The sequence below is a fragment of the Crassostrea angulata genome, chromosome 1 (genome assembly GCF_025612915.1).
Source record: "Crassostrea angulata isolate pt1a10 chromosome 1, ASM2561291v2, whole genome shotgun sequence".
NCBI classification, from domain to species: Eukaryota; Metazoa; Mollusca; class Bivalvia; order Ostreida; family Ostreidae; genus Magallana; species Magallana angulata.
In genome coordinates this window covers 14,226,924-14,344,490 of record NC_069111.1, presented here as the reverse complement: position 1 = coordinate 14,344,490, position 117,567 = coordinate 14,226,924, and the positions used below count along the sequence as shown (strand labels likewise).

Here is a 117,567-nt window from a genome sequence, read left to right as displayed (position 1 = left end):
TTGCATTAAAAGATATGTATGTCAACTTTCGAGCCTAAACCTAAAGAATTAAGAACAAAGCGTATTGTTTAGAGATCTATATTTATTCACATGTACCTTTATTTTATGCGGCATCTTTTGAATCGAATTGAATTTCACTAGAGAGTGCTTGATTGCAGGCTCAAATATTTCCTTGCAAACCCTTTTCCCCTTGTGTTTCATAAAGAATGTTAATCATTAATTAGATGCAAACTACTAGTATATAATGATGGACTGTGCTGAATTTTCTATATCTTCTAAAATTATCTTCAAGTTGCTGAAAAATGGCAATTAAAAACATGCAAATACAATTGTTTGGAGCATGCAATACATGTATATACGATTCCAATATTTTTAGTGAATCAAGCTGTAAGGCAAGTGCATGGGCTTTTTTAGATCACATTTTGTCCGGCATCCGTCTGTCTGTCTCTCTGTCCGTCCGTCTGTGAACTTTTAACATTTTATACTTCTCCAGAACCACTAGGCCAACTTCAACTAAACTTGGTACAAAACATCCTTGTGGAAAGAAGATTAAAGCAAAAAATGTCTTAAATTCATCACTAGGCCATACATCAGAAATGTTATTAATATATTAACATCAAAGCTTTTATGTATAGCATAGATTCTACGTTGGTAAAAAATCATCTTCAAAACTACTGTGTAGATTTTCACCAATCTTAAGCAAAAGAACAAGGTTACATTGTAAAAAAAAAAACAATTGTTCATAGCACCATTCTTGGGCAAAGAGAGTCGTCTCAAGATAACGTTAAAGGTTAATTTGTGAAAACTTACATTTTGAATGTTGAAAGTTTGATTTTCAAGTTGTCTTAGATGTATATCTTTAGCAAGTTGAGATCTAGGTTCAACAGACTTTGTCCATAATGTAGTTTGGGATCTTAGGGAATTACAATGGAAAAGTATGTCACATTGACCTACCTTCTAAATTTTATTGCTATTGAAAGCATTTAATTTTTAGGCCTACGACAATAAGCTTGGTTGGTTGGTTCATTTTAAAAGTTTAGATATGATGGTCCAAAAGTTAGTTTTTACACATGTAAATCCTTATATAGTTCTTCGCTAAATGGTATACATGGTCTGTGTGTACTATCAATTAAGATTTTCCTAGCTCCTAATGAACCTTATTCTTAAAAAAAAATCCTTGTCGGGTTTCAATTTATGCATTTTTGATATTACAGAAAGTCCTTACCGATGAACAGATAGATATAATAAATTGACCTATATAGATGTGACGAGCATGAAAAAATGATCTACGCTGTACAGTAAATCTCCTGCCATAAAAAGAAAACAGAAATACGCGCAAATTGTCGATAATGTGTAGAGTTATAAAATGTGTTGATGGAAAGATTGCCTCTGAAGGAATCTTTTCTCGGATTGTTCTCTTGGGAAAATGGATGGCAGCGTCCGACCTCCAAAGCGGAACGCACATAAGTCTGGATTTCTCCTTAGAGACCAATTGATCTTTTGCGCCATACAAAAGAAATAAACATTTCGTTCCATTTAATCGTTTGTTGGATATCAACTTGCAACAAACGGCAATAAATACCAGAACTATAGTTGCAAGTGACAAGACGCAGTAATAAAGGGGTCACCGGTAGGGTATTGTTGAGTCCCTTTTTATATTACATGTTAAATGTTTAAGTGACTGAACAGTTTTATTGATATTTTTATTCACAAATCAATTTAAGCAATACTAAAAAAATGCTTAAAAGAATTTAGTGGGCTCAAATCTGACACATGGCACAATTCTTCCATCATCGGTCGACCATCCCCCATTCCCATTACTGGGTTAGTGAAATACTAGCTAATCCTTTATTTACCCATCGATAAAATGCTATTTTCTTTTTAAATTTTGAATTAAAATTTACAATAACTATAGTAGAAAACATTCATTTATTGTAATGTATTGCTGCATATTTGTCATATACAGCTTACACCTACATATAAATATTTACTCGAATGAGAACTCGTTAAATTTTTCACAGAAATCAGAATGTTTTGCAGAACATCTATAATATAGTGAAATTTATACACACACAAAAAAATCAAGGAACCTGCATTTTCTTCACATAATTTGTTATTTTGTTGTATTTTATTTGAATTCAAATTATATTGATACAATATATCCCAACTCGAATATGTTGGTGAGTAAAAAGAACTACCGGTATTTAAAAAGTTTATGACTTTATCTAGTAGCACTTATCGATTATAAACAAAGGTAAAGGTCATCTAAAGTTGAGAAAAAGCTTTTTGATCCGCCTATCGGCGTACGAGTTACTTTCCTTGATCAAGTTGGGAATATTTCAAACTTCTTTTTTCCATTGGAATCCTATGCATATTCCCTTTTGAAACTATTCTTCAGATGTAGCCTATATTAAAATATCAAAATTTAAATCAAAGTTTAAACATTATGGAACTGTGAAACATTTTTACTAAAGATTACCTTTTTACACAATAATTTACAGACTTATTAGGTTTTGAATTCATCCCCATTACATATTGTTAGGGGAATCCCGGTATGGTGCATTTATTTTCGAATTTTATAATCTGAAATATTTTGAGTTGTTTAGAAGATCATCGAGAGTAAAAATATCTTTGAATATCTTTATTTTCAATATTGACACTGTTTATATCGATTTTAAGAAACAAAATAAAGATTGTACGAAACTACGATTCAATCACTAAAAATAACTTTTTCTGTAATTTTCCAAGCTGACCCACTAACCTCCACTGTTTTTCTGCTGCTTTTAGCGGATTTTTGCATAATTTAAAGAGTTTTACCATTGTAAGTATAAATTTTCATGCATTTTTATATCCAGTGTTTTTCAATTTCACCCCAGATCAAAGAATCAGTGCAGTATTTTATTTATTCTTCGATGTTGCAGTTAATTCATTTCTTTAGTGACCGAATTTTTGGCTTAATGTGTCCGACTGACTTACATATCTTGTATGATGGTGCCAAAAAAATATCAATTATTGTCATATACGAGAAAACTTTCTTTCTTTGTCATTGTATCATTTATTATTGTTTATGTTTTGCATACGACCGGGTTATGTAATGTGATTGGCTATATCTGGCTAAGCTATAACCGCGTAATCAGCTGATAATAGACGTCCCTGGGAACCCCTTGGTGACAAGATAATCGATTCGGCCCGCAATCTTTTCCCTGTTTATAACCTCACATACTTATTTTTTTAAAACCCTGTGTTTCTTTTTTAATCCTATATTTTTTTCTTGCTTGTAGATGTCTCTTTTCACCTGTTCATGTCTGAACATCAAGATTGCTTGCAAGTCAAAACCAAGTTTCCAGAACAATGAAGGTACATGTTACATGTACATGATATCTCATTACTTTACATTTCATCAACATCTTTGATACAGACATACCCATAGAGATTCTTTTCACAATTATTTTTTGTAATTTCGGACCTGCAATGAAAAAAATTCAGTCAAGAGACTAGCTGTTACTAATATTTTTTGTTGTGTTTGTTTGTGAACTCTTTATTGCATAATACTGGTATTTACTAAAGGTAATTTTTTCTAGCACCAAGAGTCATGTTTGATCTTATTACATCATATTGCGTCATTTCTGATGGAAATTCTTGGTAACTTATTTACATATACATGTGTATACTAGCCTTGGGGGATTTTATCCAAATGAAGCCAAGAATTTCTGTTTGAATTAAGTAGAGAAATTTGCACCCTAAATTCACATATGATTAGGCTATTATCTAGTATATCATCTGAATGAATATCTCTATTCCCAACTTATACCTGTTTATTTCAAAGTTAATTGTTTGTAAATAAACCCTAAACCCCAATCTAGTAAATTCACGTTACAAAAACTATAGCTTTATACATGTAGTTTATAAATACTTGTGTGTGCATAAATAAAAGGACAGGGGAAAAATTCTTAAAATTGCATGACTATTACGAAATAAACTAGCTTTGACAGCTATAGAGGGAATAATATTTTGATGTTTAGATATATAGAAAGATTGTTACTCTATAATCCAACTGGATCAATTTTTACTTTGCAATTCTTGTTTCATAAAAAAATAATAATAAAGGCTTAGCACAGTTTTGAGCAAAACATCAGGTTTTATTTTAGAGAGGAGAACATCCCTGCTTTCAAATAAACAATTTGATACATGTATCATGAAATTGATTGCAAACATTCTGATGTCCTAGCTAATATGTTTAAGTTTTATCTCCTTATTTTCCCATCGCTAATTTGCAAAGAAATTGTTTGATGTTCTATTTCTTCCAAATGATTATTTTCTTATCAGTTTTGTATCCCCATGATTTCATATTTACCTGTATACATGTATATTCACTCTACATGTATTAAATCATGATTCTAGACTAAAACAACACTGCTTGGTAATCAAATACAGTATATCGGTAATTTAAAATGTTTGCAAACTTATGCTTCAAAAGAGAAATAGAGTAATACAGTAATATAACACAAAAAATGAAGCATTTGTGAATCTTTCAGTTTTCGGAAATTAACACAAACAAAAAAATTGCAAAATTTGACCGAGTCTTCATGCCATGTATGTAATTGTTGCTAGAATTTAAATAAAAGTTGTTGGTTTTTTTATAAATTGGGCCCACTTTTTACTCTGTTGTCAATTTTATTTAAATTTTATTGATTTATTTTTGTAGATTTATGGAAGACAAAGTATGAATTTTTCTCACAAAGTCTGGGTCAAGCTGCCAATGCTGAAGTAAAAAAGGTACATTATGTAGGAAGAAATAATAAGTCCATTAGGTTGTTTATATTATAAAAGATCATGATTTAAATTTTTTTTCTTCAAAATATACGTATTATGTACCGCTTCGGTTTTATTTTGTGTTACTTTGTCTGTAAATGTATGTAAAGCAACTGAATTTTACAATATAAAAAAACTTACTGAAAAAACACATTGCATTTTTTTTTTTAGAAAAAAATATCCGTTAAAGGACTATATATATGATAAGGGCCTAAAATGGCCCCCTAAAATGAACATCATCAATTTACTATCATTCTTTGTTTTCTTAGTACAGATATGTATGTGATGTGTTTACATATGATATTCATTTTGGTTCAAGTGCCCACAATTTAGAAATATGATATTGTAAAGACAACCTTTTCCCACCATTTTTGCATTTTTAGCGTAAAACAGCTTGTTTTCAAGCAGTTTTTCCTTCTGAAGACATAGAGCGCATTCTTGATCAAATAAAATATTTTAATTAGAGATGTATCTAACCAAGACTAATAAGTGACAATAAATTTTTCCTTGTTCAAGCATGCGCTCTATATTTCCCATTCGTAAATAGATAAGAAAAATGTCAATTTTTGGCTGATTTTGATTGAATTATAGAAATGGCGTCACTTCTGACGTCATATACTGCCAGTGAGTGCAAATAAATAGATGAAAAATATATTTTATATCAACTCTTCTATAAACTGCTTTACATTAACCAAACGTTTAAGAAACAGTTCACAAATAGATATCATTGAAGTTAATTATCATAAAAGAAAACATTGAGAGATCAATCAACGGGGTAATATGTACGTTTAAACACACAAAAGTTCTCATGCACATGTATAAGAGTACACACATGCATATGTACAAGGATGCATTCACATATGAACAGATATTTACGCACAGCACATTGAATCATAAACAAACAATATTTATTCAGACACTTTCGTACAACGCATAAAATGTATTTGTATTAAATGCTCAAATACATGTCTTACAATCCCCAAACCCCACCCCCCCACCCCCCCTCAAAAAAAATGACAGACTCCTTTAAAAAAAGTAATAACCTTGATTTGACAGTTCGAAGCAGTAATGGCTGTATACATTTAGATTTGCTGTTGTAGGAACACTCGTACTTGGTGCATAAGCTGGCTGTGGGGGAGTGGACAGTGAACAGGTGCTTGAACTGTGGGGTGGAGACACATGCTACCTCCCAACTATCCAGTGTGGTGCTTCTCTCACCTCAGCTTCAGGTGTGTGGTGCCCTCAATTGTTCCTGTGTACTTCTATTACCTTTTGTGGGTCTATTTTTGTGTATATGTATAACAATGCTCAAGAAACTAAGAGTTATGTTCAACTGTTGATTTTACTGCATTTTTCATGTTCATCCTCAGTGTGACCCAGTCATAACTGAGAGGTTGATGCAGTCTCCAGATTTTTCTTGCGTTTTCAACATTGTGCTCCACGGGCAGAAGTCGACCATTTCTAGTCAAGACATGCCAGGTAAGCTGGTGCACTTTGTGAAAAAAATATTTGATAGGTAAACATTCAATGAAGGAAGCATTTCAGTGATAATCATACTTCTTCCCCATTTTTTATAGGCACTAGACCTACATGGCACTAGAGCATCATAACATATTGAAAAAAAACTCTTTTTGTTGTTGTGTAGCAATCGTGTATTGTACTGAAATATATATTTTGAAAATGCACTTTTGACTAGATCCCTCCTCTCCAAACTATGAATCTCTCCAAAAGGAACTGAGTCATGTTCAGGACCAGATCAACGTCTTCCTTCTACAGGAAGAGGAAAAAATGGAGAAGAGAATCAGGTAAGGAGAACCAGTTTATATTGATCATCACATCATCACGAGCTAGGAGTGAATTACTTTTTACTTTCACAAAGTGGGAATTATACAAGAGAATGGATGCTAAATATTACATGTGCAAATCTTGAAAAAAATTCCTTCATTGTCTAGGGATAATAATAACTTCCCTCTATATCTTTACATGGTATTACAGTACATACTGGTACTTGAAACTAGCCACCAGAGTGGCTGGATTTTATTAATAATCTTTAAAACTTGTCTTTTCAATTTTGAATACTTGCATGGATATGTTATTTTTTTAGTCATTTTGAGTTCCAAATAACAAGTTCAACTATTGATACACAAGTACAATGCATTTACAATTATTAAAAATGTTCTACAATTAAAATTTAACAGATTCAGGAATTTAGATAAGGAATATTAAACTGACTTGTGGGTTAAATTTTTTTTCAGATTCAAATCTGTCATTTTAATAGTTGAATAATACTGTAACTTAATTCCATTAAATTGTGATCTCAATAGGCAATTTGAGGAGGAAGAAAAGGCCAGGTTTCAGACTTTACAATCAAATGTCCAGACAGAAAAAAAGAAAATGATGAAGTAAGCTTTTGATCATTAACACTTTAGACATAAATCATGTTTTTAATGTGTAAACAATTTTATATTTACCAGATTTCTTAACGTTCAGTGTTCATATTTTTTCTCCACTCCAATTGATTTTTTGTAAGGGTTTTGTATCAAATGTGTTTAAAAACCAATGTATGGTAAATTTATATTCACCAATTGTTAATAATTAAATATTCCATTCTCACTATTTTTGTACAGCCTCATTCTGCAGACAGAGAGACAGATGAAATCTGTGACAGAGCGTAAGTTTTGGAAATAAATAAATGAAAGAAATAGATAGATAAAAAAATAATGTTTAGAAAATGCAAATTAACTCCATATGTAAAACTTTACAGTATATAAATAGTGCCTGTTTGGGAGGGTAACAGTTGAAATTGACACCCCGAGAAAACCATTGTCAACTGACGCGAAGCGGAGGTTGACAATGGTTTTCGAGGGGTGTCAATTTCAACTGTTATCCTCCCAAACAGGCACTATTTATTTTGTTATACTGAATGTCTTTTTTAAAATTTTTAAGAAAATTTTACTGCTTTTATATAGGAATAACGTGAATTCTACAGCGAACCGTACGCGCATAATTTTCGCGCATGTAACATTTTTTAATGTTACCCGTTGCCAAGTGCGTTGCTAACGCTGAGGGTAATAGTAAATATTATTAACTGCGTCTTAACCAATCAGATTTCAGTATTTAACATGAAAGTATAACAATGTATTTTGTTTTCCAGATATTGATAATTCATCTCCACTTACTTCAAAGTCTTCCAAGGTTGGTGAATGATTCATTTTCAAGTTTGGTACCACTGGTTTAGTGTAATTTGTGTAAAGTGTGTGTGTATATACACCGTGTAGTTATTTCACATACATGCAGACACTACACCCAGACCCCATTTTAATTTTATTCCTGTAAGTTTCCAAGACCATGTCATACATTATATACCTGTACCTATTTACTGGCGATGAGGATGATAGCAAGTTTATTGTCCTGTGAAACAGCAACTATTTCATAAGACGAAGTTGAGGAGAAAAGTTGCTGTCAAATGGGGACAATACTGAAGAAAACCTTTCTTGTTGCGCGATGCAGATTTTCTTGATGGTAAACAAATTAGAATTATCTGACTTTGACTTTAACATAGCGACTCAGATAAGACCAGAGGTGTTCTGAGATTGAAATGCTCCTTGTAAATAGTTTTAATGACTATTCACCATGGGCAAACAAAACAGAAACTTTTTCATGGCTAGATAGAATAGGAAGTTTATCTTTTGTAATTTTACTTAGAATATACACAGAGGTATATGAAAACAATTATCTCTTTTTATCCGATAAGAGCAAGTGCTTCAAGACAAACAAAGTAATTTCAGTTTTTATTGGAGGAAGGTAAATGACCAATGCAGTAATATTAACTTATGATCATCTGAGGAATTAGAAATATCAACAAGCCATATTTTGATTGCAATATATTTCTTGAGTTAATTTACAAAGCGTATATGAAAACATTAAGCTGATGCAATATAATTGGAAATATATACCAATATCTTGACATTCATTTTCTATGTCTGCATGCGAACATAATGTTACTTTTATATTTTTAGGAGACTATCGTATGAATTGAAATGTGTGATTTTAGATTAATTGATCTCAACTTTAAACAGAGATATAGTCCTAGAACGTTACTGGAAGTTTTCAAATGCTATAAGTAATATGCATTGTACATATACATATATTGTGCTATTTGATTACAAACTGTGTGTGGATGATTTGGAAGTGTGTTTAATACTTATCTATCAAATCATAAAGCAATAGAACTGCAGTACTGCGTAGTACTGTGATCTTGCTCTATATACTACTAGTATTTTGCAATTCACATACCAATAAATGCAAAAGAAAACAGAATGCATTGAGCTTGAAAATACTTAAATATTCCTTTAGATGAAAAAAAAAATTCAAGATCAAGATCAATTTGTATTCATTGTAGAAGACTCCTCTAACTCGAGTCAAGTCGTCTCCAAACAAACGTCTCCACTCCGTAGACGAGTATGAACAGGCTCCAGAATCAGGTAGGATAATGCCCAAAAAAACCCTGGGATTTAAAAGTGATTATCTGGATTTAGAGCTACTAATTTCATTATTGAGATTAATATATCAAAACAAAAAGATATACATGTACCTGTTTGAAAGAAGGGTACAAGGTGAGAAATATTTGTGACAATTAGGTTCTTCCAAATCTTGAGAATTTTCCTTGAATTGTCTCTGCATGCTGGAAAACTTTATGTGCATTTACTAATGTTATTCCTTATATAGATGTATTTTGTTAATAATTGTAGAAATGTTTCTACTGGAGGACTCAAGTCCTAGCCATGACGAGCCATTCTACTCTTCGGAGGAAGAGGAGGAGGAAGAAGGTAACAGAAACATAACATGAAAATCAGTTTTAATGTTGAGTTTATTGTGTCATTAACAGCTTTGCTATGAAGTAAGAGTTAACCAAGAAATATCTTTGGTACTTGATTGAAATACAGGTTTAATGATATTTTGCTTTGATATTGTGTAAGCATATATAAATTATTTTGATATCTAGTACCTTTTCCCAAAGAAAATGGGATTTCTCCAGAATTCAAAAAACAAAAGGAAATTCTGATTGGAAAAGGCAAAAGTTAGTTTTTTATGAATTTTGAACAAAAGTCAAAGAAGTCGCCATTCACAAGCTAACGATTTCTGACTCTGTATTTTGACCTTCCAGATACCAGTCGTAGATCGAGCACCACTCCCATGAAGAGCGGGCGGTTCCAGAAGAAGCCCCTACAGTATTCCTCCTCGGTGCCCATCATGGTTCCAAGGTGGGGGGTATCGGGGAATAAAGACTCTGGGGACGAAAGTGATGAAGATGTAGGTTCCCATTTTGTCACAGATTTTGTATACACATACATGTTTATTATAGGCCAAGCTTTGTTTACTGTAGATTCCTTATTTTACGCAAGTACTTAATTCTGCGATTCGACCATTTTGCATCAAATCGCTAGAATTTAACATGGCAATTGCTAAACTTTTATCATTGTATAATTCAGTTTACATCTGTCTGAAAAATAAAGTGAGATTTTAAAATCTGCAAGATGTGCTTCTCGCGATTTTACATGGATATTAACTCCTTGCACTTATTCAAGAATCTATAGTATAGATCTTTTAGTAAAATTGACAGAAATGTCATTTTCACCAATAGGTCCTTAAATTCCCCCTTTCGCTAAGTAATGTTGAAACCTTACCTTTAATGAAGATTTACCAGTAATATGATACACTTTTTGCTGAAAACCAGTTTTCATGGATTTTGTGGTACAGTCATTCAACAAAATCAAATGTTCATTGCAGTAATAGGGGTTTAATTTCTGATATTGAACATGTTGTATTGATAGGACTTTTGCGTAGCCTTGACACATTGATTTTTCACTGTATCCACAAAAATTAATGCCAACAAATATTACTAAAACCACAGTATGGTTTAATATCAGCAGTGATCTTAAGATTCTTATCTCTGAATTTCCTATTTTCAGCCCACCCCCTCAGACCCTAGCGAGATGGCAGCTTCCATGCAGGCTCTTGCCCGAAGCATCACCAACGACGAGAGAATGATCTTCGGAGACAGACCCCGCCCAAGGCTGAACACTGGCGACTTCCATCATTAGTTCTGTGATTTTTTTTTCATCCCCGTGTAAATATTTTAAAAGAAAAAACTATAAAAAGAGATTTCCTCCCATTAACCTTTTATAGACTTTTGTGATATCTACATTTATTTTAGATATGAGGTTTGTATTGATGACCGTCATTAATGTTATACATTAATGTACCTGTATTATGCTTCGGTTATATTTGTTTGGTTTATGATAGGTATTGCGCAACTCTGTTTTTATGTTTATGGTTTTATGTTGAGAACATTTTTATCCTTTACGGCCCAGTGCAGATAACAAGAATCCTTGGATACATTCACATGCATTTTGATTTCTTCAAAAGATAAAAAAAAAAATTTTAAATTGTACTTTTATAATTCAAATTACTGAGTTTCAGAATTATCCATAAAATCAAAAAACACAGCCAGCAAAATCAATCTCAGAACTTGTGCTAGTATACCCCGAAGTTCAAAACAAAAGTATTTTCCTTCTTTTAACAGCCAAAATATGTAGTGCTTTTATTCCAATAGATATTTTAACCGTTCACTTAGAAAAGATGACTCTAAATTGAAAATGTCAACCATCATCGACTTGGGCCCTTTTCCTGTCTTCACTTTAAAAAATTGTCAAAGATTTTTGACAGTTGTACAGATAATAATTCACATATTGTTTTGAATACTAGTTTTTATTTTAATTGATTTGTTGTGCATTTTATTGATTTGTTACACTCATATTCATGGTTGAATATCTTAGTAATTTGCAGCATTATAAATGCAGAATAGCCAAGCAAAAGTTTACACTGATAAATTGTTGCTAACAATGAATTTTAAGTGAAATCTAGATCTTTTTCTTTTATTGATGCAGATAAGGTATTTATAGCGACAAATGCCTTGCAAAAAGTCCTGTTTTATTGGCAAATTTGGTGTTTATAATTTTTTTTTAATTTTTTTTTTTTTTAGCGTTTGTGTAAAAATATCTTAATGGTTAATCACTATATATTTGGAAAGTAGTCATTTTAAATCAACGACATGTATTAAATCAAGAATTATTTTAATTGTAAATTTTTTTATTGCCATATAAATTTTCAAAGAATTGTCTCAGATTTATTTCCGTTTGTCGTATTTATTGTCAAATGAAACTCATATTGAAAAAAAAAAATGGAGAAAAAAACCCTCAATATTACAGTATCTTAAAACTCAATAATAGTGATAAAAAAAAATTGTCTGTGTTCAACAAATTTTATTATAAAATGTATGCATATTTTATGTGAGGCATTAAAATCTATTCACGTGTATATATACATATGATGTACAATGTATTTGTTGATAATATTTTTTTTTTTGCTCTTTAGTAGCAGTATAGTGTCTTGAATGCCTGTTATTTTATCAAACCAGTGGCTTGATTTAACATGTACATATAAACTGTATATTTTGACATACACATATATGCATTTACATGAATCATAAACTGAGTACCGGTTGTTAATTCCATAGGGCAGATAGCAGGGTATTTAATTCCATTTTTCCATTTTTCTTTGTGTATAAACACAAGTTACAATTAAACACTATTATTCTAAACACTTCGTTGTAAAAATTCTTACAGTTACCTTCACTGAGAGAAAGAGCTATATAATCAGATATTTTGAATTTTGTAATTAAACTTAGTTTAGCTTGAACCATATGTTGGTGCCTTTCAAGCTGCGTCTTGCTCCCTACATGTGATTAAACTACACACTAGTATATGACTATAAAAAATGCATATGATTTTGATCCATAGCTCTATATACCTGAATTCATGAAAATGCTATAAAGTCAGTCATAACGAAAACTTCACTAAAAATTGAGTCCATGCATTTCTAAATGGTAATATACGATACAAAAGATATAAAGAAAATTATTTAACATGAACATTATTTTTTCAATATCAAACATATGTTATTGTTTACACCGTTTGGCAGCATTGCTAGTCAAAGCCAGTGTCATCGGGTGATATCAGAAGGTTCTGTACATCCAGGTTTTACAGTACTTAGCTTCAATAATTCCAGTGTGCATGATGTGTATCTTTGTGTATATATGATAAAGATAGAGTAGATTGTTGATATGTATTGCACACATGTACTGATTATTATGTTAGTGTTGAGTTTTGTGCTAATTATATACCGGGTATTTTAATCAAAGAAAATTTCTGAATTTTTTGCTGAAATATGGAAGAAATTTTCCTATGAAAAATGTAACTCTGTAAATTTTTTACACTGTTTTGGTAAAGATTTGTTTGTAAAATGGTGCATACAGTATAGTTGGAAGGCAGATTATGTTCTCTGTTGCTGTAAACATGAATATTTACATATTGTCAAGGTTTGATAGATATTTGATTCTGAGTTTCTGATATACCGGTAACACGTTGCTGATATTATGTTTGATAGATATTTGATTCTGAGTTTCTGATATACCGGTAACACGTTGCTGATATTATGTTTGATTTAAAAAAAAAAAATCAAGTTTTTATTTTCGATATGTTTTCTTACATTGCTAGAAAATACCCCAAAATACTTCTGTTGGATTTTTTTGTTTGTTTTTGAAAGGGGGTTAAAGGGACAAAATATTGGCGAGTAGACTGAATGTCGGTTTCTGACATAAGGCAAGGGCAGGAGATTTATCCTCTTAAATAAACTTTAAACAAAATTTGATTTGTAAAATAAATATAAATATTTGGATAACTACTGGTGAGTTGATTAATAATTATGCATCATATTTTGTTTCAAATATAAATGTTGCCTCTTGTAAGTTTTCATGTTTACAGCAATTGTGTTTTCATCATTTTGGTGCTTGTTCAATATCTCTGTCCATGATTTTTAAGCTTGAATTTAAATGTCTTAAAAGAATTATGTATGTTATTCTAAACACCTGTATACATGTTTAAATAATTTTTCCATTTGAATGTAAAATATGCAATGATTGAGGTCACATTAACTGCTGCATTGCAATAAATGTCACTATTATTGATTTCCCCGGTATCAGGATTAGGATTGACAAACTTTAACCAATTTCAATCATTAGAATAAATGATCATGGATCTCGGTTTCAGCCTTAAAACCCAGGTTGTTCTTTGTTTGTTTGGGTTTTTTTAACATTGGTTGTGTGGTGCTGCTGAAGGCATTATTACCTTGGTAGATGCTTATTTACCGAGGTGTCAATCAATCAAATTACCGTAGGCAGACTTATTTAACTGTAGCAAGAGGTACCTGCATTTTACTTTCAAATTATGTGCAATTTGAATTTCGGTACTTGCATTTTTGTATCAAATCATCATAATTAAAAATTAAGCATTTTACAAATGATTTAGAAGTTTGCATGTCATAATCTACCTAATGAGTGCCCATGTCCCTTATAGTGCTTTTGTTAGGGATTGTTTCTCACTGCATGATCTTTTTTCCATAAATCATGGACTCCCTTTTCTTTTGAAGCAAAGAACACATGTAATAACATTTGTGAATGATTTGTCTAAAATTGTCTTAATTTACCAGTAAATTACTAAATAGATAAAACTGTATTTTAAGAAAAATGAATGATATACTGCATGTATACTAGATTAGGTTTTTAAACTTATGATGATTAAATCTAATTCTTAACTTGTTTTGTAAAATGAAAAAGAAATTGTGAAATCAAAACAACTGCTCCTTTTTTGCAATTTCCTATTTAGGGACAATGGGCACTAGGTTGGAAGAATATGCCTTGGTATTTTAAATTGTCGGTAAATCTGTTTTGTTTTTTTCTCACTATGATATTACTGTTTAAATCATGCAATTTGCCACTTGCTTTTGAACAGCATTTTTTCTTATTTTTGCAAGAGAGGCACTTGTATAACTTATAAATGTTTTTGGGTTTTTTAGACTGCAATACCTATGCAAGTTTTTTCAATAATCTTGAGCAATTGTTGCTGAACTTTCAATATTGAACAATATACTAAAGCTTAAGTTTCCTTTGTTATTTTGTGATCGGCATTCTTTGGTGTATGTTGATTATTTTTATAGCTGAAACAACACTGAAAATTAGATTATAATTTCAGTATTATGTACAGTATATGTATGTTTTATTTTTCAAGACTCAAAACCCAGAATTTATCTTTAGTTTCTTATAAGTATGATAACAAAAATTAACATTTGTGAATTCTGTAGTTTAACTTGAAAGCTTTTTTTTTTTTAACTTGAAAAGTGAACAATGATTGAGTGTTCCATATTGAAATAGGTGTTTTAATTAATTAATTTTAATCAATTTGTACAGAATTTCCAATGGATTGTACCTTATTATTCCTGCCATCAAAAAAAACTGGTAGTGTATTATTAAGTTGTGAAAATATGTATAGGAAAAAACAATTTGTGAACCAAAGGCCAGTGTATCAATTTAAAATGAAAATTATCTATTTATCTCACTGATAATCTGTTAATTCTAAATCATATGCTTTTGTTCATAAAAAGAGAATATGTATAGGAAATAAAAATTCCATGTTTTGTTAGCCAAAATTTAAGGCTAGTGTATCAATTTTAAAATGAAAATTATCTATATATCTTCCTGATAAGTTGTTTACTAGTATTCTAAATCATATGCTTTGGTTCATAGAAAAGAGAACAGGAAATTGTTATTGTCATCTGACATATTGTGATTTCATGGTCTGTTTTCCTGGAAGTTGGGCAGGAAGGATGGAAATGAAAGATATACCTGTTTGTCACATATCAGATATATACTAGCATGAATATGTGTAATTTAAGGACAGGGAAACTCATTCAGGTTTTGGTGCATTGATCATATTAAGAATATGACTCTTAAATTTTTGGTTGTTGGAACTGAGTCATGAATTTCAATTGTGATAATTAAGCTTCAAGTATTTGGTGTAAATTCTATATCTTTTTTTATTTAAAAGGAAAACAAAAATAAGTTGTACATTGTTTTGTTTTGTTTTTCTGATGCTTTGTATTATAATGGTGACGGTGGATTTGCAGAGAACTGTGTTAGCCAAACTGTGGACCATTTGAAACCTATAACCTTTAGTGATGTTCCTCTTACATGTACACCGTACATGTAAAGAATGTTACAGACTGTCAAGTTCAAAGATTTCCTTAATAAATGGAAAGTCTCTTCAAATCTGGATTTTTTTGTCATCTTTTTTGCTCACTTGAACACAAGTTTCAAGCAGCTGTTGTCTGTACATTAACGGTTTTAACTTGAACATATTGGTACTATTTTTCTCCAAAACCACTTAGCCAATTCCATCCAAACTTGGTTTAGAACAAATTCTTATCAAAGGAACATATATAGGGGTTTTTTTCAAATAAAGTGTCAGGGAAAGACAATAATAATGTAAAAATAACGAAAAGGATGAGATCCTATAAAGCAAGGCAACTGTTGCCCATCATCCCTCCATCTGTCTGTATACTTGTCACATATTTCTTCTCTGACTTCTTCTCTAGAAACACTGGGCCAAATTTGATTAAACTTGGTACAAAGGATTTTTATGGGAAGGAAATTCTTAATGTTAAAATAAAGGGCATAACCCTTTTTAAAAGGGAGATAATTACGAAACAGTAAAAATAGGGTGATTGTCTTAAAAAAGCTTCTCAATAACCACTGCACCAGAAATGCTTATTAATATTTACATCAAAGCTTGTATAAATAGTAAAGATTCAAAATGGTTAAAATTGTGACCTTCAGGCTAATATTGGGGCCCCACGAGGGGTTTGAATTTTAACATAGAAATATATAATGATAATTTTGAAAAATCACCTTCTAAAGAACTACAGTGCTTCAATTTGTGTTATTACTATGCTACTATGCAAACATCCTTAGGTGATGTAGATTCTAAATTACACCCAGGCCAAACGTGGGCCTCAGGAGGAGTTCAGAGTTTGACATAAAATGATTGAAACGTATAGGGAAAATGTTGAAAAATCTCAAAAACTACAATGCTTCAATTTGTGATATTACTATGCAGGCATCATAAAATACTGAAGATTCTAAATTGTTAATGACCCACAGGCCAATACCGGGGTTCAAAGTTTAACATAGAAATATATAGGAAAAAAAATCTTAACAAGAAATACAATGCTACATTTAGTTATTTTACTATATAAACATCCCCATATCTTTATATCCTCATATGAGGGTCACAGTGACCTTCTTTCACTTTTATAATTATTCATAGTTCATTTTAGAATTTTGTTATCTTTGATATATTGAGGCCTACGAATAATAACTTGAAGATTTGTCATTTGATACAGCTAAGATTTTAGGATATGGTGTCCAAAAAAAGTTGGCTTCTTTTTAAGTATTGTTTAATGTATTGTCACATATTGGAATAAATGATGGTTATACAATATTTTTAAAGAGTTTCATATTCAAACATTTCAAAATAGAATGATACGATAATTATTGTTCAGGTTAGCGATGTGTCCCATGGGTCTCTTGTTTATCGTAATGAAAGATCCCATGTAATATATAGTGTACTTTGTTCTGATTTATGACTCTGTCTTTTTTAAGAATAGAATTGGGGGGAGGGGTCTTCAGTATAATTATTGACGAATTCGAAACTAATAGATTGAACAAAAACTCGTTATTATTATGTTTATCGCTAAAATCTCATCACTTGATCAGAAATAACGTACGTTGAAAATACAACTTCCAAATAAAGCATTCGCCAAAATTAAAAATACCGGTATACAGTCATGTCGAACACGCGTACCGCGGAAATGTATGCCAAGTGAAATGTGTGGTGCAGAGGTGTACCATTATGAACGGTTGAGCGAGTTTACGCCAGGTTGAATAACAACATCAGATTTTAACGGGGAAGGCCAACTGGACATTTACATTTTTCCAAAATTTATATGCACGAGCGCTATATGATGTAAAATACACTGACCAGCTATTAAGAAAAAATGTATTCCTATCAAATGTTTATTTTAAAGGCTTTGAAATGTGGGACTGGGCATATATATTGAGTGTAAACAATACACCCCTACAATAAATTAAGATGTATTTATAATTTTCCATGTGTTTTATTTTGGATAAAAATGGATGTTACATACCTGTAAAGAAATACATGCAAAATCAAACAAAGATTTTTACAATTATTTTTGTCCATTTAGAAGACCGATTTTCACATTCTATTGATCTTTTTTTAAAACTTAATAGACAGTAAAATGAGATAGAATTTTTTTTTTAGAGCAAAGCTAAAGCGTATGAAGATTTTTCATGAATTTAAATCATTTATCTTAAGGCCCTGTCACACCAACCGCGTCCCCGCGGCGTGTTCACGGCGTTGTAAAATTCATGGAATCGCCGTAGGATCGCAAAGAAAATTAAGAAAAAATGTACAGTTTTATTTGAAAATTTTACAAGTGGAGTCGTCACGGCGTCCTGACGGCGACCGAAGCGTTCTTACGGAGCTCTCACGGCGTATAACTGCGTTTCCACGGAGTTCTACTTGACGATTAACTGCGCTCTCGCTGAGTCTCCGCCGCGCGCTCATGGCGTGCTAGGAGATTTTACCGCGCGTCCACGGCGTGCTCTGCGCGCTGACTGCGTGCACAAGACGTTCTTTACTTCTTGGTAGGTTAATATTAATTTGTACAATTGTATGGGAAACAAACAAGAATTTAAAACTAGTAATCAAATGATTAAAAAATTGTTTTGATTTTATGAAAAGATACATTATAATTGAAACATAGTTACTTCTAAAAAATTTGTGAAGGACTAGGATTAAACTCTTAGTAGTCAGATCTACAAGAAAGATCCGTTATTAGTTGTTAGAAAACATAGAAAAGATTTGAAAACATCAGAACCAAATGGCATGAATTCCATCTACGTCCATTGATAGGTCTTGGAATATTTGCAAATTCTACTTTTTACATAGTCATCTACATCCAGTTTGATAATTATTACATCGCTTGCTATTGTACAACAGCTATTTTTCGAGTTTTCGTGGTCTTGATGACAACGCAGTAGAAACGCCGTGGGAGCGCGGTATAAACACAGAAGAAACGTCACGAGAGCGCGATGAACGCAGCAACAGCTCTTTGGGGTCGCTGTGTGAACGCAGCCAAATGGAAAACAACTTGATCAAACGCTGTGGATGCGCAGTGAGAGCGCAGCGAGAGCGCGATAGAGACGCAGTGGGATCCCCAAGGACTCCGTGAGGTCTCCGTGCAAGCGCAATTGACTTGACTGCGTCTACACTGCGATTAGCTGCGTTCCTTGAGCGCGCCGACGGAGCTCTCGTGGCGCTGTTGGAGATCTTACGGCGTTGTCACGGCGATCTCACTACGCTTCTACGGCGTGTTTATCAGAACGCCGAGCCACGGCGCGTACTTTGTGCATGTTTAAAGTGCGCGCCGTCGCATGGCGTTCTTCAATGTTCAGGGCGATCCCACCGCGACGGACGAAGATGCCGTTGCGTTCTTACGGCGCTGTAGGAGACTCTACTGCGTTTACCTTGGCGTTTTACATTATTTAAGGACGCAGCGGGATCGCCGTGAGGACGCCGCTCCGGTGTGACAGGGGTTTTAGATAAGTACACTGAAAACCACCTTTTATTCGCGTGAGAGAAATGTTCGCGAGTTTTGTAATTATCTCATTGTCGCGAATGTTTCTCACCGCGGACAAGTCTTTGCTATATAGTTTTAATAAAACAGGATCGAGTGGATAAGACTTGGTCGGGGAAAATAGTCCCCGATAACCAGTTCATCTCATGTTAATCGCGAAATAAAATAGTCGCAAATAACAATGTGTTTACCGTATAATGCTCACTAATAATGCTTTAGTGGTTAATTTTAGAGATGTGTTGAAGGTCTTTTGTACGAAACATTTAAAAGCTGGGTAAAATGCACACTGAAAAAAAATATAGTAATATCTTTCAAATTTATTAATAGCAAAAGCACTGGAAGTAAAAGAGGGGTCACAACTTAACTCCAACGAACTGTACCCTGTCATGTAGACCGAAAAAGCCAACAAAAATGAGGAAATTCAACTAATTACAGACGGTACTTGGACACCGTAAAAGGTACCGTAATTTTTTTAATACATACACAGAAAACGCGGGTACGGAAATATATGCTTTTAGTTATAATTTAATATATACATGTAGTTGTTATTGTAATAGCAAGGAACTCATTTTACGTACTTCACTTAACCAATTCAATTCAAATCCGAATCAATATGTGATCGACACGTGACGCTACTTTAGGTTTCTCTAGACCCAATAAGTACTATATTAGTATAATTAGTTGAAATAGTTTCTCAAATCAGCAGAAAAATAATTGATTTTGATAGATAGCATGATAGTTAAGAAATTTGTAAGTTAAATAGGCGAAAAATGTGCAATTTGAAATGAAAATATAATTTTTCATTCAGAATTGCACATTTTTCCGCCTATTTGACTATCTATCATTATCAACTAATTTGCAGTTGAATTTTGCATGGGGCCTGAGACTAAAATCTGTTTAAATTACATATGTGAGAAAAGGTTCAAAAATCGATTTTTTAAAAATAGTTTTGTTGTCTAAAATTAGTGACTTTTAACATATGTGCGGCATATGACAGTATTATCGTTGGAGTGTTGGTGACGACGGGGTCTGATAAAATGATTAAATACGAGACTTTTGAGAGAGTTACGTAGAGTACAAGAATATCTAACAAAACCAATACCAACTGTATACTTGTATGTACAATTTATAAGTAAATACTGTTTATCCTCTCATCAACTGGAGATTGAGAGTGGCAGATATTAACACTATGCATAGAAATGAGAGAGTTTGTAAACTATGTTCACTATCACCGATTGAAAATGAGTTTCATTTTATTTTAGTCAGTCCATTAAGAAATAAAGAAATAAAAAAGATGTATCTAAAAAAAATTATTATGAAAAGCCTTCTGTCTTTAAACTTATTCAATTACTCTCAACAAAGAATATCAAAGAGTTATGTAATTTGGGCAAATACCTTAATAAATGCTCAAAATTACGAAAAAATATTATTATTGTTTTTGTCAAGTTTGTTTTGATAATATACTCTTCATTATCCTGTTTACTTTTACCATGTACATTTTGCTCACTGCTATGTAGGCTACTATGTTCACCTGCAGTCTAATCTAAGATTGTGATGCTTTTTAAAAAAATGTCTAGATATGTTTGTACTCTTTATTACTAAACTTATGAATCGTATGACTGTCGGTAATAAACAAATGAATACAATACGTTTTATACCCCTTCGAATTTTAATTCGCTTCAACTTCGAATCTAAATGTATATGGGTATTAATGTGAAAAGATACTTAATACTTGAAACAAGAAATTATAAAAGAATTGGGTAACTTTAACACGATTGATGTAAGCATAAGTAGAACGGATTATTGCATAGTAAATGTTGACCACAAATAAGGCCACCAAACACGTTTTAATGATGTTACAATAGATTCAAGATAAAAAAATATTAAAAATCCTGGCAAATAATTTTAAATCTGTCTAACGAATGTTTGATTTTAGCGCCTTTTTAGGCCGCAAATTATGACCATATATGGTCACGATCCTTGAAAAAAAAAATGTATATCATTTTTCACATTATGCTACATTTTACTATTATTACTGTATTTTACTGTCAAAACACGTTTCCGATGTTGTCTGATTTTAATCAACGACCAAAGCAACAAAATTAGGTAAAATCCATTCGAAACAAATCGATCGGGTTTGATATTCTTGTGGGTTTTTTTTATGACTCAAAGCGGAAGTTCACTCCTCAGAAAAGAATTTGATTGCTTTGAAGATGGTAAGGGTGTAAATGTTTAAATTGACTGTATATTTGAATTTTTTAAATGAAAACATTATTTGCCTCATGCTTATCTTCAATTCTAATTTCAGTCTCAATTATCAGAGGATCAACTTTCAGGTAAGAATTGCTTTTTAAGCTGTTTTTCAGAAAAACTGTCCAGTGTATACTCCCGGAAGTCGAGGTATTTGTGGAATGTGCACCTGTCGGACAAATGTAGTAGAAGTCTCTTAAATTTGTACAATGTACTTGCTTTTTAATACACCTTAAAATATATTTAGTGTTAATGATATGGAAAAATAAGTGCCTAAACTTTGTACAAAAAAACAAGATAGGCAATGGACATGATTAAAATTATGCATATGCTTAGAAGTATATAAAAATCATCTTTAAACCCGGGACTTTTGACCAATGTTTGCCATGCCAAATAGCTGTGTGTTTCTAAATGAAATATAATATTATATCTGCTAGATTTGCCTAAGATATGAAGCATGTTTGAACTTGCGTCTTCACAAAATCATAAGACACTCTCCATTCAATTTTGAAAAATTGGGCTTGTCACTTATTACATTAAAATGAAACTTATTACATTAAAATAAATGTCACTGATTACATTAAAAAGGGATTTCATCATATCTCTTTGCAAATCTGAAGCTTTAAAATTCCATTTATATTTTGCAAATATACAGTGGATTTCATATCTTACTTGAAGATTTTGACATTTGTCCAGGCAGTGTGTCTCAAACTGTTTCTTGCATCCCTGATTTCTATATTTGCCCTTAAAAGACCAGTGAGTTTTTGTAATCTGATCATTGTATATATGTTATTTCAAATTACAGAGGTACAGGAAACTTTTAACCTCTTTGATCAGCGTGGTGATGGTAAAATTGCTGCGGCACAATTAGGAGACGTACTCCGAGCCCTAGGACAAAATCCAACAGAGATTGAGGTTAAGAAATGTGGATATGCAAATAACCCAGGTAATTCTTATAGTGTGATGTGAAGTGCAGCTTTATCATTGCTGCATACATTTATGAAAAGTATAAACTGTATAATTTAAACTGAATATATTAAAAATGTTTCATCTGGAATTAAGTCTTTTTGCTCTTGAAGATGCCAGAATCTCCTTTGAAGTCTTCATACCCATACTACAGACCATCAGCAAAAACCGAGACCATGCTACATTTGATGACTTTGTAGAAGGACTCAAGATGTTCGACAAAGATCAGAATGGATTCATCACATCTGCTGAACTCAGACATATCCTTACCTCCCTTGGTAGGTTCTCTGAAATTTATTTTTAAAAAGAACAATGTTCAAGAGAAATGTAGAGGTGTTAATACATTACTTGTAATATTAAAAGTTAAACATTGGTTCTTCTACCCATTCAGTTAAACTTTTTGTTACATCAATGGCATTCAAGGTACATGTAGTAATATTACAAATACAGAAGTTCAACTTTAAATATATGCTAAATTCATGAAACGACAGTTTCCTGTTTCAATTGAATGAGTAACTAACATTTTTGCCTAAATTTATTGAAAATGGTAATGACTAATGAATCAGAGTTCAGTCGAAAAGAAGTTGTCAGAATTTTAAAAAATGCATACTTTATGCTTGTCAACTCTATAAATGCAAAGTTAATTTTTTTTTTGCTCTTTTATAGTCATTTTTCATTTTCATTATCTTGGATTTTTCTGTTTATTTGAGTGAATAAATGTATAATGACAATAAATGTATTCTCATAACTTGCATACAGTACTGTGAAGAGACAAGTTACAAAATGAATATTGTTTAATATAAGTATGCATATTGAAGCAAAAATTGAATTGATAGCCTCTGTGAACAACAATTACCTTGAGTTTATTTTGATACTGTCATTCATCATACAAACATTTGTTTATACAGGAGACAGACTATCGGATGAAGATGTAGATCAATTATTTCAGGGCATGGAAGACTCTCAGGGCAACATCAATTACGAAGGTATGGTCCAAAGCATCCCTCCTAAAATCAATATCTAATTAATGACTGCTTATTCAGCACAGAGGTGACTCATAAATCAAAAGGTTTAGTGGGATATTTACAACTAACAGATCAATTAATTCAAGGTTAGTTGCCTCCATTAAAAAGAATTTCCGTTTGAGTTAATCCATCTGGCCCTATACAGTTCAAATTGATATAGCTGGAAAGGGTTGGGGGAGGGAACGGCAATTTTGCAGGAACAGACAGAGTACCAAAAAGAAATTCAATTGATCTGACTTTTTATGGGTCATGTTAAAAAATTATACCCTAAATAAGTCACCATCCTTTTATAGCATTTACCAAACATCAAGTAAATACATATTGATTGTTTTGATAATTTTGATAATTTTTCAGAGTATTATTGGTAATACTTTGTACAATACTCTTAACATTCTCAATATATTCTTTATTTTCTTTTTTTTTCTTTTCAGAGTTCATTAAGATGGTCATGAACGGTTGAAGAACATGCTGGTTTCTGTTAGTTAGCTACACAATATTATTAATCACAAGTACATGTGTATTGATCAATTTTAATGACATTTCATGTAACCCCCGCTTCTGTGAAGAGAGAGAGAGTCAGACAAAAAATTTAGAAATCATACTCCATTGTGATTTGAGTGCTAGCAGTGATCAAGTTAATGAAAGCTTTTGTCTAAAAGTTTCAAATTATTTAAGACTAGGTATTAAATTTTTTGGAACATATTTGAAAAATGGATAAGTTAAGTCATTAGTTCCAATTTTTAAGGACCAAGGTTTTCATATTTTGTTTAAGATTATCCTATTTACATTGTTTATTATATTTTGAAATTTGTATGCAATTTATAATAAATATTTCAAGCACTTTGTGCCTCTTATTAATTTCAGGACTGCATTTTATAATAGAACATGTACAACAAAGCTGTACATGTATCATGGAGTGATCCTTAAAATGCAAAATATATTCAAAATACCGGTATATCAATAAGTGTAAGGCCTTAGTTTGCTTTATTAGAATAAGGTTAAAACAATTGTAAGCTTATTTTAAAAAATGGACATTTTTGAATTTGTTCATAAGTTCTTTGGTAAAAGCAGTCCAGGTGATAGATTCCAATCTGTTGATATTAAGGTCAGACGATTTGGTTATATGTGTACATGGTCGAGTGGTTAGAACCGTGGCCACTCACTGCCAGAAGCGTATAGGTTCTAGAGGTCGTGAGTTCAAAGCCCCGCCCCGGCAGAGATATAGTTCTAATTTAGTGAATTTCGCTGTGCTGTAGATGGATTTATTTTTATATCAGCAATTCAAGTGTATTTTCAAGAAGATTATATAGGAAATTGCATACTCTAGTATTTTGCAGAAATGCCTGGTAAGGTACCCTAATTTTTTGCAAGAAAGCTTGTCAAAGTAGTAGTAAACCATTATAACAAATTCCTGGAAAAAGTTATCTAAAATTGAGGAACGTGTCGTCTGACCTTAACTAAGACCTTTATCACTTGAACATTTACACTTTAAGTGGTGTCCTTGAAAAGAACCATGGTTAAAGAAGTGTTGCTGAATGGAACTTTAGAATTGTATTTTATTTCTTATCTGACATTCGTAAAAGCCAGTTGTAAAGTTATTCCCCTTCAATTATCGTGTAATTCTTTTTTCATTGCCGAGAGGCATTGCATCTGGTGATAACTACATTTTTATACACTTCAACTGTCGTACAATCGATTTTTCGTGAGAGATTGGCAGTGAAATAGGGTTTATTTTACACTGGAGTCAGTGATTTAACGTCAGATTAATTAAGAGAAAATGATGCCAATCGTTGACGGTTGTAGCGCCACGAGTTTTGTCCCTTTGCGTGTTGCAACATCTATACCAACCTACATTAAATGTACATTTAATGTACAAGTCGAAGAGGTCTTTACATTTCAAAGAAGTTCAATGCATCACTGTATTAACTCGCTATATATATATAAAGAGAACCGATTCTAAGTGCTCGCGAACCAGTACACAAGCTAATTAATGTCTGGGAGGGTGAATGATGCCGTGTTTACTGGGAGAAGGTTAACCTCAGACACCTATAACTTATTACATATGCTTGTCACTGAGCCATGGCATATAATAATGCCAGCATTGTTTGATCTTCTATGTGGCTAGTCTGCCCCATCACATAGATCTATTATAAAACCCCATAGTTCAGTTTCCCAGGTTAGGTCTGTAGACTGACATCCCGATCGTCTCAAGCCACGGTTCATGGTCCACGTATACACGTAACTCTCCTCATCACATTGGCCATGATTTGCGACGATCATCGGATGTATAACATTATTTTTATGAAAATTTAGAAACATATATTTCCATTTTACTTGGTATACATGTAGTTGTTTTTATTCATATCATGCCGATTTTATTTGTGACATATATATATTTAGTTGTTTGTATAATATTTCAGGAAGACTAAGAAATATTATACTTGATATCGGTTTTATGAAAAAAATTCAGATTATTTGGATGATTTTTATCTATGTGAACGCTCTCTCTCTCTCTCTCTCTCTCTCTCTCTCTCTCTCTCTCTCTCTCTCTCTCTCTCTCTCTCTCTTACTGCTGGATTCCCCCATGTACTACAGAAGGGATCAGCAGATTTGCCTTCTTTTAACACCCCATTTATCTGGCGTTTCTTAGTTGTTATCAGCGTAGAATTTTATAACCCACCCGTTGAATTCTAGATAAATTTTATGCGAGAACCATTGCCCGACCACTTTAAGCCTGGTGATTAGAAGTAAAGCGGGTATCTGTTCATGCAGATTCAATAGGTAGGGAGGGTTAGTTCTAGTGTAACACCTCTTCCCACGTAAGAATCTATACCTCTTCCAGTACACAGAGCAGGGGTGGATCCAGGAGGAAGACAGGGGGGTCTGGGGCCATCTTGAGGCTCCCAGCGGGTACAAAGCACTGCATGGTGGTTGGGGGGGGGGGGGGCGAGACCCCCGGTAGCTCCTTGATTCTAGAGATTTTGTAGGGAAATATAAGGTCTGCAAAGTTAGACTCCCATCAAACGCATATCTGTCTTGCAGAAATATAAGAAACTTTTCCCTAAAGTTTGTCTGTAAATTAATCAGTTTAAGAAATCAAGTTCAATGGAACGGTGTATAACTGAAGTTTTGAGAAGAAAAAAACCCAAAAAGATGTTAATCATATCATGCTATAGCTTGCATATTATCATGAATTAATTTACACTAGCCGGTACATCAGTACCAAAACGTGGTTGATCTGGGACTTAAAATGGGTTTTCTATTCGTCACACCATTGAACCCACCATTTTTTTTTATAATCAGTTGAAATCAGTTTCCAAAAAGTTGGCAATTTAGACTGTAAAACTGTTCATTTACTTTGCCATAAGGAGTGTGGTTTTACTTTAATAACCCCCCACCCCACCCCACCCCCACGCTTGAACCCGTCATGCAAAGAGAGAGAGAGAGAGAGAGAGAGAGAGATTACTCCCAATGATCCGCCACTTGTTCTGAGGGAGGAGTATCGAGGACGTTACATAAACAGCATGACCTAATCCTGACCTTTTGGAGAAGTGCAGATGGCGGCCTTGAAGCCATCGGCTGGCCTTCGAAGCACCATCTGTTTACAATTTCACAATTTAAACAAGACTTAGTAAAATTCATAATTTTGACCCTTATGGAAAGAACTTCGCTACCCCCTGATGCGTAGTACACACAAAGAGCGATCGGCGAAAAGCTGCATGTAAGTATATATGCATGCTCAGAAAACAGCTGATCGCGATTTAACTGGGTCTCTTCAGTATTATCGACCCGTTTTTAAATGGGTCTTTAATAGGAAGTAGAACTCTTATTTGCATGGACAGATTGCATAAAATATCTTTATTTTCGGTTTTATCATGTGCTTTAATTAATTAAAATTCTGTCGGGTTATGCAGGCTTACAGAACCCTACTGAAAAAATTTTTATTGCGAAAATGGCAGCGGTTACATTATCTGGCGTTTAGTTTACTTTAGCAGTTGTTTGTAGAATGGAGGTGGCGTGGTCAGACCGGCCAATGTCTTACAAAACTGTTATTCAGCTGTAATAAATTATAAGACGGTTGGGATTTAACTAACCGAGGGTCAAGGCGCCTCGGTGCCAACTGTGCACGTGTGACCAGATCAAAACTAATCAAGAGGGATTCGTTTTTACAGGCGGAGACAATTATGACTGCGACTGACCACTGAGAGAAAGGAACAAAGGAAGCCGAAAGATTTAAGGTATAATTGCTCTGTGTTGTCATTATAAACAAGTGCGTGTATGTGAGTTTATTTATTGATCTGCAAAGCTTTGAAATGTGTGACAGAATAACGCAACGTCGTTTGTTGTGTTTTTTTATAATGCTAGAGTATTTTTTTTTGTCATCCATGTTGCACTGACAAGGTCAGCAAACCTTTCAATTCTACATGTGGATGTTAATTGATTGTTTAAATAATTTCTGAGATATATTGATCTTGTTGGATGTCAACATTCTCTCTCTCTCTCTCTCTCTCTCTCTCTCTCTCTCCAGCCAGGGCATACATCAGTAGATTTGATTTAAAAAGGAGGGAATGCTAACAATTTCAGTGCATCAATTTGTGAAATAAGAATCGTTTGCATGATACCCCATTCAGTGTCCCAATCACTATGTCATACATGTATATGAAAGATATATTGTATGTAAATTAGGCATTGACTTTACTTTGAATGACAAAATTGAAAAGATTTCTTTTTGGGCTGATAATTGTTTTTGTGAATAATAAATGAACATAAAGGTTTTAACAGGAAACATTCCACGTGCTAGTATGATTTGTAATCCAGCCATGAACTGCTAATGTGAATGCTCTATGATTTATATAAATATATATGCTAGGTAAATTACCAGGAAGAAGCCAATGTACTTGTTTATAATCCTGTTCTTGGCGACCCTTGCACTCTACATTATAAGCTGTTACAACAACTTTTAACAAGTGGTTATACAAAAAACCTTATCATTATTGTTGAGTACCTTTGATAATATTCACAATGGGCACTGACAGGGAACAATCACTGCTGAGCTTCCGAGAATTATCACTTTGAACCATTAGCTGTGAAAACTTTTTTTTAAAACTCAACACGGTCTTTGTACAATTTTTTTTTAACGAAGGGAGGGGATGGGTGGTGGGGTAGGGTGAAAACTAATTCACCTAGCCTCCTCATTTTTAATTTTGTAAGTTTGTAAGTATGTTGAAGTTCTGTACATTATGAATTATGGTTCACCATCACCCCCCCCCCCCCCCACAAACACACACACATACACACACAAACAATCACCCCCCCCCCCCCCCACACACACACACACACTATCACCCCCTCCCCTCTCTCCCTCCCCCACCACTAGCATTAAATGTTTCATAATTAACTTAAATGATTTTCCAAAGAACCAAAATGTATTCCAATTGAGCAATTATATGATACTGCCTACTTTAGGAGACAGACTTTGTTGGAAGGCTCTGCTTACTGGAATGATATACTGTATAATGAAGGAAAATAGTCATTTATCATATAAAAAAAAACAAAAAAAAAGATATTTCCCTAATCAGAGGAGAAATGAACCTGTACAGATTTTTTTTTGGATTATGAATATGATTTTAAAAACATTTATCGGTACTAAGTTTGCTTGGTGATTGAAACATTTTTGATTAACATTATTTTTGAATTAGAACTTTGAACAAAATTAAAGAAAACAAAATGGAGATGAGTCGATCATAAAGCTCCAATTTTAAACAAATTTTCATTGCATATATCTACACGTGCCGATATGCTAGCTGTTTTCTTTTGTGTATATAAAGGAGGTATAAACCTTACACATTCAAAAGTTCAAGTTATATATATGATGTCACTTAAATCATATGTGATGTGTTAATTAAGAATTCCTCTCGATCATGCAACAAAGAGTAGAATAATTTTCAACTCAGTATGCATGTTGAAAAGCATATTTCATACATACATGTTTAATATTCATTATTTCATGTGTGACATTTCTCAAAAATCGTGTGAGAAATATGTTGCCAATCTAATATATTCACAATAATTAATTCTGATGGCGCATCTTATCTTTGATATCTTTGTGAAAACAAATGGGGGCTTTGCATAGACTTGTATATATACACAAGATGAAAGGTTTAGGAATATAGCTGGGATGATCTCTATATATCTGCAGATTAGATTAGCTGAGAAATTACTTGACCAGACAGTGACCTATTTAAGTCAAGGTTGAAGTATTCTGGCCTCTACCGTCTTTGCGTGAATTTTACAACTAGCTCAGCTGACCAAATAGGACATGAAAGACATAGCGCGGATGGTAGTGTGGATTGCCATATCCTGACAAAATGACCTGGCTGCATCGACCCTTGAGATTCACATTAGTAACATTGGACATTTCCTGTCAAGCATTCACAAACCAGGAGATTTCCCAGTTGACAAACATAAATAGATCTAATGTTTGGAAGCCACAAGATATATTAAGATTTTATATAGTTTTCATGCATTCTGCAGTATTTTGGAGCAATATCAAATCATTTGATATTTGTTAGTGATGTATGTGTAATTCTTCGGAGGATGAAGATTTCTGATTGTCATGCTACAGATAATCAACATCCTTGCTGTCACCTGAGTCAATCTATAAAAACAATTCTAACCCTTAAAGTAAGTATTAATGAAGATTTAATCATAAATTTACTTGTGAATAGATTCTTGCAAATACTAAACAAACATTCAATGTAGGGAGTACATGCACACACATTATATGATTAAAGTTTTCCTGCATATATAAATCTATCTGATTAATATGTCCTCTTTCTTAACCTTTCTGGGATTACAGCCTTGAGGACCTCAAGAACACCTGATGTCAATTACACAATGACATGAAATGAATCTTAAGATGGAGTTGTTTACCTCTTGTACAAGCTGTATAATATCCCATCATTATCACTCAAGGTCACAGATTTATTTTAGAATTTTTAAAGAACGGGTGGATTGAGCTTTAAATTTATGTCGTAAATCTTCCGCCTTATCTACTGCTCCTATCTGGCACATCATCAGCTCTTTTTTAGAAAAAATAAATGCAGAGTAGCAATTTACATGTACCTGATAGTTAGGTCTCTGAGCTGATGTTATTGACTCTTTGGGAGGTTTTTATTTTCTGAAGTACATTAAACTAATATTTATCATAATCTTTAACAGAGAATGTATGCATAATACACAAATGATACGGTCAGCTAACTTTGATAAAGGTTTTTATATGACCTCGCTTTCTGGTCATCATTCTTAATACCGTACTTTTCCCCTCTCCAGATCAATGATTTCCTTTATTCCTGTGATTTTTGATATATTTTTTTTTTTTTAACATTGTAAAAATTTATATCCTTAACTTTATTTACAGTCACTCAGTTTTATGTAAATATAATCTTTGGTATACATGCAGTTTTTAAAACATAAGATTCTCACAATACTGCAGCATTTTAATCAAACTGACCCTCGACTAGATGTTATTTTAGTTGATTTTTATTACTTATCACTAATCTGCAAGTTTGTAATTACCTATAGATCAAAGTCCCCATCTTAATTGCTTCATACACTTATAGTAACTCTGCAATTAGATAAGCAGATTTATAATCCCAATGAGGTAATTGGCTTCCAGGTGTGAAAAATCATAGGTAGTCTATAAAATGAAAACACCTCTACAATTCAGTCCAACATAGCATAAAGTACAAGTAGGATGATCTAACTATAATGAGGTGAGTTATTACCTTTAATTTTTGCAAGAATTACTTTTTAATTTTTGGGAGGGTTTTTTTTAACCACCAAAGTGAAAGTCTTGGAGTTAACTTACCTAGTTTTCATGAAGTTTTTCAATTTATTTTATTGTAAGCACATATTAGTAAGTGAAAACAGAGAGGATATTTTGGGACGTTTTACCATTATTTTGTAATAAATTATCAATTGAAATGTAAAGCTGTTCAATTTCTTGTTTATTTTTATTTTTTTATGTCCATATTTTCATAACCCCGTTATGATAGGCATTATTACAAATTCAGTAATTTGCATATAAAAACATTTTCTGTAGGCGAATTAAAAAAATGAGTCATAAATCATTTACTGCTTGGGGGGTCTTGTATTCAAGAGTGTTTATATTGTATCTCACTGCTACAGCAGATTAAACAAAAAATGGGGTGGGGTGGATCATATTTTCATGAGGATGGAACTTTTGGGCAAAAGTGTGTGTGTTTGGAGCAGGGAAGGGGGGAGGGTGTTAGCATTCAGTTTTTCTCTTTACCTTATCAGGAAATCCTAGGATAAGCCATTTTCCCATATATCAATTTAATGCAGTGGACAGTGCATAAATAACGCTCTGTCTGAATAAACGTCAACCGAAGAACAGCCAAGTCTGAGGCTTTGGCCACAATTTATGCTATAAATAGGTGCCGAATTGCTTATATAATACATGTAGCCACATTGATGATCAGAGATGAAGCATCATTTAAGAGAAGAAAAAACAGGGACCATGGACAGACAATTGTATTCAATGTTGACTATATTGATTTCTGTTTATATTCGATTTTATTAATATATACCATTAGCAATTTCATTCATTAGACAAGCTTGCAAATATGGTTGGTTTGATCTAATTTGGTGATGGGATGGTCAATTTTTTTTTGTGGCAGTTTTTCAGAATGGCTGACCCCGATTTGCTAGATTTCAACATGGACTATCTTACGATTGACGAGGATCAGTATCGCACTGTGACGAGTTTGAGTTCTTACATCAGCAGAGGCTCGGTTGATAATCTCGATGAAGTCTCGAGCCGAGTCACAGGAGGGATCCTCAAGTTTGAGTTTGAGGCTGGCGGATGTGAAGAGGTATGACTCAAACTGACACTTTTTAATGAAATGTTCACTCAGAGAGAGAGAGAGAAGAGAAAGAGAGAGAGAGAGAGAGAGACATACAATTTACAGCCATGAGCTGCTGGTTCCATAGAAGTATAATGTAAACAAGCAATGAAACTGCCTCATATTAGGAAAAACAAGGCAATAATTAATTAGTAGTATAGAAAGCTGTCAGTACATGTTCTTTCTATTAAAAAATCCTCAAGGAATATTTTTACTTCAGTCAATTATCAAACTAAAGCAGCTATCCCATTTTTATAAAAGTCTAAATGACATGAGTTGTTTCCCTTGTTGCAGCTTCATCAGAGCTACTTTATCGCAATCAGCGAGGATTCCTCCATGGACGGGATGGCTAAGTACATGTCCAAGATCTGGAGGAAACGGACCCCCGACATTATCCTCACCATCATGTCCAACATCGAACATTTCAAACCGTGGGAGGATCTATCGCAGGTGGAGGACTTCCAGTCAGGACTTACACAGGTCAAATATAACTACTGTAGATTCCCTATTACATTCTAGATTCTAGATAGATAAAGTCATATTCTTATATCAAATGGCGAGAATACATGTATACCTGGTAAAATTGAGAGCACCAAACTTTTATCATTACAGTATTTCAATTACTTAGTAGCTGTCAGAAAATAAAAGTGAAATTTTAAAATCCGCAATGGGTGCTCCTTCTACACATTTCACAAAACGAAGGCTGTGTATTAAATGTAATCCAAAACATATTACTGGGGCCATTAGACAGGCTCATTATGACTCTACCGGTATTCTTCCTCTTACTATTGAAATAAAAATGGGAAATTTTTTTTGTAAAGCTGGATTAGTTTAATGTTGCTAAAGTGGAGAACAGGTGACCTTTTATGACAGTTTATTTGATGGATGAATGAGCAGACACAAGCATTGCAGACATGATTGCATGAGCCAGTCATTCACAAAAATGCACATAAAGCAAAAAAACTATGAAAGAAGTTTTGTGTTAAAATCTGACAAGAATTTGATTCCCTTCTGCCCATAGCTTACACAGACCCAGTATTCAATGTGCACACTGCTTGTTTTGGGGTTCTCTTTCTTGATGGATGTAAAATCTCATAAAAATCAACTTTGTAAACCATAACCATAGATAATCTTCAGAAGTGTGATGTATGTCCAAGAATAATATTAGCACGACAGCCTTGACTGTATCGAAAAACACTCGAAAAAGTCGTGAATAGGTGGTGTGATGTCCCTATTACCCTTTGGTAACCCCTGTTGTAGTAGTTATTGATATCTCTAGGCCTGTGCACTTGGGATTCATAGACCATTATTTGACATATAATGATTTATAATGAGAGTTTGTAGTCGAGTCAAGGGGAAATTCATCAAGGAATTGAAATGGGGGGGGGGGATTTCATTTGCATATATTATTGCTAAATATTGTTTTTCTTCCAGCGAAATTTATACTTGAAAAACATTTAATATGCATATGATTAGATGAAGAAATCATCAAATACACTATCACAATAATTAATACCCAAAGAATTTATTTGAGTTGCAGCATCAGAAATGAAATCTCTTCATTGACTTCAGAAGATGTTTCCATGAAATTTTAGTTATTTCATATTAGATAACTTATATAACCTTTTCTGTCAATTTGAAAAATTGATAACGGTACCATTATTTTAAAAATTATCTTCTCAAAATGAATTGGCATATATGCATGGCATTGTATGTAATATGTATTTCCTAGTAGGTAAAACTAAAAATTGTACATTAAATTAACAGTTGAACTTTGATATCTCGAACACTCATATCTCGAATATTATTGATATGTCGAAGTCAGGGTTGTCTCTAAAAATTGAAGTAGAAGAAAGAAATAAAAAAGTAGAAGGGGGTCTGGGGGTTAAGCTTATAGCTAGATCGTGTTTGAAATGCAAAAATTAAGTAATTACGTCACTTAAGGCGGCGGAATTCTCTACACCCCGGGTCTGAGAGACAACGCTGCAAAGTGATTTGTAAATCCCAACCACTTAAATTATTTTTTAAATATTTTAGCCTTGATATATCTCAAATATTCGGAGATCTTGAATTTTTTTAAATTCCATATCAGTCCAATTTAGTTTGAGATAACGAAGTTTGATTGTATTTTTCTTATGAATACAATGTTGATTGATGCATCATTATTATTTTTATCACGTATCATTTTCTAGGCTTTAAACACAACAAACATGTGGGTTCTCACTAATGGATTGGACGGGGGTATATCTCGGATTGTCGGTGATGCCATTCACAACGAGCATGAGCGACGCTCAATACTGCTATCTCGAGCCAACACAGCGTATGGAAAAATCGCTAATTCCGCCCATGTTGAGGAACTAACAAAACTAACGGTCATAGGCATTGTTCCGAAAAGTACTCTTTCTTATGGAAAAGACATTGCAACAACTGTAAGTAAATATTGTGTTTCAAGGTAGGAAAGATTTAAAAAAAAAATTTTCGGTTTCTAAAGTCATTTCTTTATTGCTATACGTAATTGACACCAGAGACAGAGACTTTGAATTTGAAGGGAGACAAATAGGATCTCTCATGATTTGCGATGGTATTTGATTTTTATTCAAGCTGTGTGTTTTATATCCCCGGCCTTGGCGAGGAGATAGAAAACACACAACTCTTTGGATAAAAACAGATGATGAAATAATTTATCTCTGAAAAATTTTATTGTTTAAATTTTAAATTCAGACTTTCTTAAAATTTAAATACAGACTTTCTTTGGAATAACATGAGGTTTGATATTTATTAAAATCAATACTCCCAGAGTATGAAGTTGTTGTGATCTTATCTCCTCTCCAATTGTATTTCCAGCATAACGTGGTGGTCCAGCTGAAGAACAAAGGCTTGAGAGCCAAACGTCACACCTCCGAGCTGAATGCCGAACACTCCCATTTTATTCTATTGGATGACATTACGGACTTGCATGAAATTATGGCCTTGAGGTACAAGATCGAGGAAAGACTTCTTACTCCCATTGGACGAGGAAAAAGATACAGAAAGATGATTAATATGAGCGATCCAAATCTGAGTATGATTATATATTCGTATTTTAGACATTGTATATTTATTTATTTAGCTCTGTTTAATCTCGGCATCATTAAAAACTTTAAAAAATATGATATGAAGAAATACTTGTTCTACCACAGTTTTCTTTTTATTTACATTCATGCCTAAATCAAGGTCTGTTTTCGTATTGACAGACATGGAAGATGCCTCAGCTTTCCTACATAATCATTCTGACATAATCAGTAGCACTTCAACCCCCATGGTGGGCCTCTTGATCCAGGGAGGACCAATCGACATCGAGCATGTGGTTGACCTATTGCGAAAAAAGGTCCCTGTTCTTGTTGTGAAGGGAAGCGGACTGGCAGCTGATCTCGTTGCATTTGTTTTTAATGAAAAATTGACACAGTAAGAAAGTACATGTATTTATAATTCGTTAAGATTTAAGGGAGTGGATGGTCATGGCTTTATTTTTATCACTATAATTTTGAGATGAACAGCTCTATGTAAGGATACAGGAAAAAATCTTAATTTTGAATTTAAAAACTTTGTTTTTGTTTGTTTTTTTTGCTAAATTGGGAATTTTTTGACCACCTAGTCATTAACGGGGCTGAATTTTCAACAAATTCCCCATCAGATCTGCTTTGAATTTATTTAAGCCTAAGATGAATGTCAAACATTATGATATGGAGAAAATCAAGATATGGTTTCATTTTTAAACTGTTTCATATCTTTTCAGCCCAAATGAAGAACATGAGGCGTACCTGAAGCAGGAGTTGATCAAGAGGATGTTGGTGTGTTACCCCAACGATTTCCAGGACGACGAACCGGCCAGGAATCACTGCCGCGACCTAATCATCGAATCGGCCAACCTGGCACTACAGGTGAGATTTTTGGGAGAAGGCGTCTAAGTTATGGAACTTGTGCCCAATCCCAATTGTATCTTTGTACAATAAAAATATGTTCAAGTCAAATCAGGTGAGAAAAGAGGATTTGACTGTTTTAACAGAATTTGTTGAGGACCTATTAATTATAACTACAAGTATAGTGTTAATATAAAACTGGGAATATGTTTTGATATAGATATCCAATTCTTTGAATTGATTAAATTTTTATATATTCAAGCACAAAATAAAGAACTGGTAATGGATGGAAATTTGGTGTGAAAAGTGTATAGTGTTTCATATCGAGACAGTTGCTGTAGAAATGTTCACTTTAGTATACAATAAGTACTTTATGGCTTTTAATTTTTCTTATTCAGGAAAATGGAAAAAGTATTACCATTTTGGACATAGAAGCAGATCCATCAGCTCTCAAGAATCTGGACATGTACATTCTGTTGGCTCTTTTTGAATGTAAGTTCTGTGCTAAAGAGTGAAATAAATAATATTATGGATTGTACATTTTTTGTGATCTTCTACTTTCTGCCTAAATCTTGCGACCATATTTATTTTGCTATAAATGAATGCTTTTATCAAAATTAAACCAGTAAACGTTTACTTTTTAAAAACTTTTAAAAATTCCTTAAAATGCCTTTAAAATGCAAAAAAAAGTGACAGCTCTTTTTTTCATATTCACAAAATTTGCAAAATGTAAAGAAAACAGGAATTGTGAAAATAAAAGCAAAGCATTAATTTTGTTAACTATAAGTACTGGTATATATTTAGGTCTTGATGAACGTTATTTTTATTTTGTAATTCAAAGTTATGTGGTTTTGTCACAGCTAAAGTTTAAAAAAAAAATAGGCTAACCCCTTTGATCAAGCCCTCCCCAACCCCCAACAAGAAATACCCTAGCTTGAAAAATGTTACAGAATTGATACTGAAGTTCCTGTGTTGTACTTTTAGCTCAGGGAACCAAGCGGGGGACTCAGTTCCAGGAACAGTTTCAGTCGGATCTGAAACTCACCATGGACTGGAACCGCTGTGATCTGGCGGAGTCTCGGATATTCAGAAAATATTCAGGAAAAGTCTTACAGGTGAAATTTCAACAAAAAATCATAATTGGACTTAAATAGAAAATTTTATAACTGTCATTTTATCAATCAGAAAAATAATTTTGATTACTGTAAACCAATTTTTATTTGTGGTGACTTTATTTCGTGATTAACTGTCCATAAACTGGTTCGTGACTAATGTTCGCGACCAAGCCTTATCCTGTCCTGTATTGTTATAAAAACTATAGACCTAGATTGGTTAGTGGCGAGAAATATTCGCGATGACAAGGCTCTTGCTAACCTCGCAAAAATTTCTTGCAAGCGAATAAAAGTTGGTTTACAGTATTTCTTAAACCTGGACTTATTATTTTACTCCTTTGTTCATAAATAAAGCAATTAAATATAAAAAAAAAAAAAAAAAGGAGTTAAAAAGTTTTGTCTTACTGGTAATTGTTGTTTTAATTTATTTAATTGCATAATTTGATACCATTGTGTCTGTTACAGATTCCTCCTGAGCTTTTTGATAGAGCTCTGCTGAAGAGAGACAGGGAGAAATTTCTAGACTTGTTTATGGAAAAGAAGACGGTTGTATTACATCAATATCTCAACCACAAGAAGCTTCTATATCTCTTTAACCAGCTGGAAAAACCTGAGTTCTTTTGTCACATATGCTTAGAAGGAGTTCTGGCTAAGATTCCTGTAAGTTTTTGTGCTCTTGGGATATGATTAATTATTTTGTGTTCTTATAACCTATGTTTTATGATTCTGAAATTTTGATTTTAAAATCTTTCTATTTTCCTTTTTCTTAAATAATGTTTTTGTGTTAAAAAGAGTTGAGAATAAGATTACTTTTTTAAAGGAAAAAGTAATTCTAAAACGATTGTGAATGATTTTTCTCGAAGTCCATCAATAAAGAAAGAGCTGCTTTTAAAAATCTGCATTTTGAGCAATGCAGATACAGTCAAACTGCATTATCTTGAACTAGATGGGACTATTTCAAAAATTCAAGATATTGACCCTTACCAAAGTAAAATTATTGCTGCAACAATGCCGCAATATTGCGGCAATATTGCAGCAACACATTTTTGTTACCAGAAACCAGATTTTAAGACTAGTGAAATGTTGCCGCTAGCTGCAACAACTTCTGGTAACATTTTGGCAATACTGCTGGAGTGTTGCCGCTAGCGGCAATAACTTCTGGCAACATTCTGGCAATACTATTAGAGTTATTTCTGTAAAAAAATATATTAACATGCACCTAGAATATTGCCACTAGCTGCAACGACTTCTGGTAATATTCTGGCTACAAAAAGTATCATACTGCCAGAAATAATTTTCTGGTAACATCTACATGTATTTGATAATTTTAATCATGAACTAATTTATACATAATATATATTATTCGATCTGGCAATACTGCATCATATTTGATTTCTGCTTTAATTAAAATTTAAGGAGAAGCCAAGCAGTGGAGGGGGGTTAAAAATTGTCAATTATTTAGATATAATTTCAGTTATAACACCTCAAAATTTGCCAGAAGTTTACCACAAACTTGTCTTTTCCTCTGATTTATTATGCTTACCGAGCTTGCAAAAGCTTTAGCAGAATTTAGACTTATAAAATTTTACACATTCATCACAAGTCTAAAACTGGTATATAATTGCATGAATTGCTTTTGTATGTACATGTCCCCCCCCCCCCCCCAAAAAAAAAAAAAATTAATAAGTCGAAAAAATTAAATCTAATAAATATTTTATGATTAAAGCCTTATTCTAAGAAAGTCTCAATTAAAAAAATCCAGTGATATTCTCTTCAATGGCATATAACTGTTATGCATGGTTAATTACGATGTTTCACTATAAAAGACAGTTTGAATCACCCCCCCCCCCCCCCCCAACTCATGTTTTACGTGAATACCCACCTGTCTGTTCTTTTGTAACGGTATGTTCTTTTTTATTAAGTTAAAATATCAGTCTACTTAGATTTGAGTATCTAAACTGCTCGATGCATGTTGAATTAAGAATTTTCGTTTGCTGTTTGTTTCCACTTTTACTTTCGTTTCAATGTTAAGTTACGCGCGCGCTGATTGGTCGATCAAATCGCTAGCCGCCAATTTTCACATTCGAAGCTGCCATGTTGTCTGCCAACGAGCCTCCTGCCATCACTGGAGATGGTGAAATGAATGAAATACGGGAATTATCTGTAAACAAGGTTAAAAAAACCCACTGTCAACGGAGTGTTTATCTGTGAAAAAAATATCAACGGCTGAACTGAGGACGAATCTGAGTGAACGAATCGAGTGTTGACATCCCCTGCACCATCTGCATGAGCACGTTTTTGAAAAAGTAAGTTTAGCAATAAAAATATATTCATTGAATAGCAGTTTAAACATGTTTGTTATAAGAAAATAAACCGAAAGACTGCGATCTACCATTATATCAGTGGGTTCAACACTGTTTAAGAACCATGCGCGGATCTAGAATTTTACTCGGGGGAGGGGGGGGGGGGGTCCGACGGTTATTTGAGTTTGCCAGGGGAAGGGGTCCGAGGGATATTTTTGGTAATTTTATAATGTAATTTTAAAAAATTTGAAGGGGAACTGCTTAAAATATGAAAACAATTGCCAATGTGCTTAAATGAAATCCATTTATCTTCCCAGTAGGTCTGCCCTGTGTTACACAGACCTGAAGAAAACCATGAAAAAAGCTGTCACCTTACTGATTAAATGAATGGTGCAACTGGCAACCAAAAAAGAATGATGGCATAATTTGTTTAAGATTATGGAGAGGAACATATACACAACAGTGCTGAATTCCAATGTGGATATTGTTGTGATATTCTGATAGCTGTTTTTGTGATTGTTTATGTGTGAAATCAGAACTCAAAAAAAGGACATTTGGAATGCCTAGGACGAATGCCTTGATCAATCGTAATACAGCAAGTGGTTGTGCAGGACTTGTAAACAATATGGTTTGAGCTTTGCTTACGGTAAACAGTGAACTTTTGTCCATATCCGTCTGTGCGCGTTGTGTCAATCCGTCTGTGCGCGTTGTGTCAATCAAACTGCAATACATGTTATTCTGCAGCACCAAATTGTCACTGATTGGCTGAGTACTTTTAGTCAAGTTTCATCATGATTTGTTCATCATATTTGTGTTTATTGTATTTATAAAATGTGTTAAATTTAAAGATTATTAATTTTAACTGGTGTCCTTTATAAGCATGTTGAAATTCCAGTTTCAGGTCTCTAATATTATACATTATATTTTTAATTCAATACTTATTTTGTGCATGTTACATTGAATAAAATAATTTTTTTACTTCTTTAATATTGTGTAATCACAAACTTTTTTTTATTTTTTATTTTTGAAAAGTCCAAATTTAATGTAATGCAAAATGTTAGTCTTGTAACCTTTTTGCATCTTTAAAAAAATAAAACTGTAGTGGCAATGAAAGATTTTTTTTTTCATTTTGGTTGTAGATTAATATAATATACATGACTGATTTACTGTATACATTTATTATTTATAAATATTGCATATATTGTACCATTGATGCCAGAGCACAGAAAATGCATTGAACCAATATTTCTGCAATGTCATTTTTCTTATGCAAATGTATTGCCAGAAAGGTGTTGTCGCAACAATGTGTTGCAGCAAAACTTTTGCGGCAACATCTTTCTGGCAATATTGCCGCAATCTCATTTGCATACGAAAAACGCTACTGCAGCAACATTGCCGCAATGTATTGCCAGAAAGGTGTTGTTGTGGCAACATCTTTCTGGCAATATTGCCGCAATCTCATTTGCATACGAAAAACGCTACTGCAGCAACATTGCCGCAATGTGTTGCCAGAAAGGTGTTGTCGCAACAATATGTTGCGGCAAAACTTTTGCGGCAACATCTTTCTGGCAATATTGCCGCAATCTCATTTGCATACGAAAAACGCTACTGCAGCAACATTGCCGCAATGTGTTGCCAGAATGTTGCTGCAGTATTGCTGCAATAATGCCAGAATGTGTTGCCAGAAGGTCAATATTTTGGTAAGGGGATGGTAAAATAGTTAAAAAATAAGTGATTGGGACATATAAAACACTTTGACATATCCATTGTATTCGAGATATCAGTGTTTTAGTGATGAAGTTCAACTGAAATGTAACAGAATAAATGCCTCATATTGGCTTATTGATTGTCTATTAATTTCTGAATTGTCTCCCCTCTGTAGGGCACCTGTTATCCCGTGGACAGAGACTTCCTGATGGACAAAGACTCCGAGTTGAACCAGATTCTGAACAAGCTGACCGGCCTGGAAAATCTGGTCTCGTCTTACGACCTGTCCATGAATGCTTCTGGGAAATACGTGTGTGACAAAGCTGCAGCCGAGAGGAAGGTAGCATATTTTTTCCCCCATTATTTTTGCTAAATTATGATTGTAAAAGATATGGCTTTAGTATACCGGTACATGTATACATATTACATGTATATGTTACCCTAAAAAAAAATAATTTCTTAGATTGTAAGAGGACAGAATATCAAATCTGCCGAATGTAAGCAGAATAAAACTTCTTTAATTCTGTTTGATTTATTGTTCACATGTATACATGACATGGTATATCTGTGATGATGTTAAATCATTCATAAGATTTTTTTGTTGACAAAGGCCCTGCTAGCTTTGATTTATTGGGCTGCCCTCACTAACAATCCCAAAATTGTGAAGTCGCTGTGGCTGCAGAGTGAGCAGCCGATGGTGACCGCCCTCATCATCAGTCGGATCTGGCACCAGCTGTCCAAAAAGTGGGTCAAGGACTTGGACACCAAACGACAGCTCAAAGAGGATGCCATGTAAGTACATTTACTGGTGAGAGTGAACTGTAGGTAATTATTGGGATCAACTCTGTCTTTAGTATTCAAAATAGTGTACTGTTTTGCATAAGCGATATTTTAATGTAATGGTCAAAGTTTTCCCCATTTATAATCAAGGATGAACATGTACCTGTATTTTAACTTCCACTTACAGTTGATTGAAAGAGAGAGTCAGTCATTTTTGGTTTAGTCCCAAAGAATTTTTTTTAATGTATCTATGTAGATGGTACTGGTACATACACATGATTCAGAAAACATTTTAAAAAATGGTTTTCATTCAAATATATGATATTCATTTACATTTTAATTCAGTGAATTTGGACAGCATGCTGTTGATTTGCTCGATCTGAGTTACAAAGACTCAGCCCTGCATGCCATTGCATCACTGGATGACAAGCTGCCAGAGTTTGGCAACAAAACAGTCACACAAGTAGCACAGCTCTGCAGAAACAAGTACTTCATTGCTCACAAAAGCTGCCAGAAGTGGATGAACCATCGGTGGCACGGAGTCTTGCGGATTCGAGAAGTGGATTACAGAATTTTCAAACTTCCGGAATATGTGAAGGTGAATGAATGAATTTTTTTAAAAGATAAACTACTCTTTGACTATTTAATCTATGAATCAAATTTTTTATTAGAGACTTAATGCTTATTTTCTTTTTAGATCTACCTCAGCATTCTGTTTATCATTCCTATGTTCTTTTGGGTTACCTACGACGTTGAAAAAAATGGTGTAGCAGTCAAAGAAGGTTATAACACAATTGATTCATACGTCAACCATTTTTATATGATTTGAAATTTGTGTAGATGAGAATACAATTTAAAAGCTGTAGCACAGATATGTAAGATGAATTTTAATTGGCTATTTCAGAGGAGGAAGATGAAGAAGAAGACCATATGGAGGCTACTGAATCACAACCTTTATCAGGAGATGAGAAATGGGCAAGTAGAATATTGATCTATATTTTTAAAAAAGCATACTGTAATTGTGTAATATGTTCAGGCATGAGAAATTTGCTGTTTTAAAAACAATACCTAAGGTATGAATCTAAAAATAACAGGAAATGTGTTGATATTGTAGAAAAGAAGCAGAAAAGCCAACGTAACATACCACGTAAAGGAGATGTTGTCCTACGGACGTCAGAATCTTAAAGTGCCAATCTTCCTACAGTTTTACTACTTCTACAGCGCCCCCATTGTCAAATTCTATATCAGCCAGGTATGATTTTTTTTTTACATACATGACATGACATCGCAGTCCCATGTAATTCAGCTATGATATAATTTGGCTATCACTCTGAACACAGTTTTCTTCTAATATCCTGTATATGATTGTATACTGTAGATTCCTAATTAAACAAGAAGAATTAATATCTGCGTAAAATCGTGAGAAACGTATCTAGCTTTTATTTTTCAGACATATGTAAACTAATTGAAACTATTCTAAGAATTCATCGTTCGCAATTTAATATTCTCGCGAGTTGATGCAAACCGCATGAATTGTGGAGTTACCGGTAAGTACTCGCATAAAATAGGGAATCTACAGTATGGAATCCTATCTGTCAATGGTACATGCACTTAATTTAGTGTATAGTTTTTACAGATCTTTTTTATGAATACTGCGTGAAACGCTTATCATTGGCTTTAATTACTTAATGAATTTCAGTTTTTGTACTTTCTGTTGTTTAAATCATTTTGAATTTTGGTATCTGATACCCACTTTACTTCATTTAATGCTGCAGTGTAACTTTATGAATTTCAGTTTTTCTACTTCCTGTACCTGATGCTGTTCAGCTTGGCGGCCATCATCCCTTCCTGTGGAGACATTCAGATAGACATCATCCTCTATTTCTGGACATTCATGTTGTGGATCGAAGTCATCCGGAAAACCATCCTGAAGAAAAGGGTATGTACCAGTCTTTATGAACAGAAAAGGGGAAAGAATTATCGGTATCTTTACCAAAACAGCAGTTTAGATCATTGAGATTTCACATTTAAGGTAGTATGGGACAATATTAATGTGGATTTAAGTATCACATTATGACTAAAATACTTTCACCAGGATAAAAATTTTCAAATTTTACAATATTTAACCTCAAAATATGTTTAAAAAAATTTTGAAAAGGTAAAAATTTTAAAATCCCCAGTAGGATTTGAACTCATAACTTACTGATTTGTAATGAACCCTCTAACCCGCTGTGCTACGCTGTGGGAAAGATACTACTTATAGAATTACACTTTATTGTTTATTTCAATAAATACTACATCACAACATGGAGGTGTCCCATATCACCTTAAATGGATTCTTTTGAAATCTATAAATCTGACATCATACAACTTGTAAACCAGTGGGAGCTTAGTTTTAATCCAGTATCAGATTTCCATGTAAATGTACTAAATATATTTTTTTGGAAAAAGTAATTATACCCCCACTCCGATGGAAAAGAGGGTATAATGTTTTACCATTGTGTGTCTGTCTGTCCTTTTGTCTGTCTGTAAGACTAACATATACCTCTGTCGATTTTTCTCAGCAACTATTCATTATAGATGCTTGTCTTAACACACTCTTTGTTTAGGCATGCATGTATTGCAGTGTTTACTTATTTTTGTTAACAGAATCACAATTTTCAGTTTTTCATTCAATCATGTTGATTTAATATGTTAATTAGATGATTTTGACACACTTTAACTACATATTACTGTTTATGTATTTCTTTTGATAGAACCCAAGTGATTTTCAGTGTTTCATTCAATCATGCAGATTTGACATAATTAGATAATTTTGACACAACCACATATTAATGTTTATGTATTTCTGTTGACAGAACCACAAGGAGTTAACGGTCCACTGGACAGTGGTAGAAATCATCTTGATCTTCCTGTACCTGCTGACAGTCGGAATCATCCGCATCATCCCCCGCTATCTTCCCTCCATCCAGTACACCACCGCAAAGTTCATCATGTGTCTGGGGTTAATCTACTTCTACTATAGGACCATGAACATCTACTTCCCCATTAGCCCTGTGCTTGGACCCATGTTGATTAGCATCAAGAGAATGGTAAAACCTCTGAAATTCAGATTTAAAAATAAGTCGTAAAGGAATGTAGATTCCTTATTTGCGCAAATAGAATTATTACCAGTACAATTACATGTGATTTTCTTCAATTTTGTGAAATTTGCAATCTCTTGTAGAAATCTGGATATATATGAAAATTTGTTTTAAAAAAAATGTAAATATATAAAAAAAAAATTTCTTCTAGGTTCGATATGACTTCATCACATGGTTCAAGATGTTCATGATCATCATGGTGTCGGGTGGGATCGCGATACAGGCCACGCTGTATCCCAACTACCCCCTCTCGGAGTACGGACTTACCATGGCACTTAGCAGAGCCCTGTTTGCAATGTTCCTTACCAAAATCGATGATCTAGATGGAGGTATACACAGATTTTTCTTCAAAAGATGCTTTATCAATACTGTAGATTCCTAATTAAATGCAAGGAATTAATTTCTGCTTAAATCGCAAGAGGCAACCCTCGCATATTTTAAAATCTTGCTTTTATTTTTCAGACAGTTTTGAACTTTAGAAAATTTGAACAAAAAATCAGTGATTACGATTAATTTCTTTAAATTTAATTATGATAGCAATATAATGTTTATGTCCAAGAATACTAGATATATAAAGGGTAATTGAATGCATTTGATTTGTATCTTATTAATATAATCCTATCTGTATGTATTTTGTTAATTAGGCTTTTTTCTGTATCATTACATAGGTTCCGATAAATGCCATAGGTTTTACCACAGTCAGAATAACAGAGTTTGTCACGGTGAGATTTGATATCCATATTATTAATTTTCATCATGTGAGTATTGTAAATTGTGGACATTTTTACAAGGGTATGACAGGGTAAAATGAGGTAAATTTTTCTAGAGGTAATTTAAAAGGTTTTGGGGGAAAAAAATAATTTTAACCCTAACCAACTTTCTTAACTTATTGGTAGATTTTACAAGTTATACCTATTTATTGTTTTTTGAAAATCTTTTTGGTCATTGTATTAATCTTGTGTGAATTTTATTTGTATACATGTTATATTTGATGGAAAGTAATATGAGGATTCTTTCTTTGGTAGATGCTGCTGCTTCATTTTGGAATCGAAATATATGTGAGTTTTTATAGGAAACATATTTGAAATCTTGAGTGATTTAATATGAATAATCATTTCAAAATCTGATGAGATTTTCTGAAAGAAATTATAAATGTTAATCTTAAACTAAATCAGACAATTCAGTGTATAGATTATCCTCTTTTGCAGCCAAAGTCAGATTTTCTGATGAATATGCAGTTTGTCCACACAGAAGTTTTGGGGGATATGCAATCACTATCCAATATCTTCTTCTCACTAAACTAATCTTTATTACCTTGCTGTATGCCCTCTTCAGGTAAGATATATATTATCATCTCTTTTATTTTCTTAAGTATCATATTTTACGGTGCATGCACATGTGTATATCATGATAATTTGTAAAAATGTAGACACTAGATGTTTTCCTTTTTTACTTGGACTCTAAATTCAAACTTCTCACTTTTTATGAGGATTCATTCATCAAAACTTATTTTTTGACTTAATTGACTATTAAAAAGAAAAGCCATCGTATCCAGGGGGTGTTTTAAAATTGGAAAATCAAAAGAAATTATCTTTGCTTCCCAGTACATCAAACAATTCATAATATTTAAGAGTGATGGAGTTCGATGATAATAATTAGAATCCACCTTTTATAGCACCACCACAACAAAAATACAGGCTGAATCAGAGAAAATTTGGAAGTTCCAGCTTCACGATTTGATTGTGGACTTCGAGACTCGCCTCCGACTGCCTGCGCCTCTGAACTTCATCAGTTACTTCTTCATGCTCTTTGAGCTGATCTACAAGGCCGGGAAAAAGATGTATAAATGGATCTGTCGCTCGGGCTGCTGTGTGAAGCACGAGGATTTGCCCACGGTATAAAACCCATTTTATTAATTGATTTTTTTTAACTTAACTTTAATATTTTTCATGCTTATGCAAATACCGGTACCCATGATTTTATGAACCAATATCTTGGTCTTGAAAAATCAAAAATTGTAAATTTGTCAACAAATAAAAAGATTCCTCTTTGAACACTAATGGGTTAGAATCCTATCAAAATATATGTAGTGATTGGGCAGCAAAATGATTGGAAATTAATCCTGACATTCTCTCAGTGGATCGATCATAATACGTATAGCTTACCATAGTAAATATTTATGTTGTGGAAATCAACGGGGTTTTTTTGCAGGATAAACCACCTGCTATTAAAGTGAAGCATCATTCTGATTTTACGTTTTGGAAGACGCTAATGAAAAATCTTAAAAAGCAGCAGAAACAAGATGAAATCAATGCACTAAGGCCTCTAGAGATGGAGCAAAGGTATGTTTCTTAATCATAACAAATGAATTGAATCATGATGTTATTTCTTAAGCTCTAAAAAATCTTCATTTTTTTGTGACATCTTTTTTTGTTTTTTTCAATGCCACGGGATAATTTACTTAAAGTATACAGTAAAACATGCTCATAATGAAGTGCCAGGGACGGGCAATTTTACTTCGTTATAAATGTAATTCGTTATATCCGTCAATTTTACAGCATTTACATTATAAAGTCATGGGGAATACAAATCACTTCGCTAAGAGCTTCAATTCGTTATAAGCATGTTTGCTATAACCATGTTTTACTGTATTGCTAGAAGTTCATGGGTAATACATTTTTTTTTCCACAATCTACAGAAAACTATAGAAACTTCTTCAGTAATTGTGTGATTTGATGGGTTTTTTTCCTAACAATTCCCAGAATGCAACAGCTGCTGAGCCAGTCACTGGTCCAGATGCAGTTCAATGACAAGTTGACGGAACAGCTAAGTAATCTAGAGAGGAGCGTAATGACCTGTCAGATGGCCCTAGAACAGGTCCACCACAAAATTGACACCATGGGTAAGCTCCAGGATTCCCCTCATCATGGTGCTCTGTTCAAGACCTGAAACTTTTCTGTTTTGCTCAGAAACTGTTTTCGTACAAGTTGACAAAGAAACCAAATTCAGATTTTTTAGTATGTTGAAGTGGGATCATATTCCCCTTTGTATTTATATATTTGATGATCCAGCTTGTTGCTTGGCCATTGTGTTTAATTATTTGATTTGATCTCAATAGATCCCAAGAAACTTCCGGACATGGAGAAGACCACCATTCTCCACATGGCAAGTCGGGAATCCCCGTACCCTGGTACCACTGTGGAGAGATTCCCCGTCTTTGACAAGTATATCAACTGGGAGGTAAGGAGGTTCTATATTTTGTCTAGGAAAATTCCAATAATTTATTGCTCAAAATGTACTAGAAAGATTTGACTCTTCCAATCTTGATGTGAACAGTCTTGACAAAAAAAGACACAGAAAACCAGCATTCCACTCTTTTTTGAAGGAGGCCTATGCTTCTTATGACCCTGTGCTGTACACGAAACCAATAGAGGAATACCCTGAAGAAGTCCGGCTATTGATCGACCTGGACTACATAGAGTGAGTACTTTTGGCAGTCGTTGAATATTCATGATTACATCTGAAGATTATGTTTATTCATATATGAGGGTTGTTCGGAAATTATTGAGACAACTCAAATATTTTCTTTTCTAATTGACGAATTTTGGTGAAAATTGGCATCGACACGGAAGAAACGCCAGCAAATAATAAAACAAAGTAATATTAAAAGAATATTTAATATTTTTTTTACGACGGTAGATAAACAAGTCGGTGGTTGGGGTACCCGGCGCAGCCATGAACTCGGAGATTTAAGAACTTAAACATCTACTTTATAAGTGTACGTAGAATTACAGTTAATGATAAAAGAAATCAAATTAGATATGTTCATTTTGCTATTCTTTGCGACTAACTTTTGATTAAGTTTCACTGATGTTCGAGTTGAAATACGGATATGGTACACGTATATTTACCAAACAATAGATATCTGACAACGACTTTACATTGAATTTTGACGTCAAGGCGGGGCATTGAAAACCGTCAAACTGGTGGAAATCTCAGAGTAAGACCTTTTAAGGCCACGCAATTGCTTTAAAAAACTATACGATGACAAGACAAGGTATAGAGCTTCAGTTCATAATATTTTTTTCACTGATTGTTTAACTAGAATTAGGCCAAGGGATTAATTATCAAGTACTTTCGACACGCTAACTGTTGTCAACAGTTCTAAAATATATATAAAATGACTGCAGGAGACATTCACAGTAATTAGACTTTCGGGTAAAAATAACTAGATTTTTCCTTTTAAAAAAACAAGAATGAGAGAAAATGTGAATGATGACATCTTGAAATGAAAACAAAAGATGAGAAATAAAAAATAATTCTTATTTCCGTTCGTTTGTAAGGTGTTTAAAACACATGAGCAATAAGAAGCGTTAAAATGACGTTGCGAAAAGTTTGCGGTTGCGCCGGGTCACTGGACGAAGGCACGTTGGCCAGCTTACCAGGAATGATCTATTCATGTCATGAAAAAGAAACTTTTCACATTGATTATCTCTATCCTGATTTACTTTTTGGTGAAATTTCAAGAGTTTATCTTTTTTACTAAAAGAATAAGAGAAAATGTCTCAAAAATTTCCGAACAACCCTCGTATATCATTGCAATACAAAGGGCTAGCTTCTTTCGTGATTAAATTACACAAAGGATACTAGTTCTTTTAAATCATTTGGCTTATTTATCACATGTACGTCATTCTTTGTTTTAGTTTCCAAATAAAGGCATGAATTATAATCTGAATCATCTTAATAGTTCAATTTCAACAATAATTTTGAAGATTTTTTTCAAAATGCATTATAATTATGCAGTTTTTGATATACAGATCGATATATGCATGAAAAAAGGGGGCAAAATATGAAAGGGCTAAAAAATAATTTGTTGACCTATAGGCAATTAATGGATACTCTCTCTCAGAGGGTGTGCTTTGCAAGGTTTATATGCCCTTTCGATGAGTGATTGGGATCAAGCCAATGTTTACTGTTTCTATGGCATCAGGGTGATATTAACCGTTTCTATGGTAACGCTAATATTAACTTTTCTGTGTCAACAGGTTCATGCATACTGTTCGTATGGCAACAGGTGATGTTTACTGTTTCTATGGTTACAGGTTAATACACAAGTTGGAGGATGTCAGTCTTGACCAGGACGATCGTCACAGCATTCTATCTACACAGACTCTTCACCGACCGTTGTGGAATGTTGTGGCAGGTTACAGCATTAACGATATCAACATGGAAATCAACCGCATGTCCTGGATTGACAAGGATGGAGTCCCAATCAAATATGCCTTGGATTCTTACAATATTCCATTGTAAGTGAAGTCAACCTAAAAAAAAATTACATGTACTTAGTGTTGATATTCCAAAGCTAAGAAAAGTCAATTAAGGAAGAAAAAATCTCCTGTTGACATCTGAACACTATTTACTCAAAAAAAGAATATGTCTAGTATTCTTGAATGGAAATGTATTTAAAGCCAGAATCAAATCACAAGAATCTAGTAATATGATAGTTGCGAAATTGCATGATTGACTTTAACCTTTGTCTTTGAAGGAATCCCAATGGTCGCACAGGACTCCGCGGCAGGGGCAAGCTGTGGAGGTGGGGACCAAATCACAGTGTGAAAGTGGTCATCTCCAGGTGGAAGCGGTACAAGTCGGACAGCTTCATCAAGGTCAATGATAAGCGGGTCATGGAGGTCATTATCATTCAGAAGAGGGCGACAGGGGAATTAACTCTTCCAGAGGCAAGCTCAGTTTGAAATTTTTTTCTTCAAAATATACTTTCAACTATCTGAGAAAATGTTCATTATATATGTTTAAAGGGGCTGTATTGATCCATATACTGATAATCAACATGTTTCACTTTCTAAAGGAAATATCATTGGGGTTATTTTCAAGTTGCTGTAAAATATTCAAACATTGATGCTTCATTAGTTGGAGGAATGGTGTTCAGTTTTTCAAAGCTCTACTGTGATATAAAGACCTAGCCTTGATTTGAGATGTCTCCTCCATTGCTGATATTTTTGTTTGCCTTGTTAGGGGAAGGAATATGGACATCTGTCTCTGTACTCAGCTGTGTGTAAGAAATTTTTGGACAAGGTGCTGGGCCAGAAAAATGCTGAAATCGATGAACAGATGTCGGAAAATCAGATGGTTGAGGTGACTAATGATTATATGCTATAATGTTGTGGTTTAGATGTACACAACATTATTTCATGTTTTTAAAATTTAAACACTTGGTAATCAAAAAGTACAATTTTTTTTTCATAAATATAAGTATAGAATTATTTTGAACCAGTTCTCATTTGAAAATTGGTTTGATATTTACACGATTTAAATTTTGAGTCTTGATTGACTTTCTGGAAACCAGGTAATAGTACATTGTACTTACAAAGTACCATTTGTAATGAAACTGTTACAATATAACACAAATTTAAGTGGTGTTAAAATAGATACCTGACAAGAGTTGGTCTCGGGCCAAACGTGTTATGAAAACTCTTTCTAAGAAATGAATTGTCTCTGATTATTTCCAAGTCAACCATTTTGTGAATAAAAATTAATGCACTTAAGTCATGGTTTTCATATTTTTCATGTGCTACAGATACTGTCATCTTTGCTCTTTTCTGTTGCAGTTTTTCGAGCAGTTTGTGGAGCCCCATCAGGGCCCCTTCACGGGATTCACCTCAGGGATAATATATAAGGGCTACATGGACGACCCTTCCAACACAGATAATGCCTGGAGAGAGGCGGAGGTCTGGAACTTCCACTATCATGTTCCTGATAACTTGGATTCTAGGATTGTCCAGGTAAATTTGATCTGTATGAGTTTATAGTGCAATGACTCAAGTAAACATCCTCCGAATTAAGGTGCTAAGACCTGCTGCATATCTACATAGATTCATTGTATTCAGTTTTGATTTTCATGTACGAATGATGCTTATAAGCTTATTTACAATCAAATATCTTGTTAATGGGTCATTTGCAAATATTTTTACATCATGATTTTGACTGTATGAATTTACCCTATTATCAAATTAATATATATTGTATATTTCATACTGTAATTATGATTGAAACGAGGCTTTTTCTATCATTTTATTCTAATTTTCTGGGTGAAGCATTCTTCAAAATGCAGTATCAACACTGTAAATTTGATCATTCATTGACAAATTCATTGCTAAGCTGATATAAATTATAATAATCATATTTTTGAATTTTGTAGAAGGAGAAAAGATGGAAGGAAGTCTCATCCTATCTTCACTTGGCCGGAAATCAAAACCTCATCCTCCAAGAAACCGCTCGTATCAATGGCGCTTATTATGTCTAAACCAATTAGTGCCCTTTATTGTTGACTATGCCTACGTGATATGGAGTACTTTTCTCTATGTGACTAACTGCCTTTACAATGGGTCATTATTGAACATTTATTTCCCAGTTCTTTGGTGCTCAGTTTTTTGCCCTTATGTTTATTGTTAATTTACTCAAAATATGATAAGTTTTTTTTTTTGTTTCATATCTTTTGAGTTTGAAATTAGATTTAATTCTCTTTTCTTCATTGGCTAGAAAAACAAGCATTTGTTGATAAAATGTAATTGATTTATTTGTTCTTGGAAGTGCAGCTATATACTCCAGTTGTTCATAAGTTCTAAATTGGGTTTTTTTTAATGTATTTTTGCTTTGTACATTTAGGGAATGAAAAAAATATTTTGCTATTGTATTTAAACTGATTTTTTTTCCCTGAAGTTTGCATACAAATAAAAGAAAATGCCCAGAAATAGGAAATACTGGGTCATATCGTTTTTTTATTGTGCTGTTTGTTCTTAAAAATTTTAAGCTCCAACAGCACAATCAAAAAACAATATGACCCAGGTTGATAACTTTGGTTACTGGTACCATGGTTGTGTGTAGTGAGGCATAGAGTGCCTTAATTAATTGTTAACAATAGTTGCTGACAAAATGCATATGAATAATCAATTCCTAATGTCTGTCAAAATGAAATTGCAGTTTACTACATGTACATGTATTACCATTTACCTAAATGAAAATGGCACGTATAAGAAACGGGTATGTCTTTAAATACAAGTAAACCTTTGTTTTTTAATGTCTTTTGTGGGGGATTTCCCCGTTTTTATCAGGTTTACCCATACCTCACTGTGTTGCATTTTTAGCCCATATGATTTTTTTTTATCATTTTTTCATTTGTCACTCGATATTATGTGGGATAATCGCATTTTTTACCACAAAAATAAAATGAACATGGTATGTGTAATATTTTAGACTTCTGAAACGGGTATACATGTATATACTGGTACATGTTCTTTGTTGTACTAATGCCACGTATTTATCTTTGTTCACTTGCATGGTTTTAAAAATTTATAACTCTCCATGTTAGAAACTGAAATGAAGAGTTTTTATGTCTTTTTTAATAACGGGTAGATACATGTGTATGTAAATTTCCTGTATCATAGTCTATAACTTGTGAAAAACCCTCATTTATCTTATACATACATGTGTAGTTTGATAATCTTATTGCATGGGAATATTATTTAAGTTCATTTACTTGGATTTGTGAGACTAATGAAATCAGGAGATTTAATGCATTTACATGTAATTATCATTTTTTGCATTATTTTGAACGTCCTTGGCATGATTTTTATTTCAGTCTGCCATATTTACGTAGAAGAACAAATTTATTCTGTAGTGTGTACATTGAAGAACTGCAATGACTCTAAGGGAGATAAATGATGTAAACTATTATCAAGACTAGAAAAGGCAGATTATGTTTTGATATTTTTTTTTAATTTGATAACATATATTTGCTAGTACATGCATATATCTGTAATACACACTTGTCAGTAGTTTTCTTACATTGAAGTTTTGTGTGTTTATTTTGTATTTTGGGATTTTGTTGTTGTTGTTTTCTTTTTGTGTATATATAAGTATTATGATTTCCATTGATCAAATTGTCCACTAAATTAAAATTTTTATGAGATCATTAAAAAAAATCACCAAAATGTGTGCTATTCATCATAATCATAATATTATGTAAAATGTCTAAAATGACATGAAGATTTTTATGATCAAACTTCAGTAGGCAAATATTTCTGAAGATTGTAAACCATAAAATTGTTTTTCTTTTTTACATAGTATGATTTTTATACACGTATGAAGATGTATTTTACATACTTTATATCAGAAAAAATTGAATTCATGTTTAAATTGGTGTTTTGGTAGTTTCCCTTTTTTTACAATTATACTTGGTACATGTCTATAGACACAGCATGAGAGTTTAGAAATTATTAATTAAAAGTAGCCAATGCTGTGTCAGAAAATTCAATTTCAAACTTAACTGTTTGTTCTCCCTCAAAAATTATTTTGCACTTACAAAAACAAAAATGTTTTTGTAGATTGCAGCTGTTGGGAAAACAATCTACTGCTTTACTTGAACCATTTACCCTTGTTTACAACGAATAGGAATAGTGTGTGAATAAAACGTTATTCTCTCTACTTGGTGAGTCTTGTTTATTAAATGTGAAGTGATGGCCTTTAAGGTACTTCACTAGCTGTTTTGTAAGAAGCTGGTACAAGATTGGTTTTTCATCTTATAATTTACATCCATACTTGCATGCCACATGACCATGGAAGATTTATATTTATTTCAATAGCTACACCTGAATCAACGATTTGCAATGTGCCTGGGTTTTAGAGGGGTTTTTGCTGACTGAAGTATCCTGTTCTTGATAAACATATTTTTAAATCAATTTAACTTCCATGCACAGGGGATTTGAGACACCATAAGTTTTGAGATAAAAAGAAAGAGTCCTAACCTACAGGCATTCTTATTTTAATCTGAGCAATATTGGGCCAATGGAAGAGAATATGGTCCCAAAACACAGATTTTAAAGAGACCTGCTAAAACCTTCACACTGGACCTAGAAAAGTAGTTAAATTACTACTTCACACTCTTTACCCAAACGCAATCTTTATATGAATTATGAGCAGATAGAGGTAATTGGAGAGTATAAATAGCATTACCAAATTCTTTTAATGAGTACCAATATGACCTTGACCTGACCTAAAAACTGTGTTCAAGGTCACTGCACACCCTTTGACCAAAGGCACTTTGTGGGTGAAGTATGAGCCAGATTGGACCAAGGGGAGACACTCGTAACCTGACAGGCATTGCCATACTGAAAAGGGAAATAACTCAATTTTATATTAGGTATTGCTTGCTATAAGAAACTTTTTTTAAAACGGCAAAAAATGACTCAAATTAAAAAAAACACATAAATTCCTCATTTTCTCAAATTTTGTGACACATGAAAAAAAGGAAACACGTAATTTATTTATTTTACAGATTGCAAATAATTTTGAAGACTGAATGTTGACCACCCACCATATTTAACAGTCATAAAAACAAGATCAACACTCGTGTACTGATGCAATTTAATTGCAAGCAAATTGAAAAGTACAGGCACAAAAAATTTGGCATTCTAATAATATATATATAAGTAATAATTATATATCAAATTCACAGAAGTGAATAAAACTTGAATAAAGCACAACACTGCTAGAGCTAGGTGATCAAGAGCACCAGTAACCGCTAATAGTTTATCATTATACAAAGTGAAAACGAGATTTACCAAAAAAGGTAGTCCACGCAGTGGCTACAACAGTCACGACCTTGTACACATGAACTACAGTTAGAGGCAAGTTATACTTGCTGTCAACGAATGAGAACTTCTATATACAAATGGGGCAAGGATTTGGTGGTTGGGGGGGAGGGGTTTGAGAGAGGGGAAAGTGTAAGAGCTTTATTAATCAAAGTTTAGAGACAGGCGGTTTATGCTAGTAGGTAACTTGTACTGATGTATTCATGCATGTTAATTTAGTATCGATGTTATATGTTAAATGGAACTCTTGTGTTTTCCTTCGAGACAGAGGAACATAACGGTAATGTTATAGGGAAACAAAATGAATTCACAAAGTTGATACAGATTTGCATGCACGTGCCCTGATTCAACTTTCTTTGCAATGTTCTTGGTTGAATAGCCAATTGAAATTGAAATGGTGGGCGATGGGAAATGGCGAATATAAAACATTAAACACAGATATTGCTGTAAATTATAGTTATAACAACAAACAAACAAAATACAACAAATGCTGATCGACTTCAATCTTTACACTTTTTGTCAAAGTATGCTTTATTAATCAGGGATCTGCTGTGATCACTTGTAATTTTGACTTTGAATACCTTTATTATATAAATACTATCGTAGTTTATTTTAGATCTCATTTAATTGGGTCTTGATTAAAAAAAAAAAAAGACTGTGGCTTTAAAGCGTCAACTCCCTAGAACAGTCTCGTGACAAAAAAAAAATTCAAAAGCAATTATTTCACTGAGGAACTTGTGAGACATAAAACTCTAGTAATTATTAAGTGTATATCTACCGATAATTTCAGCCAATTTTTTTACATGCACTACTTCATCTTCATTCGTGTTTCACGAAAAATAACAAGCAGTGTCAATATCTAAAGGGAAAATTAGTTCAGAACTATAAAACTGAATTAATTCTACAAGGTCAGTCACAAGAGAAAAAGAGAGGGGAGGGGATAGAGGATTTAGGCCCTATTGGGTGCAAGCAGAACATTGAATGCTAGAAAACTAAATATAATTATACATATACATATATATACAGTATATATACAAACCTGTTCAACTTGTCACTGAGTGACTTTTCTGAAATCATGTAACTTTCAAATTTACATCTCTATTATTCCATGCCATTAATCTTTGCATGCTTTATACATAATAATATACATTAATTTGATGAACATACTCTTAGTGGTAGATATGAAAGCAATTCTCAATAACTCTTTACTGAGGACACAATATAAAACATTTAATTATCACATACACCTTCTTGGAATTCATGAATTGATTTCACAAAAACAAATATTTATCATGACTTTTCATGTGTGCTTGAAATTTATATACAGTTCCTTTCTTTCAAGGAAAAAATGCATTTTATACATGCACTACTAAATTATATTTCGGGGATGCAGACAATTTTATATCAACAATATAAATTTTAACAAGAGTATAGTCTTTTTCATCAAATTACCAAAACTTACATGAATGAAATGGCAAGAGCTATTAGTAATGCAACATAAAAAGTATACCATACATGGGCATTAAAATACATTGTTTAATTATCTTAGCCTATAGTTTCAGATCATCTTGTATTAAAGTTAATGCAAGCATTTATCATCTTTTAAACTTGCTTCTGCTTGACCTTTTTGATTCATTTCAGAATACAAAGGTGGTAATTAAAACACAGAAACAATGATTTTTCAATAGCTCATCTCTAATGCAACACTTCATATGCCCTTAACTTCAATGATGCAGTTACATCCTAATATTATATAAGTTGGTGTCTCAAAAAAAAAATTGTATAAAGTTAGAAATCAATCCTGATCCTTGCTTTGCATGCAAGTCTAGTAATTCAAATGTGAACAAAACTGAGATAGAAAATTCAAGCCAGATTTTCAACCCAAGCTGCAGAAAAAATATTCAGTTAGTCTCCTAATAAAAAATATGAACAAGCTATAAGAATACAATCCATCACAGCCTGTGTTAAATTCAGAATTTATCCAAAAATGAGACTGCTTTATAATAACAGGTGTTAGAATAATGAATAATTTTGATCTTCTGCAACTTTTGTACCAATCTTGAGTCTCTTTCATGTTTCTTCAACACATTTCTATGAATAAATGATAATTTGAGGCCTTGGCCATCATAAAATGAACTTGACAGGGTTATTACACACATAAGGCAAAGGGCAACTTTTGTTTTAATTTTCCACTCTTCTTTTTCAGAGAAGCGCACCCTCAGATAGACATACAAATATGTATATAATCTACAAACTTTGAAGTACATGAGGTTACATTCATGGAGTAGAATATTGATATCTATGGAATAAGTACAATGTATATATACAGTACTATTTTGAACATCTCCACGTGTCGTTTCTATCAATTATCTGAGCAAGAAACAAACAAAATGCACCAATGCTTGCCATCCATGTGTCACGTGATAGTCATCATTGAATAATGTGAACAGTATAATGGTAAATGATATTTTGAATGAACAGTTTGCTAGTCCTACAAGAGGATGTATGTTTAATGATGAGAGAGAGAGAGAGAGAGAGAGAGAAAACACTGCTAAATTAATATACAATAAACCTGCCATTTCAGTTTGACAAGAATCAACTTATTTGAATAAAAAAAAATATGCCAAACCTTGTAACAATTAACCTTGTAAAAAAAATTATAAATCTAAGTTGGCTGGTTCTTCAGATAAAAACGATTTGTTAGTAAAATCTGGAAGCTATCCCCTATCCCCCATGGTACACAGCCACTGACTTTTTCTTTTCTTTTTATAATAAAACATCAAAATAGCAAAAATGTCCAGTGGATTTGATTTGTGAGGCACTACATAAATTTGCACAGTAAAACCACAGCATCAATTGTAAGCATAGCAGTCAAATCCAACTGTTTCAGGGTCTAACAAAAGAAGGTAGCACTAATTTGGGATCTGGCCATCCAAGGTAGAGAAACAAGAAAAAGTAATAAATGTCTATGAGCACCAAATAGTTTACAGTACTGTAGATTCCTTATTTTATGCGAGTACTTATTTCCGAGATTCCACTGTTTTGCATCAAATCGTGAGAATATAAAATCGCAAACACTGAATTTTTATCATAGTTTCACATACCGGTAGTTCACATTTCTCTGAAAATTAAAATCCGTGAGATGTGCTTCTGGCAATTTTTACGTGGATATTAATTCCTCACATTTAATTAGAAATCTACAGTATGTGCATGCAAAGATGAAAATACATCAACAAAATAATTCATAAACACAACTTCAAAAGTTTGTTCACGTTAACTAATAGTCAGTGTTTTGAATCATAACAAATAATAACCAGAACAGATAACACATCTATCCATTTTAATAGTGGCCCTATTAGGACTATAATTGATTTGCTGATTCCCAGTGCAATTCTCAATAGGATTGGAAGAAAACTAACAGCAAGGTCAGTACATACTGCCTAAAACAGGTACAATACTGAGCAGTGAGTGTGTGTTACAGCATAAACTGGTATAACATATCACAAATTGGGACAAAAAGTAAGACAAAAGTACAAAAAAAAATATATTCAGGCCATTGCTTTCACGGACAAAATAAAATTAACAGGTGCACAGACATTTTTATCTCTACAAATGTTACATTAACAGCTCTGCTCTGTTGTGATAACATAATTACTGTCTATGTTATCTGCCAACAGTTTGTAGCCTTTTACGGGCTGCTGGGTGAATTCGGGAGAGTTTAAAATGTAGTGCGCCATCAGGCGATCGTCGTACAAAGACAGTCGAGCCTGGGGCACGTTAACGGGGGTCTTGACCCGCTTCTTGATCTTCTCTGATGAATCCTCCCTCTGAAGCTGACAATTCTCCTCTGAGTCTTTTACCTCTGAGTCTTTTACTAGGAGGGTAAAACTCTCACATGTGTTTGATTTGGGAGGAGACTTCACTTTGTAGTTGTGCCCTCGTAGAGACAGAGAATTCGGCCTCCTTCTCTTAGAGAACATGTCATGAAGTTCCGTAACGCTTGAGAATTGACTCAACTCTCTTTGAGGACTCAAGTCCGACACACTCTTTGAATGCCTCCTTGGTCTAGTAATCAAGATGGCTGACCTAGGGCTTGGGTTCTCTACTTTTGCTTTCCCTATCTCTGCCATGCAGATGATATTGCTCTGTTTTTTTGCTGATGGCTGAACTGATGGCCTACCATTCCTCATTTTAACCTCTGTTTGTACTGGGCTTGTGGACATCTCATGTCCAGGATTGCACCAGCTTGAGGCACTCTGACTAGCCTCCTCTTGATACAGATTTACATTTTGCACTTGCTCTGGTATCAACCTGCTAATTTCAGATGCACTCTCAGGACCATTTTTTCCTGCTTTTTTGTGCACATTCCTTCCTTTCTTCTTGAAAAATGACAGTTTATTACCAATATCTTTCACTTTAACCAGGTTTTTGAACCGGCTTTGATGAGATTTTTCTTGTTCAGAATTGTGTATTGCTTGAGGTACATTGGCCACTTTAGGCCTCGCAATGTGACTGTCATGTACTTGATTTTGTAGATACGGGATGGGTGGATTTCTGTGTTGGCCTAATACATCGTTTTGAACCAGCGACGAATCTAAGCTATCACTGAACGAGTGCAGAAGATTGTCTAACAGGGGGGGTCCCCTCTGCCCACTGTCCACATCAAATCTCTCATTGTTGTACACGAGTTTGTTCCCGGACACACTGAGTTCTTCGTCACTTCGCTTATGAGTGTTCCTCTCGGCGATTGGGTTGCGACCTTGATGAACAGGAAGCACCGTGTTGTTTTTTGCCAGGTTGACGTTTAACAGCTTGACAGGGGGCGGGGCCTCATCCTCAGATGGCGACATGAGGACAAAGGTCTCTGTCGTTGACCCCGAGGTGGTCATGCCTGGACGATTGTACCAGGAAGAGGGTCGGGAAGTGATGTATCCATTGGGTGGGGAGTTTATCACCATGCTTGCTGTGCTGTTGTCGGCTGTTCCAGTTTCCTCCCTTGTAGGGGCCATTGCTGTAGTTTCTGGATGATTTCTCTCAGGCTCGGAGGAAATTTGGAATGAGTTACTCGTTGTTGTAATTGTTGGGGTTGTACCTGAACAGTAACAAAGAACATTAGATACTAGGCAAATATACAATATTGATACAACAATATTCTCAATCTATATCAAATAACTGATATCAAATATCACATACTTTTATGAATGACATCAAGAGATGGATTTGATTTAGCAGAAGCCTCTTCCCACTTAAATGGCCAAAAAGAATACATAGTCAAATGCAATACATTTACAGTACCTTTCTGCTTGCTGTCCTGTACCCATAAAGCGACCATGTCTTGGACCCGTTCCTCCACGCACACCGCGGTCAGACGCGCCTCCGAGTCGTGGTCCCAGCATTCCTCCATCGTCTCTTTCAGGATGCCAACCGCCTGTTAACCAAGCATGAAAGTCACTCCATGAGTGTGTGGTAAAAACTTCTTTAAGGATAAAATTTCCAAGAGAATAGGATGCTCCTACCCTCTTTTGGGCAAAACATGCCATCAAAAATATTATAAAAGGAAGTCAGTTTTACTCAGAAAATCTTTGTCAATTTTAAAATTTGCAAAACCAACCATGGTATAGGGTAAAAAAGAACATTCCTTTTATCTTTAAATTAGTCGCATTTTATCAGACTGACAACTGAAAATTACTACTGCCAGGGATTAATAATTTCAATTCTTTATAAAGTAATTCCTCATATCCAATAAATCAAAAAAAACACTCTTAACATAATTTGGGGAATGCAACTGACTGCTGAAGACATGAAATTGTTCCAAGAATATTTTGCTGTAATCGTTACTATTTTCCAAGGCCGTGAAATTCGTACCTGATTGTGGCTCGGCCAGACGTCGGGGAACTTTGGTCTGACCTTGTTTCTGGACACCAGGATCTGCATCTCCTCAAATGTTGGTTGCAGGCCTGCTTCTTGTTGGTACGGCATCTGATAGTCAGGAACGGGGCAACCTTCAACATCAACAATGTAAACGTTAAACCGGGAGACATTTCTGTAAAGGCTCTATATGTAAGATTAGTTGTAGATTGCATCCATACTTGCTTATTCTCATTAACTTCACTTATGCAATTGCACCAAAGATGTTTAAATTAAGAGGGCTGGATAGTCATGGTCATTTTAAGACTATAATAACCTCCTTGAAATGAAGAGCTCTGTTTGGAAATACAGTCAAACTTCAATATCTCAAACACTGATATCTCAAATACAATGGCAGGGGCGGATACAGGATTTGTAGTTAGGGGGGGCGTGGATAAGATTATTGAGGCAGGGGGTCTGGGGGCCGCCTTGAGGCCCCCTGTGGGTCCAGGGCAAAGCCCTGGTGGGGGCCCAGGGGGCGAAGCCCCCGGAAGCTCCTGGGTTTTCGTGTATTTTGAAGGTAAAACCAGGCTCAAAATAGTGGCATTTTTTTTAGTTATGTACACTTTTAAAAGATGAAATAAGCAATGAAAATAAACAAACAAGATAAAGTTTTCATTTCTTTTAATCACCAGTTGGATTTTCAAGCAACATCCGTCTTGGATTTCTGGAAATAAAAATGTCAATGATTTTACTGACATCTATCTTGATGTCTTTATGAATAAACAAAAGCATAAGGGCATTAAATCGCTCTCCTCCCATCGTAGAGCGCAGATAACTCTTAATAAATCTTAAAGATGAATTGGCCCGCTCCACAGAACTGGATGTTACTGACGTTAAAAGTAGTAAATGAATAACTTTGGTGATGTTTGGAAACATGGTTCGGCATGTTCTATCGTCCAGAAGTGTCTTTGAAAGTGTGTCTGGCTGATCTGTTTGATGACTCCACATTTGCTTCCATAAGTTCAACTCTTGCAGAAATGAAGATTGGTCTGGCATGTCTGACCCAAAGCTGGTTTCTATAGCATGTAAAACTTCCTGGTTCAAACGAGAGAGATTTGAGGGCACCAGACACAATGCTTGAGCACTTTGTTGAGCCAAGGTTGAAAACCGAAAGTCGAGTTGTTGTATTAAAGAATCCAAATATGGAAGGTAGGTATTTCGCTTGAAGTACTCTTTTGCTGATGACGCAGGAACATTGCTTCTTTGAGATTGCCTTGAGCATTGACGAGGGACAGTCATGACACCGTCTGTTAATTGAGCCATCTCCTCCATGCGATGGAAGACACTGTCATATTCATTATCATCTGACCTCAACCCTGATATAACCTCGCGCACATGTGCGACCATTCTGTATCCGTCCAATACATCCAAGCTGCTTCCTTGTAATTTCTTACTAAGTCCAGACATGTATCCAAAGAAATTCCGGATGGTTTGAAAGGAGGCAATAAATTGTGAATCTGACAATTTTGCTAAGAGACCATTTGCTTCCACAACCGCCTTTGCATCCCAGTTTCTTTCTCTTAACGAAATTGCTTCTAAACAGAGCAAAATTGGCTGATACATCTCTTGAAATGTTTGCAGGGTGATGTGTTTCTCTACCCATCTGGTCTCTGAAAACACCTTAAACTTCTTCTTGTCAATTTTGTTTTCAGTTCTTTCATCGTTGATTTCATCAACAGCCCTTTCCAGCCTTCGCGTGCGCTTTGGTGAATATTTAAAGAATATACCCAGCTTCTTTAATGTGTCTAAACATATTTGCACTTCTTTCAATGAACAGCTTTTACTGATGGCAAGATTCAGATCATGACAGCTACAATAATGATATACAGCTTTAGGATATTGGTCTTTAAATCGTGCTGCACACCCTGAATGTTTTCCAGACATGTTTCCAGCACCATCCATTGTTTGGGAACGACAGTAGTTCGGATCCAGACCAACTTCATTCATACACGAGATAATGGATTCACATATTGCCATTCCAGTGATTTCCTCACACTCTATAAATTCTATAAGCCGTTCAATAGGCTTCCCATTGACAACATACCGAATTACAACACCGAGCTGTTCCCAGTTACTGGCGTCAGTCACCTCATCACACTGATAGCCAAAGTATGGACCTATCGGCTGATCTCGAACCTCCTGCACAATTGTATCTTGTATGAACTTCTTAATACATAAAAGCAGTTCATTTTGTGATGTTTTTGATACGTATGTCGCATTTTTTTTACAGGATCTCAAATGATCGTCCAACAGGTTGTCACCACAAGATGCTCGAAAAGCGAGAAGCTCTTTGAAATTCCCCATGTTTAAATTATCTTCTCTGCAAGTTTCATCATCTCGGTGACCACGTAAAGAAATGCCCTGACGGCCACAAAATATGAGTGACTCTATGATAGACGATAATATTTTTCTGTTTTTTGCTATTCTCTCTGTTCCAGTAGATCAAATTGTAATGTCAATTCTGTTCCCTGGTTCAGTGTGTGTTTTCACAAACGCATGTAATTGGGCCATGGAGGATACATGATATTCAAAAACATTATGTTGTTTTAAATCTTCACGTGCATCCTTCCAGTTAAAATATGGTTCTGTGATCAGTTTCTTTGGTCGTCTATGAGACATGTTTGGGAAAAGCACGCAGCCAAGACAAAACAACCCATCTTTTGATTCAGAATATGTAATGAAATCAAACGTATCAAAGAGCTGCATGGTACATCGTCTGTGAATGATGCCACAGCGTCTACGTTTATCCTTATAAATGCGCGATGGAAATGTGAAATCAGCCACCGGTTTTCTGTTTTGTATGAGGGAATACTTTATTTCATCGGTAAGTAAATCTAAATTGTTCAAATATCTTGAAATGTCGGTAGCAGAACAATTTTGAACGGGCGGATTTTGTTCGTATAATTCTTGATGCTGATCATCCACAGGTAGGTTTGTTGTACTCGATGAATGCTGTTGACTGGGTTGAATGGGCAGATTCTGTTCGTTTGATTCTTGATGCTGATCATCCACAGGTAGGTTTGTTGTACTCGATGAATGCTGTTGACTGGGTTGAACGGGCGGATTCTGTTCGTTTGATTCTTGATGCTGATCATCCACAGGTAGGTTTGACTGCTGTTGACTGGGTTGAACGGGTGGATCATTAGGACTGTTGTGTAATGATAAACCCGTTATTTCAAATTGCACATCATTTGAGGACAAAGATTGCGCCATCTCACGGACATATTTAATGAAGTTTGATATATGTTCAAACTTCATTACGACGGATTTTCCATTGGGGCAACACATTCCTCTATCATCTCTGCTATGTGAATCCATAACGATAAAATTTGACATCTGATGTTTTACCCCAATTGTTGATCCTGGTGCATTTCCGATGGTTAAAAAGAATGTGCTTGATTCCTCTTTAATATGCTCTAGGGCTGTTTCCAATGTGAAAGCAAGCGCATCATTGTTGTCTTGTGTCTGCATAATAGTGCCACACTTAGGGTTTCCCACAGATACCAGCAGCTTTCTACCTCTGATCTCCATTTCTCCCTCCAACTCTTGAATAAGCATATACCCTCCATGTTGACAACGTTGGCGATAAAGTGATGTCCCCAGTTCTAAAATATGATCAACATCGGCCGATGATTTAGGTATGTCCGAAGACAGATATGTCAAGGCAATACAGCAGCACTGACTTCCGCCATCTACTATTTCCCCTTGGTGTTTACTTCCTTTACACAAAAGCCTATAACACATTTATAACAATTTGACACATATTGTTATTTATACCTATAATACATGTATTGGATTAAAAACAAAATATTTAGGCATTTATGAACTCCCAAAATTAACCAGGTTATCAAAGTTACAACATTCTAATGACGTTACGGTATCCGACCCCCCTATTAGCTGTTAGAAATATCTGATGCATCAAATCTTCAGTATTCTTATATTAAAATTAAATAGTCTATTTACCTAGAAAAAATTCAAAAAATATACAGTAATTAATTAATGATTGCACAAAGACCATCTGGTTTTAAATGCAATTATATATTTACCTTCGACCAGCTTTTAAATATTCAGAAATTTTTGCTTGCATCGCAATAGGGAAATGACAGCGCAGTCTACACATGAAACAAAACTGCTGGGATTTCCAGTCGATTCTTGGTCGAAGCCCCAAGTTCAGGGCTCTGGGGAATTTGATGCAGCCACCATAATGAAATGACCAACACTGCTTAATTGTTTTAAACACAGTTTAATAAATTGGTTTGTTATCAGAACCTGTCAACATGCATTAGGATCAGATGTTTATAGAGCAGCAGAATTACAGTCAGCATAGCACAGTTAGTGTATCAATGAGGTGTACCATTAAGTCAGGCATAATTATAAATAAAGTGAAACACAAAATGCTAACTTTTCTATGTAAAATTTATCAAATCATCTACAGTCATGCATACTTTGAAAATTTTAGGGGGGGCGTGCGCCCTCCACGCCCCCCCTTAAATCCGCCAGTGAATGGATGTGTCAAAATGATTTGCAAGTCCCAACCACTTATTTCTTAAGTATTTTACCCTCGATATCTCAAATACTCAGATATCTCTAAGCATACATGTTAACCTAGAGTGATGAAAAATAGGTAGATTTTAAACCGAAAAGCGGTAGCATCGCGCGAGGCCTTTTTCGCGTATATTTCAAAGCACAGATTTGTATGTACTACATATGTAGTAAAGGTTTCTGATTAGTTATTAACAATATCAACTAAAATATAAAAGACTTTTGAAACTTGGTAATATTAACACTAGCAATAAAAATGTTCGTATGCATTTACCATGATTATAATGATTACCGGTAAGCTATTTTTAAGGAAAAATGTTTGAGTGCAGAGCCCTTAACAATTACTTTTGTTCAGAAAAATAGGTTAAGTTGCCAAAATTGATTATATAAGAGAAGTAAGAACTAGTAGGAATTCATATGTTCTTTTTCAATATCAAAACGATGTTTACATGCTTATTTATTACAAATGCAGCATTCAATAAATTGCCAGTCAAGTTTACTGTTATGGCCAAGTTAAAAGACATATTCAATCCTCGTCAAAGCCACGTGTGGAATTGCAAAGCTTCTTTTTCCATTGCGAGGATAATATCGACATGTCTTGTAACTAATGTAATCACGGGAAGTGGCTTCTTTCATCGTTCAATGTAAAACACATGCTTGAAAACTTGTCATCCAAGCGTCTAAATAAAGCCTTTGTGTGCCTCCGATTCAAAGACACGCGCTAATTTCAAACCCAACGAGAATTTTTGACCACAATGGCTTCCAAAATGGCTATCTATCAAAACAAGGAATTCAATGTATTTTAAAGAAAAGCGGTAGATTTTAAAATAAAAGCGGTAGGCGGGAGACAGAGCTAAAAAGCGGTAGACTTCCGCGTAAATCGGTAGAGTTAACATGTATGCTCTAACATTTTAATCAGTCACATCTAGTTTGATATTACAAAGGTTGACTATATATAGGAAAATGTTCAAATTTCAAAGCTAAAAAACTTGGAATTTTCTTTACAAGATTATAGTTATGGCGACATATATAACTGTTAAAATTCAAAGGTAAATCTAATGGGTAATTGTGTTGACCATAACAAATCAGCCACCCTAAGGGAAGTATGCAAGATTTACATCTCATTAAAAATATTTTACTTTAAATTGGTGATCTATTTAAAGAGAAATCAGTAACACAATTAATGAATTAAACAAGAAATTTCTTTGATGTTATAAATCAAAATATTAAATATTTTAAAAATCAGTTGTAATTACAATGATTGTTATAATAAAATATTTTGTAGGTTACCACCAAAACAAGATCTTTGATCTGATCTTTGTGTAGCGACATCGAATTTGTCGGAGCGGATCAAAGATCTTATTTTAATCAGATTGCCATCAAAATAATGAATATTGTGAATTCATCAATATTTGTTGAATAACAGTTTTTATGGATTATGTTGTTGATTTAATGTTCTGAATCATTGAAGTGCAATTTCTAATAATTAAACGTTGTATTAATTATTGACCATTAATGATTAAGGATTATTGACCAGGAATTGGCATATTCATGAAGCTGTGATTTTCACTACATCCACAAATTTCAAAATTGATGCCCTTAAATATTATTGAAACCACAGTAGATTGGAACATCTCTTGACTTATACCGTGATACAGGTCTTCACATCTAGTGGCCAGTTCCCACAGTACCAGCCCCAGGGAGTAAACATCTATCTGCTTCAGGGACGCCTCAGACTGTCTCAGGTTAGCAGCGCCATCTAGCAGCTCAGGAGCCATGTATCGTAAAGTTCCAACCTAAGAATAAATACATTATACATATATTGTTATAGCCTTACAGGTATTCCTCTTCTTTAATTCTTGCAGACAAAAAGTCCAACAAAATGTCTAAAAATATACTGTTGACTGGTCTGTCCATCCAACATGAAATTGTTAGACCACTATGTAAGGGTTAAGGCCACACCAATATAATTTCTTGTTCGTTGAACATCAAATGAAAAAAAGTACGAGCGACCGAGCGTTTCAATAATAAAATTAATTTTTTTCGAAGGCAAAGTTTTTAAGCCGTAGATAAATAATATTGTGCGGACTGTTATATTTTTTCTACTTGTTTCTGATTTAAAAATTAAAACTATTTAAAATACGAAAAATAGAGCGGAAATAGAACAGAAAACAGCACAGAATTTCCTGGATGCGGGAAATTAATAATATAATAATATTATTTGTATAGTTTTATTTAAATACGAGCACGCGGGGTCCGACAAACAAGAAATTATATTGATATGGCCTTACTATTTAATATTTGTTCAATTTCAGAGAAACAGGAATTTTATAATGTGTGATTTTTAAAAGTTTCTGCAACTGGTTTGCATAAATAATTTGGTGCTTAATTTAATTGATTTTTCTTTCAAATTAAGAGATTTCTATTTTGTTTTAATCCTAAATCTCTATTTCTTGAGCAGCCCAAAATGACTTTAGAATTCTTAATTTATTTCTTCAATGAAATCATCTTCAAAATCATATATTTTAAAGTTTTATTTGTTATTTTACAGGTACTGCCAGGTTAAGACTTCATAAAGTACTTTTTAATAATCTCATTCAAAATCAAACACAATGCTCAGTATTTTGTTTAAAAATGGCTTTTGTTAATCATCGCATAACGCACAGGTAAAACTTATTGAATAGCATCCCTATAAAATTCAACCCTTCATTAATAATAGTAAGTACAATGTATGAAAACAACATAATTATAATGATGATGCAATAATAATGTTTTAATTTTTAAAAAAAATTGTACCGGTATATATAGTTAATAAAATTTGTTTGTTTTACCATGACATGTAGACTTCACAGTAATAAACATTACTTGATTTTGTAACAATGATTCACTGCCCCTGATAAGATAATAATAAACGATAATAAATAATAAACATATGGACTTCCCAGTAATAAACATACTTAATCATGTAGCAATGATTCACTGCCCCTGTTAGATGAAAACAAAAATCTTCGAGGGAGGAACACACGGAATATTATGACTGAGTCACACTTTTCTTCTTAAGAATTATAAACTATTACGTAAACGATTACTATAAACTATGTAATCTATTACGTAAACCGTACAGAATCCTGCACATTTGGTGTAAACTATTATATTATAAACTACGTAATCTTTTACGTAAACCGTACAGAATCCTGCACATTTGGTGTGAATTATGACCTTGTGAAAATTACAGTAGTGAATATCATAATATTGTTCACATCTACCAGTATTTTCTCAAAATTAGTTATTTTTCAAGACCAACCAATCCAAAATTTCAAGAATTTAAGATGAATAAATATCATTATGCATTATTTGATATCATTAGCACAGTGTCTACAGAAAACTGTGATTCCCGACTATTGTTCATGACATTTATTTTCCCAGTTGTGTTACAGTATCATAATTCAGGTAATATAATGACATCATTGGAGTATAGGGACCAACCTTGAAAAAAGTTCCAAAAATTTGTTGCTACCAATCCCTTTTACATCAGTGAATTGCGAGGACTAGTATATCGTTACAAATACAGACTACAGTACTGTAGATTCCTAATTAAATGTGAGGAATTAATTTCCGTGTAAAATCGCGAGTCTCAGAGCACCCTTCGCAGATTTTTTTAATCTCACCATTATTTTCTGAGAGTTGAGAACTATAAGAAATAAAGAGCAGAGTTCCACAAACCAGCGGGGTCGCGGAATTAATTACTCGCGTAATGTAAGAAATTTTCAGTAGTTGGCGTGTTTTTTTTTTTTTTTAAACCCAAAAAGGTTTGTTTTTTTTATTTGACCTTGTAAATTTCAAAAATAGGTAAAAAAAATAGGTTAAAAATATTTGGTAAGGTTCAGCTATGTTATGTAAGATCTATAATAATTTACTGCTTCATGAAAAATAATTATTATTATCATTATTCTCGACTACATGTATCAATTTTAACTTGTTGATCCGCGCCCATCTGAATAATAATGTCCTATCTTTGAAATAAGATTTTTTAAATTGAAAGCAATATGAGTTGTTTTTTTAGAATTTTATTTTGCTGCAAAAACCTGATATTATGCTAAGTCTGCATGTAACTTACACTTTATATAATAAATAAGATTTGAAAAAAATCTTTCACTTTTGTCGGAAGAAATATTTCTCTTCTAAGGAATCTATAGCAGTTCAATTTTTGTACAGGACAACAATAATTTTGTACAGGACAACAATAATTTAATTTTGCTTCAATCAAGGATTCTTAACAGCTTTTCCCACAAACACAAGGCTAACAGAAATAAAAAAAACCATGATTTTTTTTGTCTTTTTAGTAGAAAATAACATTTTTGGAAAAAAAAAAAAAAAAAGAAAAAAAAAATCAGCATGAAAATTGCAGCTCATATTGCTTTAATGTAATTGGTGTAAATATGTTATTATATTAAACACTGAACAAAACTTCAAAGTGTTCACACAGATCCCTTAGCCTTTTTGTTATATGCTTCTTCATATAATTTGGATTTGATCTGCTGTGTGTGTGGTGGGGTGGGTTGGGGGGGGGGGTTTAAAGTTTGTCAAGAATTACCCGATATAGACAAGGTAACACTATAGCTAAAAGCAGGTTATAACTCCACTGCAGATAAAATAAGCGGCAAACATGACTTACATCTTGAAGTGAGGCCTGCTCAGCATATTCATATTGGCCGTTCCGTATCAACTTTGACCCCATAGTCGTTATAGCATAGCCAAGGTCACCAATAACACAGGTAAGGTCATTCTGTACCAAGATGTTTCTGGTGTTGAGGTCTCTATGAGCAATCGTGGGCTTGAACTGGTCTGAAGTAGACATGATTACCATAAATATTTTAACACTCTGGAGAAAAGAAAAAATGTTTGCTATAAACTAATTAAGTCTCAGACTTAAATTATTAAAACATTCCAATACAAACTGATACCAATTTTCATGCATGTATTTTGTCATAGATTCATGGAAAATAAATGACCTGCTTGCATTGTGTATATATGCATACATCTGAAATTCTGCAATCAAATATGATGCAACGATCCTTACCCCCAATTCTCATATCTGTATGGAGATGGACCATCCCTTTGACAATACTCTGACACATGTTACAGAAGGTTTCCCAGTCAATCGTATTGTGCTGCAAGTAGCCGTAAAGACTTCCCTTCGGAACGTAGGACAGAACTATCATATACTGCCAGAAACCCTCTGCATTCTGCCTCTCATCAATCCCATAAAACTTCAGTAAATTCTCGTGCTCAATAAAGGGCAGAGAGTAAATGTATTTCTCGTTCTGATACAGATGCTTGTGATTCTGGAGGAACACTTTCACGGCTACAGGAATCTCGCCTAGCTGCCCTCGCCACACCTCGCCATTCTTGGTTTTACAGATCAGCGACATGATCTTGAGATCTTCCGAGCGGAACCCAGCGAGGGGTGGAGCTTCCACCGCGTCGTGCGGACTGGGTGGATGTTTCCGCGAGGACAGACAGAGACGGTACAGCAGAAAGCTGCCTAGGATCACCAGAGAAACGGAAAAGATGGACACGAGGGAGATGATGATGGTCTTCTCCTTGTATAGGCGATAGGAGTCTACAGACAGATAGCTTGAAGCTGGAAAAGAAAAAAAATCACACAATTATACAGGAAGATGATGATGGTCTATTCCTTGTATAGGCGATAGGGGTTTGTGAACAGAGAGCTGGAGGCTGGAAGACAGAAGGATTATTTTAACAATTTTGTAAACAATCCTCCTGCCTTAGCTCAGACCAATTAAAATTCTTTTATAAAAAAAGTTTTAAACCACTATTCTTTGATAAAATTCCTCTATTTAAATCTTTTGACACAACACTTCATTTACTATTTAGCAAAAACAAAAGGGCACTCAGAAGGCAGGAGAGCTTGTTTATTTCAAAGTTGTACATGTGGTTAAAAATCAAGTTTGGACTCCTGAAACAACATGCATCAAAAACTCAAATGACCTCGCATTATTACAAAACTGGAAAAGTCAGATATCTTAAACTGGTTTTTACTGCATTAAAAAATCAGCCACTATTGCGGGTGGAAATGCCCCAAATTGAAAGGGAAATTCAGGAATCATTTTGCCTCAGTCAAGTTTAGATGTGAATCTTTGGGAAAATACTGTTGTGACACTTGAAAACAGACAGTTTTTTCCTTATAGTGTATTAAAAATACCACAAAAGACAATTAATTTTAAGCTGAGGACTTTAATTACAATACAGTTATTAGAGAGGTTAGGCATTTGAACGTGTACAGGTACAAGTAAGTGTAGCTCAGAGAATCCCCTAATTTTATGTGTATAACGTCATAATTTCTGCATATCGCATAATTCTACAAGTTGTATAAAACGTGTAAAATCAAAAGTACATGGAGGTGAATACTGTGGAATCATTTAAATTCGTGGGGGCCAATTTTCGTGGACTGTGACTATTTTGTTCATTCGCAGAGATGTTAATTCATGGATGCCTTGGTTACTATTTCAGTAACACAGATAACTCTTTATAAATTTGTTTTCGTTGAGGATTAAAATTCGTGGGGGAGTGCTACCCTCGAATACCACGAAAATTGAGCCACCACGAATTTTAATGATTCCACAGTAATTGTAGCATTTTTGAGTAGAAATACAGACTTTGTGGATATTAAACATTAATTTATGTAAAGCAGATGATAAGTTGAGAACGACTGTGCTTTTGGTTTCATCAAATTCAAAGAATTATTTCATGAACAGTGAGAGTAAACTGAACAAGTTAAAATTGCTAAATCTAATTATTTTACATGTTCACTTACATATCCATCAAAGTTTTTCAGTCTTGACGAATCTCGCTGAGACTAACGTACCTGTAGTTGTACATGCTCAAATGCTTAACCTCTTTATTTTTATTATTTTTGCAAAGAAAATGTGATGCGGGGATTTAACTCAAGAGACTGTTTAAAGCAGCTGCAAATTAACGCTGGGAAAAAAATATGGGAGAGTCTGCGTCTAAATTACAAAAGCTGTTTCATGTGCTAGCAAATTACTGTGCATTATGGAAACTGATTGTCAATATAGCCATTTTAATAGCATTTGGGATGAATTTCATTATATTTTAGAATGTACACATTTTGCAAATGATTGAAAAATGCTCTTGTCCATAAAATACTATGAAAATCCAAATGTTATAAAATTTAATGAGCTGATGAATACTTCTGATGTGGAAAAAATAAAGACATTATCAAAATTTATTAAGAAAATTTTCCAAGTCTACACTTCCTAACAAACCCTATTTTACAATCTACTGTATTTTCACTTTTTAAACATTTTTCTTGCAAATCTATACAGTACTTGTGATTCTTGCCTGTTTATTTGTATATATTTATGTTAAACATGAACCTCACATACCAGTGAACTCGTCTTGAGTGAATAAAGAATGAAATTGAATTGGGAGATTTAGTAAAATTGAGCAAAACATTAGATTATGCTATATGTACAAGTATGTTTGCTGAAATAATCTACCAGGTATATAAAAAAACTTTTATGCAAGGACAAAAATTATCACTACCAGAAAATATTAATATTTCCCCTGCAGTGCACTACTAATAAAATTATGAAAATTTTTTGTACGTACTGGTCGATTATCATTTTTTAAAAAAAATACTGTCAGATAAATACACATTAAAATAAAACTTTAAGTAAGTAATATATAGACTAAAATGAAGAAATACTTACAATTTCCAACTGGCATTGAAAAGTTTTCCATAGTTTAAAAGAAGAAAAAATGAAAGGGTGGGTGGCTTTTTATAATATCAGCTAAGTGTTGATATTTTCCCTCCTCATAAAAGGTATGGTATATAAGCTGTCTGTGTGCATTATTGGAACTTTATTACCTCAGTAACTACCAGCAAATGACTATTGACCAATCAAATCCTCAGTACTGAGTTCCTATTGGTAACAACTTCCTATCAATTTTTGTATTTTTACGAACATCTTATCTGTATAATCTAGGAAAATGCCATAATGACCTAATACTGGCACCTTTTGTGTGTACATAGACCCATTTATCTATAATCTCGTATCCCTGATAAATACTTTGTGTTGTTGTGCTAATTGATGTGATTAAGAAGGGAAAAAACCCCCAAAGAATGGAACATCTGAGAGAAACCCAAGCAGCAATTATTGATGGAACTATAACAAACTATTAAAAATAAAAAGCAAATTGAAATCTTTGCAGAACAAAATATACCTGTCAGTATAAGTGAATTAAAGACATATAATATTTTTTTTTACATCACTGTATTACGTACACTCTAAAGCTTCCAATCTAATTAAAATTTATCATGAAAAAATATGGCATAATTACATACTTTTATAATTTTGTCAGATGGCACTTCCATGCATAGACTCAATACCATTTTCATTGTCCATGTCATAGTAAACAAAATACTTTGAGGCATAAAAACAGGAAAAAAAACACAGACAGATTTCACATGGTATTTGTGATGTCAAGGTCATTACATTTATGACATAACAGTGTAGCAATTCAAGATATAACAACCTGGAGTGACAGTATCCTCTGCCGATGAGACACTCGTGTTAACGTCTGATATGTTGTTATTGCACAGATCTCCGAAGCAGCAGCAGAATTTGGCCCTCTTGTGGGTGCCCAGAATTTTGTAGGGGCTGCTGGACTGGCAAACCTCACGACTACACAGACCGTCTTCTGGTTTGAACCGGAAACACCCTGTACGGATATAAAATCTATGAGTGAAATAAGCTGAAAATGGGATGGAAAAGTGTTATGTTAAAGAATTGAGCAAGGAGATGTATAAAACTTTAGAAGGGTACATACATTTTTTTAAGATAGATTTTTAAGACATTTTAAGAAACAGAAGAATCTAACCAGGCCAAAAATGTTAATGATTTGTTTCTCAGGCAATCCCCTGCATTTTGTGCAATGATGTCATTGTTTTTACTTTTATTGCATTTGAAAAGGGAAATCTCATTTTTAAAATTAAAGTAAAATGTTACTGTAAAATTGAGTTATCTCCCTATTTAAATATTGCACTGAAATATAAAATATCTGCCTGGAGCATTTTATTCTGATTTCTTTGTCTGAGAAACTGAATATTAAATCTAGTGTAACCTTATTATGGGGATGAACTATTTTTCATTCCTCAAATTCATTAGCACATAAATGACATTACTAATTGACTTTAATTATCAATGCCTCAAATGATATGTGAATTGTGTTCAACATTTCACGTTCACCTTTTTATATTAAATAATCCTGGAATTCTTAATTATCACAATTAATCTACAGGGTGAAATTTTTCCATCACATCATAATAAAATGTTAAATTCAGAGATATTTGAACAATGTGAATTAAACGATAGAACTCATCCATTTTAAAAGTTTAAGGACACACAAGACGTTCCTCAATTTTACATAATTTTCTTGATATTTCATTCCTTATTTACCGTATTTTTCGGAAATTAGGTCGATACCAGTATTAACATTTAAGCCTGTTAATTACACAAAATTCAGAGTAAATTACCAGGCTTGTTTTAGAGCTAGAATATTTCAAATTTTTCTCAAATTAGCACGCAAAACGCTTTTGAATGCTTATAAGTAAAGTCATACTATAAATTTCAATTGAACACTTTATATCTAAATGAAAGAAGAATCATATTATGTAAAAATGTAATTATGAAATTACGAAGTAGAAATCTTCACATTGTGGAGATAGTAAAAAATAGAAAAAAAGGAAGATAGGTCGCATCTGACCTTAAAGAAAACTATTAAATACAACATTATATACAAATAACAGAGCTTCAAGAAGTTAGCAAGAGTGTTGTTGACGCAAATACCAATCCTTTGTCTATAGTTTTTATAACAAAAAAGGTCTGGATAAGGCTTGGTCATGAACATTCGTGGTCGCCAACCAGTTTATCGGCGTAATAAAGTCACTGCGAATAAAAATTGGTTTACAATACTTCTCAACTCAATTTTTTGAAAACAAATTCCATCGTGTTTTTTGCTTTATTTGCAATCTTACTGAGTGTCTAATCACTCATTGCCGGTTTTATATTTCATTGCAAGTGCTATTGCACATTGTAGTAAAACCATGTATTCACCAGTACATTTTTGAAGAAATTGAACACAATTTGAAATTGGTACACCCAAAATTTTCCAAGGATTTTTGTTTAGTAGGTATGCATTGCCATGATGAACCTTTGTAGGAGGACAAAAATTAGAATGGACATAAAGAAAAAAAATACACCTTAAAAATTTGGCACACAGAAATATGCTAACCTCAGGGTTATTTTTCCTACTGTAATTTTGAAGGATTCCATTGTACTAATCTAACTCAGTAAAGCTCCAGTTAAATGGCAAAATTTGGTGCATTTTAATATCTTGAGATTATCACTTTTAAAGACCAGATGGAAGAATTGGTTCAAGTTCATAACCTTTTCACCTACCTGCACAGTGTGCTTGTAGTTGAAGAATGGTTTTAGTCAAATTGGGCCAAGGGGAGAGAAAAAGCTACAGGGTTATACAGACAAATACTATAAACCAACTTTTATAAGCAAGCAAGAAAATTTTCGCAAGGTTAGCAAGAGCCTAGTCATCACGATGACTTCTTGCTGTGAACCAGTCCTTGTTGTACGGTTGTTATAACAACACAAGTCTGGATAAGGCTTGGTCGCGAACATTAGTCGTCACAAACTAGTTCATCAGAAGTAAATCGCGAAATAAAGATGCCACGAGTAAAAGTTAGTTTAGAGTAGCATTAGATAGACAGATGGACAAACAGATGAGCAAACAAACTGATCCCTATGGGGCACCCTCATAAGCACCCCAAACTGTCTCATACTCCATATGACATCACACTGACCTTGCTTAATAATGGTCATGGTTTCTGTGTTGTTCTCCCCATCATAAGACCAGATGGTAAAGCAAGAATCCTCCCCACTCTCACACCTCTTTATCTGTTTTCCTGCTTCCTGGGTGGTAGAATCTCTATCACCTACCAGTTTTGGAGAGACTCTGGAAGTCTTAAAGTTGCTGGGGTCATCATAGAAGGCACAAGAAACTGGTGGTCCTGAAACAGGCAGTTCTGCCCATGAAGAAACATTTGAGACATTATATCAAAATGAATATGGTAAGCATTAAAAAGGGAGGGGAGGCAACTTCAACTTGTAGTGAAATACTAAAGGAAAAAACTCTAATTACAGTGGGTTCCACTTACTAGTACTCTGATAGTGGTTAAACAGATATTTCATTTATTCTGATATATTATATCAAAAAACCAGTTTTTTCTACATGTATGTGTTGAAAAATAATTCCTTGTCGGAATTCCAATCCCCATTTCCCTATTCTTTTGTTCAAAGGACTGACATCTGTGTTGTGTAGACAGTTTTGTATTTTGAGAATGCATGTTCAATATATTTACTAACCTTTTTTGTCTTGCTCGGATTCTTGATCATTTTCTGAGTAAAATGGCCAGCGCGACTCTATCAATTTGTAAGGCTGGAAAACAATTAAGTCTATGAAGCAACCTCTCGAAATGTTGGCTTTCATTTCCTCTTATCAACAAAAATGAAAGCCCTCTATTCTAACAAGAGGCCCAGGGGCCACATCGCTCACCTGAGCAACAATTGCCCTAACTCAGATCAAATTAGCAGTACAGTGTCAAAATCAAAATATCTTGAAAACTAAGTAAAGAAGGTCTTGCTCAAAAAAAACTTAACATCTGCCAATATCTATCCACATATTTTTATTATCAAGCCCTTTTTGTTGTTGTAGCTGTAAGAAGATTTTTCCCTATTCCTGTATAACCCCCCTCCCCCACTTTATTGCCCCACTTTTTCTAGGGAATCATGGTTTGATTAAATTTTAATCTATACAACCCATGCTTTCACACAAGTAACTGCTGTTTGGACTAAAAACTATCCAGAATATTTTTAAAGATTTTCTCTATATATTCTTATGTTAAAATTCATCCCCCCACTGTGGCCCCTTCCCGCCCTGGGGACCATGATTTTAACAAACTTGAATCGATCTACACTATCTGAGGATGTTTTCACACAAGTTTAACTTTCCTGGCCTAATAGTTTTAAGAAGAAGATTTTTAAAGATTTTCTCTGTACATTTTAATGTAAAAATCCATACCCCCCCCATGGTGGCCCAATCCTACCCCCGGGGACCATGATTTGAATATACTTGAAGCTACACTACCTGATGATGCTTCCATACAAGTTACAGCTTTTCTTGTCTAATAGTTTTTTAGAAGATTTTTGAAAAATACCAAATATTTCCAAGAATTCTAAATTATCTCCTCTTTAAAAAGGGTGTGGCCCTTCATTTGAACAAACTTGAATCCCCTTCACTTAGTGTTGCTTTGTGCCAAGTTTGGTTGAAACCTGCACAGTGGTTTTTGAGAAGAAGCTGAAAATGTGAAAAGTTTACAACAACAACAATGCCACCAACGCCAACGACGACAGACAATGGGCAAATTTTGACCAGAAAAGCTCACTTGAGCTTTCATCTAAAAATGAAAAAGTTAAATTACCAGATTTTTTTTTTTTTTTTTTATCAATCTCTCTAAAAATTAAAAAGTCACAAAATGATGAAAAAATATAAATCAGTTATATTTCTAATATCAGTGACCAAAAAATTCAGTAAGTGTCCATTTGATACATCTTTTGGTTGCTCGACTCATCAATATATTATTTGATAGACTGATATCACATCTTTTTTAAACATGATTCCACAAAAAAAAGACCAATATCAGCTTTTAATAATATGATATGAATTTTTTTAAAAAAATTGTGGGGGGGGGGGGGTATTTTTTCAGAAAAACTGGGAAAACTACCGGATTTTTGGCATCAAATAGGAATAAAATAATTCAATTTCAATATTGTCTTCTTATTTGTTAAATCATCTGTCCACAAAAAAAAAGATACTTTATCGATCTATGAAATTTTTTTTGGTGTGTCGAGCCACCTTAACGATGGATTTGTTCTTGGACTCCACAAAACTTACCGGCACCTGCTGGACGTACTCGTCGGACTTGCGACTGACTGAAGTGGGAAGCTTGGCCGTGTTGTACGTCTTGTATTTGACTATGACTCCGTGGTTCTGTACCACGTTACATTTATCGGTACTGCAGCAGCAGAACTTGTGAGGCTTACTGGTCTTCACGTTGTCCTGGCAGCTCGTCACCACACACTCTGTCTTGTGGCTCCCCATGCAACCTGGCAAAGATTTTATTTTTGTTTTTTTCTTAATGTGGTAGAGTCAGGAATATATAGCATTCCTGCTACCTCTGGCTAGTGGGTTAACCCTTTAGCTCAATCGGTAGAGTGCTGGACTAGAAGGCCAAAGGACCCGGGTTCAAACCCCAGCAGAGGCAAAAAGTGTTTCTGTTACATCAATACAGAATTTCAGTTTATCATCATTCCATGTGCAATTTATTAAAACATGCATGAGTGATATAATCACAGTGATTTTTCAAAAAATAAAAAGTTCATAATACATTGTAATTAAAATGCACAGTTAATCAACTTTTTTTATTGGCAATGACTTTAATTTACTTTGAAAGCCCTTGTGAATAGATTTAAACAAATAAAACAGACATTAAATGAAACAATTGTTACCACCCTTTCCAGTCTTACTGGTACATGAATTAAAGTTGGTTTATTTTTTCATGTTACCCTTTTTTAGTTTTAATAAAGATATAAAAAAAAAATTAAATTTCTATAAATATTCAAAATCATTGTTTTTGTTGTAATTATTTGAAACAGTTAGTATATAATTATATATATACGAAATCCTGTGAGTGATCTGCTTCTAGGAAAAGATGGGCAAGTTTATAAATGAATTCTGGACTGTGAATCTACTTCAGTATATACTCATAAGCATCAAAGATTTACATGAATGTATTTTATAGTCAAGAGTTTATTAAGAAGAATATAAGTTCTTTATATAAAATGATAACAGTTTATGATAAATCCAATATCAACTAAATTAAACTTCAAATTTTAATATATTTTGGCTGTCAGACTTTCCATGACAAAGTACAAAAACTACGGTAATTGAAACCCTTTTACCCTAGTTGTGCAAAACATGTCTGGTTTGGAATACAAATTTGATGCTGCATCATGCACAGCCATCATATTTTGCTGAATAAGCCAGTATAAAATGTCTCATTTCCCCCAAGTGACTCACCTTGCTGGAGAACCACCCAATGGTCGGGCTCTTCCTGTCGCCATGACGCAAAGCAGGCAAAGGGGCAGTCAACAGTCTGGTTGTCATGGGAACCTCCCGGCAATGATTCTAATGATACATATCGATGACATAGGATACCAACTGAGCAACCTGTGGAAAAGGTGCAATAAAACAAATTTAATTACTTTTTATATTCAAATTGGTAGACATGTGGAAAGGAAAGTACAAATATAACAATGGTTTATGACTTTGTCCTAAAGTTTTTGTCCTGCTTTGCTGGTTGCAGATTCTATAGCTACATTGTAAAACAAGTGGTTTCTTATTTTTACTATTAAAAAATCAATATCGATTTACATAGAATAATCATTAAATGACATTTCAGAATCCATTATAGTCCATGTGTTCCATGTACATCAATTAAAAAACCACTACCGTTAACTAAATCCTGCTTATCTAGGTTATGAGTACAAATAGGAATTTCAAAGCATTTTTTCATGGCGTAGAATAGTATGTACGTACATGTACATGATATATATGCCAGTCTTATACATGTTTTTAATTGTTTCTTTGGCAGGAGAAAAATTGTCAAATCAATATGTACAGTAAAAGTCAATTCTGTATGAAAAAGATGTTTCATTATTACAAAAATGTTTAAGAATGTACTTTGTTAAACAACAACCCCCCCCCCCTTCCCCGAATGCCATATAACCTTTCAAGCTGCTCAATTCAGCTTCATTTGAAAGTTAATGTTTCCCACCTGATCTTTAACAATAGTGCAATATGTTGATAGTACATTCAAAGCACTGCAGACAAAGTAATGTCAAAAAGAAAATCTATGCAAGAAAACCTATGGATTTTATTTTTATACAGAAAGGGCATACTTAAACACACACTGGGTACAAAAGAATCAATGACGCACTGCAATTATTGTATAAATACCCTGGAAAGCACTGCTTGATACTTTGATATACATGAGACAAAGTGTCTTATGTTCCTAACTGTCTATTGAAATGCCATTTAGCTACTACATGTATCTGTCAATATAATTCAATCCCTTTTAAATTCTGAACAACCTCACACAAACATCTCATCATTTATTGTTCTAATTCTTTTTCTTTCTGTCCTTAATATTTTTGTACCCAGAAATTCATGCCAAAAGGAGTCATATTTTCTTTTAGAAATTTATCATAAAGGTGCATACAAACAAATCATGAGACAGAGGTTTCAGTAAAATCTAAGAAATCATTATTATTTGTTGGTGCCAACTTTTGTGACTTAGCAATATTTCACTGGTCGACTGGGAAGTAATTTTATGGATTAAATTGAATGGTTATCTGTAATTAATTAATACTTTATTTCATGATAAGTGAAGGGTGTACAATAAATTCATTGGTGACAGGAACCCATGAAATCTGTGACGAAAATTCAGCCACCATGAATTCGAATAATTCCACAGTTTGTTTGATAGCTTCTAATTCATCTTTCAGAAACAAATTTATACACAAGATCAGACATATTGTCTATGATTCAAAGTAAATTTGAATCCAAAGTCACTGCTTCAAGACTTATCAAACAAAAACCCATGCCAAAATAGAAAAAAAAAAATCCTTAATGTGAAAAGTGTCAATGTTAACACAACCATGCATCCCTCCGGCAGGTCAAAATAAGGTTTGCTGACTGTTTGCATAATTGGATGGTTTTATTCATTCAACACAGATTCGTTTGAACTGGGGAATATGGGTGACCGAGCCAGGATCAATAATCTGAAACTCTGAATAGAGGAAACATTCAAACACCTGAACGCGTAGGACTGATCTGCTTCCTTCAAATGCAGTCACATGTCCTGATCTTGTAACCAAGTCTCGAGTATAAAAATATAATGACTTTTAATCAGATTGCGTATGGATGACATGCACACTTTTTTTTTTTAAATTCCATTTGAATTTGAATAAATTTACAAACTTATCATGAACAAAAAATTCTATTGGTTTTCACAAATAAAGTCAGTGATTTTGCAGCTTAATATTAAAAAGGCAATTATGAGCTGCATTTTTTGAGTCATATATTTTTCTTTAAAATCTTTATTTTACTTTAAAATTACAATATGAAATTGATTTTGGTCTATCTTTTTCTGTTAATCTTGTTTTTATATTAAAGTTATTTCTAGAGGCTAATTAAATATTGAAGCAAAGTTGCATTATTGTCATCCTTTACAAAAATATGTGTGCTATATCACCCATTGTGCAGCAATTTTTTTCAGGATAAAATTTTATGATGAAAAATTAAGCTACTTTCCAAATCATAGTATAGTACATATTTGCAACAAATTAAAATTTTTGAAAAAACAAAAACATAAAGAACCAAAAAAAAAACCCAGCTCATACTGCTTCCACAAAAGTCATGCATTTGTTCATAATCTCTGAACATTTTGTGAAATTCAGTATTTCTCATACAAGTTTAATGATCATCTAAAATAGCTTGATTTCATAGACAGGATTAAAAGTAACCCCCCCCCCCTTTCCCATCCCCACACCCATTCGACTGATCAGTCAATCTTATTATATAAAAATTATTATAATTTCAAACTAAAGACTTATTAGTGTGGGGCATGTTTTATTGTCAATAATAAAAAGTTGATTACACTCAACCCACTCACAGAGCATCAGTTTTCATCATCATCATCACAATATGATTTTTAATAACAAAGAAACCACAGACATTATATTTAATTATTTCTTCAAATATTCCCTTTTTTGTAATTTCACAGACAGGATTAATCAACCCACCCCTTCCCCCATTCCACTGCTTAATCATTTTTATAAATAAATATTATTTCCAACTTCATATGTAAGGACTAATTATTTGAATCACAAGCGGGGAATCCTTACCCATCTTGGGCAGGTGTTAATGTCAATAATGAAAAGTTTATTACATTCAACCCCCTCATGGCCTCACAGAGCATGTCTGTATTTTCCGCAGTTTTCATCATCAACACGTTATAATATTTAATAACAAAGAAAACACAGACATTATGATCACCACGCGTAAACTTTAATCTTCGGCGGTGTCCTTCTTTACCAACTCAAAATGTTAAAACATTTGTGTATTGCAAATTAGGGCAAGTCTAGAGGTGTTCCAAAAAGCCGTCTAGACAAGCGACATAACATGACCTTTAGTACATTTCACTGGGGGGTTAGTGCGAGTATCAGTCCGTCTGTCTGACAGTCTGAACAACATACTACATCTAAAATCATCCACAATAAATGAAATATTCCCTGGTTTTACACAAAAATTATAATTCATAGCACTGGACTCTGCACGAGTTGTAGAACTCTTCATGCATTTATGATAATTATTTCAATGCAGCGCTTCGGTGTCTACCATCAAATATTATACCGTATTTCTCCGTTTACCCGAGAATTTCGATAGAAATGTAAAGTTTGGCTGTCTTACCTGTAAATGATGACAGAATCAAAAGTATGCAGCCGATGATAGGTTGGAATATAGACATACTTCTCCCCTACTTCTAATCCTGACATCGGCCATACTATTCCTGCTTCACCGATATTCTAATCTTACGGAATCTCGTTCGTGTCTTTAGCTATAGGTCAGAGGATAACTGGCATTCTCTCACAAAGTTTCTAAACTGATTTAAAAAGTGAAAGTCGTTGGTTTATTTTGCATTAGTGATAGTTTAATTGTTATGTTTATTTATTTATTCGTCTATTTAGTTTTTGGTTAAAATTGATTTTTAAGGAGCTTGGATGGTCAACAAATTACCATCACATCTACCTAATTTTTCAAGCTATGACTTCGTTAAGATCTAGAAGAACCATTTTAACAAGAGCTTGGACTTTAGATAGTTGTGTCAAACGGCAATGTGACGTAGGCCTGTCTATTTCATTGTAGGCCACTCAGCCACGGCTCTTTGAAATCAACAGGATTTGTCTGGCTTTTGAGTGAAGACTACGCAATCGGTGTATATTTCACTTGAAACCAGCGTCATTTTAAGGTCAAGATCTAGTAAATGAAATGTGCCTACAGGTTCATAAAATTTAAGATATAGATTCTTTTAATGATGCTTTATATCAAAAGCTTTGTTTGATAGGGTGTACCGGGGCTAAAATTTTTGGTAAACACAATGAAAAATCATGTTTTAAACTGTCATTTTCAATGAAATATGAAGGAATTGATGAACAAATTTCGGAGTTTTATCCATTTATGATGAATATAATATATCTAGAATGCCTACAGTCTCCCCAAAAACGGAATTAAACAAGCTTTTGACCTCCTCTTTAAAATGATGTCAAATTGAATATAGGTATCGGGATTATTTTTCCCATGATTTAACATGGAATGTCAAGAAATTGTTTAATTTTCTACACAATTCCTTTAAAGCCGTAAAGTACGGGAAAAGATTCTTCAATTCAATTATGACGTCATAATGGTTCTATCACCAAAAAGACACTCTGGAATCATTTACTAGATCTTGACCTTAACTCGTTTTGACGCAAGAAATAGATCGTTACATCCTACTGAAAGTCCAAGGTCTTGTTAAAAAGGTTCTAAATGAAAGTGTCTACAGGTTTATGAAATTTAAGATATAAATTCTTTCAATGATGCTTAATAACAATATCTTTGTTTGATAGAGCGTACTGGGGGCGGCTAAATGTTTTAGTAAACACAATTAAAAATCAAGTTTTAAACTGTCATTTTCAATAAAATATGAAGGAAATAAGGAGCAAATTTCGTAGTTTTGTCCATTTTTTAACCAATAAAATATATCTAGAAATAGAATGCCTACCGTCTCTCCAAAAACGGAATTAAACAAGTTCTTGACATCCTCTTTAAAATACAGTAAAACACGCTTATAACGAAGTCCCAGGGACGGGAAATTTAACTTCGTTATAAGCGTAATTCGTTATCCGTCAAGTTTACAACTTGAAATAGAGTCTTGGGGAATGAAATTCACTTCGCTGTAAGCGTCAATTCATTATAAGCGTGTTCGCTATAACCGTGTTTTACTGTAATGTTAAATTGAAGAAAGGTATCGGAATTACTTTTCCCATGATTTAACATTAAATGTCAAGATATTGTTTAATTTTCTACATAATTCCTAAACAGCCGTATAGTACAGGAAAAAGGTTTTTCATATCAATATTACGACGTCATAATGGCCTAGCACCAAAAGGACACACAGCTATAAATTATTATTTATTAAAGAAAAAAACATATTTAACTTTTATATTTGATTCCCACCTGTTTGAGACCTCCACTGATTATAGCGCTAGACAATATTAATCTTGGTATTTCATTCAAGTACCATAGTACGTGGTACTAATGAAACTTAATTATTTCAAAAGCCCACGTGGTTGAAAATGTGCAACATGACAGTAAAAGGCGTGTTCCTGTTTTGCACACATTTGATAATTAGGTATAGAACAATAGGTGTGATTTGTGTTGTGATAGCAATTACAGTCTGCTTTCAATCAAAGATTTTACCTGTTTTTTACCTGGGTTTTATCAGCGCCTTAACTATGAAACAAAAAGAATATAGATATTTTGTTGTGATTTAGGTCTAATAACTATCACCATTTTTTCATTTGATAAAATAAAGATAAAAATATTTTTGGTCTTAAATTTCCGCTCAATGATAAGAAAAATAATGATTAGATCTAGATTATTTACAAATTGACTGTTACATTTTTGTCCATTTACCTGTATTGTTTACCTTAAATACTAAGCTAAATGAATTGAGGAAAAATTGCTGGAGGCCAACTGGAAGCTGATTCAATGGATAATTATATGATAATGGAAAAAATACATGGACAGTCATATGGGGTACTCCGTTTCTCTTTTTACAACTTACTTGCAAAATATGTAGAACCATTTTAACAAGAGCTTGGACTTTGGGTAGTTGTGTCAAACAGCAATGTGACGTATGCCTGTCTATTTCATTGCTAGCCACTCAGTCATGGCTCTTTGAAATCAACAAGATTTGTCTGGCTTTTGAGCTAAGACTATGCAATTGATGCATATTTCGCTTGAAACCGCTTCATTTTTGATTTGTTTTGACGCAAGGAAGAGATAGCTACGCCCTATTGAAAGTCCAAGGTCTTGTTAAAATGGTTCTAAAACGCTTCTTTATAATTGGTTGTTTGGTATCAACAGAAAGAATATAATAAAAGGACACAGATCTTTATCACAAAATATATCAATCTTTGAAGTAGCGACCTTGCAGTAGTTCTTATGACCTCACCGCTGTAGTATATTGCGGGTCACCTTCTGGTTATATCAAATAAGTAGCTACAGGTAAATACACGAAGAAAACAAAAATCCGACAAAAATAATAATTTGAATATTGATTCAATATAGCCTACCTCAAACTGAAGAAGGTTGAAAATGCATGAATTATGTCTACATTTGATAGGTTTTGTTAAAAAGTCTTTACAGTTTTTTTAAGCATATAAATTTGCCAATGATCTTCATATCATCATACAGTTTGTCTATTTTCTTCGATTATTCAAGTCGCAGCATAAATGAAAAATATTTAGCAGCGTTTTCACTTGACACATTTCCTCCATTTATGTCAGCAAAAGCGATGATTAAATATTAACATATGATATTTTCTCTTCAAACTTGTAGCATGTACATGTACAAATGTACTTCCTAAAGGCAGTAAGTTAAACAAAGGCACCACAAATACGACTTTTTTTGCTTGTTTAAAGAAATTAATAAAATTGTTCATGACCAAGTTGATGTTGGAAATTATATTTAAGAACATGGACGTCAATTATTATGTCTATGTGCATTTATACGGGTTAATTGTAACATAGAATAAATGTAAATATCAATTGCGAGTAGATATGTTTTATTTATCTTATTGCCAATAGCCCTTACAGGAACTGTGATGTAGACTATAGCAATTAAGCAATTATCTCATCTGGACAATTTTCCCGTATCGCATACATTTTTTTCGTAACCTAATTTTCAAATGTGTGCAAAACGGGAACAAACCCAGTAAAAATATCAGACGTTTGCAGGAATACATGTGTTTTACATAAATTGTTTCTTGTAAAAATGACCACAAGTTTCAGGCCGCCAAGACAAATAAAACTCAATACGTATAATATAATCTTAAATTTGAACCAAATACGTACCTACATTTGTAAATCGTAAATGCGATTATACATGATTTTCACTTCATCAAAGTAGACCTAGGCCCTTATTCGTATGAGCTCCACTTTGCCAGATTATATAGTCGGAAATCTCTCTCTCTCTCTCTCTCTCTCTCTCTCTCTCTCTCTCTCTCTCATATGAATGCAAATAAATTATTGATATATATTCTCTAAAGAAGCTAACTTGAAAATAAGGTTCACAGCGGTTGCATATGTACTCTACTCATGTGAACGTTAGGGCTCTTGAGCCTCTTGTTCATAAGTTTCCGTTATATTGCATATATGTGCTCCGTTTTATTTTACTGTTCGGTGTCTTAATTAGCTAGGATCTACAAATTTAAGTTTATAGGACCGTATTTATAATCAAACTATATTTATTTTACAGCGATTGCTCAACAAGTTCTTCAAGTAATATTAATATGCATGTTGGCGCGATATGGTTAATGATGGGGGTGGGGTTGACTACAAGTATATATAAATACAGCAATGTATCGACTGAACGATAGCAATATGATCTGACAGCAAACAGTTATAGCTCAACACAAAATCCCAAGAGGGTTCGAGAATCAATTGTATAAGGGGAAACAATTTGGAAATAAAATATCCATTCAATTACAAATAAACATATGACAAACTCAATTGTTTAGAGATTATGTTTTTTCCCTCGCGAAAATAATATCCATGATTGTGAATTCGAGTACCGTATGTATATTACGTCATACATCTCCACATCTACAGTTCTGTCATGGTCGCCGATACCCACCATGCAGTGGTTTACATTGGTTCTCTATGTTTGAGGGAACTTGTGCATGGACACCTAAATATGATGCAGTATTTTAATAAGAGCTTGGACTTTGGGCAGTTGTGTTAAAAAACAATGTGACGTAGTCTATTAAAGCCATGGCTCTTTGAAATCAACAAGATTTGTCTGGCTTTTGACCCAAGACTACACAATCGGTGCATATTTCGCTTGAAACTGCGTCATTTTTAACTTGTTTTGACGCAAGAAATAGAAGCTACGTCCAACAGAAAGTCCAAGGTTTTGTTAAAATGATTCTAACAAGAGCTTGGACTTTGGGTAGTTAGTTTCAAACAGCATTGTGACGTACGCCTGTCTATTTTATTGTTAGCCATTCAGCCATTGCTCTTTGAAATCAACAAGATTTGTCTGGCTTTTGAGCTTAAACTACGCAATCGGTGTATTTTTACTTGGAACCAGCGTCACTCTCAACTTGTTTTGACGCAAGAAATAGACAGTTACGTCCTACTGCTTGTACACATTCGCTTATAAATGCATGTAGTTGTTTCAAATAATTTTTAAAGCTGAAAAAAGATTTTATTTTCAGTGAGAGAGCGGATAATCATATTTAACCTCTATTTCAAAATTGTTTTCTGTTCCCATCCATTTCCTTGTGAAACAAATCTCACATTGGAAGAAAATTCCATTTGAACAAAAAGAAAGAACAAGAGGATTAAAGAACGGAACTGCGTATATGAGTATTAAAAATTCAAATATATTATCATTATCAAAGTTTTGAAAATATTCTGCACATTTACTACTTATCTAGAAATACAACTTTACAAATGACAAACTTGAACTCCACTGCCTTAGAACAGAATAGATATATAGCTAGTATCCGTTTGATAGCTGATAACGGCATGTTTCTAACGGACTGGTTTCATAACTTCAAAAATGTGCTTTTCAATAACTGGAGAATATTTTGAACTAAAAGCTGGAAAGTTGCTTACCGTTATTTTTATGAAAAATTAGGGGTGTTAGTACAGGTATTTAATTACAACAGATGTAAAGTTGGGGATAATCTAATAGCATAACTTTTCTGCTTCAAACTTTACATCGCCGCCTCTGCATCCATTCAACTACAATTTTTGTACTACTTTTTGAATAAAAGTAATGTGTAATAGTGTTTGATAATTTCCATTCCCATATATTTAAAAAAATTTAATTACGTCATTGCAGAATGACATACAAATTACTGAAAAATACACACAAAAGTAACACATAAATAGTTCTATATGCAGAATCATTTCTCCTAGTATAAGGAAGAATTTGTGATAAATATTTAGAGACACACTTATTATGGATCTTGTATATAGTGGTAAGTTGTTGTCCCAGCTATTGGTAATTGATAATTCATAATGAGTTTGAACTAATTCTGGTGTTATTTCAGAGAATAATTAGCATGGTCTTCGAATAATCACTGTTAATTGAATATATTGTGCCATGTGCAGGCACTTCAATAATGCTTTTAATTAATAAATGGAGAAAGAGGAAGTGCCGTGGAATCTGGGGTTTTTTTTAGAGGGGGGGGGGGTCAAAGTCTGAAAAATTACCAGTATTAAGTACCATCTCTTAAAACAAAAAGTTCATGAAAATCCTATCCTGAAGCCAGTTTTTGGGAATGAAGCCCCTTGTCGATTAGACCGGGATTTGTGCTGGATTCTTCTTGGGAATTAGTTTCTTAAACTCATTTCCGGTTTAAGTGCAAGCAAAAAAATCCAAAGAAAATTTTCTTCAGGTACGACTTTTTTTTACCATGTGATGTAGTGAATTCCTTTAAATGGTCTTGCATTTTTTATTTATTATGCATTATATATTTCAATACGCAATGTTGAGTATTTAATCGCTCAATAGTTATTTACCTCTGTATAACCCCCATAAATAAATAGTTATTTACAGAATGTCTCTGGTCACTATAGTCTGTCCCCCAAAAAAATTATGCATCACATCTGGACGATTTTTAATAAAAATACACATACCCGTGAAAGAAGTGCAATTGAAATAGTTGATAGGGATAATTTCCAAGATAATTTCATTCACACATTATCATCTTTCACTTGGAAAAATTCACAGGAACAAAAACAGATTCCTTACCTGCTTACGGAGATTTATTATGGGAAATGTTTTCATCTTTTCTTCATTCGGAATACACCTGGAATACATCGGGCAATTTTTCAACGTTATCATCCGGGCTTGCTGCAATACAAAATCCCCGGAGACATCACAATTTTTAGCATTGTATTGAAACCTGATAAGCTAACAGGGGTGTTTGAATGTGTTTCGACTGAGAAATCTTGGAAATTTTTCATACTTTTGAATGAACATTGTTTGAACCCTGAGCTATTTATAAATATCAAGCAATTAAGCAAAATCTGAATTCAGGATATCTTGGGACAGACTATAATACAACAGAATTAACTGATAGCCTTTCACAATGACAATCTTTCCCCATGATCATTGATTGAAAAATGTGAAATTTTAAAATGTTCTTTGATTAAAATATAGACCTTATGGAAACTCCATAATTAAATTTACATCATTACCATTTTTATGCTACCTCATGGATCCAAAGATATGTAACGGACGGTTGCCCAATACATGTATTAGTCCCGAATAAGCAAAGGAATGATGATAATAGAACCATTTTAACAAGACCTTGGACCTTCGGTTAGACGAGCTATCTTTTTCTTGAGTTGAAACAAGTTAAAAATGACACGGTTTCAAGTGAAATATGTAGTCTTAGCTCAAAAGCCAGACAAATCTTGATGATTTCAAAGAGCTATGGCTGAGTGGCCAACAATGAAATAGACATGCCTACCTCACATTGTTGTTTGACACAACTACCCAAAGTCCAAGCTCTTGTTAAAATGGTTCTACAATTGTATTACAATACTTTCACAGAGCAACCACAAAAACAGTGCTTACTGTTCAAATGTTTCCCAACAATCTCCTCTAAAATCCTTCTTCTATACAATATATGAAGAACGTAGTACAAACACCGTCGGGCTACCCCGGGCCGGGACGTATTATGACGTCATATTAATAAATGACGTTAAATATACTACGGATTAAATATACGTGAAAAATATTACTTTAATAACAATATATACACTAACACACATAGACTTAATATAAATCAGCCAACATACATAACTGGTTAATTATATTCAATTACTGAAATATTAATAAATACATATTAAATAAAGAAGTCAACCGCCACAGATCTTTGCTTCAAATTTTAGGATTTGCAGCAGCTTACTAAAAGTGATTGGCATATCTGCACCATCACTCATAATATGGATAACGATATCTTAATCTTATTGGTATGGGTGCATAAAGAGTTTGACAGGGAAAAAACAAATGCTAAACACTGATTGTTTTGATTCACCTTGGTATGAGAGCTTCAAGTCTGAAGACTTCATCTGTAAACAGCCTCAATCTTTTGATGTTTTTCATTTCTTTTAAAAACAAAGTTGCAAATAACATGTTTTTTTCTATTACATTTTAGTTGCAAATACAAGTATTATCTAAATTATACTTAAAAATTAAGGCATCATATCCATGGGAAAATTAATCTTATTTTCCATGTTTTCCATTGTGATTGGATCTTGTATTCTGTCCAAATTTGGGAGGGGCCCTGTACACACACAAAACATGTTTGATGCTGAGAGTGCATTTTTATGTACAATATGTATTGGAATTTTTTCAATTAATACAAAAGAATATGAAAATCTGTCTTTCTTTTATGACAAACTAAAAATGTTTCTGTTAACGATCGATGTACATGAAGACAGTAGGCACAAAGGCAAAAACATGTCAAGCAAACTTTCTCATAGTTTTTTTTATGAGGTACCTACATAAAATAAAATATTTAAGGTCAACATCAGTACTGTAAAAATATTTTGAAATTCCATGTGTCTAAAATTTCATGGCTTGCTGTGGTTTTAATTTTATGAAGAATCAAATTTTTTTTATAATGAAATAATTTTAATGTTATAAAAACTTCACATTATTTTTCTTTTCCTATTTTAATTTGAATCATCTTAATTGCTATTAAGAAGTCGTAATAGTGAAGTTTCTCTTAACATGAAAATCATTGACAAGTGAAATAACAATAACCATTTGAATTGCCAAGAGAAAACTCTTATATTATTTAATGCACAATATGATATTTTATGTACACAAACATAGTGAAAATTAAAAAATTGTAATTGTATTCCGCGTCTTCAGTTCCATTAGGCTGAATTTAGGTTATCCAGTATAAACCTAGGTTTGAGCTTTATTACTCAGTAAACTTATGATTAGGTTAACATTGGTTAAGGTGGCTGGATGGTAAACAAATTCCCCATTATATCTGTCTAATTTTTTTTAGACATTATTTTCTAAGATATAATGTATCATTTAGTAAAGAAAAGTTAGATTTATTTTAACTTTAAAATTTGAACATATTCCTATATCTTTATAGAGAGCTCTTCTTCTCAAGGAAACCAAATATAGTCTTAAAATGGCCACGGCCATCCAGCCCTCTTAACAAGTTTTATGTTGTTTCACTTTGTGTTCTCAATTGATTCCCTTCTGCCACTCAAGTATCTATGCAGGAATAGAACCATTTTAACAAGACCTTCGACTTTCAGTTGGACGTAGCTATCTATTTCTTGCGTCAAAAAAGTTAAAAATGACGCGGCTTCAAGTGAAATATGCACCGATTTCATACTACATGTATTAGCTCAAAAGACAGACAAATCTTGTTGATTTTAAAGAGCCTTGGCTGAGTGGCAAGCAATGAAATAGACAGGCCTACGTCAAATTGCTGTTTGACACAACTACCCAAAGTCCAAGCTGTTAAAATGGTTCTAATGTATTTTTTTTTAAAAGAAAGTGACCTTATTTTTGGACAGCATGCCATAAAAATCACTTTGTCCACAAAATAGTTGTCTGTTACATGAACATTTTAACCATATTTGATATTCCATAGGAGATTAATTTGGTGTCTGTGTAAAAGTTGAAGTACCCCTGTGAGAGATCACTCTGACATTGCTGTGAGCCTAGCTGTTACCATTATTTCTTGTAGTGAGATTGAAGGACAAAAATGCGCCTAGTGATATACCAGTAATCATCAAAAGTGACACACTGTTCAAGTAAATAGGACATTAGTTTTTTTTTATACAGAACCTTATTGCAGGAAATGGTGTAACTTCTTCTGTGTTATATTTTTAGCTCACCTGAGCCAAAGGCTCAAGTGAGCTTTTCTGATCACAATTTGTCCGTTGTCTGTCGTTGTCGTCGTTGTCGTCGTCGTCGTTGTTAACTTTTCACATTTTCATCTTCTTCTCAAGAACCACTGGACAGATTTCAACCAAATTTGGCACAAAGCGCCACTAGGTGAAGGGGATTCAAGTTTGTTCCAATGAAGTGCCACGCCCTTTTTAAAGGGGAGATAATTGAGAATTATTAAAAATTTGTTGGTATTTTTCAAAAATCTTCTTCTCAATAACTATTCAGCCGGAAAAGCTTAAACTTGTGTGGAGGCATCCTCAGGTAATGTAGATTCACGTTTGTTCAAATCATGGTCCCCGGGGGTAGGGAGGGGCCACAAGAGGGGGATCAAGTTTAACATAGGAATATATAGAGAAAATCTTTAAAAATCTTCTTCTCAAAAACTATTAGGCCAGGAAAGCTCAACTTTGAGTGGGCGCATCCTCAAGTAGTGTAGATTCAAGTTTGTTTAAATCATGGTTCCCAGGGGTAGGGTGGGGCCACAATAGGGGGTACGTGTTTTAAATAGGAATATATAGAGAAATCTTTAAAAATCCTCTTCTCAAAAACTATTTGGCCAGAAAAGCTCAACTTTGAGTGGAAGCATCCTCAGGTAGTGTAGATTCAAGTTTGTTTAAATCATGGTCCCCGGGGGTAGGGTGGGGCCACAATAGGGGGATCGTGTTTTAAATAGGAATATATAGAGAAAATCTTTAAAAATCCTCTTCTCAAAAACTATTTGGCCAGAAAAGCTCAAATTAAAATGAAAGCATCCTCAGGTAGTGTAGATTTAAGTCTGTTCAAATCATGATCCCCGGGGGTAGGGTGGTGCCACAATTGGGGGATCAAGTTTTACGTAGGAATAAAGATAGAGAAAATCTTTAAAAATCTTATTCTCAAAATCTATTAGGCCAGATAAGCTAAAATTAAAATGGAAGCATCCTCAGGTAGTGTAGATTCACGTTTCTTTAAATCATAGCCCCCGGGGTAGGGTGGGGCCACAATAGGGGGATCGTGTTTTAAATAGGAATATATAGAGAAAATCTTTAAAAATCCTCTTCTCAAAAACTATTTGGCCAGAAAAGCTCAAATTAAAATGGAAGCATCCTCAGGTAGTGTAGATTTAAGTCTGTTCAAATCATGATCCCCGGGGGTAGGGTGGTGCCACAATTGGGGGATCAAGTTTTACGTAGGAATAAAGATAGAGAAAATCTTTAAAAATCTTATTCTCAAAATCTATTAGGCCAGATAAGCTAAAATTAAAATGGAAGCATCCTCAGGTAGTGTAGATTCACGTTTCTTTAAATCATAGTCCCCAGGGGTAGGGTGGGGCCACAATTGGGGGATCAATTTCTTCATAAGAGTACCGTATTTCACGGAATTTAGGTCGATGCGGTTTATTGGGCGAAGGAGGCCGTTTTTAGCCATAATATAAAAAAAAAGTATAAATAGGTCGACTTCGAAGAATTGGTCGAAAAATTACCGCTAGTTCTAATGAATAAATGGTTTAAACCAATAACGTTATCATATAGTAGCCTTTAATCTTATTTCACAGTTTTAAACAAAAGGAAAATAAAATGTATTTCTTGAAAACATCGTAAGAAAATGTCTGAAATTGCGTCAAAATTTTCAAACCAAATAATTCAGTACAGCCGGTTTTAATTTAAGATCGTTTTTTATTACTTCCTGCCATGTGTACAAACTGGTGTTAACCGGGGGATAGTTACCTAGCCTGGAGGCATGACTACGGTAGCACATGCCACCCTGTGTCTCTATGTGACTTTTTACTATGTATATACACACGAGTCAACCTCTGATCTTATTGAAGCCTGAAGGCATGAGTAGCACGTGCCGAGAGTTCAACTGTGTATAAACAAAGTCAGCGCTACCCAGACTGATTTCAGAGACACCTGGCTAAAATTTCATCGAAAGTTTTATGTTGAATATACAGAAAAAAACTTGTTCATGTATTCTATTATGAAAACAAATTGTTTTTTTTTTTTATTTCTACCCGACGATATTTCCCCCCGTAATTACCCTTTGTACGGTTCTCATTTTACTTTTACCACGCGAAATCGATTTCCTGTTTATCGTAAGCACACGATCAAAATGCATGACAGCATTTAATGATTCAGTCAGTGATCTAAGTAAGAAATGTAAGAAGAAATAAATCTATTTACATTTAATTTTGTTTAAATGATAAATTACTACAGTATATTGATTAAAATCCATACGATTTTTACACAGAAATTCAAGCAGTATTATAGTAAACACTCATGATTTTATTGGAGGGTTGCATAAATTTTTGCAAAATTCCAACAAAAAAAAAACAAAAACATAAATTGGGCGAAGCGATGAATAGGGCGAGGTCCACATGTCAGGGGAAAAAAGTATCGACCTAAATTCCGTGAAATACGGTATATCGAGAAAATCTTTTAAAAAATTTCTTTTAATAACTATTTGGCCAAGAAATCTCAAATTGGCGTGTAACCATCCTCAGATAATGTAGATTCAAGTTTGTTCAAATCATGGTCCCTGGGGGTAGGGCGGGGCCACAATGGGGGATACATTCTTATATATAGAGAAAATCTTTAAAAGTCTTCTTCTCAAAAGTATTAGGCCAGAAAAGCTCAAATTTGAGTGGAGGCATCCCCAGATTATATAGATTCAAGTTTGTTTAAATAATAGTCCAGGGGTAGGGTGAGGCCACAATGGGGGATGAAATTTTACATAGGAATATATAGAGAAAATCATTCAAAATCTTCTTTTTAAAGACTATTTGGCCAGAAAAGCTTAAACTTGTGGAGAGGTATCCTCGGGTAGTGTAAATTCAAGTTTGCAAAATCACAGTCCCTAGTGGTAGGGCGGGACCGTGATGGCGGTTTGAATTTTTACATAGGAATATATAGAGAAAATCTTTAAAAATATTCTGGGAAAGTTTTTTGGTCCAAAACTCAGTACTTAGTGTGAAAGCACAGGTTATGAGATTAAAGGTAGATTAAAGTTTGATGAAACCATGATTCCCTAGAGAATAGTGGGGCCACGAAATGGGGGGGGGGGGGGGGGGGTATATAGGAATAGAGAAAAACCTTAGAGGTACAACAACAAAAGGGGCTTAGTATTTACCAAAAAATAAGAGGTGGATAAAAATATGCAGATTTTCATTTTTTTTTAGCAAGATCTACTGTACTCAGTTGTCATGATATTTTGATACTGTAATGCTAATTTGATCAGAATTAAGGCAATTGTTGCTCAGGTGAGCGATGTGGCCCCTGGGCCTCTTGTTTATTTATAAGGCTGACATGTGAATAATATATGAGAAATAATTCAGTGGAGAATTTTTTTTCCATTATATGCATCTTTCTTATGTTGGTTCCTTATTCAATTATATGTAAACTAAATCAAAGATAAAATTTATTGGAAGATTAGGTCACATTATTTATGTTGACATAAATAAATTTTAAAACTAATACATCAGATATTTTTGGACAAGGGAAAACCAGTCTCATGGTCCGCAGAAAGGTTGCCCATGACCTTAGATTGTTTGAGCCATGAGACTGGCTTGTATTACAACAAAGGTCATGGTCATATCAGCATGGTATTTTTATGTCTAGTCTATTATGCAACTACTAACTCTTACATGATATTAAAAATAGTTATAAAAAGAGAAGCATTAGATTTTCATACTCTGCTTAATTTGAGTTTGCTCAGAAGGTGAAGGTGTGTCTTGACCTTAACCCAAGTAATTTGACCAAGGTCAAGGTCTCTTCATCACCAACATGGCATTTATTTTGCCAAGCAGTGGGTTTTAGTTCTTTGTTAGAGAGCTTTGGCTTCTTTATTTTGCACACACTTATCACATCAATGAGTCACTGACCGGGAATGCTTGACCCTTTGTTTTGACACGGTCATTAAGTTAGTGTTGTACCAGTCCCCTCTTGATCTCTCTAATGATGCCACAGCTCGCTCTCTCTTCTCGTTCCCACTGCCACAGGGCAGAGGCTATTCCTAAGTCAAGTGCATAAATCTGAGCTGTTAGGAGAGAGGGCAGTAATTATCTTCATTAACCTGGCTATCAAACCTTGCTCCCAGTTTGTTACCTTGATGGTATCGCATTAGTTTGAGGACAGGTGATTGTGAATGTTTTGATGGAATTGACCCGCAGATTGTGTAGTGTACCTGATATTATCAAAGTGAAAGTACCCGTTTGTTTTTTAACACTATATTAGAATTGAAGGAACTAGGTTCCATGTGTGCAGATTGGGAACTAGGACATTGTCTTGTGGATGTTATAGGAAATACAGTCAGTAAAATTAATCTAACTTAGAAGTGAATATATTGAGTGATTTTTATATGCTGGACATTCTGGTATCTTATGATAGTAGTTTTATCTGTACAGAAACGTGTATGTTATTCAACGCCATATCATAATATTATGTGAAAATTTGATAAATACTTAAAATGCTTTCAAAAACATTAGCAATTTCTTGTTAATGTACTTTAAATATCTAAGATATATATCATTTACTATCTGATGAATCAACATATAAATATTATTTGATACAGGTACATTTTCTCTGTAAAGTATATTGTTTAAAAAGAAGTGAGGTATAGTCAACACCAAAAAAAAAGAACCCACCCAAAAGCTATGTGTTTATAGATGATAAAAGTGCAAGAACTGCAGTATGAATATGAGCCACATTTTCCTCAAGGTTTTTTTTGGGTGGGTGTGTAACATCACATTTTTGTTCAGAGATAATTATGTCAGAAACACTTTGTAACGAAAGACACTGTCAATTTTAGAGAAATTGCATGTATGTTACATAATGGAACCAGACTGAGTGAGGTGTTAGTGCTAGTACTTAATGAAGAAGTTATTACAGAACACATTACATTAATTACTGTAGTGTGTCTGTGAGTACAGCAAACGACTGATCTATATTTACAGGTGCAAGAACAGTAACTGTATCTTGTGGTATTCGGCCTCCACTGTCATTATGTGATTGTTAAAGAGAGAAGATCCCAACGAACTTCAGTCACATTCCAGTTGTAACCAATTCCATTCAACTGCTAGTTCCTAGGTAAGGAGAGAGAGAGAGAGAGAGAGAGAGAGAGAGAGATCATTTTGATGGAAGTAAGTTAACTGTGATTTCCCTTAGGTAAATTATAAATTGGAGACTGTTTTGATTAAACCTAGGGATCAGTTTTAGTCACTTCAAAACAATGACCCCCCCCCCCCAAAAAAAAAAATTGACAATTGAATCTCAAGTGTTGCACCTTAAAAAAATTAGCAAAGCTTTCATTTCTGAAACTCCAAAATTCCTGTTTCAGGAATTGATCTTTGCTGCAATGTCTGAGAACTTTATGATAAAAAATCACATTTAGATTGTTACAAAAAATTGTCACATCTTCATGTTTCTTTTCTGTAGGTATTTCAAATTTCAGAAGCATTTCATTACATGTTTGCCATAGTATGTATGCCCAGTGGATATTGCCAAGGCTAAGGAATAAAAAAGCTCGCTATCCATTTGATAAAAATTACAGAGAGATGTGCATTTAAATGACTAAAATTATATTCATTTGATTGTATTTTAACATATATTGGCAATAAACAGCTTCAGCTTTATCAGTTACATTGCTAGGTGTCAATCTTGTTTGTACATATGCCTAATATATATATATTCAATCAATTACCTAAATTAAAGCTAACTTTTTGAGAAGTTCATAATTTTTTTTCAATTCTTATGATGGCAATTTTGACTAAAATATGAAGCTGGTTCATGATCTTAGGGCTTGGTCAGAAAATAAGTTGAAACGTGTAAGATATGAAATCTTTTTTGAACTGGTTCATGTAAGATATGAACTCTTCTTTGATCTGGTTCAATAGAGATTCAGATACTGGGTTGGTATTTAGATTCTGTATGCCTTTGTTTCACCGTCTTTCTTCATTCAAGTGGAACAAGTTCCATCAAAAGGGTCTGTCTATCATATAAAGTTTTTATTCACGTTGAAAATGTTACCCAGTTTCTTTGTTTGCTTCAAATTGTAAAAAAAATTTAAAGTCAGAACTTTGGCCAAACTTTAAAACTCATCAAATGTAATCAAATACTAGGGTAGGTAATGATAACTTTTACTTACTACCTTTACCCCATTGAAGTGACCAAAATCTGAAATTTGAGAGGTCTGTAATTTGCTTGGGTAATTTATATATGATTAGTTAATCTTCTGACAAAGAGACCTTATCTCCTAATCATTTTTTTATTCAGCTCAGTGGAGTTAACAGAGGGTGGATTCTGACATTTTGAGATTTAGGATCGTAAAGGTAAGTGCATTGTATAAAGGTAGATATATAATCTTTGGGGGCCCAGGTGATTAAGTAACCTCATTATGGAATTTAGATAGAATTTTTCATTATCTTATATGATATTTATCAGAATGTTGGATTACTGATTTTATGATAGATTATCAATGGTCAGTGATTCCTGGGTTCTGTTTTTACTACTAAACTAGACAGGAGTTCAACTCAATGATAACACTGGCTAGGGTTTCTTTATATCAGTGTGCTACTGTGCCTGAAAATGATGAGAGCAAATGCCAGTAATTTTTTTGGCAGTTACTATGGAAGAAGATTATGATGTCTTGGTCAAGGCAGCTCAGTGCTTGTCTCCCCCACCCACTTCTGACTTAAAAAATTAATGAGTCTAAGATTGTAATGCAGTAGTGGTACCGGTACTTTCATTTTAACTATGCCTACCCATAAATGTAAAATGCAACACAGAGGATATATCTTTGTGGTTTCTATACTTTAAATGCTTAAATGGAATTCTCTAGTGACTGAGAGGAATTGTAATACGGTACTGAGGTATGCATTTCATGGTGTTGATTATAACCAGCATACGTGAATATTTGGGATATTCCAGTTCATCAAAGCCTAGTGCTTGTCTGACATGCATTCTAACAGTTTGACCTTGGCAAGTCTGTAATACAACCTATTCCAATGATGCTATTTTGAACCTTTCAAATTTTAGTACTGATGCTCTTTCAATGTTACATGGTACTCTATTCGCCAGTACCTGGAAATCAGTTCTGATAAAGTTATTATTAAAAAAAAATTCCCACCAGGTACATCCCATATTGTTTTGGAGGATTTCACATTGTAAGAGTGCCATTATCTAGTGATTTACTTTACTTATCCCTAAGTGTAAGTGCAGATTTTGATCAATTTTACTGTTACTGCAGTAAGTATTAATGGGCATCAATATTTGGAGACTGAGCAGATTTCAGGGTTTATCAGATACACTGTATCTTGTTTCAATTGTCGTTTTACCGGTATTTCCTTGATTGACTCTACAAAAATTTGTGTGCAATGAATACATGTACAATTGTATTGATGAAACTGGGTATGAAATCATAGTAATGATTTGGATATTCCTGATTTTGAGAGAGGTTCAGTTCCATCCTCACTCCAATATAGTATCATATGATGAATTATTGGCATTGAATTTATGTGAAATTTAAAGATTCCTGGTGTATATTACCAAGGTAGGTAACTGTAGCAGTGTTTATGAATATGAAGTTGAATGTAATACAATATTTTTTGATGTATCAATTACAAAAAGATACAAAAAGATAGAGAGAAACTAAGTTAATATATGGTATTAAAAATCTTTTTTTATGGGTATTTATACCTGGTATATGTAGATAGATATGTGAGAGAGAGAGAGAGAGAGAGAGAGAGAGAGAGAGAGAGAGAGAGAGAGAGAGAGAGAGAGAGAGTTTGTGGTAGTGGTCAGTAAGCTGTCATTACTGTAAACGTCTGAGAGTAAAAACAAAGGGAGTTGTCTGACCTCCATCACCAGCACAAGGTAGTATTATTATTTTGCCATTAGGCTGCACATGACAGATAACAATGTTAACTCGTTCTTGCTTGCAGCATCCATTCCCCTTTCATCATGATGAATGGTCAACCCAGAAACCGGAGGAAAAACCAAGAGCTTTGTGGCAAAAACTTCCTCAAGTTTGTGGTGTATGTCTTCACATTTATCTTCTGGGTAGGTTTCCAGCTCTTGATTAAAGAAAAGTTATTTTTAATTTGCTTTTCCACTATTTACAAGTTTAAATGAAGAATGTGGGTGGAGAGAGAGAGAGAGAGAGAGAGAGAGAGAGAGAGAGAGAGAGATTGTGATGTGGAATAATACATTGGACATTAAAGTGACTTCATTCAAACTTGGTACTAGTACATGTATTCCTTTTTGAGAAATATTGATCAGACGTGACATTGAATGACATAGAGGTTTTATTTGTTACAGCTAACAGGCTGTGCCTTCCTGGCCATTGGAGTATGGATACTATTTGTCAAACATTCCTTTGCTAGTCTTCTGGGAAACTCCACCTTCCCTATAGCGACGTACCTGATGATCGGCATCGGGGGTTTCATCATTGTGACAGGAATCATGGGATGTGCAGGGGCGCGGGTTGAAAATAGATGTCTGCTGGTTTTAGTAAGTTACTGTAAACGTATTATATATTTAGGGTGTACGATATTTGGCAGAAAATGATTTTTAACAAGTTTGGGTGGATTTAAATTGGTGTTTTTCTGAGTGTGTTCATTCTAATGCATGAAAGGTATTTAGCGATGTACTCAAATTAGCGGAAGCCACTTTCCGCCAAAATGCTAAAAAGAATACACAGCCAAATGTAACATTTTAACAGTACTTCCTTTGTACTGTGTACCGGTAGATAAAATTCCTCTGTGAGTTTTTCATGTTTCATAACAAGCATTTGTGATAGAAAATTCTCGTATTCTAATATTATGGTATATTTCTCACAAATAATGTTGATTGAATGCAAAAAATTGTTCATACTCAAATGAACATGCATAGGACATGTAGACATGTACACTGACGCGTCCTTTAAAATAGAATTAGAGAGATAAGATTACATTCCAGATAATTGCTCATGTGTTATTTGTCTTAATGAGGAACTTGCAGTAAGTGACATTTAAGTACAGATTGTATTTTTTGTATTTTTCAGTATTCTGTGTTTTTACTACTCATTTTCTTGCTGGAAGCCATCAGTGGAGTTCTGGCCTACATGTATGAGGGAATTGTAAGTAACCAATCAGCAGAGGAGAAACTAAACAAGTAGACAACAATATTTTTGATAATTTTCAAGATTCGACATGACCTTTGATATTTCGTTTGGGAAATGGTATTACTAAAACTTTGCATGGCACAATTGTAATTGACCAGGACATTTTCTTTAAAGGCACAGAGAGATTTGACTACCATACCCGATGCATTTTTGTTTTCTGTGTTTACAGATCCGAGAGGAGTTATCGCGAAGTCTAAATGATACCATGATGAAGAACTACAATTACGACGCTCACTTAACTACAGCAATAGATGACATGCAACAGAGGGTGATTATCTGAATCTAATCCTCCACAATACAGAGGGACTGACATTTGTCTCGAAGGAATATCAGAAAAAATAATTCATAACCTACATTATGAAAAAAATCTCTTGCATATTTTTATACCTGGCAAGAAAAATATGACGAGATGCAATGGTTAAAAATGCTCAATTTATTCATTTTAAGGGATAGAAATTTTTTTATAATTATCTTTTGTTTTCCATTAAACATCATTTAACAGAGTTATCTTTCTTTTATAGCCAAATAATCCATAATTTATGACTGCCTAAGTCTATAAAGATAATTAATTCAAATAATACATCTTTAAAAAATGACTATGGTAGGTGACGAAACATCAGTATTGTTCATAGTCCTCTAGGAGGGTGGGTGGTCCACAAGTTAACCCTCCGATGTACCTTACAATTTTAGACGTCAACAAAAATTCTTCATATTTTAGATTTAAAATTTGAACATTTCCGTATATCTTTATGCAAAGCACTTCTTCTAAAGGAGGCTAATATAGTCATAAAAATGGCCACATCCATCCAGCCCTCTTAATTGTGATGTGTTTCTTCAAGAAACACAATGATGAAGTGATTGCCTCTGTGGTTTCAGTTTCTGTGTTGTGGGGCGGTGTCCTTCAAGGACTGGCAGAAGTCGCAGTGGCTGCGTGAGGACAGGAACACGACCAACAAGGCCCCTGACTCCTGCTGCATGTCTTACTCCCAGGGATGTGCCATCAGTGACCACCCCTCCAATATATACTACAGGGTACTAGTGATTATTGTTAATCTGTAATAATAAGTGACCACCCCTCCAATATATAGTTCAGGGGTACTAGTGATTATTGTTAATCTGTAATAATAAGTGACCACCCCTCCAATATATACTACATGTACAGGGGTACTAGTGATTATTGTTAATCTGTAATAATAAGTGACCACCCCTCCAATATATACTACAGGGTACTACATCCTTCTGATTTTTATCTGTAATAGATTTTATACTCTGCCAGGATTAAGCTATGTAAAATAATTTGCAAAGTCTAACTTTTGAACTTGTGTCATTCTTGTATTTTTAATGTAGAACCTTGTTTATTTAAATGCTTGGCTTCAATTTAAGTAAAAAAAATTCCCTTTGCCAATGTAATAATGTATCTAATAGATCAATTTAATTTTCATTATCCGTATTTAAATTGTGATTGCTGATGTTCACTGTAAGTAATTTTATGATGTTGTTTGATTGATAGGGTTGTAGTCCACGGCTGGCCCAGTATACCAAGGAATCTCTGATGATCATTGGCGGTGTGGGGCTAGGACTTTGCTGTGTACAGGTCTGTGTGTAGTGATATAATACGCCAGTAAATATATATTATTATAACAGTAACATGATCCAAAGGGTCAGATCACATCGAGTTGCCAGGTGAAGCAACAAGAAGTGATCCAGCTCTTTGGATCAAGTTACTGCTATAATGATGAATTTATTACATACCCCTTGTCCATTTAAAAGTTTTAATTACAAAACTATCTTTTTATAATCAATTTGATGGCGTTTACTTATTCAACAAAGCTTTTTTTTAAACGCACTCTTTTAAAACATGCTAAAATACAGATATTATTTAATGTGTACCATGTCATGAGTTTCAGAGAGTGGTGATATGGATTCAGAAATCCACAGTGTAAAAAAAAATCCAGAAAATCGGATCACACTCTGTAAAATTTACAATATCAAGAAAGAAAAATCTAATGGGTAGATAAACAGGAAATGTTTATAGTGGTAATAACCATGTCATCAGTGGGGGTCCAGGAATAGTGATGCAATAATTCCGTATTATTATGTGGTTATATGGGTACTAACCATTTTTGTCAGTGTATAGGAATCTACAAGTCAATGAACAAAATGGAATGGCCATGTTGTCAATATGTAGGGGCCAAGGAGTACTGGTAGTTATGAAATAAGTCAGCTAACAGAATAATTATTGTGTAATATTAATAAGGATTTTTTTGCCTCAGAATTTTTTTTGAGTTGTTTTGGTGTTTGACAAATTATTTAGATGAACAAAGTGCCATCAGCAGTTGAAAAAAAAACTTTATGAAATTACGGTAAGATGAGGAAGTGTGCATTACTTGGAAATATCTTGCAAAAGATGTCTAATGATTTAATCCCAAAACATGCTAATTTTTAAAAAACGTTTTTGATACTGTAAATTCCTAATTAACCGCGAGGAATTAATATCCGTGTAAAATCGCGAGAAGCCCGTCTCGCGAATTTTAAAATCTCGCTTTTAATTTTCAAACATATGTAAACTACATGAAAATATGCTAACATTTCGACATTCGCGATTTTATGATCTCGCGATTTGATGGAAAATCGTTGAATCGCGGAATTAAGTACTCGCGTAAAATAAAGAATCTACAGTAACTATATCTACACTGTATAAAAATATGGCTCTTTCCCATTGGGAGAGGGCGGTTTAACTTTTGGAACTTGTGCCCAATCCAAATTGTAATTATGTACAACAAAGATTTGTTCAAATCAACTATTTCTCTTTATCAAAATAATTGTGATTCTTTCTGTTTGCAGATATTTGGAGTTATATTCTCTTGCTGTCTAGTCAGGAAAATAAAGGACAAAGTATACAAGTACTGAAAGCATGCGGAGCAAGCTTTCCAAACTGCCAGGAGGGCCTTCATTCATCAATTCATAGGACTATGCAAGCCACTCTTCAAAATGACAGGCCTTGAAATTTTGCTGCAATAAAATGCTTTGCTCCATTCATGTATGATGCCATGTTCGCAAATCTGTTCTCCTTATGGGTGCTGAATGTGTCATTTCAATTTTTCTCATTGCCATTTTTTATTTAATAAACGGAATACATGTCATGTGACTAATGTCTCGAGAAGAGCTTATGTTTATCTTATATTCGGTTAAAAGGATTTTGAGATTTTATGACGTTTATCATAAAGACAATTAAATTTTTGCAATAACATGTACTTTAATTTGTAGGTTTTTTTTTTTCATTATATCATATCCATGTCATTATGTAGACATTGTATTGAGTGTTGACTGTGTTGTTTAGAGTTTTTGTGTGTGTATTTGTATTATTAGAATCTGTGATAGTAAAAAAAATAATAGATGTACCAGGTACATGTGTTTGTTGTATTTTTCCAATATCAGATAGATTTTTACAAAGCCAATTGTGCTTCACATGAATTTTCCTAAATGTGTAATTGTGAACTTATGTTGATATGTGTATCTTGTATCTTACAATGTTCTTGGTTTCAGAATTGTCTCTTTCTCCATAACAATCCTTTAACATTCCTACAAGGGTAGTTTTTTTTTCTATTTCATATATGACATTTCATAATACATGTACTTTATTGAGGTTCCTAAACTGTTAACCAACTTTTATTCAAGATGACTTTATTTTATTTTTCATTTTACCTGGGACAATCTGATTTGCGGGAACTAATTTTCATGACCAAGATGTAGATTACCTGGAAAATAATATCCTAGAGACATTTAAGAACTTGGTTTGCGCCAAGAAATATTTGCAATAACAAGGCTTTCGCAAAAGTTGCGAAATTTATTCGCGCAGGAATAAAAGTTGGTTTGTAGTATAAATTAGTTGGCATATTTATATTATATCTTTTATTTTTTTATTGTATTCCTTTTCATTAGATAGAAATTTAGTTTGATGGGAGATTATAATTTATTAGATTTGATGTGTATAGTTTAAATCTTTGTGTTTTTATCAATAACATTAAAGCAATATTTCTTTATGCAGAGAAATTTCATCTCTGTTTTTTGTAATCAAGAGCTTTCCATTTTGAAATCAAATATTTATTAAAACATGTAATGTGTGCACTAAAAACTTGTGTATAATTTGGTTTAGCAGGGGGAAGTCCTTTTGTGTGCAGATGTTATTAACTACCAGTACATACTAGATATATAGGATCTAGATGGGTATAATCTAATCAAATTTACATGTACCAACAACATTTGGCCATGTTGTAGTATAGTTTTATTGGTTAAGAGTACATATCATAGGAACACATTGCAGTAACAATTTGTTGCAAATATTTTTTCTTCATAATTATGCATGTGTACTAATGTTCACATATCATGAAAGTTTACTTTTGAAATGTGACTTTAATAGGTTTTCTTTGAAATTGGTAGTTTTATAAATAGTTTACGCAACTTTTCTTGTTCCAAGTTCATAATAATCACATTTATAAAAAGAGACTTTCCACGCAAAAGATGTAAATTATTATGTGTAATTATAAACTTTCAATCAATATTTCATCTACATGTAATTTCATTTTGTAAATATTTGGTCAGTAATATAATTCCTTAATTTTTTTTATTTTAAAGAATTTTATTTTAAAGTTGTTTATATTTTATAACATGTTCCATAAAAAGCCAGTTCTCGCCCAGTTAAACTTATTGTTAAATATTTACAAGTATTATAAATGGTTTATATATTATAACTATGCATGTCACATGATGGTGTCTAAAAGATGGAATTTTATGTCACATAAATATCGTAGATATATCATAAGTTGAAAAATGTTGTGAATTTAGATTTTGAAATAAAGTGTATTTTAGAATGCATGCCACTTTTGCTTAATGAGAAAGCATGTAGTTTGGATTTGAAGTACTACTGGATTATTACGAATTTATTTCGATAAAATGACATCATACAGATAGTGCCAAATGGAATGATTTAGATCAGCTATGTAATATGTTCATCCCAAAAGCTAATCTGAAATTTCCAACAAAAATCAGATCTCTCTCTCTCTCTCTCTCTCTCTCTCTCTCTCTCTCTCTCTCTCTCTCTCTCTCTCTCTCTCTCTCTCGTTCAAGTTCAGTTTATTCGCTCAAACCAAATAATTTGGTACAAGAGGAACATATATATAATACACACAAATACAAATCGTCAGAGGTTCATACAAACAGGTACATTTTCATACAGGGAAAAAATATAAATAAAAAAGAACAGACTATAGAATCACTACTTATGTTAGATTTTAGTGTAAAGGATCATAATAGGAAAACAACTAAGAGGAGCAGACAGCATCAAAAATATTTGAAATAAATACACACAATTTTCTTACCGATTTACAATTGCAATAAGTCATGAGTTCAGAAAACTTAAAAAAACCACACACACACATAAAACAAAAATAAAATCTTAATTAGTTTAATTTATGTAAATTTACTTTAATACCATGCAGATTATTTTCGAAGGAAGATGTAAACATTAAATTTTCTTTGATGATTCATGCTGGCTGTGAAGGAAGCATATGTATTTTTCTGCAATGTGGCCACCTTCTTATCCCGCATGAATCACCAAAGAAAGCATTTTATTGTTTATATATATATGCTTATATGAAAGAAAATATCAATTCTTTGGTCTGCGTTAGAATCATCGAGGCGTAAAACTGATTTGCTGTGAGAGATTCAGGATTGTGTTAGAAGAGTATATTATGCTCCCTTTTCTTTTCATAGTTTATAAACAAAATAAAAAGGATGTGTGAATTTCATATCTATTTCATCCGTAGTCCGATTTCGACCAACTTCTAAAAATTCCAAGATTACATATGATACATGTTTATGTAAATTGTGATATACAGAGCATTTCAATAATTACTGCTTTTAATAAAAAAAATTTTTTAAGATTTTAAGAATTTACGAGAACGTTAAGCAAATTGTGATGCCGTCACTGTTACAATTCTAGACCAGGCCCCGAGGTTATAAAACTTTCTTGAGTACGATCTCGTTCTCCAAATCGTACTCCGTGCTCCAAATCATACTCGTACTCAAGGTATCGAGGTTATAAAACTTTTTCATACCGGCTGAGTACAAAACGGCGATTTTCGGAGTAAGCTTTGAAGCTTTCTCAAAGTCGTACTCAAGACATTTAATCTAAATAAAATGCAGTGCAAACATATAATATTGTTCATATTGTAACGTTGCTGTATTACATGCTATAATTTAATCATATATACATGTATATGAATTAAAATGGAAAGTTTTTACCATTTTATTAATGACATATCTACATGTAGATATAATGGAGGTGAATTTAAGAGTAAGGGCGAACTGCAACCAAGATTATCAAAATAACTCTTAGATAGTTTGCTTCATTAATTTATGTACATATACATGTAAATCTACGTACAAAATACTATCGTTGAATAGCTCGACTTTTTAAGAATTCTGTTTTTAGTCAAATACGACCATACACCCCATCATTTAAAACAAAGAAATCAATGTACATGTATCGTTATTAATTAATTTCAATCAGATGTACTTGCTGGGTCCCTTTTTGATTATAGTGAAGAAGTAGGTTAGTTCTAAACATTACAAAGGATGGGGGATGCATAAAAGTCTATCACTTTCTATTACTTACTTATTAATCAAATATCATTTATGTTGCATGCCACAAAACTTGGAAAGGGAAACATTTTATAAAATAAGCGGTAAATCAGTGGCGGAGTAAAGGAGGTCGCACCCGGCGCCCCCCCCCCCCCCCCCACCCCTTTAACTTGGGGAATTTCTCTACATTAGACTGATTTCAATGGTGCAATATGAAGAAAACGCGTGTGTTCAATGGTGTAACTAAAAAAACCCAGAAAAAAACATTTTGGTTACGCTGTCCTTGTGTTCAAATATGACCAGTCACCCATATACCCACATTTAAGTAATTGGTTATACTAACTAGTGTTTTAACGACTCTTCCATTGTTATTATAATATAAGCTGGTATATATATTATCTTTTATTAAAACTTCATTAATTTACATTGTCCCATTGAACTTTATTTTTAAACTGATTAATTTACATTCATTCGAAAGAAAAAACAATAAAAGGATATGTTACTTGGATTTCTACAAGACAGAGGGATTTGATGACTGTAGATCTTAAATCTACAAACCATTAAAAATTGTAAATAATTTTATTACTTTTGTTATGAACATTTGATTATAAACGCTCGAATATAAGGATGGTGGGTCCCGGTGACCCTATAGTCTTAAGTATCATATTAGTATCTCTCTACAAAAACATTAAGTATGATCGACGTATATATTCTGCTTGAGAATTCGGGTAATTTTCAGTTAATCAAAAGCTTGTTTATGTAAAAAAAAAAAAGATAACACTTTAATCAATCATAACCCGCATGATAGAAGCTAGAATTTATGAGAGAGAGAGAGAGAGAGAGAGAGAGAGAGAGAGAGAGAGAGAGAGAGAGAGATTATTGTTATTCTATGCAATCGATTGAAAATACATGTACTACTTGTGATAAAATAGCCTCTGAGAAATTTTTCTCTATATAGCTTAGCTGTGGGAATATTCATCTCTTAAATTGTTTTACTTCATTAGCAAGTAACTATTTAGATAAAGTAACCAAGTATTTATGTCAAATGCATCAAAATTAACACATGTATTTCGAATTGTAAAGATGAATAGGAAAAGGCTTGCTCAAAAATATCAAATGACGTTACTTAATATTAAAAATGACACAGTACGTGTATGTATAAATTCTAAACACACATTTTCAAGCCTTGACTAAGTGAGAAAAACTTGAACCATCAATAAAACCCCACAAAAAGGGTTACAGCAAATTAAGTACACAGTTTCGTTTCGGTTTAACGTGGTCCTCATATTGGAAATTTCAAAAATATTTCAATTAGTGAATTTTCTTAAACTCTCGTGCACATTCCCAAAAATATTGAAATGAGAAACTTTACGTGTGTCCTTGGCTTTTGGCATATGTTCATTGATGCAATTCCAACCCCAACCCCTACCCCACCCCTTCAAGATATTATGTTTTTTTCTCACAAGAATTAAGGCAGATATAGTATGTTGCAATTAAATTGGAATACCGATATAATTTCCTTAGTTTATACTTTCTGAGTGTGAAAATAAACGGATTTTCTCAGTATTTTTGTGATTTTCCCAAGTATATGTTTGTATTTTTTAATTAAACTCTTTCCTGTTTTTCTTAATACAGGAACTGCTCACTAAATATCTTAAGAGATATCCACTTGGGGACAGTGACTTCCAGTTTTGTATTGGCGTCGTTTCTGACCTTTTCCTGGCATGTAAAATATCAAAATCGTTAAAAAGCCAGGAAAACTTAAGATATATCGAACTAAATTCTATGTTGAAATACTCTCTTCATATCCGATATCCGTGTTAATTCTTACTTCTTTCTTTTATATTCATATCAGAGAGAGCGATAGAGAGAGAGAGAGAGAGAGAGAGAGAGAGAGAGAGAGAGAGAGAGAGAGAGAGAGAGAGAGAGAGAGAGAGAGATTTGACAGAAACACAATTTGTTGATAATTTTACCAATTACACTGGATTTATCGTCTTTGTTGCTCAAAAATTCATAAGTTATAGATGCAGACACATCTCCATGCTTGCAGATGAAGAAGGTAATATGTACATGTAAATAATGTGTTACATTTTGTTGATAAATAATTAATCTGAATACATGTACAGTTTGCCTACATGCCAGGACTATTTACATGAATTACCGTTCTCTGTCTTTCTCTGGAGACGTAAAATTTCATCGATCGGCTTTTGGAGCATACTCCAAATAGTACAGAGCGGAGAACGTACTCCAAAACTTTTATAACCTCGGTTTTTAGAGTCGTACTCAGTGGAACGCATACTCGGAGTACGGAGTACGAGTTGGAGTATGAGTATGGGAAAAGTTTTATAACCTCGGGGCCAGGGCTGCATTTTACAAAAGAACTTACGACAAAGTCCTAAATATTTACAGTCTCGTAAAATGATCTTTAGAGAACAAAACTGACATAAAACTATTTGTTTACAAATATTTCAATTCCCATAGTTATATTTTCCAGCCATAAGAATAAATCATTGATTAGTTGGTGATTAATTAGCATTCATTTATTTGGTCGTAAGTCATAAGTTCTTTTGTAAAACGCAGCCCTGGGCTGTTATGTAAATTCATCGTTACAGTTCCGGGGTTTATAACATTACGTTCCTCGCACTAATGCACAAATGCTGGTGTCTGCTGTCTATGTGTTGGAAAAAAGGGGAGGGGAGGCTTGGCATTGTTCAAATTAAATGTGTTTGTTCAATGGGCTTTTGCCAATAACGTAGACTGATTTTGCTTATAAAATATTTGCATTACAATCATAAATAAAATATACGGGAAATCCACTTTCATATTAGACAATATTTCGCCAAATAAGGTCCTTATATGATTGCCTTTCATTTGAGGATTCTCATATGAAACCTATTTATGAGATCTGCACATGGATCATAAATACACAAACATGTATTTCTTTTTACTCACGAATGATTTTACTCGATAACTTTAGCATTTTATCATTAATTTTTAAGGTGGCTCACTATACTTACAAGTATTTTCTCTCAACTCAGCAGAAAATCACTTGATTATGATCATAATGGATAAGAAGATATTTAAGTCAAATAGGCTAAAAAAAAAAAATGTGCAATTTTGGATGAAAAATTACATTTTCGAAAATTTAATTCAGTAAACATGAGCAAAAGCTCCAGGCGGATTCAAACTCATTATCTGCGGTTCAAAAGCCCCAATACTTTAACCACTAAACTACGACGCTAATCGAACGATATAACATTTAAATCGCCATCTTGTGACATAGTGTCTAAAAAAGTACAAGTCTAGGTGTGGTTAAGTACCCAAAACCATGGCATATATTTTACACATCATTTAAACGACCCGCCAGTGTGTGTCAATAAGAGTTATCTTTCTTTTAATAGATTAAAAGGGTAACGATCGCCTGTTAGACTGGCAATGCCTGTCTGATATGCGCGATAGAGAGATCCCCTTATGCCTATGTTCTACAACTCGTGTAAAACGTTGACATGTTCGCTAATCTTATATTCGATATCTTCAAGATATCGAATATACATTACACATTACAAAACTCATGGTGTATATTCACTAATTTGTGATATATGTGATCTTATGTTCAATATCATCTTTATGTCCGACAATCTTGTGATGTATGTTCAATTATCTTATGATGTATTATGTTCAATATCTGCTAGTTATGTATCGGCCTACAGGGTCAATTTCGTCTGATGTATGTTCGAATATCTTCTGATGTATGTTCAGTATATATTTACCCGGTATGTACAGTCGTTTGGCCAGTTTCGAATTTTCAGGTCACCTGAGTCTCTCTAGTGACTTTCGTCCGTCGTCGTGCGGTGTGCGTCTTGCGGTGTGCGACTTGCGGTGTGCGTCGTGCCTTGAGCTTTTTTTAACTTCATCTTGAAAACTAGAAGACCAGTTGTTACCAATTTTAGTGTGAAACATCTCTATGGTAAGGGAAATCAAAATTTTGAAATTCAAGACTCAACCACAGGCAGGGCCAAATATGCAAAAAAAAAGAGGTCAATTTTTCAAAAATCTCCTTTTCTATTCCCATACATGTGAAGAGGAAACTGAATACATGGTTATGATATCCATGAAGCTCTACCATATCTCTGAAATTCACGGCCCCAGGGTCATGGGTGTTGGCTCTAGGACGGGGCCAATTTGGCCATATAGTAAAAATGTATTAAATCTTAGAGAAACTTCTTTTCTACACCCATATATATTTGTTAAAAACTAAATGCATGGTAATGATGTTCATGATGGTCTTTAATTTTTGGGCTTATAATTTTGATTTTGGACTTTGATTCAGCTTAAAACTTGGGCTGTTGTACTTGATTTTGTAACTTTGACAAACTTTATACGATCACGCTTTTTAGTAAACTGCTTGTGAAACTACTATTGGACTTAGCGGTTCCTAAGTTTGCACCTCAATGTGATTAAGAAGACGGACGTCTTACATCTGTTGCTTCAGTAATTGCTACATGTACCTCATAGCCCGTTTGAATTACCAAGGAAAGCGCCTGTTGTTGTTTTTTTAATAATTATACATCTCTTTGAAGTTCTCTAGCTGTAATTATCAATATAAACTGAGTAATGTATTTACATTATATTGTTATTGAAAAGATCAGCCCAATAGTCAGAAACCCATAGTCAGTTTTCCATACGCTTAATGACCATTACTGTACAGTGCTTACTCATTGAACTTTTCCCGTTTTTATTTTCAAACTTTATCCAGAAATGAAAAAGCTACTTCTAGTTGTTTTCAGACATGAGAACGTATTAAGACCATGTTATTTGTTATAAAAGAAAAAAAATATATATTCGTAGGCATAGATTTCCTTCACGAAAGTTTAAAGGAGCAAATCAGAATGCGGCATGAATTATTCATGAGATCGAGAAATATTTATTCAATTGGTTCACTTTCAGTAAGCCTATGAGAGATAAGTCGGTGATCTATGAATATACATGTAATATAGCATATTTTTATTTATAGATCAAATACTATAAGTACTTAATTCATGAGAACGAGAAATATAAATCGAATTGGTTCACTTTCAGTTTCCATAGTTTTTAATGACGTAAAATGTCCATTCAGAATTTAAAGTTTTACCACTTGATCAATTAATAGGAGTGAGGTTTGAAATTTGGCACATACATTTTTGGACTACGCATCGAAATACTTGACAAGCAGATAGAATTTTAAAGTCAATAACGTGATCAGTCGTGACTTATGGCCGAAGTTTACAGAGTTGTGCCCTTTCCTACGTATTTTATATCATTAATAAAATCTGTCACTTATTGAGGGCTACTGTAAAAATTACAAGAAATTACTCAACCATAAAACGGTTCATTCATAATGCATGTTTAAATGAGGCAATTTTCGAGATATGCTGCCTCCAATTAGTTTGGTGTACATGTATTTATGTTAGATAATTCTAATCGCATGTCGTCCCATTATTTTAAATAATTCACAAATGTATAATAGATCGTATGTAAATGCTACAGATGTAATAAAGAGTTTATTAACAGAAAAGTACTGCTATCGACAATTGCTTTAAAGTAAAATATCAAAAGAAGTAAAAATTAATTAAGTTTCAATTTCTTCCAATTTGCTATAAATTCCCTACTATCGGTGCTTATTTCCTTCATGCATGAAAAATTAAACGTTTCTATTCATTTGAATTTATATAATTGTTATATTTTGTCTAAACCATGTTTAAAGGGTGTACTTGGCGTCCCACAAGGAACTTTAGTGATGCGAAGTGACACCACAATGACGAAATTAATCCACAAATGGCGTCATTACATTCAACTTCAACCATTGGACTTAATTATTCGTGTACTGTCAATTACGACTTCCCACACCATAAACGTATAGGGAACTAATCAAAAATGTAGATCACTGAACAGGGAGTTCGGTTTGGATTTAATTGACTTCCTTGTTCCGTTAACTTTTCAATGACCTTTTTAAATGTAGAAACAACAGAACCTTTCGTTATTAACTGCTCGGTTCCTTATCTGAGAAGAAGTCGATCAGGATGTGGGGAAAACTATATTTTATTGAACAGATAAAACAAGGAAAAGATTTTCTCTATATAATGATTACATCGTGATAAGAAATTTATCAAAATTCCTGGGGGGGGGAACGATTCATACAGTACTTTTTATATCCAGTACACACAGTCAAGAACAGAACTTCAATTAAATAATTGATCATTGCAACAAGCATGTACAATAAAATTGACCGTACAAATCAGTTACAAAAAGTCGCCTTTTAAACCAACTGGACAGTGACTTTAACATAACATCGCTTTCGATGAAATCCAATGACAATAGGCTCTACCATAACAAACCTATGGCAACAAACCATTTTTGCAACATTTCAACCATTGGATCAAATGGGCATTAATGTCAACTATAAACGCCCAATGGTATCCTTTAGTTATAGCCCAAGGATGACAAGATATATAAAGTGACATAGGATTTTGAACTTTTGACCTTCTGGGAATCCATGGATAAATCTTAACTACCTAAAGCTCCACGCCGATGTGTGTCAGATTATCATCATTACAAAAGACTTGTATCTTAAGCTTTCGGATAATCTTGGGCTTGTAGATTACTCAGTGAATTTTTATGCAAATCTTTCCCTAAAAGTGATTCAATTCGTCTGAAGTATTTAAAGGTTATGTTGCAGAATGCTAAATACTCTGATAATCATATTTATCACTTTGACCTATCTTTAACAGGTATAAAGAACATATTGTGTGTTCAACAAAATTATATGTATGACAAAACGATGGTAGGACAAGCGCAAATGTTTAACATTGCAATTTCCGGGCATTTATCGGTATGTAGGTTTACTGAATCAATGTAAACTTTAGATTAGTTGATTGATTAATTTATTTGATGATTAATTGATTGATTGATTGATTGATTGATTGATTGTTTGTTTGTTTGATTGATTGATTGATTGATTGATTGATTAATTGATTGATTAATTGATTGTTTGATTGATTAATTGATTGAATGAATATCTGATAAGATGATTGATGGATTGTTTGTTTTATATTTCATTTAGATTCCAATTATTTCGACATTTTTAAAATACCATAGCCACCAGAATGAATGATAAGTGACATTTTGTACAAAAATTGCTCTGTTGTTTTTACGTTCATGGGAAATTAATATAATAATTGATTACAAGATTTAGCCATGTTGAAATTGTCGCTTTCACCAAACTCAGTAAACATTAAAATCATACTTAATACTAGTGGTAGGGTTGGCAAGTGATTATCTGTCTTAAAATCCCTTAATCAAGTTTTTAATCTTACATGAAACTAACGTTCAATTTTCACAAGTCTAATCCATGTTTTCTATACTGCCTATCGAGGAGTGGAATCATGAGTGAATCACGCTGAGAGCGCGTGATCACCACCACGACCTGCCAATGACTCATCCGCATTAACAAACGCGGTCGTGTATTATTACTGACAGGCGGATAAATCGAGTTTAAACACATGTCGCTTTACGTAGTTTGTCT

The 117,567-nt window shown here is 33.6% G+C and overlaps 5 protein-coding genes and 1 long non-coding RNA gene across 15 annotated transcripts; 5 read left to right on the top strand and 1 right to left on the bottom strand.

Annotated features, from left to right (window-relative positions):
* The first annotated feature begins 2,727 nt into the window (after positions 1-2,727).
* Positions 2,728-11,644, top strand: LOC128165424 (uncharacterized). Of its 2 annotated transcripts, XM_052829933.1 has the most exons (14): positions 2,728-2,821; positions 3,282-3,357; positions 4,706-4,776; positions 5,913-6,041; positions 6,183-6,291; positions 6,509-6,617; positions 7,137-7,214; positions 7,440-7,483; positions 7,967-8,007; positions 9,215-9,296; positions 9,564-9,641; positions 9,818-9,892; positions 9,980-10,125; positions 10,785-11,644. In XM_052829933.1, exons 2-14 carry the CDS (start codon positions 3,282-3,284, stop codon positions 10,914-10,916), a joined length of 1,170 nt encoding a protein of 389 aa, XP_052685893.1. In that variant the 5' UTR covers positions 2,728-2,821; the 3' UTR covers positions 10,917-11,644. The 2 variants fall into 2 exon arrangements, with proteins under 2 accessions (XP_052685893.1, XP_052685904.1); XM_052829944.1 differs by lacking the exon at positions 9,818-9,892.
* Positions 11,645-13,338: 1,694 nt separating this feature from the next.
* On the top strand, positions 13,339-16,036 carry LOC128162138 (uncharacterized). Its single transcript, XR_008240619.1, has 2 exons — positions 13,339-13,652; positions 13,683-16,036. It is a non-coding gene; the product is annotated as an uncharacterized LOC128162138 (long non-coding RNA).
* Positions 16,037-21,578: 5,542 nt separating this feature from the next.
* On the top strand, positions 21,579-24,572 carry LOC128162901 (myosin-2 essential light chain-like). Its single transcript, XM_052826325.1, has 6 exons — positions 21,579-21,704; positions 21,797-21,824; positions 22,544-22,684; positions 22,818-22,982; positions 23,613-23,690; positions 24,161-24,572. The coding sequence occupies exons 1-6, from the start codon at positions 21,702-21,704 to the stop codon at positions 24,187-24,189; spliced, it is 444 nt and encodes a 147-aa protein (XP_052682285.1). The 5' UTR covers positions 21,579-21,701; the 3' UTR covers positions 24,190-24,572.
* Positions 24,573-27,325: 2,753 nt separating this feature from the next.
* Positions 27,326-55,101, top strand: LOC128162872 (transient receptor potential cation channel subfamily M member 1-like). 2 transcript variants are annotated; one of them, XM_052826299.1, is made up of 33 exons: positions 27,326-27,450; positions 27,902-27,967; positions 32,432-32,626; positions 32,951-33,136; positions 34,849-35,085; positions 35,501-35,717; positions 35,890-36,100; positions 36,432-36,576; positions 36,954-37,047; positions 37,540-37,670; positions 38,133-38,327; positions 41,853-42,017; positions 42,288-42,469; positions 42,803-43,055; positions 43,155-43,239; positions 43,362-43,432; positions 43,572-43,709; positions 44,253-44,396; positions 45,316-45,549; positions 45,752-45,929; positions 46,269-46,322; positions 46,626-46,658; positions 46,809-46,935; positions 47,276-47,495; positions 47,812-47,942; positions 48,363-48,502; positions 48,719-48,840; positions 48,986-49,080; positions 50,703-50,906; positions 51,146-51,338; positions 51,634-51,753; positions 52,227-52,400; positions 52,817-55,101. In XM_052826299.1, exons 3-33 carry the CDS (start codon positions 32,441-32,443, stop codon positions 52,919-52,921), a joined length of 4,770 nt encoding a protein of 1,589 aa, XP_052682259.1. In that variant the 5' UTR covers positions 27,326-27,450; positions 27,902-27,967; positions 32,432-32,440; the 3' UTR covers positions 52,922-55,101. The 2 variants fall into 2 exon arrangements, with proteins under 2 accessions (XP_052682259.1, XP_052682252.1); XM_052826292.1 differs by lacking the exon at positions 27,326-27,450 and having other exon boundaries at positions 27,476-27,967.
* A 927-nt stretch (positions 55,102-56,028) lies between these two features.
* On the bottom strand, positions 56,029-84,547 carry LOC128162891 (uncharacterized). 2 transcript variants are annotated; one of them, XM_052826303.1, is made up of 12 exons: positions 84,432-84,547; positions 80,979-81,128; positions 79,794-80,005; positions 78,206-78,278; positions 77,644-77,865; positions 75,303-75,488; positions 71,800-72,363; positions 71,395-71,564; positions 68,368-68,515; positions 62,133-62,269; positions 61,563-61,695; positions 56,029-61,359 (listed from the first exon to the last, which is right to left on the bottom strand). In XM_052826303.1, exons 1-12 carry the CDS (start codon positions 84,487-84,489, stop codon positions 59,888-59,890), a joined length of 3,525 nt encoding a protein of 1,174 aa, XP_052682263.1. In that variant the 5' UTR covers positions 84,490-84,547; the 3' UTR covers positions 56,029-59,887. The 2 variants fall into 2 exon arrangements, with proteins under 2 accessions (XP_052682263.1, XP_052682272.1); XM_052826312.1 differs by having other exon boundaries at positions 77,644-77,850.
* Positions 84,548-90,568: 6,021 nt separating this feature from the next.
* On the top strand, positions 90,569-108,237 carry LOC128189349 (CD151 antigen-like). 7 transcript variants are annotated; one of them, XM_052860931.1, is made up of 10 exons: positions 90,569-90,693; positions 99,160-99,292; positions 100,478-100,533; positions 102,145-102,262; positions 102,521-102,712; positions 103,245-103,319; positions 103,534-103,632; positions 104,241-104,396; positions 104,875-104,958; positions 106,209-108,237. In XM_052860931.1, exons 4-10 carry the CDS (start codon positions 102,164-102,166, stop codon positions 106,272-106,274), a joined length of 771 nt encoding a protein of 256 aa, XP_052716891.1. In that variant the 5' UTR covers positions 90,569-90,693; positions 99,160-99,292; positions 100,478-100,533; positions 102,145-102,163; the 3' UTR covers positions 106,275-108,237. The 7 variants fall into 7 exon arrangements, with proteins under 7 accessions (XP_052716891.1, XP_052716900.1, XP_052716885.1 ...); XM_052860940.1 differs by lacking the exon at positions 90,569-90,693 and adding an exon at positions 94,027-94,093; XM_052860925.1 differs by lacking the exon at positions 90,569-90,693 and adding an exon at positions 98,375-98,514.
* Positions 108,238-117,567: the final 9,330 nt, after the last annotated feature.

Excerpts from the sequence above, each read along its gene's own strand:
- LOC128189349 (XM_052860931.1), top strand. The coding sequence starts at position 102,164 with ATGATGAATGGTCAACCCAGAAACCGGAGGAAAAACCAAGAGCTTTGT. Across the intron at positions 102,713-103,244 it reads ATAGATGTCTGCTGGTTTTA|TATTCTGTGTTTTTACTACT; the intron begins GTAAGTTACTGT and ends TGTATTTTTCAG. Across the intron at positions 103,633-104,240 it reads TAGATGACATGCAACAGAGG|TTTCTGTGTTGTGGGGCGGT; the intron begins GTGATTATCTGA and ends CTGTGGTTTCAG.
- LOC128162901 (XM_052826325.1), top strand. Across the intron at positions 22,685-22,817 it reads TGGATATGCAAATAACCCAG|ATGCCAGAATCTCCTTTGAA; the intron begins GTAATTCTTATA and ends TTGCTCTTGAAG. Across the intron at positions 23,691-24,160 it reads GGGCAACATCAATTACGAAG|AGTTCATTAAGATGGTCATG; the intron begins GTATGGTCCAAA and ends TTTTCTTTTCAG.
- LOC128162891 (XM_052826303.1), bottom strand. The coding sequence starts at position 84,489 with ATGTCTATATTCCAACCTATCATCGGCTGCATACTTTTGATTCTGTCA. Across the intron at positions 78,279-79,793 it reads AGTACGTCCAGCAGGTGCCG|CCTTACAAATTGATAGAGTC; the intron begins GTAAGTTTTGTG and ends ATTGTTTTCCAG. Across the intron at positions 62,270-68,367 it reads ATGTGAAGACCTGTATCACG|GTTGCCCCGTTCCTGACTAT; the intron begins GTATAAGTCAAG and ends TTGATGTTGAAG.
- LOC128162872 (XM_052826299.1), top strand. The coding sequence starts at position 32,441 with ATGGCTGACCCCGATTTGCTAGATTTCAACATGGACTATCTTACGATT. Across the intron at positions 47,496-47,811 it reads AGCACGAGGATTTGCCCACG|GATAAACCACCTGCTATTAA; the intron begins GTATAAAACCCA and ends GTTTTTTTGCAG. Across the intron at positions 51,339-51,633 it reads GGGAATTAACTCTTCCAGAG|GGGAAGGAATATGGACATCT; the intron begins GCAAGCTCAGTT and ends TTGCCTTGTTAG.
- LOC128165424 (XM_052829933.1), top strand. The coding sequence starts at position 3,282 with ATGTCTCTTTTCACCTGTTCATGTCTGAACATCAAGATTGCTTGCAAG. Across the intron at positions 4,777-5,912 it reads CCAATGCTGAAGTAAAAAAG|GAACACTCGTACTTGGTGCA; the intron begins GTACATTATGTA and ends TTGCTGTTGTAG. Across the intron at positions 6,618-7,136 it reads AAAATGGAGAAGAGAATCAG|GCAATTTGAGGAGGAAGAAA; the intron begins GTAAGGAGAACC and ends TGATCTCAATAG.